This window comes from Schistocerca nitens, chromosome 1 (genome assembly GCF_023898315.1).
Source record: "Schistocerca nitens isolate TAMUIC-IGC-003100 chromosome 1, iqSchNite1.1, whole genome shotgun sequence".
NCBI lineage: Eukaryota > Metazoa > Arthropoda > Insecta > Orthoptera > Acrididae > Schistocerca > Schistocerca nitens.
The window spans coordinates 28,095,429-28,239,607 of NC_064614.1; positions in this window are offsets into that span (position 1 = coordinate 28,095,429).

A 144,179-nucleotide genomic window follows, 5' to 3' on the forward strand; every position below is an offset into this window, starting at 1 on the left:
TCTCCCATGTAACATGCGCTTCACGCAACTGTTTTCATATATCTTTCATTTCGTGTCACGTTAATTTCTGAGGAAAACTTTAACTAAGCACTATTCACGTGCCACCTTTGAAATGACAAATACCTTCTTTGACATGATGCTGTGATTATTTCTTTCTTTTTATTTGCATAGAAATGCTGTGTACTTAGTTCACGTTCTTGTCTTTTTTTACACTACTGGCCACTAAAATTGCTACAGACGCGAAATTTAACCGACAGGAAGAAGATGCTTTGATATGCAAATGATTAGCTTTTCAGAGCATTCACACGAGGTTGGGGCCGGTGGCGACACCTACAACGTGCTGACACGAGGAAAGTTTCCAACCGACTTCTCATACACAAACGGCAATTAGCCGGCGTTGCCTGGTGAAACGTTGTTGTGATGCCTCGTGTAAGGAGGGGAAATGCGTACCATCACGTTTCCGACTTTGATAAAGGTCGGATTGTAGCCTATCGCGATTGCGGTTTATCGTATCACGACATTGCTGCTCGCGTTGGTCGAGATCCAATGACTATTAGCACAATATGGAATCGGTGGGTTCAGGAGGGTAATACGGAATGCCCTGCTGAATCCCAACGGCCTCGTATCACTAGCAGTCGAGATGACAGGCATCTTATCCGCATGGCTGTAACGGATCGTGCAGGTACGTCTCGATCCCTTAGTCAACCATCTGCATGAACAGTTCGACGACGTTTGCAGCAGTATGGACTATCAGCTCGGAGACCATGGCTGCGGTTATCCTTGACGCTGCATCACAGACAGGAGCGCCTGCAATCGTGTACTCAACGACGAACGTGGGTGCCCGAATGCCAAAATGTCTTCTTTTCGGATGAATCCAGGTTCCGTTTAGGTCATCATGATGGTCGCATCCGTGTCTGGCAACATCGTGGTGAACGCACATTGGAAGCGTGTATTCGTCATCGCCATACTGGCGTATCATACGTCGTGATTGTATGGGGTGCCATTGGTTACACGTCTCGGTCACCTCTTGTTCGCATTGACGGCACTTTCAACAGTGGGCGTTATATTTCAGATGTGCTACGACTCGTGGCTCTACCCTTCATTCGATCCCTGCGAAACCCTAAATTTCAGCAGGATAATGCACGACCGCGTGTTGCAGGTCCTGTACGGGCCTTTCTGGTTACAGAAAATGTTCGACTGCTCTACTGGCCAGCACATTCTCCAGATCTCTCACCAATTGAAAACGTGTGGCCAATGGTGGACAAACAATTGGCTCGCCACAATACGCCAGTTACTACTCTTGATGAACTGTGGTATCGTTTGAAGCTACATGGGCAGTTGTACCTGTACGCGCCATCCAAGCTCTGTATGACTCAATGCCCAGGCGTATGAAGGCCGTTATTACGGCCGGAGGTGGTTGTTCTGGGTACTGATTTCTCAGGATCTATGCACCCAAATTGCGTGAAAATGTAATCACATCTCAGTTCTAGTATAATATATTTGTCCAATGAATACCCGTTCATCGTCTGCATTTCTTCTTAGTGTAGCAATTTTAATGGCCAGTAGTGTAATAATTCCAATGAAACCGTGGTTGAATTAGTTGGTTATCCGTGACAGTAAACGAACATTAACTGAGCAGTATTGTCCAGAAATACGCTGGTGGCGACCCTATTCGTATTCCTGAATAATTTGCTCTTTGGTTTGCATTACACTGAAGTGGCGAAGAAACTGGTATAGGCGTGCGTATTCAAATACAATGTAGACAGGTAGAATACGGCGCTGCGGTCGGAAACGCCTATATAAGATAACAAGTGCCTGTCGCAGTAGTTAGATCGATTATTGCTGCTACAACGGCAGGTTATCAAGCTTTAAGTGAGTTTGAACGTGGCGTTATAGTCGGCGCACGAGCTATCGGACACAGCATCTCCGAGGTAGCGATGAATTGGGAAATTTCCCGTACGACCATTTCACATGTGTACCGTAAATATCAGGAATCTGCTTATCACATCAAACCTCAGACATCGCTGCGGCCGTAAAAATATCCTGCAAGAACAGAACCAACAACGACTGAAGATAATCGTTGAACGTGACAGAAGTGCAACCCTTTCGCAAACTGCTGCAGATTTCAGTGCTGGTCCACCAAAAAGTGCCGGCCTGCTAACCATCCAACGAAGCGTCATCAATATGGCGTTTCGGAGCCGAAGGTCCACTAGCGTACCCTCGATGACTTCACGACACCACGCTTTACGCCTCGCCTGCGCCCTTCAACACCGACATTGGACTGTTGATGACTGGAAACATGTTGCCTGGTCGGACGGCCTCATTTAAAGCTGTATCGTGTGGATGGACGTGTATGGGTATGGAGAGAACCTCATGAATCCATGGACCCTGCATGTCAGCAGGGGACTGTTCAAGCTGGTGGAGGCTCTGTAATGGTGTGGAGCGTGTGCAGTTGGAGCGAAATTGGACCCCTGATACGTCTATATACGACTCAGACAAGTGGCACGTACTTAAGCATCCCGTCTGGTCACCTGCATCCATTTATGTCGATTATGAGTTCCGACGGACGTGGGCAATTAAAGTACGACAATGCGGTACCCCATACGTCCAGAATTGCTACAGATTAGGTCCAGGAACACTCTTCTGAGGTTAAACGTCTCTGCTGGCCACCAATCTCCCCAGACATGAACATAATTGAGCACATCCGGGACGCCTTGCAACGTTCTGTTCAGGAGAGATGTCCAACCCCTCGTACTCCTACGGATTTATGGACAGACCTGCGAGGATTCAGGGTGTCAATTCCGTCCAGCACTACTACAGGCGTTAGTCGAGTCCATGCCACGTCGTGTTCGGGCACTTTAACGTACAAAGTCAATGCTTCAAAATATATTTTCCACACGTTATTCATGAACTAATCAATGTATCCTATTAAGAGATCAAACTCAGCGATTCAAATATTTATCCCACCGTTACAATTATATTGCCGGTGCCTTCAAAGCATAAACATTTAAGTGAAGCCCCCGGATGTATTTAAGATTTAAGTTAACGTTTCCTTCGAGCACCGTAGTTATACTGATAATCACTTTTATGTATCGTAGAGATACTCTACAGCTTTTTGATCTGCTACTGTTCTACAGGCAACTAAATTTATTTGCCTATCCATGAAGGTTGTGACTAAAGACAGAATAATGGTGACCATGAAGCAGGTCATATCGCTTTACTGACGCGCTAGCGTGACAAGCTATCGCTAGGGCTTAAGTACTAGCGTTCGTGCGTCTTAATGGCAACCGTTGGCATCAGACGCAGCGTTACCTCTGCTTCTCTGAAAGAAGCAGTAGATACTCTCACAACATGTACACGATATTATGATTTTCTCTAGTATATAGAAGAGAGCGGTGTTCTACAATGAGGTGACAAAAGTCACAGGGTAGCGATATGCTCGTATACAGATGGCGCTTACACAAGCTATAAAAGGGCAGTGCAATGGTGGAGCTGTCATTTGAACTCAGGTGAATCAAGTGAACTTACTTTACTTTACTTTTTCGTGTCCGGAAACGACAATTTGTTTGCCCAGTATTGGGCAATGTCCAATGCTTTTTCTTTAGCCAGCCATAGATCGTCGAGGGTGCATCTGTGCGGGCAGGCTGGGCATTGTAGGAGATGTTCCATGTCCTGTCGAGTGCCGCAGTCGCATTTGTCGTCATTTTCGTCCAACAAACCCCATTTGATCAGATTAGATTTCACAGGAGCCACCCCAGTTCTAATGCGGTTAAGCATGCTCCAGGTTTTCCAATCACCAGAAACGCCGCTTCGTGGGTCCTCTCTTAGTGGATAGTAGATGGGGGCTCATCTAAGGCGCAACTTAGGAAACGGCGTCTGGATTTGAGTCTGCTGGGGCGACACTCTAGGCCAAATATTGAGTGACGAGCATCCAAGGTTTGTTTTAGCTTCTCGGTATGTTCATGGGCTTTCCTACGTGAGTCAGGGTTTGTGAAACCTGCGGCCCTGTGAAGATTTTCTATGGGGGTTGGTTTCATGCAGCCTGTCACTATCCTGCATGTTTCATTCAAGCTAATATCTACCTTTTTTGCGCGGACGGATCTGCACCATACCGGGCAGGCATATTCGGCAGTTGAGAAGCACAAAGCTTGGGCTGAAGTTCTGACCACGGTAGGTTTGGCACCCCATTTGCTGTAGGACAGCTTTCTTATTAGGGAATTTCGTGGTTCTACTTTTTTGCGTGTTTTTTCGCAATGATATTTGTATGTCAATGTTTTGTCCAGCACGATGCCAAGGTAGGTGGGAGTATCTGTGTGTTCTAGTAATGTCCCATCCCAGGTAACATTGAGCCTGTACTTTGCCTGCCTCGAGTTCAGATGGAATGCACTCACTTGAGTTTTGGAGGGATTGGGTTTTAGAGAATTCTTTTTGTAGTAGGTTGACATTATAGAAAGGGCGGTTTCTAGTTTCTCCTCGATGGCTTCAAACCTGTTGCCTTGAACTGTTATTGTCAGGTCGTCTGCATATACAAAAGTTTTGGTGAAAAGTTTCCTGACGTGATTATTGCCACATGACGTGAATTAACAGACTTTGAACATGGAATGACAGTTGTAGTTCGCTGCACGGGACATTCTTTTTCAGAAATCTCCAGAGAATTCAATATTCCGAGATCGACAGGGTCAACAGTTTTGTATCCCGCCTGGAAGACGGCGCGCGGGTGTGCTCCTGGAAACTAAAAGGTAGGCCGAACGAAGGAAGTGAGTAGGTGCGGGAAAAGGTTATACACGTCGGTACTGCAGTATGAATTTAAATCACCTTTACTCCAGCAAGAATAGATAACTTTCCATTGAGGTGCGAAGTGTCCCGACCGTCTGCTCTAGATCAAATGGGCTGAATCTGCCGTGGTGCTCGTAGAGCTGAACTGTGACTGCTAGGGGGCGCTGTCGTCGTTGTCTGTCGCGGTGCCAACTAAACTGGCAGCTGCAACGTGGCATCCTGGCTATCGATACCACAAAGAGTGTGATGAGAATACCAGATTCCAGGCATTACCTCTCACCACAGACAGCGCAGTGGCTGACGGCCGTCACTTAACGACCGAGAGCAGCGTCGTTGGCACAGAGTTGTCAGTGGTAACAGACAAGCAACACTGCGTAAAACGACCACAGAATGTGGGACGTATGAGGAACCTATGCGCTAGGCCAGTTCGGCGAAATGTGTCGTTAATGGGCTATGGCAGCATCCAACCGACGCGGGTGCTGCCCCTCTCCTGGTCTGTGATCAAAGCGGCTGGACCCTTGACGACTGGAAAACCGGTGGCCTGGTCAGATGAGTCCCGATTTCAGTTGATAAGAGCTGATGGTAAGGTTCGAGTGTGGTGCAGACTCCATAAAGGCCTGGACCCTTGACGTCAACAAGGCACTGTGTAAGCTGGTGCCTTCATAACGCCGTAAGCGTTGTTGACATAGAATGGGCTGCGTCCTCTGCTCTAACCGGACCGATCATTGACTGTAAACTGTTATTATCGAATACTTGGACAATATTACCAGCCATTCATGAACTTCATGTTCCCAAACAACGATGCACCATGTCACTGGGCCACAGACGTTCTCGACTGGTTTAAAGAACATTCTGCAGAATTCGAGGGAACGATTTGGCCACCCAGATCGATCGACGTGAATCTAATCGATCGTTTATAGGATGTAATCGAGAGGACGACGGTTCAATCCCGCGTCCAGCCATGCTGATTTAAGTTTTCCGTGTTTTACCCACATCGCTCCTGGCAAATACTGGCATGGTTCCTTTGAAAGGACACGGCCGACGTCCTTCCCCGTATTTCCGTAATCCGAATAGACCGATGACCTCGCTGTCTGGTCTCGTGACCCAAACAATCCAATCGAGAATAGATTACCGTTTATCTTTCTGAAATGTGCCATTATCACACTGAAGGACGCAGTGATACATAGTAAGTATAGTAACTGCGGAATAATGAGCAGTCTGCCGTTGTACGAATTTTTCCCTTAATTTATTCCCATTTTCTATCTATACGATCACCATCACATGAGTTTCTCACGTTAACGTAAAAAACTTTTACCGAAGATAGGAATCGTCAACAATTCTAAAGGCATGTTAAATGTGATGAACAAACTATCGAGCCATAGCGTCAGGATACCTGGGTGACAGCATCCTGACACTAAGGATCAGTTGTGTTTGTTTATTTCAGTTTATTACGTCTTTACATCTACCTCTGGCTTCTATCTCACATACAAGTTAGTTATGATTTGTATAATAGCTTAGAATGAAAGACATATCTGCTGAAATAAATACAGACGCTGCAGCTACCAGTGTCTAAGTCCTTCTGGTTGTACTGCCATGTTATATTATAAGGCACCTAAAGTACTAAAATAAACCGACGTATTGGTGGAGCTGCAACTGACTTCCTCAAGGCAAAGACAAATTGCCTTCTTTAAAGTCAGTACCGCTTTTAGACTGTTTTTTATTTGCAGTGTTACATTTACACGATCATGATTTCGTCATTAAATTGCCATTATAAAGTGTTTTAATGTCATACAGTGCCTAAGATGGCAGAATGTCGTGTTTAAAATACACTATTAGACACATTTTCTAAGGGTTAATGTGTCTAATAGTGTATTTTAAATACGACAGTATGCCATCATAGGCACTGTATAACATTAAAACACTTGATAATGGCAATTTAAAGCCAAAATCATGATCGTGTAAATGTAACACTGTAAATAAAAAACAGTCTAACGGCGGTACTGACTTTAAAGAAATATACAGCGTGATTCAAAAAGAATACCACATAATGAAAGAAACATAATATAACCTTCTGTTATACATCATTATAAAGAGTATTTAAAAAGGTTTTTTTTTCACTCAAAAACAAGTTCAGAGATGTTCAATATGGCCCCCTCCAGACACTCGAGCAATATCAACCCGATACTCCAACTCGTTCCACACTCTCTGTAGCATATCAGGCGTAACAGTTTGGATAGCTGCTGTTATTTCTCGTTTCAAATCATCAATGGTGGCTGGGAGAGGTGGCTGAAACACCATATCCTTAACATACCCCCATAAGAAAAAATCGCAGGGGGTAAGATCAGGGCTTCTTGGAGGCTTGCTGGATGCGTGCTACATTTTCATCACTCGTTCTCGGCCGTCCAGAACTTTTCCCTTTGCACAAACACCCATTCTCTGTAAACTGTTTATACCAACGTTTAATACACCACCTATCAGGAGGTTTAACACCATACTTCGTTCGAAATGCACGCTGAACAACTGTCGTCGATTCACTTCTGCCGTACTTAATAACACAAAAAGCTTTCTGTTGAGCGGTCGCCATCTTAGCATCAACTGACGCTGACGCCTAGTCAACAGCGCCTCAAGCGAACAAATGTACAACTAAATGAAACTTTATAGCTCCCTTAATTCGCCGACAGATAGTGCTTAGCTCTGCCTTTTGTCGTTGCAGAGTTTTAAATTCCTAAAGTTGTGGTATTCTTTTTGAATCACCCTGTATTATGACTGTGGCCCCACATTATGAAAAAATTAACAAATTGCCTTCTTCAAGGCAAAGACTAATTACCTGGGTAGTGGTTGCTTCACTATGTAGCTTTCCTAACGATGTCAACTGAACACCGACGTCATATTTTATTTTACTGACCCTAACATAATATTGGTGTGTGCTAAGAGAGAGAGTGAGGGACACGTGGCAGACTGTGGGGTGTACGGTTTGTTGTCAATTGGTGGCCCAAAACGCAAGATAAAAAATTGCGGCTCATGACTATTCAGCGCGTACAAGTTTTATTTTTCGCTGAACACACGCTTCTAATTCAGTTAGATATCACCCTTGTTTTTAGCGTACACTGTCGAGATAGCACCTGGAAGATATACATACGCCTTTTAACTGCCAGAGGATTAGTGTATAAAATGGAGGGCAGTCTGCCGCATTCGTTAAAGCTCTCCTTTCCTTTGAAGTCTTCGTTTTTGCACGCCTCTGATCCCGTGACCCACCTGTTTATTCGCAGACCCTGTGGGGCATTAGACTGCCAAGTGTCGAGGCGTGACCTGACCCCCCCCTCCCCACCCTCCCCTCCAACGCCCGGCTGGCCCCATTCGCCCACGCTTTTCCACCCCTTCTCTCCGTCAACCCTCTCCTCGCTCATCCCTCCAACCAAATCCTTGAGGAGGAGGGTGTGCCGTGTCTCGGCGCAGCGCCTTAATGTAAGAGCGGCCCGGGCGAGGAGCGGGGGCGTGCGCCGCTTGATAAGCGCATCACGTCGCCGATGGAGCGCCCTGGTAATCAGGCGAGTAAACTCCCGCTCTGCCCGGCGTATATAACGAAAACCGAAGTCAGGCAAAAACAGCGAATGAAGATGGATGCGACGGCAGCGGATGACTAAAGAAGTGCACGGGCAGGCGTCGCGAATCAAGAAAAGTGCTGTGTGCGGGACGAAGGGGGGAAAAGGGGGTGGATCGATACCAGGGCGAGCCACTCTATCTACCTAACCCCCCCCCTACTACCGTTTCAATACGCTTCGCCCGCTCCGAGCGGGCCGAGCTTGGGAATTAATTTTTCCGTGAAATGTCGCCGAGTTACCCCAGGTTCTTTCCGATCGTGATACTCTACACCCTCGGCGCTGCAGAACGGATGCTGTCGAGACGATATCATCTGCACCAGGCGTGGAACCGGGCGAAAGGAATTCGCTTCTCACGTCGAGCTCAATCAGCATCGATGGTCGGCACCTCCCAAGGAGTGCTTGGTAGAAGATTGCATACAGTCTAGATACTTTCGTTTCCTTTGTTTCACTTCCAAATTCGCTCGGGAAAAAGAGACTTCCGGGTCCTTCTAGGCTGTTTCCTTTGTGTTCAGAAATGAGATGCTAATGATCTTATAGCTGTTATGCAATACGAAATTTAGGACATTTTTGTAAAACTAGACCTGCAAACGTGATATTGTGAGACCTTAACTTTTCCCGGCGAATTGAATGCTCAAATAACTTACGGGTTTGCTGGTGGGTGACGTCATCGACCACCGCCGACATTTCGACAGGAGCACACCCTGCCATTCTCAAGGCACAAATGCAAGGAGGAAGAAATGTGCAAGAGAATTTAATACCTCGGTTCTCAGAGCAGAAACAAGGAATATACCACACACAGAACAACACAAACAAAGATAATCAACATCAGAAATATCGATAGTGACTATTAATCAACAGGTGAGGTAGCACTAATTCAGTCCCTCTGTTTTTTAATGAGAGACAGAGCAGGATTCCAAGCAGCTTTTAAAGAAAATCCACCATCTCTGTTAATAAGGTTGCTTGATAGTTTGATTTCAAATGCTTCCTTAATAACGACGTCATCCGGCAGCAAACCCGTAAGTTATTTGAGCAAACGTGAAATTTTTTTATGCTGGAAGGCCGTGTTATCGTGGGGTACCTCAGATGTCACCTCATAGCTGTACGAGGGTGAGTCAAATGAGAACCTTAAATATTTTTTGAATATTATTTATTGAGCAGAAGTGGTACAAAGCTGTATAACTTTTCAACATAATCTCCCCCACGCTCAATGCAAGTCCTCCAGCTCTTACAAAGTGCATAAATTCCTTTAGAAAAAAATTCTTTTGGTAGTCCGCGCAACCACTCATGCACCGCGTGGTGTGTCTCTCCATAAGAACAGAACTTCTTTCCTCCCATTGCGCCTTTGAGTGGTCCAAACATATGGAAATCACTTGGGGTAAGGTCTGGTGAGTATGGTGGATGAGGAAGACACTCAAAATGCAGGTCTGTCATTGTTGCAACTGTTGTACGGGCAGTGTGGGGCCTTGCGTTGTCATGTTGCAAAAGGACACCTGGTGACAGCAATCCACGTCGCTTTGATTTGATTGCAGGCCGCAGATGATATTTTAGGAGATCTGTGTGTGATGCACTGGTGACAGTGGTCCCTCTAGGCATGTAATGTTCCAAAATGACGCCTTTTTCGTCCCAAAAGAGAGTCTGCATAACCTTCCCTGCTGATGGTTCTGTTCGAAACTCCTTTCGTTTTGGTGACTAGGAATGGAGTCATTCCTTGCTCGCTCTCTTCGTCTCCGGTTGGTGGAAATGAACCGAGGTTTCGTCCCCAGTAACGATCTTGCAAGGAAGCAACCACCTTCTCGTTCAATGCGCCGAAGAAGTTCTTCACAAGCATCGACATGTCGTTCTCTCATTTGAGGAGTCAGCTGCCATGGCACCCATCTTGCAGACACTTTGTGAAACTGGAGCTCATCATGCACAATGTGGTGTGCTGACCCATGACTAATCTGTAAACATGCTGCAATGTTATTCAGTGTCACTCGGCGGTTTTCCTTTACTATGGCTTCGACTGCTGCAAAGTTCTGTGGAGTCACAACTCTTTGTGCCTGACCTGGACGAGGAGCGTCTCCCACTGAAGTCACACCATTTGCCAACTTCCTACTCCATTCGTCGACTTGCTGCTGTGACAAACGTGCATCACCGTACTGAACCTTCATTCGTCGATGAATTTCAATAGGTTTCACACCTTCACTATGCAAATACCGAATAACAGAACGGAGTTCTTCCCTGGTGCAAGTCGCAAGTGGGGCGGCCATCTTTATACTGATACTGCGACGGTATGTGTGCATCTGCACTATGCTGCCACCTACAGGCCATTCTGCACGCTGTTTGTAGCACGCTTACCAACTTACAGGATGTTGTTATTGTGGTCTTCAGTCCTGATGCAGCTGTCCATGCTACCCTATCCTGTGCAAGCTTCTTCATCTCGCAGCACTTACTGCAACCTACATCCTTCTGAATCTGCTTAGTGTGTTCATCTCTTGGTCTCCCTCTACGATTTTTACCCTCCACGCTACCCTCTAATGCTAAATTTGTGATCCCTTGATGCCTCAGAACATGTCCTACTAACCGGTCCCTTCTTTTTGTCAAGTTGTGCCACAAACTCCTCTTCTCCCCAATTCTATTCAGTACTCCATCATTAGTTACTTACAGGATAACGGAGTGAAATTTCGATTTGTTATTACAAAATTTAAGGTTTTCATTAGACTCGCCCTTGTATTAATGCACAGATGATTATAGACACTCATATGTAAATGAATATTCGAATTTGCCCCAAAAGTGTGTGACTCCTTGATGTAGCTGTTTGATTATAGAAGAATCGTAAAGAGAAGTAACTTTTCAGAGGAATATTTACTGTCTACCTCTGCGTGCTGTTCACATGATCATATCGTGGAACTCAATTAAAGACTGCCTGCTTCAGTGGCTGCTATGCCAGTGTGGGTCAGACAGTAGCAGCGAGAGGATAGAGTAGGATATGGATGCCGTGGGAATATGTGCAAGGAACTGATAAAGTAAATACTTGGGACAGTCTGCGGTGGATGCAAGAAAGACTTAAGTATTTCAAGTACACAAAGTATTCAAATGTTTCACGAAGTTCTGGCGTGATTGATGGAGGATGCATGATAACAGTTGGTGCCGAGAAACAAAGTGAAGAGTAATAACTGTCAACCAAAAGACTTCTAAATACGTGTCTCTTCTTTAGTCGTCTTCCCAAAAAAAAATTCTGCAACGAAAGTTTACAGTGAAGTGAACGTGAAATGAGTCACTTACTCAACTAGCATGCGCTGCCAATGTTGCAGGTAAACAACAGCCTATTATTTCCATGTTTCAGAAAACATCACTTCAAGTACTGAAGACGGATCATGACGCATTTTAATACAAAGACTACTAGATTCGGTGCCCAAGAATATATATTACATGTCGCAGCGTCTTTCCCAAATATTTTCCTTTGCAGTCAGATTAGATTACATAAAATAAAAAACCATAGTGCAAAAAAAAAGCAAAAATTACATTCCAGGATCGTAAAAATTAATAGTCAGTACTTACGCTTTAGAATATACATTTAATAGTGATACAATTACTATATTATACACGAATTGCAGTAACAACGTCACATCTCAAACTGCAGTCATAGAATGACGTGTACACTAGTGGTTGTCAAACAGCAGCTTCTGCGCCACGCGCAGCCCGAAAGAGGTAATTGGTGGCCCACGGCTCTGTAGCCGTATTTCATAATAAAATGCTTATAATAACTAACATTATTATTTATCGAAATTTTCCTTTACATAAGGTTTTTCTCCAACATAACAAATATCCGGAAATTATTACATCTTTTACATAGGATATTAATTTATCTCCTCAGGATGTCCCTTCAGGTGTTTCGATCTTGTATATCTTCTTCTTCTGCGCCAAGTCTTCCCATTGTTAATCGTACATTTTGGAGCCAGGTTGTCACCGGACTTCCTCTTCTTTTCTTTCCCTCTGGGCACCATTCCAGAAACATTTTCGGATTTCTGGCTTCCTCCATTCTTCTTACATTCCCGTACCATTGTAACTTCCTTCTATCGGTCACGTCGTGTATTCCTTCTCTTACTTCCATTCTTTTAACTATTTCGTCGTTTCTGACTTTCTCTTTTCTAGAAATTCTTCCTGATCTTCTCCAGAAGTCCATTTCTACTGCTTGCTGTTTTTTTGGGTGTTTCAGATTTGTAGCCCAAATCTTCACTACACGCTCTCTAGTGCGGATTTATATATATTTTTTGGTTCGGTTTCTTAGATTTCTGCTCCATAAGATTGAATTGAACATCCCAGTGACCTTCCTTTCACTGCTAATTCTTTTAGTACTGATGTTAATTTTCTTTCCATATACGTATAAGTCTTCTGGCTCATTAGTAAGGTATTCTGTTTTCTGGTAATTGCTTCTCAATCCGCAGTTTCTGTATTCTATTGCTCATTGCTTACACATACAATTTGCAGCCTCCCCGTCTTGTAATGTAATTACTTGGTCATCAGCAAATAGTAGTTGATGTAAATAAACTCCATCTTTAATTTGTAGCCCTATCCCACTGCATTTACGAGACCATGTCTTAAGACTGATGTCTATATAGATTTCCATTAACATTGGTGGCATGGAGCAGCCCTGTAACAGACGCTTACTCGTTCTAAATTTCCGTGAAAGTAACATTCTATTGAATAACCGTGTTATTAGTTTCACAATTTTGTCACCACCACATTTTAAGAACTCCAGACTGATACTGCGTGGACCAGGTGATTTACCATTCTTCCCTGTTCTTAATACCTTACTCACGTCGATTTCTAAAACTTGGAACTCCTTCCGTTCCTGCTCATTTTCTTCCACTATTCCTTCCTCCAGATACTCTCCTCTATCCTAATTTAATTATTTCCGGAAACATTCTTCCCATTCCAGAATGAGATTTTCACTCTGCAGCGGAGTTTGCGCTGATATGAAACTTCCTGGCAGATTAAAACTGTGTGCCCGACCGAGACTCGAACTCGGGACCTTTGCCTTTCGCGGGCAAGTGCTCTACCATCTGAGCTACCGAAGCACGGCTCACGCCCGGTCCTCGCAGCTTTACTTCTGCCAGTATCTCGTCTCCTACCTCGTCTCGGTCGGGCACACAGTTTAAATCTGCCAGGAAGTTTCATTCTTCCCATTCTTTTGATGTTATTAGTTGTATATTGGTTTTGGCTTTTCTCTCTTGTCGAAATTCTTTTAATACTGACAACGCTTGTCTTCCAAATCCTAGATTGCAATTGACAAGTCCTTTCCCATGCTTATTCATTCTTCGCTATCCTTATTTTTTTTCTCGCGGATTGTTCTTGTTCCTTCCGATTTCCGATTTATCATTCAGTCACCAGTCGAATACGTTCCTATTTTCCTTAACTGCCACTTCTGTTTCCTCCGACCATCATTCTGCTGTACGGCTGTAGTTGTTTTCCCTGATGTCCAGCTCCTCTGTTGCTACATTTATAACACTGGGTTTTATGTAATCATACATTTCCTCTGTTCTTCCTTCAAATGATTCTTCCAGTGCTTTTTTTTCTATTCTGGGAGCAAAGAATGCTTGTATACTTTCATCTTGTAGGATGTCAATATTGAAGTATAGAGTTTGAGCTTTTTCAGCACAATTCGTTTTAATATTGTTAGGATCATTCTTTGCATTCTTCCACGGCCTCTTCATTTATACTAAATAATGGTCTGATCCACACTGGGCTCGTCTATAAGATCTAACATCTGCTCCCTTGAAACTACTTGTCTGTCTAATGATAGTATAATCTGTTAGGTAACGAAGTTCTCTAGTATTCCGTTGCCAAGCATATTTATAAATATCCTTGTGTTTAAAAAATATGTTGGTAATTTTCAGATCCAACTGTTCACAAATTTCAATCAGTCGTTCTCCATTCTCATTATATTCTGTCTCTTCAAGTTTTCCAACTATCGGACGTGATTCTCTAATTCCTAGTCTTCCGTTCATATCCCCCATGATAACCGGTTCCTTCGTCCTTGGGATTTTTTCTGCTGTCTCCCTAACGACTGTCCAGAAATTATCTTCCTCCTGGTCTCTCGCATCATTCGTGGTTGCATATACACCAAAAATTATAACTTCTCTGCGTAAAGAGTCATTTTTGCCACAATAATACGTTCATTAACTTCCGATTTTTGTTTCCCTTTTTCCATGTTTTCTTTACTACACTACTGGCCATTAAAATTGTTACACCAAGAACAAATGCAGATGATAAAGGGGTATTCATTGGACAAATATATTATACTACAACTGACATGTGATTACATTTTCACGCAGTTTGGGTGCATAGATCCTGGGAAATCAGCATCCAGAACATCCACCTCTGGCCATAATAACGACCTTGATACGCCTGGTCATTGAGTCAAACAGAGCTTGGATGGCGTGTACAGGTACAGCTGACCATGCAGCTTCAACACGATACCACAGTTCATCAAGAGTAGTGACTGGCGTAGTGTGACGAGCCAGTTGCTCCGCCACCATTGACCTGACCTTTTCAATTGGTGAGAGACCTGGAGAATGTGCTGGTCAGGGCAGCAGTCGAACATTTTCTGTATCCCGTACAGGACCTGCAGCATGCGGTCGTGCATTATCCTGCTGAAATGTAGGGTTTCGCAGGGATCGAATGAAGGGTAGAGCCACGGGTTGTAACATATCTGAAATGTAACGTCCACTGTTCAAAGTGCCGTCTATGCGAACAAGAGGTTACCGAGACATGTAACCAATAGCACCCCATACCATCAGACCGGTTGATACGCCAGTATGGCGATGACGAATACACGCTTCCAATGTGCGTTCACCGCGATGTCGCCAAACACGGGTGCGACCATCATGATGCTGTAAACAGAACCTGGATTCATCCGAAAAAATGACGTTTTGACATTCGTGCACCCAAGTTCGTCGTTGAGTACACCATCGCAGGCGCTCCTGTCTGTGATGCAGCGTCAAGGGTAACCGCAGCCATGGTCTCCGAGCTGATAGCCCATGCTGCCGCAAACGTCGTCGAACTGTTCGCACAGATGTTTATTGTCTTGCAAACGTCCCCATCTGTTGACTCAGGGATCGAGAAGTGGCTGCACGATCCGTTACAGCCATCCGGAGAAGATGCCTCTCATCTCAACTGCTAGTGATACGAGGCCGTTAGGATCGACACGGCGTTCCGTATTACCCTTCTGAACCCACCGATTCCATATTCTGCTAAGAGTCATTGGATCTCGACCAACGCGAGCAACAATGTCACGATACGATAAATCGCAATCGCGATAGGCTACTATGCGACCTTTATCAAAGTCGGAAACGTGATGGTACGTATTTCTCCTCCTTACACGAGGCATCACAACAACGTTTCACCAGGCAACGCCGGTCAACTGCTGTTCGTGTATGAGAAATCGGTTGGACACTTTCCACATGTCAGCAAGTTGTAGGTGTCGCCACAGGCGCCAACCCTGTGTGAGTGCTCTGAAAAGCTAATCATTTGCATATCACAGCATCAATTTTAATGGCCAGTAGTGTATAATGGAGCCTCCTGCATTGGCTCTTACCGCTATGAACACCCCACTCCAAATATGTACATAATTGCCAAGTTCTTCTTGTCTTTTGCCTTTCCTCTTGGTCTCAGAGAGCACGACAACATCCATTTTGAAACTGTCAAGTTCAGTTGGTAATATATTCAGTTTTGTGGAGATATCTTGCACATTATAACATCAAAGTGTCATCTCCCTTTTTTCTTCGCCGGTTCGACTTCCAAGATTCCTGATTTTCCGAGACATATTATTAGGTTTTTTAGCATTTTATTTTTTCACGTGACTGAGGAGGTGGCCCACTACACAACGCCCGACTTGGAGGACCAGTAAATTTATTCTCAAGGTTTTCTTCATTAAGCATTTGATAAGCCAATCTCACAAGGCAGCACCCGCTAGTTTTGGTCCACCCCCGATATTTATTGTCCCGATACCCATCATATCTGGTGAGTATTCCACTATCCACCACCTGAGGAGGTGCCAGATGGAATACTATAAACCCCACACGGAATGACAACTAACAACCAAATCCAAAAATTTAGCTTACGTTAATAGCTTCATAAGAAAGCGGCTTGCAGCTTAGTGACAAATGAAAGTACTTATAAAGACATTAATACTTTAAAAAAAGATGTGCTTAATTATGATTGACGCTGGTGATTTCAGCCATGAACTAAGTTGGCCATTTACCTCGGGGGCAAAGGTCGAAGTAGCGCTGCGCTGAGGCAGAATATGATTTGAGAGTGGGAATTTTTTTACTGTTTATCTCCCAGTAACGACAACTCACGAGCATGTGCGATTCATACCAGTTCGCGATGCAAATTGATTCGTGAATGTGCATTACAGACAGTTATCTTCAAATGAAATACTTATTTCTAACAAGAAACATTAAATCAATTAAGTCTCCTGTAATGTCATACAGTGAGAAGAAAATGCTGGCATTCAAATAAATTACAATTTTTTGTGATGGTGCCTCTTATTGAGCAGTGCATTTAAATATAACTGCAAATACTATTATTAATTAAATTCATTCGCGTGCATAGTAAAACCAATGATAGTTCACAACACAAATATAGCGTTGCAGCTGATAGATGATTAAGGACGGCATCTACCTGAAACAGACTACAGTCAACACAACGTGTTCAAATGATCCCGAAATGTAGTGATCCGTACTTTGCCGCGCGGGATTAGCCGAGCGGTCTAAGGCGCTGCAGTCATGGACTGTGCGGCTGGTCCCGGCGGAGGTTCGAGTCCTCCCTCGGCCATAGGCGTGTGCGTTTGTCCTTAGGATAATTTAGGTTAAGTAATCTGTAAGCTTAGGGACTGATGACCTTAGCAGTTAAGTCCCATAAGATTTCACACACATTTGAACATTTGAATTTGATCAGTTCTTTGGGACCGCCAGCCAACTTTTTCCATGTTCACCATGGAATAATACTGTTATTAACAAAAGCGACCGATATTTAGAGAGTCAGAATTTGTGAGCTCTCTCGAAATCATAGAAACAAACGAAGACCTTAGTGTTCTTAGTGCCATGCGAATGGCAGAGGAGATTGCCCAATGAAATGCAGATGTTTAATGCAACTACAGTGCAATTAAAATTACTCTACACAAGTTGCTTGGTATCTGACCGGGCCAATCATATCATATAGTCTAGCATACGAGCACTGCTTAGTTGCCAGCTGTCCAACATGCAGTCTGTTACAACTGTCCTTGCACTGTGAACGGCGACAAAACAGCATATCCATGTTGTTGGCTGTCTGGTGCAAGGCAATTATTGCCGCACAATAATGACAATCAAAGATGCAGCGTTTAGAAGACGCAGTGAGGATTGAATGTGTGATGGGGTGAACGGTTTCAGGGCTTTGAGCCAATAAAAGCACACCAAGGAATGGACGCTGATCCCTGCCAGTCGCTGACCTTCGTACTCAGCGGAGGTCACTGTTCGCGTGTCGTCAAGCCCGGCTTGACAGGATATTCCATGACTTGTGGAATTAGTAGAAAGTTTTGTAGATATCATACTCAGAATTGGTGTCAGTTCTTATGAGCACACTGAGGATGCTAACGCAAATAAGGCCATATTATAGAAAGCTGAACATAGAGGTCCTGATGAGTTTTTAGGGGTTTACTGCCAGGAATAATGAGCTAAATTTCGATTACGCGATAAATCACACAAATCTGAAGGCTGTAAATTCAACTAAATACTTAGGGATTACAATTACAAATAACCTAAATTGGAACGATCACATAGATAATATTGTGGGTAGAGCAAACCAAAGACTGCGATTCATTGGCAGAACACTTAGAAGGTGCAACAGGTCTAGTAAAGAGACTGCTTACACCACGCTTGTCCGCCCTGTTCTGGAGTACTGCTGTGCGGTGTGGGATCAGCATCATGTGGGACTGACGGATGACATCGAAAAAGTACAAAGAAGGGCAGCTCGTTTTGTATTATCGCGAAATAGGGGAGATAGTGTCACAGACATTATACGTGAATTGGAGTGGCAATAATTAAAACAAAGGCATTTTTCGTTGTGACGGGATCTTCTCATGAAATTTCAGTCACCAGTTTCCTACTCCAATTGCGAAAACATTCTGTTGGCACCCACCTACGTACGTAGAAATGATCATCGCGATAAAATAAGAGAAATCAGGGCACGCACAGAAAAATTTAAGTGCTCGTTTTTCCCGCGTGCTGTTCGAGAGTGGGCATCATCAGACTGGGCAAAAATTAATGTGAAAAACCAACATTCCATTTGTCTATTAATACCCACATACGCTATTAAGATAAAATTTTGTAACTAACCAATCTGATGATGCCCCAAGAGGGCTAAACGCGTCATTTCCTGTAAAAGGATTTTGGAACCGACACTGTCTTATTTCAAGAATTTCATAATCGGTTGCTGTACCAGGGGACGAGTATGGAATGGAACCAATTTTATTTGTCTTAGATGTCGTTGTACAGGTCATATGAAATGTACTTTCAGGTAACAGCATATTGGACTAGTAGACGTTTTGGACATCCCAAACGCAATTGTACAAACAAAAGTTTGTACAGACGGGGAAGATGATCAGTGTGCGGGCCATGCACTCCGTCATTAAACGTGGTAGGGACAGTTTGTCGGTTTTACCGTCCTTCAAGTGAAAGTTGTCACAGGTCGGTTCTGTCCAGAATGATTGGCATAATTTTTCTGAATGGTTTTGTGAAAGCAAAGTTGCGTAAAATGTTATTAGATTCAGGATCTCAATTTCTGTGCAAAGAACTAATACACTTGATCAAGTAGAAGTAGATCTGTTATGCTGGTCATTAAATGGTTTAGATGGAGATCATGTTGATACTCTTGGTTCGATGGCATGAGGATTCAGAATGGAGGGACGTAACTTCTGTGCAAAGACAGAATGTCTACTTATTGTTGGCAGTGGCTACAAAATCATACTCGTTTTAGATTTCTTGGTTGTGCATCGCTCCGAACATGACTTGGAGCTGTACAGAACACCATTTAATCTTTGCTTTATTGCTGGAAAACCGTTACGTTGCAGAGATGATTCCTAGGCCAGAAGCAGCTGCCTAAACTGCATACAGGTTTCCTTACAGTCAACTTGTGGACTATGATACTGAAATGTACTGGAAAATTTATCTAATTTGATATAGGAGCTGATCTGCTGACAGGCACAACTCTGCTTCCATCAGTTTCCTGTCTGCCTAAGCCTCAGTTAATTTCTCTTCCAAATTCCAATTTTGTACCAAAAAGGAATTCCTGAAGTTCTCTGTAATTGCGAGATCCCTCACCCAGTTATTGGAAGAAGGAGGAAAGTTTGTGCAACAGCACTCAGTTTGTGCTTTTCTGTATTACCAAAACCAATCTGTAAGGCATCAAATAGCGTATGCATAAAAAAAATAAAATAAAATAAAAAGGCAGAAAAAAATTATTCGACTACGGACAAGGAAATGCTACTAGCGCTAATACGTCAATAACTTATTTCCGCTTTTCTTTGTATGGGCGACGCTTGAGAGCAATACCTGATCATGCAACCTGTGTTGTTCAACGCCGTATTGATCTCCTCCATCTGTGCATCTGGATGAATGGGCAGCTTTGCACTCTACCATATTTACAGAATTACGACGCGAGCGTTTCACTGCCGAGATATGAGCAGAGGACTCCCATGCCCTGCACTGCTAGTGGTGGTGCAGCCTGAGGTGTTCACAACGAATCAGCTACCCCGAAATTGTGCATCCTGGGCCAGGAAATTAACCTTCAAAAATGGTTCAAATGGCGCTGAGCACTATGGGACTTGACTTCTGAGGTCATCAGTCCCCTAGAACTTAGAACTACTTAAACCTAACTAACCTAAGGACATCACACACATCCGTGCCCGAGGCAGGATTCGAACCTGCGACCATAGCGGTCACGCGGTTCCAGACTGTAGCGCCTAGAACCGCACGGCCACCCCGGCCGGCTTTGAACCTTCCCTAGACACCAAAGCCACAGTGGAAGCGCATGGCCAGTGCTACCACCTAACTACAGCACGTCGGAGTCTTCATGACGTGTAATAGTCTCGCTCGTCATCAACTCCAGAAGCTTCATATACAATGGCTGTAAGCAAACAGTAAAATGAAGTACCCATATGAACGAACTCCTCCTGCTCCTGCATCCATCATCGGCAGAAAACGCCTCCCACACTCAGCCATCTCGGAGACACTATTATACACTACGCAAAAAAGTATTACTTTTTCTAAACCCTGCAAAATTGTCTCTCAATGGGTTCCATTAGTTCGAAATTAGGCTCAAAGGCGCCTGAAACCTTTCTCTGTAACTGTGATAACAAGTGGCTACCTGCGATAATACCCCCTGACTCGACGACGCCTCAAACAGGAAAAAAAAAGTCACAGATCAGAAATTTATAAGAGGTTGAGGTAGATCTGTGGTGTCACCGCCAGACACCACACTTACTAGGTGGTAGCCTTTCAATCGGCCGCGGTCCGGTAGAATACGTCGGACCCGCATGTCGCCACTATCAGTGATTGCAGACCGAGCGCAGCCACACAGCAGGTCTAGAGAGACTTCCTAGCACTCGCCCCAGTTGTACAGCCGACTTTGCTAGCGATGGTTCACTGACAACTTACGCACTCATTTGCCGAGACGATAGTTAGCATAGCTTTCAGCTACGTCATTTGCTAGGACCTAGCAAGTCGCCATTATCAATTGCTATTTATCTTGTGATGTATGTACCGTCAGACCGATGTTCGCCAATTATGGATTAAAGTTAAGTATTCCAGAAGCTACGTACTATTTTTGCTACTATAAAGACCTTGTCCTGTTCCAGACCTCACGCCATCCTGCGTGAGCTTAAACGCGTGCCCTTTGGCCTCCCGTCCTAGTGGATTGGCTGTCTTGCCAGTCAAAAAAAAGATCAATGATGTATCATTGGTAAAAAATTTTACTCCAATTTTGCACAACACGATTGCGGAGGTGTCATATTTCACCCCTCCTTTGGAAACCTCTGCAATGAATGCTAGAACCGTGACGCCCATAGTCGAAATCACTCTGTTTTGTTATGGGTGTAGGAAGAAAACATTTCGGACACACCATCGCTCAGAATACACATGAAAAGCGTAAATGGCGTCGATAAAACCACCCCTTCCCTTGTAGTGTTGGTTCCAAGACATTTCGCGGTCCAAAACGACAGTTTGCTGTGCTGTAAGCAGTGATCAGATTGGCATTATGAACGATAACAGCACCAAAGAGGCGGTTCTTGACAGCGTTGGACACAGCTGACAGAGCACACACGATTCAGCCCTACTCAGAGGACATTGCAGGGCTGCAACATCATAGAACGGAAGTCTTCTTCAACTGGCATACCTTCTGTGGCATTACCAGCACGCTTGGCGTTTGGGTGAGAGATCCATGACGGCACCTCAGATTGCGTATGAACCGACCCAATTGTTAATCGGTCAACTACATAAATTAGTGTGTTGTGAGCCCCCACATTATTGTCTGAAGTAAGGGCGGGTAAGGTGGTCGCCGGACCACAGGTACTGATTGACAAATTTTGGCAGTATAGGCAAACTGTCATGTCAATATTTCTCTGTTTCAAATTATTGCCATCGTCGGTGACTGCGAAGTTGTGACCCTGTAATTGCCTGACAAAGCGTTGTTGTGTGAGAGGATGATAACTTATGTATACTGAATCGTCAGTCTCCTCAATGGTTTGATGAGATCCGCCGCAAATTTCTGTAATGTGCGAAATTTTTTATATTACAGCCTACATCCGAAATTATTTGGTCGATGTTTTCCAATCTCTGCTTTCCTCTACAGTACACACTAGTACCATAGAAGTTATTTTCTGATATCTTAATAGATTTCCTATCGACTTGTCCATGCGTCTTGTCACTGTGTTCTGTATATTCCTTTCCTCGCCGATTCTGCGCCGAATCTCATCTTTTCTTACGTTATCAGTCCACCTAATTTTCAACATTTTTTTGTAGCACCACATCTGAAAGGCTCCGAATTTCTGTTCCGGTTTTCTCACAGTCCTCGTTTCACTACCACACGATGCTGTGCTCCAAACGTGCATTCTCAGAAATTTATTCCACATAGAAAGGCCTACATTTGATAGGAGCAGACATCTCTTGGTGAGGAATGCACTTTTTGCCAATGCTACTCTGCGTCTTACGTCTTCCTTGCTTCGTCTTTCATGAGCTATTTGGCTGCCTAGGTAGCAGAATCCGTCATCATCTACTTCGAGATCATCAATTGTGGTGTTAAATTTCTCGTTATTCTCATTTCTGACACTTCTCATCACTTTCTTTTCACTCTCAATCCATATTCTGTACTCATTAGATGGTTCATTTCTTCAACAGATCCTGTGATTATTCTTCAGTTTCACTGAGGACAGCAGTGTCTTCAACGAGTCTTACCATTGACATCTTTTCGCCCTGAATTTTAATCCAAGTCTTGAACCTTTCTTCTACTTCCGTCATTGCATTTTCGACGTATAGATTGAACAGAAGGAGCGAAAGATTACATTCCTGTCTTACACCCTTTTTAATCTGAGAACTTCGTTCCTGGTCTTCCATTCATATTAGTCCTCCTTGGTACATATTTTATATTATCCATCTTTCCCTATAGCTTACATCTTCCTCAGAATATCGAACATCTTGCACCAATTTTCGTTGTTGAACGCTTTTTGCACTTTGACAAATCCTATAAACGGGTCTTGATTTCTCTACAGCCTTGCTTCTATTATCAAATGCAACGTCACAACCGCCTCTTTGGTGCTGTTATCTTTCATAACGTTAAACTGATCGTCATATATCAGATCCTCAAATTTCCTTTCCATTATTCTATATACTATACTTGTCAGCAACTTGGATCCAGTTGTTGAGCTGATTGTGAGATAATTCTCAGATTTTTCATCTTCTTTCATGTGGGAAATGGGAGGATGATGTATTTCCTATAGAGTGATGGTGTATAACCAGTCTCATACAAACAACGTGAATTGTTGTTCTGTTGCCACTACTGCTCCCCCCACCCCCCCAGAATGTCTTTAGAAATTCCGATGGAATTTTATGTGCCCCTTTTGGCTTATTTTATCTTCAGTTGTCCAAAACCAGTTTAAATTCTGTTTGTAATACTGGATCCACTATCTCTTCCCTGTCGGTTACCGTGTCTTCTTCAGTCATGTCATCAGACAAGTTCTTCCTCTTATAAAGACCTTCAATGTACTCTCTCCAATGAATTTCACTGTGCAATTCCCATTCCACTCTTAATGTTACCACCCCTGTTTTTAATTTCACTAATGGTTGTTATTACTTTTCTGTGTGCTGAGTCAGTCCTTCCGAAACTTATTTACTTTTCGATTTCATCATATTTTTCATGCAGCCATATCGCTTCAGCTTCCTTGCACTTCCCGTTTATTTCGCTCCTAAGTGCATTGTATTTTTGTATTCCTGAATTCCCTGAGCGTTTTTGTACTTCATTCTCTCATCGATTATTTCTTCTGTTACCCATTGTTTCTTTGTAGTTACCTCCCTTGCACCTATCTTTCCCTTTCCAGCAGCTATGAATGTCCTTTTTAGAGACGTCCATTCCTCTTCAACTGAACTGCCCGCTGAACTACTCGTCATAGCCTCAGAGAGCTACAGTGCTTTCTCTTCATTCCTTAGTACTTCCGTATCCCACTTCTTTGAGCACTGATTCTTTCGCACTAGTCTTTGAAGCCTCAGCTTATTCTCTATTATTACTAAATTGTGATCTGAATCGGCTACTGGGTATGTCTTACAGTCCAAAATATGTTTTCAGGAGCTCTGCCTGACCATGACATAATCTAACTGGAATCTAGCTGTCTCTCCCAACCTTTTCCCAGTACACCTCCTCCTTCTTTGATTCTTGAACAGAGTATTTTCTGTTACTGGCTGAAATTGATTGCAGAACTCCATTAGCCTTTCTCCTTTCTCATTCGTAGTACCAAGCCCATAATCTTCCGTAAACTTTCCTTTTACACCTTCCCATACAAGTGCATCCCATTTCATAATGACTATTAGATTTTCATCTTCGTTTACACACTGGATTGCCCGTTCAGTATCCTCATGTATTTTCTCTATCTCTTCAACTTATTTTTGTAATGTTGCCATGTATACCTAAATTTTCGCTGTCGGTGTTGGTTTGCAATCATTTATGGTGAGGTCAACCCTGTCACTAAGCAGTTCACAGTAATTCAGTCTCTGCCCTGCTTTCTTATTCGTAACGAATGCTACCTCCCTTATACCATTTTCTGTTGCTGTTGACATAACCGATACTCGTCTAACTAGATATCCTTGTCATCTTTCCATTCACTTCACTGACCCACACTGCATCTAGATTGAGCCTTACCATTTCCCTTTCCAGATTTTCTAGCTTCCCTACGATGTTAAAACTTCTGACATCCCATGCCTTGATTCATAGAACGATATTCTTTCTTTGGTTATTTAATCTTTTTCTCATGGTCACCTCGCCTTTAGCAGTCGCCTCACAGTAATTGGAATGGGGGAATAGTTCGGAATCATTTGCCAATAGACATTTCATCATGTCACTTTTTCAATTACAGACCACATGTCATGTGGATAAACATTATGCGTCTTTACTGCAATGGTTTCCATTGCCTTCTGCATCCTCATATCTTTGATCATTGCTGATTTTTCCGCCTTGAGGGGCATTTTTCCACCCCAAGAGCAAGAGAGCGCCCTGAACCTCAGTCCTTTCCTTCGTCTTCTTTGACAATGCCGTTGGAAGAACGAGGGTGACTTCCTATGCCGGTAGTGGAGATACCTAGGAAGTTCTGATTATTAGTGAAACATGCTACTGGTAGACCAAAGGCACAAGGTTAAATGATCAGTAAAAGCAATTGTACTTATTAGTAGTACATTTATGGGGTGTCCAGCACACTTTGCACTTAACCGACCTTCAAAATTGCAAGTGGTTTAGAAATTCCATGACTCTAGCACCCATGGCATCAGAAGCCCTGTCCCCCTCTCCCCCTTACCAATGCATAATCATCGGCATCATGTTAGAATCTTTGTCCCACTTATCTGTGATGTCATTCACATTACAAGAAGCCACATCTTACTTCTTGGAATGGTGATTTTTGAAACGAAACAGCCAATTGCATATCTCTGTAGATTACAAGCCATTTAGATAAAACATTCTTAGCCATCTCGGCTGTGCTGAGAATTATCCAAACAACATGAATGTTTCTTTTTTTGTGCCTTACTCAAAAGTATTTATCCAAAAATTACAGAGCACACACGCACCCACCGAAACACACACACACACACACACATATTTCTGCGTAGAACATGGAGCTAACAAATTGAGACGATATCTATATCTATCCCCAAATCAATTGTATGTAGTGCACTCACCTCCAATCATCTGCGCAAACCTTACAGTACAAGCGAAATATTCATTACACATTATTTTAAGTCATCGACAGCTGGTGAAATGAGAAAGGGTGTGGATTTGGCCGACCGGGGTGGCCGAGCAGTTCTAGGCGCTACAGTCTGGAACCGCGGGACCGCTACGCTCGCAGGTTCGAATCCTGCCTCGGGCATGGATGTGTGTGATGTTCTTCGGTTAGTTAGGTTTAAGTAGTTCTAAGTTCTAGGGGACTGATGACCTTAGAAGTTCCATAGTGCTCAGAGCCATTTGAACCATTTTTTTTGTGGATTTGTAACAGCATATGAAGGAATCACACTTTGATTTTTAAATTTACCATGAGGTTTTCACAAACTATTGATGTTATTTCTTAGCAGCTTTTTCATAAATAATTGGCTATTTGAGGATTCTGTCACAATTTCAGCTCAATTAGCATGTTAGTGAGGTGATATTGTGTAAACCATGCTGTGTTTTTGGAAAAGAAGCTAACTTTAACACAGCAACAAGAGAAAGAAAAAGCAGTGTAGAAGATGGCGGCAGTAAATCACTCCCTGTAATTTCAGCTGCAAGGGAACCCCCCCCCCAAATCCCCCACTAACGACATCTCCTCACCTTCCCCTCCACTTGCACAGTTGGGGGTCAAGTAATATTGCACGAAATGTACTATGATTTTTTCTTTGATGCACTAATTCTTCCACAAAATTGACTTTGAGCTTAATTTGTATTTGTACTAATGATAATTTGAGTTAAAAGACCTCTGTAAAATCGACCGGTTGCTTGATCACACCCCACCATTACAAAGCAAGCTGTAAAATGCAAGCGTGAGTAGGGCATCGTCAGTGACAGGCAAGGTGAGTTTGTGGTTAGCCTGGTAGCAAGTTAGCACTTCAGACTGCACTCTGTTTTCGTTTTTAATAGTCATATGATGACAACATCCATACGTTTTCCTTTGTGCAGGAAATTAAGAATAAATGAACTTTCCGCAATGTTTCTGTGTGTTATTCAAACATCATTATCATCGCACACACCAAAGGAACATTTGGACGTATGGCTGTGAATGAAACGAGATCAAAAATGGCAAGTGTATCCACTAGAGTTGTGTATTTGGGATTTGGGTGCACACTAATGGGGGCTCGATTAAATGTCAGGAAGTGAACACAGGTATATTTCATCTCATACATATTCTGATCCAGCAGAGGAGCAAAGTCTTGCTACCAGACAGTGTAGTCTAGGAATTGTAGCCACGTAGACATGAGAATAATGGCCCGAAGCTGGCTGTGGCATAGAAATAAAGCTTATTTAAAAAGTTTTTAAAAAGAATATTCATATTTCAGAATTGCTCAGAGCTAGTGACGAAGTAGTTATTTTAGATAACTTTTATAAAACTGTTTGTGATAGCTCACATGCTAATGTCCTTACCATGATGACAAATAAAACAAAATTGCCATCAGTCATAAAATGTGTTACGTAGTCCACGGTAAAATGCACTGAGGCGGTTAACGTCAGAACTTTCCATCAATCAGAGTCTATCAGTGAGGAGTGCACTGTGATAGGTTTCTGAGAGAGGCGGTAGCCATCTTTCCTTGGGAAGCTAAGCGTCCGCTCCACTCCCGGCGGACATCCTTCTCCATTAATTCTTCGCCACGGTTCGGAGTGCTCCTACCGCTCGTACAAGAAGCAGGCCTCGACCGAAAAGAGTCGACTCACTGGATGCGGGAGGGAAGAGGTACAACAAACTGGTACCCCTCTGCAGCGGACACTATTAACAGCGTTGATACCTCCTTCTTGACGGAATACTTGGAATAAAGTGCGTACAGCGAATGTTTTCAAAAATCGTCCCAAGATCTATGGAGGCATGCTGGAAAGTAAAGCTTCAGAAACTCTGAAAGCTTTTTAAGTTTTTTAAATAAAACAAATGCTATTAACATTTGCATCTTTATTGTTCCTGTTTATTTATTTTTCAATACAATCGCCGTTTCGACGAACACATTTCTCTCAACGAGAGACCAGTTTGTTGGTACGTCACTGTATAATATTTTACTTTGTTGATGGAGCTACAGCCTCACCCTTACTTGCACTGCTTCATCACTAACAATGTGAAGTCCTCGAAAGTGTTCTTCAAGTTTTGGAAACAGATAAAAATCGGACGGGGCCAAGTGGGGACAGTCTGGAGGATGATAGAGGACAGTGAACAAACGCCGACTGACTCTGCAGATATCGCAGCGCTCGTGTCTGGTATGATATTGTCGTGCTGAAGGTGATGGTGCTCCACATGTGGACGAAATCTTCGAATTCGAAACTCGATTACAGCAAGCTGTTTCCCACGCACAGCATAGTTAAGTTATAGACCGCCATGTTGTACGCTACAGCTCGAAGTTTCAACCAGCAGGAGCCTGTAAATGTGTAGACATGAAGAATAAAGGTGTACAATGGCTTTCAGCCTCTATCTTCAGCAAGTCGGAGCACACCCCAACTCACTCCAGAATTATGGTAGAAACTATGAAGATCACTGCCTCTCGTGCCAGTTGGAGATGATGTTACAATGATTAAGAATGAGTGAGAGATTCTACCGAAATAGGTAACAAATTAACCTACAAAACATCACAATCACAGCTACGTATCTCCATAAACGGAACAAGGGAGTTTCTTAGAATTATTTAATGTCCCGTCTAGAACAGAGCCATTAGAGTTGGAGGAGAATCATGGTTATGGGGCAGATGGTAATGGAAATAAACAGTACTCTTCTAAATCTAACGATTATGATATTCGCTTTAAGCAACTTGAGGATACCACGGAAACCGAAATCTGGATGGCGATACAGGAACCTGAACCACCCCTCTGCAAAATATGTGTAGATTGCATCATCATTGCGTCATCTCGCGTAGCATTAACGGAGGAGTGAGAGAGGAATGAAAGAAACGTTTGAGAGTTTTGCATGTCTGGTCTTCCTTACGAAATCTAGTATGGTGCTCTTGAGGTGTGGCCGGCTTGAGTTTCTGCCGTTTTCTCTTTGGCATTTTCTCACAATCGAGTGGTGTCTTATTGCTCCCTGATTTACTACCATAACGAGTTGCTGTCTTGCCTCCATCAGTGGCAGCAGCAGCGATTATAGGTACTAGTACTGTTGTACCATCTTTCGTGTGACCGCTACATTTCCGTGTGGTGGTGTGCGTGTGAGGCAGTCAGTCGGTTGCGACACAGCAGCAAGGAAGTCCCCACAGTGTGTGGTCAGGCTGGGGCCGCTGGAGGCGTGCACGCACCGTCGGATTTGTGAGGACTAGCTGCAAGAGCTGCAAAGTTCGTCGCCCACCGAACCTGGATACTGGAGTTGAATAATCAGATAACCTGTTATGAAACCTCAACTGCTGTGACATCCCTTCATTCATTGCCGGTTGTTGCTTCCTGGGCCGTTCCCCCAAGCAGCAACGTATGGTGTGCTGGAATCGGCAAAATTTTGCAGCCATCTTCCTGTATGGTGTTTAACTATTGAATTAATTGTAGCTTATTAGTGAAGTGCACCAGCGGTTTCCTCTGCCTTGTGGCCATTAACATTCCGGTTACCTCCCTGTCATAAGCGTAGTTTTCCGGCAGTGTGTTTTCTCGCTATGTTGATGCTGTGTGGCACGGCGTGTAGTTCGTCAGCCTTGGTGTTGTTCACATTTTGTTTTTGAGTGGTTATTATGACTTGACTGTATTTAGACGCCAGTTGTCAAGACGTAGTGCTACTGGTATTTTCGTCATCGCTGATATTTTCGGCTGTCGTGCCGTTGGTCGGGTGGAAGGGAATTAGTTAGGTTGTTGGTTGGTTCTTGAGCCGTCCCTAGGTCGTGTTGCCATCCGATTATTTAGTATTACACTTGGCTGCCGTCTCACCTAAACTTACACTATGGCACTTAACATCTGAGGTCATCAGTCCCCTAGAACTTAGAACTACTTAAACCTAACTAACCTAGGGACATCACACACATCCATGCCTGAGGCAGGGTTCGAACCTGCGACCATAGCTGACGCTCGGTTCCAGACTGAAGTGCCTAGAACTGCTCGGCCACAGCGGCCGGCGATCCTTGGAACACTTCTGAGCACCACTGTTCTGTTATTTTGGATTGTGATTTTCCTTTAGTCTCAAGTACTGTGCGAGGCCTTCAGCCATGTATTACCTTAGTTTGTTTTAATGTTTATTATATGGCCTTCAGCCGAACCTTATGTGAAATATTTTAAGATAAGGCCTTCAGCCATTTTAAATTAAAATTTTAAAAATCATTTAAAATTTGACTTTCCATCTTAATTTTGTTATCCAGGCCTTAAGCCTTGGGTTGTTCTATGTTCAGTATATGGCTTTCAGCCTAAATTTATGTGAAATATTTTAAGATAAGGCCTTCAGCCGCCTTAACTTAAAATTTGAAAGGTTATTTGTTTAAAAATATTAAAAATTTTCTTACTGAAATTCTTGTTATCCAGGCCTTAAGCCCTCTTTTCTCCTATTTTGTAACTAAGGCCTTCAGCCATGTGTATTCCTTAATGCAATTTTGATAACTTGCGTTCTGGCCTTCTGGCGTGTTGTTTCTGAATAAGGGCGTGTGTGATTAAGTGTTTTAGCAAAATAAAGTTTGTATGTTTGTGAAAATAACAGCTGGGGCTCCTTTCCACAACCTGTCGAGCGAAACCAGGTTTCAGCTTTGTCAGAGTTACTAAAAGTTTGACAATTCTCATTTTATTCGTTACATCGAAAGACCGTGCTACACTGCTCTGCAAAACTTCCAGAGACTTGGTGCTGGTCGATAAAGTAACATCAGGTATTAACAAAACGGTGAAAATGAATAAATGTGCAGGTGCGTGTCGTCAGCGACATCTCAGCCGTGCACAAAAACATGGTAGTCACATGGTGTGAGGTCAGCGTGGCCCTAGCGGCAAATGGGGTTGGCCTAAAAACACGAGGGAGTCGAAGGAATGGGAAAACATAAACTAAGTCAGTCAGCCAGCACTCACAGTGCACTGTGTTGGCGTTCTTCATTACAACATGGTCCGAAGACAGCATTTGGATGACTTCACCTGGGGAAGAACCATCGCTAAACCGCAAAAAGGACGAAATGTGACGAGTGTAGCGCAGGAGATTGGTATTGCTCACGGCATTGTTTCGTGTGCATGTTCCGCAGCACGAGCTGCCCGAAACAGCAGAGGTCGTCGATTACGATCGGCTACAGTATCAGAAGACCGCTAAATGGTGCAACAGGCAAGAAGGAACACGCGTAAAACATCGGGTGCAATTGCAACAATATTTAACAGGACTGAAAAGCACTCAATATCAAGCTCTATAGTGGCACCGCAACTCCATCGAGGTGTGATCCGTTGACACCCACATATACGCAACACTGTTCGCACTGGTGCTAAAAACATGGGGAGTGGAAGAGCGAGAAGTGAGTTTGCGTGCTCTTCCAGTAAGAGAGCAGATTCATCTGAGCAGCGATTCTGGACTTGCCATTATATCACGAGATGTGACAACAGATAATCCACCCAGAAATGATCATTTTAGTTGTCCAGCTGTTATGGTGCTGTAAGTGTAACGTTGCATCGCCGCACTGACGTCCAAATCCAAATCCTTGAACATAGTACACTCACCGATCAAAGCTTTTGTGACACTTTAGTCCTTCCCTATGTGCGTCTTTCCTGGGACGCATTAGGTTTTGCCGTTATTCTTGTGGATAACAATTAGTGACCGTATCGGGAAGCGCAGACGGCGGAGCTATTAGAGCAGGATATACGAATCATCTGCCACCGAATATGTGTGAGATGCGTTGGGGACAAATTGCAGCACAGGGCGTCCGCGCATACGAGCGAAGTAATATCGAGATTTCGGAAGCTTCTTCTTCTGTAGTGGTCAATCCAAGGATTGGTTTGCAACAGCTACAATGGCAGCTTGTCTCCATTCTGTGCGTCTTTCAGCTTTTCTCTTCATTTCTTTATAGGTGTTACATCCCACATCTTTCATGATTTGATCCATGTACCTCAGTCGTGGTTTTCCTCTTGGTCTTTTTCCATCGACATATCCCTCTATGATTGTGTTCAGGAGTCCTTTATGTCTTAATAGATGGCCTGTAAATTGCACTCTTCTTTTAACAATGAAACTCCAGAAGCTTCTCTTCTCACCTGCTCTTTCCAGAACCACTTCGTTTGTGACCTTGTCGATCCATTTTATTTTGGGCATGCGCCTATAGCACCACATTTCAAAAGAATTTAGCTTCTGGTCTTCCTCTGTCCCGAGAGTCCATGTTTCACACCCATAGCATGCCACACTCCACACATATGATTTCAAAAATTTTTTCCTGATTTCAAGGCTGATGCTCTTAGATGTTAATATGTTTTTGTTCTTGTTAAAAGCAGCCTTTGCTTGAGCTATTCTACTTCTCACTTCTGCCTTGCTCCTTCCATCCCTGGTAATATTACTGCCCAGATAAGTAAATTTATCAACTTGCTCAAGCAGTTCATTACCTACATGAACTTGGACTTTCACTTGATCTTCTTTGTCGCACGCCATTACTTTTGTTTTTGCTTTATTGATTCTCATATTATATTCTTCACCCATAACTTTATCCATTCTATTCAGTAGGACTACAAGATCTTATTCACTTTCAGCCAGGACCGCTATATCACCGGCATATCTTATCATATCTATTCGTTGGCCATGAATTACTACACCTGTCTGTGAATTTTTCCTTACTTTTTTCAGCGCCTCTTCGATGTATACGTTAAAGATAACAGGGGATAGTGCTCAACCATGTCGGACACCTTTCCGTATCTGCACCTCTTATTGTTTTGTCCGTCCACGGATAACTGCTGTCTCGTTTTTGTACAGGTTCCATACCATTTTTCTATCTTTATGGCCTATTCCTACTTTTTTGAGTACCTCAAACATCTTATCCCATTTAACATTATCAAAGGCTTTCTTTACATCTACGAAAGCTATGTATGTTTTCAGGTTCTTATCTAGTCGTTTCTCTATTATTAGTTTTAGAGCAAATATTGCTTCTCTGGTTCCTCTATCTTTCCGGAATCCAAACTGGTCTTCGGAGAGTGTAGCTTCGACTTTTTGTTCTATGCGTTTTAGGATAATTTAGGTTAATATTTTAGAGGCGTGAGTAACTAGGCTGAGCGTCCTATAATTTTCACATCTTGTAGCATTTGCCTTCTTTGGAATGGGGATCATAATGTTTTTCTCAAAGTCTGTAGGAATTTTACCCTGCTCGTACATGGTGAAAACAAGATTATACAACTCCTGATTCAGTTTTGCTCCTCCAGATTTCAGAAGTTCGGCTGGGATATTGTCTATACCAGGCGATTTGTTGTTTTTCAATTTTTTCAGAGCTAGTTCAAACTCTTCCTTTAATATAGGTTCACCTATGTTGTGTGCATCTACTTCTGTTTCTTCTTCCATGATGTTTTCAGACAGGTCTGGTCCGCTGTACAGTTTTCCTATATATTGTTTCCATCTTCTTGCAACTACATCATCGTCATCCAACATTTTGCCATTTTCATCCATCACAGCCCTACACTTGTTTCTTCTGTCTCCAAAGCAATGTCTCACACATTTATAGGCCTTGTCGATATTTCCCTTGCTCATGTTGTCCTCAACTGAAATACACAGATCATCAAGGTATTTTTCTCTTGCTTGTTTTGCCTCTCTGTTGATTCTGTTTTTCAGACTCTTGTATTTCTCTTGGTTTTCCTTCTTCACAGAATTTTTTAATTTCCTTCTTTCTTCCATCATATTTAGTAGGTCATTAGTGATCCATTCCTTCCTTTTCTCTGTCCTTTCTTTTCCTATTACTTCGTCTGCTGCTTCTAAAATAGCAGTTATTATTTTTTCCCAGCTGCTTTGGATGTCATTGCAGCCCTGTGTATTTGTTTTCTTGTCTGTTTCTAGTTGATAGTGCTTCAGTGTATTTTCGTTTTTCAGGTTTGTCAAATCCCATTAACATTTACTTCTTTTTTTAATGTTCATGAATTTTAGTTCAGTCGTCATCATAACGAGTATGTGGTCACTTTCCACATCACAGCCTGGATATGATCTGCTGTCCTTAACTTGGTTTTTAAATCTTTGCTTCACTAATATGAAGTCAATTTGATATCTGTTAATGTCACCAGGCATTTTCCAAGTATATCTTCTTCTTGGATGATGATTAAAGAAGGTATTTGTAATGCAAAGTTTATTTCTTTGGCAGAATTCTAAAAGTTTCTCCCCTCTTTCATTTCTTAATCCTAATCCAAAATTCCCTGCCACATCCTCTTCTTTACCTTCCCCAACAACGGCATTCATATCTCCCATGATGACAAGGTTTTCAGCTCCTTTAATTCTGCCAATTACTTCTTCAAGGTGGTCATACATCATGTCGATTTCATCATCCTCGTGCCTCGTAGTTGGCATGTATACTTGGATTATGATTGTGTCTCTTGGTTTAGTTTCCAATCGGACATAAATTATCCTCTCACTATGTTGAACAATTCCTTTTACTCTTAACTCCATCTCTTTATTGTGGATAATTCCCACTCCTGCAATCCCGGGATTGTCTTGTGCTGTTCCAGTGTGTAGGATTCTGTAATCCCCTGACCAAAAGTCACCAGCGTTTGGCCATCTCATTTCTGAGACTCCCAGTACATCAATATCCATTCGTTTCATTTCCATTTTCAAGTTTTCCAGTTTACCACATTTAAGAAGTGAGTTGACGTTCCATGTTGCTATCCTTCTTACATTAATGCTTTTGTATTTTGGTATCTCTTTAGTTGTCCCCGCCCGGAGATGGGACTTTAATGAAGTGGTTTCCCGTTGCCTTCTCCATTCCTGCAATCGCGGGATTGTCTTGTGCTGTTCCAGTGTGTAGGATTCTGTAATCCCCTGACCAAAAGTCGCCAGCGTTTGGCCATCTCATTTCTGAGACTCCCAGTACATCAATATCCATTCGTTTCATTTCCATTTTCAAGTTTTCCAGTTTACCACATTTAAGAAGTGAATTGACGTTCCATGTTGCTATCCTTCTTACATTAATGCTTTTGTATTTTGGTATCTCTTTAGTTGTCCCCGCCCGGAGATGGGTCTTTAATGGAGTGGTTTCCCGTTGCCTTCTCCATTCTATGCCGTTGGCCACCTCGTGGCTCCTAGATATTCGGCTCAGTAGAAGTATAGGTTGGAAATGGAAGACCCCTGGCCATCGAAACCTAATAGCGTCAGGGTCGGAAAAGGACAACAGTAGGCCAAGTCCCTTTTTTTTTGTGATATGTTACAATACAGCATCACCGGTCTATTGCGGTCTAACTGTGTTGGTGAAGCAGTAAATTTCCACAGGGCAGTGACTGCGTCACTGCAATTCACTTTGGAGGTGTGGCGGTGGGACTTGTAGTCCCGTACCACCCTCTGACGGTGACAGTACTACATGAGTCAGGCAGAAAAATTTAGCCTAACATGGGCAGGTATGATTGGAAAGTATTGGACGTAGAATGGGGGCTAGTCCCGCCAAAGGATGCGTCCGTAGTGGGCGTGCCAGACCTATCGTTAGACATGGTCGGAATCCGTTTCCTCTAGGATGGTTAGGGGAACCGGATGTCGATGCCAGCGGCGTGGAAGTGTGGTCCCAACGTGGCGTAACCCATGGACAGTGTCCCGTAAGGCATCCACTTTCTCATAGAGCCGCCGCGCGTTGTTGCGTATGGTCGTCTTTAGGGGGACGATATCCGCTTCCTCGTGGAGAGTGACAATTCTCGTGAGTGGCGGGGCGTGCAGGCTCCACCTGAGCACTTTGTTCTGCAGGCGTTGCAATGTCCGCATCCTGGTGACACTAATCGTGGCCCATGCAGCAGATCCATACGTGAGGGCAGGCAGGATAACTGTTCGGTAAATGCGGAGCTTGGTATGCAGGTTAAGTTCCCTACTGCGAAAGAGCGGGTACAGAGCCCTGGTTAGCTTTTGCCCCTTGTTGGTGACATACTCCGCAAGACAGTGGAAGAGCAACTTGTGGTCCATCTGGACCCCGAGATAGGTGGTTGTCGGGGACCAGGGCACCTGCACACCTGCAATCGAGATATTGCGGCGGAGGACTGGGCGCCGTTTCGTGAAGTAAACTGCCGTAGTTTTGGCGGCATTGAGAGCTATTTTGTTTGTCCGGCACCAGGTGATAGTGGCGTCCACCTGTCGCTGGAGGCGGGCGACGACGGCGTCAGTAATGCGGCCAGTGGTGTATAGCGCTGTGTCGTCAGCGTATTGTGCAAGGTGGCACTCGGGGATGACCGGCATATCATTGACATAGATATTAAATAGGATGGGAGATAGCACCGATCCTTGCGGAGTGCCTGCCGACAACTGGCGAATGCCAGAACGCATTCCCCGTTGAGCCACTAGGAAAGTCCTACCACGGAGAAAGTCATCCACGATCTTGACATAAATATCCGGTATAGGGGTCTGTGTCAGCATCTTGTGTATGAGGTTGTCTTGCCAGATCTTATCGTAGGCGTTTTGCAAGTCCAGAAAAACGGCAGCTGTCGACTTGGCAGTGTTGAAGCCTTTGCTGATGTGTTCAGTGATCCGTAGGACCTGAAGTTCAGCAGAGAGGTGCGAAGTGAATCCAAACTGTTCAGGACGGATCGTCCCAGCTGCTGCAAGAGGTTGGGAAAGTCGGTGAAGGATCACAGATTCAAGGACCTTCGCCATAGTGTTTAGGAGGCTGATGGGCCTGTTGTTGGTGGGGACTGTAGGGTCTTTGAACCTCTTGGGGATCGCAATCAGCTTGGCTTGTTTCCACTGAGGGGGGAAAAGGCCAGATGTGAGACAACAGTTTAAAATCTTGGTGAACAAGATGAGTGGTGTGCGGGGAAGGTGGCAAAGATGTTCATTTAAAATTCCGTCCAATCCAGGGGCCGACCGGCCACGTTTCCGTCGAAGGATGCGCTGAATTTCTGCCATGGACGTAAGAAGGGGAGCAGACTGGGGTGGGCGGTTGCGGAAAGCAGCAACAGCTGTCAGGACTTCATGTTCTTCCTGTAGTTCGTTCGGAGAAAGGTCCTGGACCAGAGGGCGGTTTTGGGCCTCGAACGCATCTGCCGGCGTTTCCACAATTTGCAGGGTATCATATGACAAGCCCGCTGCTGTGCGAATAGGATGGGCAGTCGCTGGCTTAGAACGCCGCAGCGTGCGAATGACAGCCCAGTCAGATTTTTGGTGGAGTAGGAAAGTGGACATCCTGTCCTCCCACTGTTCAGACCTCCATTCGGCGAGCCGGTGGCTGAATTCGCGTTGGAGGCGTCTCATTTAGCGTTTGTCCTGAGGATCACGAAGCTGCTTCCACCTCCGGCGGTAGCGGTTCTTTTGCACCTTCAGCTCTCGTAACAGAGTGGGCAAGTCGTCCAGGGGTGTTAAATTTCGAGGTGCAGAGGAGGTGGAGAGTCTCACTGCCCTCTAAATTTTGGCGGTAAGGTAATCCACGAGGAGCGACGAGTTAATATTGTGATGAGTGGCATATAGCGACTGCGAGAATCGGGCTTTCCGTGCTACGAACACATCCCTGTGACCCACCGTACCAAAGATTTTGTTTTAGGGACTCTTTGTGAAGAAAATGGAGTGATCGGACGTCTGAGAGGAGGAGAGAGATTGTATTGTTGTGAGACACCATTACGGTGTATAATAAATGTCCAAATAGTTTTTTGCGTAAAACAAAATCCAATAAATAGCATCAAGTACTCAAGGTGTGTATATCGCCATACCAAAATTAGTTAATTATCACGTTACAGATATTAAGAGGCGTAGATCGCTCGGAGGTGAAGTTTTGAGCTACAGTGCGAACCTGCATTTTCCGCGGTCAGAATTCGTCGAGAAATTATCTCCGAATTAATAAACTTTAACTTTTTAAATTGTTGGACATTATCATCCAGACTCAGCAAACTACATAGCACACAGTTGTGCCGAACGATCTGCGTAGCGAGTAAAGGTTTCAAAGATTTCAGGTGGATCAGGTAACGACGACGAATTTCCGCGAGATCGCCCATGCGGAATACATCCCTTGCTCTCCTGTGGTATTTAAAACGAAATATTTATATTTTCTAGGTTTCCAGGAGAGTTAAGATGGTTCAAATGGCTCTAAGCACAATGGGACTTAACATCTGAGGTCATCAGTTCCCTAGAACTTAGAACTACTTAAACCTAACTAATCTAAGGACATCACACACATCCATGCTCGAGGCAGGATTCGAACCTGCGACCGTAGCGGTCGCTCGGTTCCATACTGAAGCGCCTAGAACAGCTCGGCCACAGCGTTCGGCAGAATTAAGATAAAAGGAAATAAGGAACTAAGCTAAACCAACTAAAACCAATAATTAAAATAAAAACACACATAAAGTACATTTATTTATAATAATAAATAAATAAACAAAATTTTTAATTAACTAACCAATAACAATATATTACTTAATTAAAAATTTTGTTTATTTATTTATTATTATAAATAAATGTTCTTTAACTAACCAATAATAATATATTTCTCCTCAGGGGACACCGCCTTAACGTAGCACTGTCCGTGCGGGCGAGGAGGTTTGCGTGCTCCGGATCTGGAGGGCTATGCCGGCTGTAGCGTAGCTACCAGCAGAGTCACCCATGCCGGACAGGCCAAAGGGGAGGAGCCAGACAAAGTGTGTCCCACAACGATCTATCGCTCCCCTTTCCTATCCCAAACCTGTCCTCACCATTTCCTTTTCTTGTCATTCCCTGGTATATGTACAAAAGGGCAGAAAGACCTCTATAGGCGTGGAGAAGCCAATCTTTCTACGGGAGAAAACCCTGAATGAAAAATCCTGGTCCTCCAGGTTGGGGGTTAGCGACGGGCTACCAACCCGTCCTGGAAAAAATAATCACCGGTACTAGCATCACAGAAGAGCCTCGGATAGGACTGATCTCTGTAAAACGACCTAAGCAAGAACAAGGACTACGGAAGGAAATACAACTAGGGACCTGGAATGTCAGAAGCCAATACCAGCCTGGGGCAGCAAAATTTGTAGTAAGGGAGGCAAGTATCAAATTGATCTATTGGCCCTGCAAGAAACAAGGTGGACAGAAACCGGAGCTACAGAAATGTAAAACTATGTCATATTCCATGGAGCCTCAGAAACAAACCACTCACTAGGAACTGGTTTTGCAGTGAAAAAATCACTCTGTACCACTCTCATAGATTTTAAATCAATCAACCCCAGAATCTCATTCCTAACCATAGACACGGGAAAACACAAACTCACATATATAAATTGTCATGCCCCAACCGAAAAAAGCGATGACATCAAATAAGATATTTTCTACGAGGAATTAGAAACGGTTTTAGACAATGTACCAAGTGAACATTACAAAATTATCCTTGGAGATTTTAATGCGAAAATAGGGAAAGAAGCAGCCTTCATGGGGACCGGCTGGTTATCTTTGCGACTGCAAAAGGCTTGTTTATAAGTAGTACTGATTTCGACAGGAAGAGAATATATAAAGGAACCTGGATGTCTCCAGATGGGAAAACAGTGAACCAAATTGACCACCTAATTGTAGAGAAGAGAATAAAGAAGTGGATACAAAATGTTAGAACGGCAAGAGGTGCGGAATGTGGATCAGACCACTTCCTTGTTAGAGGAAGGATGAAAACAATATGGAGAGCCAGGAAGCACTAAAGAATGCAAAGAATCACTCGATATGACCATGAGAGTCTGGCTGAAGATAATATAAGAAGAACTTTCAAGATAGCACTAACAAACCGTTTTGAGGCTTTGAATGAAGAGGAAGGAGATACTGTGGTAGATCAGAACTGGAAGGCGATTGTAGAGACCATTAAAGAAACAGCCCAAGAAGTAATCCCAAAGCAAACTAGGGGAAAAAGAGTGTGGTTCAATGAGGAGTGTGAGGGAGCTATCAGGGAGAGACAACGGGCCAAACTACTGTGGATACAAAGCAATATGCAAGAAGAAGATAAATCGAAGTTTGAAGAAACACGACGGCCGACCCAAGCCACATTGAGGAAAGGAAAGAGAAAATATGTTAAAAGTATCATGGAGGAAGCTGAACAAGACTTTCATGGAAATAGGTATAAAGAACTTTATAGTAAAGTGAAAAGTTTTAAAGGAGGGACATAGCATCAACACAGATTCATAAAAGATGCCAATGGAAGAATGTTCACAGAAGATCAAAAAATTGGAATAAGATGGATGGAATACTTCAGAGAATTACTAAACTCTGATGAACCAACCGAACTACTTGAGTTTGATGAACCGGTAACAGTAGACCCAGAATATCCTCCACCCACCATTGAAGAGATAAGGAACCAGATTAAAAACCTTAAGAATGGTAAAAGTCCAGGTGAGGACGGTATTCCTGCTGAACTTCTCAAGGCTGGAGACGAAATCCTCTGTTTCAAAATCCACAAGCTCATCGAGCAAATTTGGGTAAAACATGAAATACCAGAGGAATGGAAGGTAGCCGTGATATGCCCCATATATAAAAAGAAAGACAAATCCGTATGTGACAACTACAGGGGCATAACGCTACTCAACACCTGTTATAAGATCTTCTCCAACTGCCTATTAGAACGAATAAAACCTATAGCAACAGACATAATTGGAGAATACCAAGGAGGTTTCCAGGCAGGGCGATCAACCACGGACCAGATTTTTGTCCTGAAACAGGTCTGTGAAAAAATGAACGAATACGGACGAGAGATACATCTCCTGTTTGTAGACTTCAAGAAGGCTTACGACAGTATACATAGACCTAGCCTGATTAGAACTATGACAGAGTTTGGTATACCAAAGAAGTTGGTCAAACTGGTAGAGGTATGCCTAAATGACACAAAACTTAAGGTTAAGATAGGCAATCAAATGATAGAAAGCTTCCAAGTTGTAACAGGATTACGCCAAGGAGATGGGCTATCACCTGTCCTCTTCAACCTGGCACTTGAGAAGGTAATGCGGGATTTCAACAAAGAAAACATCAAGGGCATTCAAATTGGTAATGAACACATTACATATATGGCCTATGCAGACGACATTGCACTATTAGCATGCACACAAGAAGATCTGAAGAGAAGTATCCAGACCTTGGAGTTATTGGCAGCTAGGATCGGTCTACAAATTAGCTCTGAAAAAACAGAGTATATGACCATAGGAAGAAAGATCCAGAACTCTCAAGATTTAATTGTGAACAACACCAGGTATAAACAGGTGAAAGAGTTCAAATACCTTGGATCATTTTTTACAGAAGTAACATCAACTGAAGCAGAGATAGAAGCACGACTGCAGGCGGGAAACAGATACTATCACTCTCTAGACCCTATATTGAAATGTAGAAGTGTCTCGCAACAACTAAAGCTACGGTTGTATAAGACATTAATAATGCCAGTAGTACTTTATGGTTCTCAAACCTGGAGCACTCGAAAACAAGACCTTAAGCGACTGCTAACATTTGAAAGGAAAGTCCTCAGGAAAATATTTGGACCAGTCAGAGATCAGACTACTGGAGAATGGAGAAGACGCCATAACACTGAATTAGAAGAGCTGTACAAGGAGCCTAACATCGTGGGAGTGATGAGAAGCAGAAGACTGCAATGGGCTGGACATGTTGTTAGAATGGAGGCAACAAGATGGCCCCAAATCACAATGGACTGGATCCCGTCAGGCAGCAGACCAGTGGGAAGACCTAGAAAGAGGTGGATCGATGGAGTGAGAGAAGCCTTTTGCAGCTGGGAGTCACGGAAAACTGGAGACAGATAGCAGGAGACGGATGGAGAGCTCTAACTGTAGTGGCGCGTGGTCCACTGGGCCTGATCGCGTGAAGGAAGGAATAATAATATATTAAATCACACACACACACACACACACACACACACACACGTCCCACCTTTCTCAATGTCCAGTTGACAGATGAATCGCCTTAGCTCGATGTAATTGTTGTCTTTGATTAAAAAATCAATTCTGTTCTTTTCATTATGTATTTGTTTCTGTTACCTTCCGCACAATACCGTAGCAGTTCTTTCTATGTGCGGTCCAAGTTCCATCGCGCTATGTAACTTGACAGTGACATATCACACGAAAATTTCTTTCGTTATGTAACTTGACAGCGGAAATTTCTTTCGTCCTTCAGTTTTGAACACCAGTGTAGGTGCGCGTGAAGCGTTAGCCCATTCACACGTGCTGAAACGAATTTGCCAGCATGTTAACACCCGTGCTGTCAGCCATCACAGGCCGAGCACGGTAATTATTTCTCTGCTGTCACTTTCGCGCACGCATATTACCGGCGTAAGCGGCTTCAGGGGATAGCGCATTCAGCAGACTTTGTACAGCATAAATGAATATACGTGCTGTGATTCAAATATCGCGATGTTAATCAACTAAATACAGCAGAGAGATTTTTAAAAAGTCCAAATTTCTGTTACTCACGGTTTTTCATTACGGTAATTAATCCTCTCTCAGGCGCATAAATGTCACACAGCCGGCATCAAGGTTGCGCTTCTGCATTTGGCAAAAAATAAATACATGAGCAAATAAATGAAAACTCGTGATGTTAACCTTTTAAGTCTGTAATTTTTATCGTTGTTGGAAATGGAACTTGGTGCGTAAATTTTTTGAAATGTCACTAAAGTTTTTCTTTTTTCTCTCAGAGAATCGTGTTAGAACTTGTTGTGCCACTTCTATGCTTGCAGAATTCGTAACTCGCTGTAACGATTAGTAAAAGCTTTGAAAAACAGATGAAGGTGCAGTATCCAGAATTGCAATTAAGGTATTCTTCTACACCATGAGAAAAAAATTTCGAATAGCTGGTCGGCTGCTTCATATGAATAATAGTCTATTAACAAAAAAGAAAATGTTTCTTTAATCTCAAGTCATAAGATAAGAAATATATCTCGCTGAAGTTGAGAAATAGATTGGAATCTCCTTGTGTACTCTTACAGATTACTTTTTTCGGGTGTAGACATAAACAATCGCTAATTACAGGAGTGCAATGCCTCTACTTAGGGGAAATATCCTAAGAAAGTAATGATGATTCTACAAGATCCCCTGCTGATTAACGAGTTGAACTAACTACAAGATGGCGGATACATTTGTTTACATCACATGCTGATATGATATGCCAAAGAACGTGGTACAGTGCGCCATATCTGTACACACATCATTCTTTGACACATCAAATCGGCAGCCGATGTAAGCAAATGTATCCACCATCTTGTATTTGGTACAGGTTATTGATCAGCATGAATCGTAAAATAAAACCAAACCTCTGTCTAATAATATGTAAAGAAGAAGTTTTCATAAGGCAGTTACAATGTACAGAGCTAATATAAGTGTAAAAGTACGTAATCACCAAATCTTCATTGTATTTTAGGACGTAAACGTAAAGCCTATTGTAAACTACGCAATCATATTTGGTACTCAGATATAAAGATTGTAAAGAAGTCAACGCTTGAAAGGTATCTGTTGGATTCCTTTCATGTTTAATTTCTCAAATTTGTTGTCTTTTATGGAATAAATTCCTCTTCTAAATTTACTGTGGCGTTTCTGACTATCTGGGAGGAGACTGAGTAGTGGAACGTGTTACTTTTACACGTAAACAAGGACGATCTGTCACACTACTACACTTTAAAACAAAGTTTATATGTAATTCTTATATGTAATTCATGTCACACAGTCTCATACGGAACCTACATCCGCTTTCTTTTATATACTGTGTATGATAAGATACTGTCATCCCCCTTTCCCTTCTGTGTGAGAGGATGAATGATCAAATGTGTTTGCAGTTGCATGCTTGAGGGTAGCAGACAAGGCTGTCTGCTAGAGAACAGTAGGACCAACGTTGGAACAGGTAGCTACGGTTCCTAAAAGCAGAGAGGTTTCTATTCTTAGTATGGTCCGGTCCGTCCCTTGTCATGTTGGTATAGGAAGCTGCCCCTCTGGCCCCTTCCGTTGTCTTTGTGAGGACCCTCAGGGAAGCACGCTCGGTAGTGGCAGTCTGGTGGTAGGAGAGTTGCAGTCCGGTAGTAGTTGGGGAGTTGCAGTCCAGCAGTAGGCAGTTGCAGTCTGGCGGTAGCGAGCGTCTGAAATGGTAAGATCTCCGGCTAAGCGCGTGTCTGCTGAGTCCATAGGACAATGGATTTGTTAAGTTCAGCTTAACTGAGAATTTAATCACTTTTATTTCGGGTTAACTAAGGTTATCTTAAATTGCAGCGTAGTGTAATTCTCGTGTGAGGTTCATATTATTTTCCGGGAGTTGCTTTGTTACTACTTTGTGAGTAAAGTGGAACCACGTGTTGATCAGTAACTCTAAGTAAGATCAATCTTAAATGCAAATGCTTGTGTGATTATAACGTGTCGTCTTGACAATATTTTGAATATAGCAACTTTTCTTTATGTTCAACCCACGTGGCGTGTACTTTGTGAGACCAGTACCACGTGCTTATATAACTGTGTGACCCATCAGGTTAATAGTAAGACGTTAGTAACCAGTTCAAGGTTTTTCTTTTAAGAAGAAGAAGAAGAAGAGCTCTCTGCTTTTAGGAACCGTAGCTACCTGTTCCAACGTTGGTCCTACTGTTCTCTAGCAGACAGCCTTGTCTGCTACCCTCAAGCATGCAACTGCAAACACATTTGATCATTCATCCTCTCACACAGAAGGGAAAGGGGGATGACAGTATCTTATCATACACAGTATATAAAAGAAAGCGGATGTAGGTTCCGTATGAGACTGTGTGACATGAATTACATATAAACTTTGTTTTAAAGTGTAGTAGTGTGACAGATCGTCCTTGTTTACGTGTAAAAGTAACACGTTCCACTACTCAGTCTCCTCCCAGATAGTCAGAAACGCCACAGTAAATTTAGAAGAGGAATTTATTCCATAAAAGACAACAAATTTGAGAAATTAAACATGAAAGGAATCCAACAGATACCTTTCAAGCGTTGACTTCTTTACAATCTTTATATCTGAGTACCAAATATGATTGCGTAGTTTACAATAGGCTTTACGTTTACGTCCTAAAATACAATGAAGATTTGGTGATTACGTACTTTTACACTTATATTAGCTCTGTACATCGTAACTGCCTTATAAAACTTCTTCTTGCTTTTCGAGCTAATTTATTTTATTATCAAAATTACTGTGGAGTTATACGCTTTGTGTAAACCAAGTTGACCACGTGAAGCATGTGGTGTAATCATCAAAGTAGCCCTCAGCTATTCTTTTCGCGAAGATTTCACAAAGAGTTAATATGAATTTAGTATACCAGTGTGTGGTAATTACATGACGGACAGGATTGTGCTACGAACGTAAATTCTTTGGGTAAAAAAAAATTTGAATCTGTTTGTAGTGATTAACTTTCTCTTGCATGTGTTTCAATGTTCTTTGTGTGTTGTTTTATGAATGCAGTGTTGTATCCAGTCTCCCAATCTTGACTCCATATTTTATGTGTTCAGTAAGATTCCAATCTCACATTTTCACAATCGTAAATAAGGCACCAGCTCAGTTATAACTCACGTATAATATGCTGAAATTTCAATGAACAATCTTTAAAATAAATTTGCAAATATAAACTGAATTCTTTCTTTTTATTTAAATTATCCTTTTTATATATATATTACCGGTTGTTGTATGACTATTAAAATATTATAATTAATGTTTAGTCTGATTGGTAATGTGGTAAACCAAGACTAGATACCCAGTCGTGAAACAGTGTGCCCAGTTGCTTAGTAATGCAAGATTAACTTCTCCCCAGACAGCTCACGGCTTGTAACCCGCTTTCATTGGCTAGTAGCACCGATCATCATACCAAATTAAAGCTAAAATATAACACGCTACCACCTGACAGTTGGCTCAGTCCTAAAACTAGTAACGATATAATAACCTCATTTCAAAATCTTGTGGCTGGTTGCAGTGTAATTTACTCTCGCTATTGTCTGTTATAGCAGCAACATCCTAGGTGAGCCAAAGAAACATCACGATGATTCACCCTGTTGTGAGATATTGTTTTTTATATCTCTTCTAACATTTATCTAGCAACAGACTTTTCCTTTGAACATCGACTAAAGTTGGGCGAAGATAAACGACAGTGAAGATTAGACACTTATCCGAAACAATAGTGTGCTAAATATACCTTATTTTCACTCGAACTTTAATTCTCTCGTACTTAAATGTTGTTGCAGTACTGTCAAAGGTGGCAATAAAGTTACAGTTGAAACTTCCTGGCAGATTAAAACTGTATGTCGGACCGAGACTCGAACTCAGGACCTTTGCCTCTAGCGGGCAAGTGCTGTACCAACTGAGCTACCCGAACACGAGTCACGGCCCCCCCTCACAGCTTCAATTCTCCCAGCACCTCGTCTCGTACCTTCCAAATTTCACAGAAGCTCTTCACGGAAGAGTAGTTAACTTCCCCCTGTGCCGCAGCGCCGCTTGTGTCGAAGCTACTCAATCTTGTTGGTGAATCGGCCGGAGTCACATCGTAGTTGCATAGCGGTGTTTGTTGTCGTTTTTCTCTTGGCGGAGGTGTTTTTTGACCGCGCCTTGGTGTCTGTCGAGTCTCTTTAGTCTGTTCCTCGTCAAGCTACTGTTCGTTTCAGTTTTGACAAGAGTACGCGTCGTGTTCAACCTGGCTCTTTAGAAATTCACGCTTGGTTGGCTGATGTTATCCGTGTTACACCTGATCAGGTAGATACTACTTACTTAGATTCTGATATGCATGCATTCTTTGTGAAGTTTTATGATCCCGTTCAAATAGAACGGCATCACTCTCGGGTTGGTTCTAAAGTATTGTTTACACATCGAGATGGTTCCGTTAGCCAAGTTGTCCTTGAAAATGCGGCACTCGAGTAAACTCCAGCTACAATTTATAACCTTCCTCCTGAAGGTTGCTTCCGTTTGGAGTAATACGGCATTGTTGTTGTTGTGGTCTTCAGTCCTGAGACTGGTTTGATGCAGCTCTCCATGCTACTCTATCCTGTGCAAGCTTCTTCATCTCCCAGTACCTACTGCAACCTACATCCTTCTGAATCTGCTTGGTGTATTCATCTCTTGGTCTCCCTCTACGATTTTTACCCTCCACGCTGCCCTCCAATACTAAATTGGTGATCCCTTGATGCCTCAGAACATGTCCTACCAACTGATCCCTTCTTCTAGTCACGTTTTGCCACAAACGTCTCTTGTCCCCAATCCTATTCAACACCTCCTCATTAGTTATGTGATATACCCATCTAATCTTCAGCATTCTTCTGTAGCACCACATTTCGAAAGCTTCTATTCTCTTCTTGTCTAAACTATTTATCGTCCATGTTTCACTTCCATACATGGCTACACTCCACACAAGTACTATCAGAAACGACTTAGTGACACTTAAATCCATACTCGATAATAACAAATTTCTCTTCTTCAGAAACGCTTTCCTTCCCATTGCCAGTCTACATTTTATATCCTCTCTACTTCGACCATCATCAGTTATTTTGCTCCCCAAATAGCAAAACTCCTTTACTACTTTAAGAGTATCATTTCCTAATCTAATACCCTCAGCATCACTCGACTTAATTCGACTACATTCCATTATCCTCGTTTTGCTTTTGTTGATGTAATACGGCATATCGGATGGGAACGCTGGTCAGCACAACATCGCTTCCAGTGTTATAATGGTATCCGGAATGTGGACATGTGCGTTAAAAAAGAATATTCCTTCGCACTTAACTGTTTGTGGTTACCGGATCCATGTTACCTATGCAAGGCAAGAAGGAACATGTTTTCTCTGTAACGAAAGCGGTCATCTCAGATCCGATTGTCCACGCCGTACTACTTTTCTGACGTCGTCTTATCGAAAACGTCTTCCTTTAACATTAGCAGACATAGTGTCATCGCCGTCTACTGACAGTCAATCTCCCGCTTTAAGCGATGTTGGGACAACATTACCCGCTACTCCTCGCGAATTTCCACCGTTACCGGCGCGTCCCAGTGAAGCCTCAGTCCACGAGGGGACGACGGCTCCTGCAGCGCAAGTCAAAAGCCGGCGGACAGAGGATTCACCTTCTGGCGGTAATGAGTTGTCTACTGACGTTAATTGTGACTCCAGTATTACCAGAGATGGTGTAATGCTTCCGTTGATGTTGAAATGTGTGTTGAATCTGCGTCCCCCTCTCCACCCGTAGACGCGGCGGTTTCATTTACTATTCATAGTGGCAGTGATAGACAAATTTTGCTTAAATGAGGTTCAGTGGGATTTAAGCGTCATTTAGTTGGATATTCTCCATATTCGGGATGCGAGTTCGTAGTCCAAGAAACTTTTCTGTTTATGACGTTTCGTCCAGGACTGCACACGACATCCTCAGAGGCTGACCTATCGGACGTCCGAGAGCGACATAAATACTGTAGGTGTGGTCAAAGTAACACGTGATGAGCAGAGGTAATCCTTGTCAATGATAAAACTTAACTATCGATTGTTGTCTTATCAAAGATAAAACTGCAGTGATTGTGTGGACCTACTGTCCATACGTCGCCGGCCGAAGTGGCCGTGCGGTTAAAGGCGCTGCAGTCTGGAACCGCAAGACCGCTACGGTCGCAGGTTCGAATCCTGCCTCGGGCATGGATGTTTGTGGTGTCCTTATGTTAGGTTTAACTAGTTCTAAGTTCTAGGGGACTAATGACCTCAGCAGTTGAGTCCCATAGTGCTCAGAGCCATTTGAACCATTTTTTGTCCATATGTCGCTAAGTTTCATTGCCTCCTCTTTCCTATTCCTTCACTCAGGAAAACATGAAGTGAAGTTTTATGAAACATAAATTTTGTCTAGAACGTCAAATTATTATCCACGACTATGTAGAGAATTCATTGAATTTTATAAGCATCAGGGTAATTTTAATAGGAAAGAGGAGGCAATGAAACTTAGCGACATATGGACAGTAGCCGTACAGAATCGCTACACAGTTTTATCTTTGACAAGGCGACAACCGGTAGTTACGTTTTATTTCTGACATGGATTATCTCTGCTCATCACATGTTACTTTGACCACGTCCCCTTCCCTACAGTATTTATGTCGCTTTCGGACGTCCGATCGGTGAGTCGCCAAGACTCAGCGGAGGAGCACCTCTGAGGATGTCCAACGCAGCCCTGGACGAAACGTCAGGAACAGAAGAGTTTCTTGGACCACGACCTCACATGCCGAAAGGTTTACCAGCAGGTGTGTCATCCGGTCGTGAAAGCGATCATTTTATGAACCTCCATATTACTTGGACCCTGTGTTATTTAGGCAGACAGGAAAGACTTAGTTTCAAGCCCCTATATTTTTATTTATTCTGACAGTTTTAACAGTTAACATACCCTACCAGTCCTGGTAATAACTTACATGCAATTTGATGACCGTACTGTCATAGATGTTTGCAACTCAAATAATTCTCGTACCTGCCGTTAATGTGTATGTGTACGAAATTACCTAGGCACATGACCATGTCTTATGAGTAATCCTCGTTTTTTAGCATGTAGTACATATACTCTCGTTCTGATGAATTGTGATTTCAAGAGACATTCCTCACACACCGAAAAAGAAAATCGATTTGGATCCGTAAAAGCTTTATTTCTAGGGTTTCACACGTGTGCTTTGAGGACAGTACATTAATCATGAGAAACACATTGAGTAGAAAATACGGTTACACCTTATGATACTCTTCCTTCTGTTTGGAGCTCTTCATTTCTGTGATAACAGCCCCCCATTTCTAATAGTTTCCGTGACAGATCGATAGGAGGCGGTGGATCATATCCCTGGCCTCCACGTACTCCGAACTAAGGTCACTAGGTCTCTATTAATTGGTCCATTTGAAAGTGTTTGGGTGTCGAACGCCAGAACGAGTCTTTATACATATATTTTGGAACGCTTTGAAACCATACTCCATGTTATTTATTTGGCGGATCAGTGCATATTAGTACAAACTGGAAACGGTGGTGGGATAGAACTCCGTGTAAGGTTATTGTTAAGTGTGATATTCTGGTGCATTCGGTTCCTATGTGTTTCACATTGCTAATATAAAAGTTGGTGCGTAAGCTCATGGTGTTTCTCCATATGTTTAACGAGCGCAACAGATACACATAACAGACTTTAGTCAAAAACAATATATTCTCCCTGACTATTTACAATAGTTTGCCAACGCTGGGGTAGAAATTACGTGATTTCAAGCGAAGAGCTCTTCGAGCCATATTCGGAGCAGTTGAGCAACTTACTTTGGAACCTACAATTTTACGCAGTGAAATAGAGAACGCGATTCAACATCTGAAGAATTATAAAGCACCTAGTGTAGACGGTTTATCTGGAGAAATGATCAAAGAAATGGGACATGAAGGTATTGATGTGTAAAAGAATATGGAAAACTGGGGAGTGTCCGGATGACAGGTCAACGTCTCTCTTCATACCCTTACACAAGAAAGGGTCTATCAGGAACTGCTCCAACTATCAAACTATTGCCCTCATATCTCACGCAAGTAAAATTTTGCTGTACATCCTGAACCAACGTTTGAAGCTGTACATTCAGCCTCACATATCCACAGCACAAGCAGGTTTTGTTGAAAGGGAAAGGAACTCGCGAACAGATCCTCAACATAAGACAAAAATAGAAAAATCGCAAGAGTTTTGTGTTCCTGTTTTCACCTGCTTCCTTGACTATAGGAAAGCCTTTGACTGAGTTGTCTGGGAAAATTTGTGGCGAGTGCTTGTAGAGTTCTGTGTCCCACCCCACTCGATAGTATTGATCAAAAGTCTGTACTTTAATCACTTCGCAGTTGTAAAGACAAATGCTGGAACATCTGATTCCTTCAGAGCATCAAAAGGTGTGAGACAGGATTGTGTCCTATCCCTACAACTGTACAACATCTATGCTGAACATGTCATTAGGAAAGCTCTTGATGCCGGCCGCGGTGGTCTAGCGGTTCTAGGCGCTCAGTCCGGAGCCGCGTGGCTGCTACGGTCGCAGGTTCGAATCCTGCCTCGGGCATGGATGTGTGTGATGTCCTTAGGTTAGTTAGGTTTAAGTAGTTCTAAGTTCTAGGGGACTGATGACCATAGATGTTAAGTCCCATAGTGCTCAGAGCCATTTGAACCATTTTTTGAAAGCTCTTGATGGTTGGACCAAAGGCTTCTTAATTGGTGGGAGACGTATTGACAACCTCCGTCTTTCTGATGACACTGTGCTTTTAGCCTACAACGAAGGTGAACTTGCTGAACTACTAACAAGAATAAAGGATATTAATCTAGCATATGGATTAGACGTAATCTCAGCAAGTCCAAACTCATGATAATTGATCGAGAAGAACAGATCCAGCTTATAGGTCGAGTAAAGGAACTGGAAGTCGTGCATTGCTTCATCTATCTTGGGTCAATCATCTGCAGCACGGGCAGTTGTGAAGATGAGATAAGAAGACGGATCTCGCTGGAGCTATGAAGAAGCTCACGAAGGTCTGGCAGAGCAGAGCGATAACAAATAGCACGTAGATCCGGCTAGTTGAAACGCTCGCGTTTTCTGTCTTCTTTTATGGTTGCGAAACCACTCAAGGCCAGAGACAAACAGCGCATTGATGCGTTTGAGCTTTGGTGCTGGCGTGGGTTCAAAAATGGTTCAAATGGCTCTGAGCACTATGGGACTCAATATCTGAGATCATCAGTCCCCTAGAACTTAGAACTACTTTAACCTAACTAACCTAAGGATATCACACACCCATGCGCGAGGCAGGATTCGAACCTGCGACCGTAGCGGTCACGCGGTTCCAAACTGAAGCGCCTAGAACCGCACGGCCACACCGGCCGGCGTGCTGGCGTTGGATACTACCCATAAATTGGACCGAAAGACCAACAAATTTGTCCATTATTGAACAACTCGATATCCCCAGACGCCTTTCTTTTCGAGTCAACGAAAAAATTCTCCAGTTCTTGGGCCACATTGTGAGAAGAGCTGGAGAAAACCTAGAGAAAATAATCTTGCAGGGAAATGTCGAGGGCACGAGACCAACAGGAGGAGCAGCGAGCAGATGGATCGATCAAGTCAAGGAGATCTCCGGTAGCCTCGCGGAGTGGCCGTGCAGTTTGAGGCGCCATGTCACGGAGTGCGCGGCCCCTCCTGCCGGAGGTTCGAGTCCTCCCTCGGGCATGGGTGAGTGTGTTGTTCTTAGCATAAGTTGGTTTAAGTAGTGTGTAAGTCTAGGGACCGATGACCCCAGAAGTTTGGTCCCTTAGGAATTCACACAGATTTGAACATTCGAGATCTCCGGTCTACCTCTTCAGCAGGCACTAAGAGAAGCTGGCAACCATCCGGGATTGAGACGTTTGGTTCATGGGGTCAACAGCAATGAGAACCACGACTTATGATGATGATGACTGCAGATCAGCCGGAATCCGTCGTTGTGGTATGAGAGCATTCTTAATGGAAAATAAGCGGTAGAAATCACTCGTGAGTTCACAAGTCCTACCCGCAGTACCATTCATTCAGTGACTGTGCGCAAGCAGTTAAAAAGAATACGGTACAGTGTTTGAACAGCTTCTCATAAGACACACATCTTAGTGGTCACTGCTAAGAAACGTTCGATGTGATGTAAAGAGCGACGCCATTGGACAGTGGATGACTGGAAACTAGTGATTTGGAGTGATGAATCACGCTATACCCTGAGGCAGCCCGATGTGAGGGCTTTGGTTTGGCGTATGTCTGGAGAACTTTAGCGGCCATAATGTTTAGAGCCAACAGTGAATCACAGAGAAGGTGGTGTTCCGGTAAAGAGATGTTTTTCGAGATTAGGGTGTATCCTCTTAAAAAAAAAAAAAACACGAACTGTAGAAGGATAGAACACACTTTTTGTCATTTTGCACTACGTATTGAAGAGGATTAAAAAGGGTGTGAGACAGGGATGTAGTCTTTCGCCCCTACTGATCAGTCTGTATACTGAAGAAGCAATAATGGAAATAAAAGAAAGCTTTAAGAGTGGAATTAAAATTCAAGGTAAAAAGATATCAATGATACGATTCGCTGGAGACATTCAAAAATGGTTCAAATGGCTCTGAGCACTATGCGACTTAACTTCTGAGGTCATCAGTCGCCTAGAACTTAGAACTAATTAAACCTAACTAACCTAAGGACATCACACACATCCATGCCCAAGGCAGGATTCGAACCTGCGACCGTAGCGGTCGCTCGGCTCCAGACTGTTGCGCCTAGAACCGCGCGGCCACTCCGGCCGGCGCTGGTGACATTGCTATCCTAAGCGGAAGTGAAGAAGAATTACACCATCTGCTGAATGGTATGGTCAGTCTATTGAGTACACAATACGGATTGAGAATAAATCTAAGAAAGACGAAAATAATGAGAACTAGCAGAAATGAGAACAACGAGAAACTTAACATTAAGGTTGACGGTCACGAAGTAGATGAAGTTATGGAATTCTGCTGAGTAGGTACCAAAATAACCAGTGACGAACGGAGCAATCCGAACATCAAAAGCAGACTACTGGCAAAAAGGGCATTCCTGGCCAAGAGACGGCCACTGGTATCAAACAAAGGCCTTAATTAGAGGAAGAAATTTCTGGGAATATACGCTTGGAGTACAGCATTCTATGGTAGTGAAACACGGACTGTGGGAGAACTGGAACGGAAAAGAATCCAAGCATTTGAGATATGGTGCTGCAAACGAATGTTGAACATTAGGTGGACTGATAAGGTAAGGAATGAGGAGGTTCTGCTCAGAATCGGAGAGGAAAGGAATATGTATAAAACACTGATTAAGGACCGGATGATAGGGCAACCGTTAAGACATCAGGGATTGATTTCCATGGTACTAGACGGAGCTGTACAGGAAGATAGAGATTGGAATACATCCAGCAGATAATTGAGGACGTAGGTTGCAAGAGCTACTCTGAGATGAAGAGGTTGGTGGCACACGAGTAGAATTGGTAGTGGGCCGCACCAAACCAGTCAGAAGACTGATGACTCAAAAAAAAAAAAAATCTGTAGAGGAGCAGTTCATAGACGATGGCTGTTTGTAGCAGCACTCCAAAATACCCTATCATAATGCTGTATCTGTGACGCATTAGCTTAAGGACAATAACACTCCTGAAATGGATTGGTATGCCCAGAGTCACGACCTGAGCCCAAGAGAACATCTATGGGCTGTATCAGAACGTGTACTTCGTCCCATACCTGTCGATCCAACATCATTACCTTCTCTGGTTTCGATTCTTGAAGAAAACTGGGCTGCTATTCCTCCAAAGACACTCAGATACCTCAATGAAAGTGTCCTCAGCAAAGTTCAAGCCTTCACAAAGAAGAATTGTCAACATATCCCATATTAATGTACACCTGTAGGACTCCGGATACTTTTGATCAGAATGTGTACAGTATTTCACATGACTTTTATGTTTCGGCAAATGCCAATGATCAATATTTACCATTTGATGATGATGACACTGCCGAAACTGCTATAGTGAGTTGTTCAATGAAATAAATTTTATAGTCAAACGGCGACCATGATGTCACTGTCGAAACATTTCTAAGAAGCTTGAAATGAGATTTATAGTTAAGATTCCTTTTATGACGTTTGACTCAGGTGATCCATATCTGTTTGAAGTCTAATATCAAAATCCTTGTAAATATTAATTAATCAGCTTAAAATTCATGGTCCTAGAATACGTATCTATCTGACTAATGTTCCGCTGCTCCGAGCTTTTCTCACCTCCAAACAATACTAACTTTTGAAACATGGGATACATGAATGTCTCAAGTCCACACAGCACTTACTAATGAAAACTGCACACTGAACTAAATAGGAAATAAAACAATCTCACTTACACTTCATTTGGTTGCTAAAGAAAACGATGAACCGCGGAGAACAAATAAAACTGTACATCGTTTGAAGAAAAGTAAGAGACATGTATCTCGTGAGTTTGACTCTCTAAGGGTTTTAAATCAGAATTAATAATTACAGTGGTAACCGAACCTGGGACAACGAAAAATACATCACTCCTAAATGGATACAAATCTACTACTGACGAATACACAGCATAAATGCAAGCTTTTCTGATACAATGGCCGGTTACGGATGTCACCTCCACCTATTTCGCTTCCCTCATCCGGGTACTGCATTCCTCAGATGATAATCTGTGTGGATGCTCGGAAGCGTGTTGACGACGATATGAAAGAGATTTTTTTCCGAAGAATACTAATAAAAGGACTTCTCCCCTCGTGCAGATTCTTTTCGAGGAATGTTAATAAAACAACTTTTCCGCTCTTGCCGTCTTCCTCACTCATGTTTGAAATTAATATTTTGGTGACAAGTAGTATATATTATTCTTTAAGAATCAGTTTGTCCAGATCGCTACTAATTCTTTTTATTACTATGATCCGTTTTCATAGATCTACGCTGTCATCATCAGATATGAAAGCTACAAAAACAAATATCCCAAATAATGGTGGCTTAGACGCATGCGACTTCAAATAACCACTGTGCACACGACTTCAACGTTAGAACGTACCTTGTAACATTATTAGATGCACATGCTTGTCACAACACTGAAAGTCGTGTAGTGATATTGCGTAAAATTGTAATAAAAAGTGGCAGGGAACATCAGCTTGTCACGAATAACATAACACTCAATTAGAACGCACTACACGTTGGGCTGATGTTTCTGCATATACTGATCGCTTAACACCAAAATAGCGATTTGACTTTTATAATATTTTCACAGGTAAGTAAGTAGACTGTTGTTTACATAGTGGTGTCCGGTAACAGAAAAATTTCGGTACATATGCCTCACTGAAATTATGTTTGGTCTCCAATCTTATTAAATTTATTTTTACACAATTAAGGTAACATTTTGCATTGCAAATGTCTCGATTAACGGACACCACTATGTAAAAAACTTTATACTTACTTATCTGTCAAAATACTATGTCACCATTGTGGAGTCAAGTAATTAGTGTCTACTGGGACATCAGTACAACATGTTGTACTTGTAACCTCCCCCTCACTTATCGACCTTAATGACAGTGAAAAATTAAACCGCGTGTACCTAATGGGAAATTTGAGAAAGCAATCGTCACCGAAGTTAATCTGTCGGTAAAGAGGGAGGAAAGGATTACATCTAAATGAAAGGAAAAATGCAAATGAAACTGGTGGAAATTAATTTTGAAAAGGGGTAAAGTTAATAAAGAAAGTAAATGTGCGGCCGTTACGTCAACAATTAACTAGCGGTAATTAGATATTTGAGATTTGGGGGAAATCACGGTCGCCAGTCCTAAGGACAATTACTATAGTAACTGAAAAAGAAAGGTTATTACACATATAATTAGCACTAGAAGCGTGGCAACTGAAGGTTGACACGTGTAGTGTGAAAACTGAAAGTTTGTCAGAAGTAATAAATTTCGCTACACTCTGACTTAATTTAGCAAAAGAATTAATAAAACCGGAAAATCGAAAGTTATTTTAGTGACTGAAGTTAATAGTGAGCTTTCTTTCTGAAGCACATCGAAATCCAGCAGAATACGGTTAGTCTTGGACTACCTCAACAATCATTTCAAAAGCAACTTGACTCTACGCAATTTAGAAACAAGAGATTTAACTTTGAACTTGAATTAAATGATTCTGAATAATTAACAATAATAAAATTTAGTACGTACCAAGCTGAGCTGCAGTCACAGGTAAGCTAAAATATGCTAACAAAACTCGCACTCTTAATTTGTGCTTGTGTAATCTAACTATTGTAGCCAGCTATGCTTTAACTGCACTTGGAAACTAAAGTAATGAAATGCAATGATAGTACTTTAATGCTGGCGTCTGAATTTCAACGACACTCGGTTTCATTTCGGAAAAGGAAGGGACCCTGCTTGGTAATGCAATTGGGACAATGAGCAACAAAGGTTCATGCTGAGTTGCTGTAATTTTGCGAGGCAAATGGAACAATTTGAAAAGCTGAGGCCTGCTATACAGTTCTGAAACTTTACGTGCTTTTAGTCTTCCTTGTTAGTTGATTGAAGGTTTGAAGCCGTCGATCGAGGAGGTGGCGACGGTCACTCATTGTCGGCCGTCGCTGTTGCAGAAGCTGGATGTTGGCGCGCCTTCTTCTCGACACGGTCACCAAACGAAACGGGCTCTTGATGTGCGCCGGCTAATGCTTCCCGTCCGCGACACCGTGCCAGAAACTAACATAGCAAGTCGAGCGCAATTACATGCTGCTAAACCCCGAAAGCGCGGCAACTCGCGGGAGCGTCACACCACACACCTGCTCCACTCGCTACTCCAGCAAGACTCCAACTGCCCTGCCCGCGCTCCACGCGGCAGAGTTAACACTCCTAAAGATCCTACACACTTTGATTCTTCACACGACCTATCGATGTAATCGTTCGATAGCAGTTTTCCCTAGGCAAGACCCAGCGTAAAAATACAAATAATATTTACGAAACAAACCAATTATACACCGACATAAATGCATATATATATATATATATATATATATATATATATATATATATATATATATATAGTAAAACAATTACAATATATAAAGGCACAGAAATGTCATATATTCAGGTAACAAATTAAGGAAAAAACTTACAGTACAATAGATGGAAATAGGAGGATATGCATTTCCGGCGTTACATACTCTTGTGTTTTAACTGAGTGTTATTTTTTGCAACGTGCTGATGTTTCCTGGAATTTTTTATTACAATATGACGCAATGCCACTATGTGACTTTCAGTTTTGTAACAAGCATGTACATCTAATAATATTAAAAAGTACGTTCTAACGCGGGTGTACACAGTTGTTTGTTATATGTAATCGTACGAATATACGTTTAAGCCACCTTCACTTGGCATGTTTATCTTCGTAGCTCACAGATCCGATGATGAGGAGCGTATATCTGTCGAAACAGCTCACAGTAATAAAATGAATTGCTAGCAATCTTGGCAAACTCGATTCTTCAAGAACTCAACAACTGACGCAATGTCAGACACATATAAAAAAGGAACGTGTGTAACTGGACGGTTAGAAATACAAGATGGAACTGATTTTACGCAGGATGCAAGATGGCTTGTATAAGAGGCGGACCGCTGCAATAGAGGATTAGTTTGCGAATGTCTTTATATTTAGGACACTAGATAAATGAGAGACGGTGAGGTGGCAGGTATTTGATCCGTGACGTGAAATATTGGGTTGCGTGCACACTGAGAAGCCGACGAAGCAGACGCGGCGTCTTCAGCATCCATCACTGCAGGTGGTTTACGCTCCGCTGTTCCCTGCGTCTGTGTTATCTCCAAAATTAGCGCAATGCCACATCCATGGCCCCCGAGTGAATGCGGCGAGTCTACTTGCGTCGCCGTCTGTCGCTTGCTCCCTGTGAGCCACTAAAAGCCGGCGCTAAGAGGCCGGAGATTGCAAACCGCGGCGCACAGCCCCGGCTATTGTTACGGCAGGCATTGTCTGCTCCACAATGAGGCGCTGCTGGCCAGGTGTGAATTGAGAGCCAGCCCGGCCCCCAGGAGTGCGTCTTCCCAGGCGTCACCAAAGCTCTGCCGCTTCCCAGTGATGAGACGCCAGTTTGTCGGGCTACTGGAAGATTTCGCTGTCCTACAGTGCAGTGTGTGTGGTAATCAAAAGCGAAAACTGAATCGGATGTAAGTGTATCACAAGCAGCGGAAAAATGCTCCTGTCGGAAAACAAAAAATGAGTGTATTTTCCTGTTTATTTGAAAAGGCTCTCACTGGAAAATTGGGTATCATCAGTCTCATTCTAACTTCTTCAATACTTTAAAAATTTTCCCACAGATTTTGGTTAGTGAACATATTCGTGCTTTCTGTAATACGAAACTCACCTTAAACTCCCACAAGCTCCCGAACAGTAATTCACTCACACCTACTAGTCCAACGCTGTAAGTCGCTCATACCCATCCACTCCCGGTTGTCCTTTCTCACTCACTCAGTCAGCCCAGCTCACTGTCATTATCTCTGTGTATGTCTCTCTGTCGATGTCTCCTGTTTAACAGTCTCAGTCCTATTCTTCCTGTCCTACTACATTCTCCCCTTACTTTTACTGTCTCTCTCTTGCTCTCTTACTGCTAATATCTCATTCCTTTCTTTCCTACTACTGCTCTCTCTTTTCCACTGTCGCTATGTCTCTCTTCGTCGTTGTCATTGTCGTATACTCTGTCTCTCATTAGTATTGGTTCTCACCAACTTCCAGTTTCGCTCTCTCGCGATTCGCAGACCCATCCCCATCGCCTCCTGAGCCTGTCTTCTTAGCTCTTCGCTTGCCACAGTTTTGTTACTGCCAACAACGTTTCACTGCCAAGGTGCCCCTCTCTTTCCCCCACAATGCCATTGCCTCTGCTCTTTCTACCTTCCTTTATTTATACATTTCCGTCTCTTTTCCATTACCACCATCTTCTTCCTTTTTACCATAAAAAAGTACGAACGTGTTCTGATGCTAAAATATTTGAAAATTTTTTAAAGGTGCTGAGCAAGGTAGAATGATTCAGGTGGTACCGTGTTTTGTGCTCCGATAGCAGCACTTTTCCGCTGGTTACCTTCTTTTCCCTGCTACAGTAGGGTGTATAAGATACGTAGTTCACTTTTGTGAAATTGCAAGAATGAAAAAATAATTTTAGACCTCATACCAGATTTTACGTGCAAAATAATTTGCTCCAGTGCTACAACAAGGGGTCCTCAGATGGTAACGGAGACACTTTACAACATTTGGTGGCCAAGATTTCTGCTCGCTGGATAAGCCAATGCGACTGCCAAAGCGCTCAACCTTGCTTCACATACCCCTCTCCGCCAGGCCACGTTGTCTGAGCGAGAGGAGGGCGAAGAGGGGATAACAGTGGGACGCGCTGCATTTAAATGGCAGTATAGTCACACTGCATACAACTTGGCTTTATATGTCACATATCTGAACAACGTAAGTTTTCGGTATTAATTAATTACTTTTGGCGCACAGAAGACACAGTATAACTTTTATACAGACAGAAAGGGACAGTTCCACAAAGCTTTGCGCTCAAGTTGCCACGTAATCGTTGCTTATATAGCTTCATAATCGCAAAAAGTTCTTTCACACAAATATGTTGATCGAGATATCGTAGCACTTTTGCAAACTCATTATGTAGGCTTGGAAAATCTACCTCATAAAAGCAGTGTAGACATACTGAAAGCAGTGTAGACATCCTGGACAGTTTTGATGTACAAAGAATTACGTTGCAGGTCAATTAGTTACATCTGCACATATACAGCGGGGCTTATAACTGAAACAACAAACGGTCTGGAAAACAGATATAAGGTTGACAGTGTCCTCAAAATCTTTGTATAACTTCGCTTGAAATTCTTGCAAGGCCACAAAGATTTCTTCAAACCTCGCGATTTCTTCAACGACTGTCAGCTTAGGGATATGAACGGTCTTAGTTAGCTTTTCTTTTTTAATGCAACTCCATGAAATCAGAAAGACGTCATCTTCTAGTGTCTTACTGTGAGCAATGTGTGGTCAAATCCGCATAAAATACGAAGTCAGCAATATATTCCGGACGTTCTAATTCTCGTTTCTGAACTGCTTTTTCATTCATAAATTCAACAGTAACAAAATTTGACTCGAAAAATCGTTCTAGGCATGCACGTTGTCTTAACAAACGTACTTTGCAGTAATATAGGAAGTATCCATAGTGTTTGTTCATTTCTCTTCAAAACTGTTGCTACTGAAAATGGAATAACGAGAGCGAGTTCAGAAATTTTACTCACCATACCAACGATTTCTTCAAGTGTCCATGCCTACATCGTTGGCACAAAGTGCTTCTTGATTTACAGAGCAATGACTCCTGTCCGTCGATTGTTGTAATTTTTCGTTCTTTCATTGTCATCTAAAAAAACTTGTTTCTGCATGGTACTACAACGTCGTTTCATAGGAAATTGTGATGACAGATGGCTAGATTACCTCTTTTTGTGCAAATATTCACTGGATTTGTGAACGAACTTCAAGCCATTAACAATTGGCGAAGCGTAAATATCACTGGCACCACGCTTCTCCCGAACTCAGAGAGCCGCACCGATCGAAAATGTCGTACTGCAGTGCCGAATGGAACGTTCCGGGTACTTCGGAGAAGGACCGAACAAAGCTGAATGACAGGGCGGGCCTTGGCTTGTCCCCGGCCCGCACACGTTGCGCGCATGAAGTTGGCACGTCGTGGCCGGCCCTGCTTCGCAGCATATCTCTCGCTCCTACGTCGCGTCGTAAACTAAGTTTTCGCCTCACGCCGGATTTTACGTTCGTATTTTATGTGCACAAATAGAGTAACCTTGAACCTCTTTATCACAGGGAAGATGGAGGTATGAAGAAAATTATGAAGTTTGTTGCAGATCGGTATATTAGGAACACATCGTAAAAATGACAGCCATTTGGTGTGCATAGCCGTCTCGGAATCCGCCGCTAGGTTTTGATACCTAAAAAACAACATTATGGAGTTTGTTTCGATAACAGATAAAGACGTTTGCAAACGGGAAGACATCTCCTCTAGATAAATGCCTAGGCTTCAGACCGTTAAAATTTTAGCAATTTACTGCGCTTATATATTATTAGTAGTGCATTTAAAATAAGATGCGACTTTTGACTTTTGGCTGACCGGAGAGGGATGTGACGCCTTTGCCCGGGTAACACCAATGGCGAGCCGGCTTTCCCTACCACGCCGCCAGCATATCGGCTGGCAACGCGCCCCTGTTGCCAGGCCATGAATAAACGACACACAGACGTATCAACGTTCGCCAGCTCTCTTGTAACGTCGCATTTTCTGGTACTGAAGTGTTCTGCTGTCGTCAGATATTGTGAACAAGTGATTTCTGTTGCTGTTGCATTAATAACAACAGTGAAGTAGCCTACATCCAGATGCGGCATTTTCAATAAAAATTTCGTCCGAGAAGACATTCATGGACTGCGAAGATAACGTTCTGCTGCAAAATATTTCTCGGAATTCGACAATAGTGATGGACAAAACTCATTTCCACTCTGTCGTGATGCATTAAGTTCCAACAATGTAGTGAAGGAAAGGGGATAGTTTGTGGGCACAAAGAAATGTTCCATGACATAAAGGTGACCGTAGTATTTATAAGGCGAAGGTAATTGAACTTGTATTGTTGTACATGCCAAATCTTCGCGAAACCGGACCAACGAACTGACTAACGGTAAAGGGAATAGTTTAATCAGGCTTCCTCCATATCGTGCTCACTTAAATTCGACAGAGTACTAGTAATGTGGCAAAAAACGATAACAAATTTATGCTCATTGAGGTTGAAATGCCGACTAAGGAGGCCACTGAAAATGTTGCACGACAGGACTTGTCTTGTCTCGAGTTGTTCTGACAGATTTAAGGTATTACCATTAGCTTAAATATGTAATACTACCAAATTGTTTTCTAGATTGTATATGACATGTTTCGTTTCCAACATATGTTATGCAATGACTGATTTTTCAATGTGGTTGAGCATGAAGGCACTTAAATGTTCTTGAAAACGGGGTTTGAAGTTTCTGCCTGTTTTCCCTACATAGTAGGCAGAACCATTGGGGCATGATACTTTGTACACTCCACTGTTGTTGTATGTTTGCGTATTTGATTTTATGTTATGGATGAGTAAGTTTCCTAATCTATTATTAATTGAGAATGAAACTCTTACATTTGGTTTTTTGAAAAGGTTAGCTATTTTTTGTGATATGGGGCCCAGGTATGGGTTACTGGCGAATATTTTCTCTTCTTTCATGGTGTTGTCATTCGTTGTCTTTCTTTTGTGTATTTGTCTGTCTAAAGTGTCAATTGTCAATTGTTTTATTGTCAATTGTGAATTGCTTATGACAATGCTCTTTATTGTACCTATCACATTCTTGAGCATGTATCCTTCTAGATCAAGAGAGTGTACCCTGTGTAGCATGGACCTAAATGCAGCATGTTTCAGTCACAGATATAACTGTAATTAGGATCAAGTGACTGGTGGAAACATAAATGTAACTGCCATTAGTGGAATCCACTGACAATAATAGATGTCCTGCAAGGAACTGATGATTCTCAGCATTTATGCTAACTATGACAATATTTCATACTGATGCCAGTGGCAGCTCATTACCATATATTCACAATTATTGCACAAATACCCTGTTTGAGAACTCATGTTTACTGGAACTTTTGTCTGTTCTGTTGTTGTTTAGTTTCACCTATGTTAGTTTTTGCAATAGGTAAGGATACAACCTGTAGTATCAGTCACCCTCAAGCAGGAAAGAACAAAAAGGAAACCTAAAATAGAAAATTTTTCGGCCATCGAACCTAATAAGGTATTTAAAATGAGAAAGAGTATGAAATCAGAAAAAACCATAAGATTAAATGAAACAAATCAGAAATCAATTAAAAAGTAAGATACTAAAATTTTCAGTTTTTATTTTTTCTATCTTTCTTAAAATGTTTCAGAAATGTATATAAACATGAAGTTAACACTTTTATAAATTTTTTTAAGTTTATCATTCATTTATATAGAAGCAAATGTCAATAATGAAAAATTTAGAGTAAGTAATCTATGTTGTGCATCATATGCAAGATTCTTTTTACCATATATAATTACATAAGCAATGGTATCATTTGGGATTTTATCATTAAAATTTGCACAAAGTTTCATAATAGTTTTCTGTGTAGTTACAACATTCTTTATACGTGTCATATTAATAACATAAATTGGATAATATGTATGAAACTAAATGGACTAATATCAATATCTGAGTTTAGTAAAGGAATTCTCTTAAAATCAAGAAATGCATCATATGCTTTTAGAAAAATATTTGGCGGATTAATATTCCATATGTCTTGAGGAAAAACTTCATATCAACCATTTATTAAATAAATATTCTTTCATTTAACATGATCAAATACTGATGAATCAACTAATTGATCATTTTTACGATGTCTGAAAAACAACAAAAACAAAATATGTCATATCAAATTCTGTAGAGTTATAGTGATTTGTAATATCTTGTTCAAAATTATTTTTACCAGATAATCCAGCAACTTCTTCTGTTTGAAGTTCATGAAAATAAAAAGGTATTTTCCGATTTTTAAGAATATTTTCAGATCCATCAAGTTCATAATTTGGTTCATATTTAACAACAGGTACACGATTCTATAACTATTTTTCCTTCTTTAGGAAGTGTATTTTTATTTCAAATCCAGCATCATTTTTATCAGACTGACATAAAATAACGTCTCCAGGAGATGAACTACGTGTAAAAACTATAGTTAAGTCTTATTAAAAAATAATATCGTTATATTCTTTAAAAAATCTGCCAAGTAATGACAATGGATAAAGTACTTCATTTCTTTTACTATTTATTTTTCCCATATTAATTACATGTCCTTCTAAACTAATTTTGTCAGTAACAGATGAATTTAGATGTAGTAAAACAGATGAAGAAATAAAAGGATGTTCAATTCTAGATAAAATATTACTTCCTTTTTCTCATTGTTACAAAGTCAAACAATTTACCTATGTAATTATCAATAAATTTTTTATTTGATTTTCCATCATAAGTTGGAGATCTGTTCCATCATTTTCAATAATACTAATATTTATTTCAATTTCTGTATCTTTGTTAGGAACACTTACATTATTTTTAGTTTTCTCATTCACAGGGAATGAGTAGAATTGATAACTTTCAATTTTATTTTAGCAATTACTCATTTATTAAGGAAAAATTTATTAGCGTCAGCTACAACAGACTTTAGTCTGTGACTAAGATATTTCTAAAACAACTGTTACAGTAGCAACATTCAAGTCAATTAAATTATCATTTTCATAAGTTATAGCACCTTCTAAATCTTGAATTATATTAGAAATTGGAAGATTTACAGGATATTTTGATTCATAAATTATTGGTCCACTAAACTCTGCATTATGTTCAAATGAAGCAATTATATTAGTTTCTTTATGAAAATTATCATTATGTTTTACATACATTCCATCAGCAAGATTAAAATTTATGTTTATTAATTAGAAAGGAATAATTTTAAGAACATCTTTAGTTACAGCTTTTTTTAGCTAAAACAACTTGATTATTAAAACCAAGTAAACTTCCAATACTATTTTTTATATTCATATATAATCTTACATAACTTTCAATAACAATTCTGTTTAAAATTTTATCTGCCTTAATATGTAAATTAGGTTTTTTCGAATGAATAAATTTTTCTAAATTTTTCAGACTATATTGACCTACAGGAATTTCTATTGTTTCACAATTACAATAGAGTTTATTGATTTTTGTTGTAATATTTGGAGTTAAGAAAGTTGAATAAAAATCAACTAATGAAACAGTAGTATAATTAACACATATGGGAACAGTTAATCTTTTTCTAAGTATACTAGATTCATCACTAAATTGAAAAAAGCAGCTCATTTAATACTGAAAAAATTATTAAATAAATATACAAAACGGAATCGGAATATAAAATAAGAATTCCAGAAAATAAGTTAAAATTAAACATGGTAAACTTTTACCAAATTGTATAAGATGTGCCATAATTGGATCAACAGGTTGTGGAAAAACAACATTAATGTTTGATGATTATATTTTAGCGCCAGGTTGGTTAAATTGGAATAAAATTAAACATTTATGTATTTATTCAAAAAGTTTAGATCAACCAAAATATCAAAAATTTATAAGAAAATGTAAAAAAATTTAAGATAAAATTAAAGAAAATATTGTTAGTTTTATTGAAAATAATGAAAAAATTTTATCTTTAGATGAATGTGAAGTTAATTCAGTTGTTGTATTTCATTATTTTATTTTAGAAAATCAAGATATTGTAAGAGATTAATTTACTAGAGGAAGACATTAAAGGTGTAGATTGTTTCTATTTAGCTCAAACTTATTCAAAAATACCAAAACAGTTAGTTAGAGACAATTTAAATTATTTAAACATCCTTAGTTAAGATTATAGAAATTTAAATTGTATTTACCATGAGTTTGTAGGTGGGGATTTAAAGTTTTTAAAGAAATGTATAGTAAATGTTGGAATGATAAGTTTAGACTTTTCACAATAGACATGACTAGAAAACCAAATGAAGGTAAGTTTAGAAATAAAATACAACATTTCTTAACATCGTAAACGTCATAAACATTAAACATAAACATAAACATACACATTAAACATAAATGTTAAACATAAACATACACATTAAACATAAATGTTAAACATTAATGATAAACATAAACATACACATTAAACATAAACATACTCGTTAAATACAAATGTTAATCTTAAACATTAAGCATAAATGCAAAACATATTTAATGTTTTTTCTTCCTCAATAAATGTTTGCAAAGTATGATGAAAAAGTTGCTAAAGAAGCTAAACTAAATAGAAAGAAAGCTGAAGAATTAAAAGAACAATTTAAGCTTTCAAAAAAGCAACCAAGAACAGAATATGAGAAATATGAAAAGCTAGATTAACATGTTATTGACGCAATTGAACAACTTAAACATGGAATCGAAGGTTTAGGTGATAATGTTTTAAAAATACTGAATAAAACAGAGAAGTCGAAAAACAAATGTTTCCATATCGTTATCATATAGAAGATTTTTGGAGATTTATCACCAATTAAACCATTATCAGATTGGTCTGATGATGTTCTTAGAAATTATGATTATACATTAAGTGAGTCAGAAATTCAAGATGTATTAAATAAATACCAAGAAGAAAATGGAAATAAGAAGATAAATGAAAGTAAAAAGATAAATGAAACTAAAAAGATAAATGTTAGTGAAAGAGTGTTACAGTATATTAATCGTAGTGAAGATAAAGTATTTTGTTTAAAATTTTTTGGTATGTTAAAATATGTTGGTAATTTACCTGTTGAATTCAGTGGAGATAAATTAAAAATTTGTGAAAAATCAAATGAGGCTACAGATGGATTATTGAGACTTTTAACTGAAAAACAAATTACTATAGATGATTTAAATAATAAGTTTAATTGTGTTGATTTATTAAAATATGCATATAAATTATATAATTCTGGAACATTGTATTCTGATAATAATCCACATAAAGTAAGATAAAGTAAACGTAACAAATATGAATACTTGATAAAAGAAATTGTTGATGATTATTTTCCAAACTTAAGAAGACAAACTATAGATGATAAAGAACCAAATTCTCCTGAAGGATAGGTGAAGATTTAATAAAAAATATACAGATAAATAAGTTGAATATGTTTGGATGAATGATGTTAGACAATTAATTGATAGATTAGCAGTAATCACAATGAGAAAGTTAGTATTGCACAAATGTTAACATATAAAGTTAGTGATTTTATAATTGATAATCCCAAAGAAATCTCATATTTAATTACATTTTTGAATAATCCACATATGTTTTGGAAAAGTGATAAATATCGAAAAGTATTAGTAAACACTTTAATCAACAAATTGCTATTTGAAATTCATCTTCCAGGTTATAATTATTGTGGTTCAGGTAAAAATTTAGAAGAAATATTAGCTAAAGGTGATAAAGGCATTAATCCATTAGATGAAGCTTGTAAAAACAAGATATTGCTTATAGAGATAATATAGATTTAGAAAAAAGACATAAAGAACTTGAATTAGCTGCAAAAGAAAGAATGTATGCAAATGATGCTTCATTTGGTGAAAATGTTGCAGCAACAGCAGTTAGACGAATAATGTATGGAAATCGAAAATTAGGTATGGGAATTAATGTGATGAAAATGGTTGGGAACTATAAATTTTTTAACTACATAAAAATCTTTATACATTTCTATACTATATAAAAATCATTATTAAATTTTTTACCGTATAAATGAATAACTTTACAATTGGTTTTACTTTGCTACCTAGTTGTAAAACTTAACCAAAGCCAATTAAATTAATGTTACATAATGAACAATTAAATGCAATTGAACCATTTTTAAGAGATGTTCAAAACAGGAAACAAGAAAAGAAAGTTGGAGGAAATTTACTTGTTACATTAGCTATTCCTGTAGTTAAAAAAATTATTGAATATCTAACAAAAAAGAAAGATGGTATAGGATTAACACAACATGTAGGTGGATTTTTACCGATATTATTAGCTGCATTACCTAATTTAGCAACAATTGGTTGTTAACCTGGTGGATCTGCTGCAATTCCAAATGCAATATTAAATATAAAGGAAGCTGATAAAGCATTAGAAGAACGAAAAAGACTTAATTTAAAAATGGAAAAGAAAGCTGGTAATGGAATAACGAAAAAAAAATATCTAAAATGTAATTGATAAATATCCTAATGCATTAAGTAATTTTGATATAGAAGAACTTACTAAACAATAAAAAATTAAACACTTTCGTGGTGTATATATGATTGATGAATTAGTAAATAATCCATTTGAAATTGGATGTGGTATAGTAAATTTAGATACATGTGATAATCCTGCTTCACATAGTATTCGTTATTATAAAAATTATTCTAAATAAGTTGACTCATTCAGGTTTTGTAACCAGGATATCCAAGCATTTTTACACAATGTAAAACTATGTTAGCAATACACATTTTAATTAAATAATGAATGAAATTAATCAAAATAAGAACATGACTATTAATAATTACATGAAAGTAGAAAATGGTTTTACAATTATTTCTCAAAAAAGGAAATAGAAAATTTGATAACTATGTTAATAAAGAATAATAACAAATAATAACAATCTTTCAGATTTTAAGCAAAGAAATGGTGTTATAGATGGTATTATGACACATTATAATAAAGTAGTAAACGATATGGAAAGCAATCTTATGAATGCATTAAGTATAATTGATTCAGTAGAAAGTTATGGTAAATCATTAGAATCAAAAATTAAATAATAGCTTAGCCAAAAAAGTTGGTAAAGATCTAGAGGTATTGGAAAAAACAGATTAATTTTAACTTTATTATACCTTTTTAATCTCTTTAAATTTTTATACATGTAAATGGTAAACAATACCTCACATTATTATCACAATTATTGTTTGAAGTGTAAAAGGTTTACTGAAACACATAATCCATTTAGAGTAACAAATAAAAATGATAGACAAAGAATTGAAGATCTTTGTACAGTTTGTAAATCCAAAAATAGCAAATTTATAAAATATTTTTGTAGATAACAAAGTTCTAAGACTGCTGAAGCAGTCGATGGTGGAGGTCTAAATAATAATAATAATAATAATATACGTGAAGAAATAATAAATGAATTACATAAATCAATGACATATAATTTTAAAAGAAGAAATGTTGTTTCTTTTAATATAGACGATTTATGGCAAGCTGATTTAGTTGTAAAGGGATCTGGTAATTTAAAAGTAAATTCTAAAATAAACAAAGGTTATAAATATTTATCAATGGCAGTTGACGTTTTATCAAAATTTGCATATTCTGATCCTATTAAAACAGATAGTGGTAAAGAATTGTATAACAGCGAATTTAAAGAGTTAATGGAAAATATATAACATTAATCATTATTAACCATTTTCGGTATTAAAAACATGTGTTGTTGAACGATTAACAGAACACTTAAAGAAAAAATGTGGTGGAAATTTGATTTTAGGAAATTATAAATGGATCGATCTAGTTAAAAATCTAATTGATTAATATAATAATACAAAACAATCTACAATAAAAATGAAACTAATAGAAGTAAATGAAAAAATTGAAAAATAATCTCATTGCAGACCAATGTCTGCTTCAGCTGACGCAAATGAAACAACTAATCTTAATAAAGGTGCTAATGTGAGAATTAGAATACTTATAGGTCTTTTTGAAAATAGCATATACAGCTAATTGGTCAACAGAAATATTTAAAAATTAAGATGTTATTTATTCTAATCCAATAACATATAAATTAAAAGATATTAACAGAAATATTTATGAACAAGAACTACAGAAAACTAAATATCCAGTTGTATACCTAGTAAAAAAAGTTTTAAGAAAGAAAGGAGATAAAGTTTATGTCAAATAGTTAGGTTTTGATAATTCATTGGAATCATAAAGATAAAGTAATTTTATAAGGATGCAGTCTGAAGACAGCTTTTTGCTGTCACAAAGAAATAGTTTACTATTTTAGTTTAACAATAAATTGCGTTTTAAAAAAGTGTAAAAAATTTCCATTACATTTTTAATTTGGCCATCTTTTGATTTAATTATTTCATCTTTTATCTTAATTCTTTCATCTTTTACTTTAATACTTTAATCTCTCATTTTAATTTTTTTCTCTTTTACTTTAATTATTTCATTGTATAATTTATCTTATCTCTGTAGTTTTTGTATACAACAATCTTTGTGTTTTATTGGTTCTTTGTAAAATTTTATTTTATCTTTGTAAAAAGTTTCCATTTATATAAAAAACTTTTATATATAAAAGGTTTATAAAAAATATTTCCTTAATGAACTACATAAATATGGTTTTTATCTAAAGTAGTTATTAATTTACTTTCATTTGTACCAGAAACAAGTTTTGCTTCAGGAGCTAGTAGTAAATCCTTATGTAAATCATGTAATTCTTTTGGATATTCTAGATCTACTTCTAATATATAACCATCTTGACTATTGTTTGACTTTTCACTTATTCTTGTATATTTAAAATTGTTTGGTTCTTCCTATTTAAATCCACCATATGGTAAATATTGGTACATAGCATAACCATATAAATTATTTGCATCTAGATACATTATATAATTTGAAATTCTTTTATTATTAAATACTTTTAAATATTTATTATTTCCTTTTACATATCTTTTAAAATGTTTTGAAATAAGACGTCTTATTCATTTTTCAACCACTAAAAGCATATCATTATCACGTAATAGTTCAAGTTTTTGATTAGTAATTTTTAAAATTGCACCCCAAGACAAACCTGGTGCTGTAAAATACTGAGTAGGATCTAAATTATATGTTTTCTAAAATTTTCTAAAACAGAACTTAACAATATTACATCAGTTTTAAGATATAAATCATGATATTCACCAACATTTTTAACATTTAATTTTTCCGAAACTTATTTTGTATATTCATAATCGTCATCACTTATGTCACAATCATTTAATTCTTATGAAATGTATCGTTTTTGGAAATTGTGTTTGTTCAAATTTTTTCCAAGACACCATGTAACCATATGGATAAATACCTTTTTAATTAGTAAGTTAAATAATTCTGGAGAAACAAACTTTGTAATTTTTAAAATTCTTTTTCTTTAAATTAGATGAAAGTTTATTACGTGAAGAAGCCATAAATCTAAATGTATTAACAAATCTCATTTTTAATTGTTTTGTATGTTTACTAATACTAAGGTATTTGTTTTCATTATTTGGTATTAGTTCTTTTACAAAAAGATGTGAATCATAACCAGATAAATTATGTAAATAAATAGGTACAAAATCGGGTTGTTATAGTTTTAAATTACACATATTACATATTGAAACAATAAATTTTAAGTTAAACAATCAGGATTTTGTACTTTTTTCTTTTTGTATAATGACATTTATGTATATTTTGTATTCATCAAGATCAAGTGGCTTCATTCCTTCAGTTACAGTATATTTTCTTCCAATTTCTTCAGCTTCTTGTTTTATGCATTCTATGAATTTTTATGAGAATTTGGTGCTCTATAATCTAGAGGAACTTTATAATTTTCATCTACATATTATATTTAATAACAAAATTCACTTGGTTCATGTTTTTAAAAGTCTCCTTCATCTGGCATTTCAAATGTTAATGGTTTATTAGTTAAGTAATTTTTGTGTGTTCATATAATTTTTCTTTACTATTAAAGTGTAATAAATATAAATCACATATAAATTTTACTCTTTCATGTTTTGTAATTTGACTTGATACAAGTCTAGATAAATTTTTTTATAACAATAATGTGAAATATTGTACTTCTAGAAATAAAGTACATTTCCATGTTTTAACTTTTAGATTTTTCTTATTTTTAATGGATACTCTAAACAATTTTCATCTTCATCATCAAATAGATGCATTAATTATATTTTCTATTTTTGGTATATGTTCAACTAGTACAGGAAATTAAATTTTTTCACGTTTTTCATCAATATCAAGACCAACATCTTTATATTTTGTTATTCCTTCAGCATTTTTATCTACAGGAAACAAACTTTCTTTTATAGATAATAAACAACATTTTTGGTCATTATTTTTCTCATTAACACATGCCTTTTTATTTATAATATTATCTGGTAAATCAATATAAGTGAAACATATTTATTAATTGGTAATTGTAAACCAATTATTCTATTTAATGCCTATTCTGATGCTTGTGCTAGAAAGTTAGGTATTTTTTCTAAAATATGTCTTTTACCATATTTGAATTTTTTAAAATCTTTTTCTGTTAAAATAGTATTGTTTGGTGTTTGTTGTCCAAATTCTTGAACCTTTTCATTTGTTTCATCTGTTTGTAGTTTATGTTCACAATATAAATTAATATTTATTTTTACACCATTATGAACTCTCAAGTAGTCTTTAAAAATAATAAAAATTTTGTTTTTACTGCATTTAACAAAAGATTAGGATCAAGTATATCCGTATTATTTTCTAAATTTATAATTTGTAATCTCTTTCCAACTGCTTTTTCAACTAAGTAATCTTGGATTGTTTTTCTGTCTTTTGCTTTTGCAAATATATTTGTAGAAAATGGAAATATTCCTTTTAATGGTTTCTCTTCTTTAGTTAGAAGAAATATCATAATTATACAAAAATGTAACTCTTTCGAAAGATTTAGACTACATTCAGCTTTATTATTTTTAACAATACTTGTTTGATTTGCACTTACTTCTTCAGGTATATAAATATTGACAATATGTTTATATTTTTTTCCTCAGTTTAATAATTTTTATAATTTTTACTTATTTCAGACATACTATTTTCAACAATATTTGTATTATTTTCACTTAGTAAAGGTGTTTTATTTTTAAAAATATTTGTATGATTGCTAATAATAATTGAATGATTATTAATAATAAATCAAATCAATTCAGTTTCACATAAATTTGAATACCCATGTAAATTACTTTCTTTGCGAAATTCATGAAGTTTTGCAACAATATATCATTGTAGTCGATAAGCAACTTGTTCTAGGTGAGCAGCAGTGTATCTTTCCATTTTGATATTCTATTTATTACAAAAAGTTTATTAGATTTAAAAAAAATACTTTTTTAGTAGGATGATAATTATTTAATAGATGGACAAGGGTTATTATTTAATAGAGAATTAATCAACTAGCGAATTAGTTTAACTATGAATTAGTTTTTAAGAAAATTAGTTTATGATTTAGTTTGCTATTTAGTTTAACTATCAATTAGTTTTTAAGAAAATTATTTTACGATTTAGTTTACTATTTAATTTAATAATCAATGAGTTTTACTCTTCCAATTATAATAAAAAATTATTTTGATACGTAAAAATATTTTAATTAATAAAGAGACAATTATTTGATAGATAGCTAGATAGATGGCTAGATAATTAATCATAAAGGATTATTATTTATAGTTAAAGCTTTCTTATTCTAAGGTCATTTCTTACATTTATTATTATATTTATCTTTATGTGATGGACATATGTAAAATCTATTTACATCTTTAATTTCTTGACAAATTATACATTTCTTTTTTTCTTCACAATTCATTACAGATCATTTTCCATTTTCGCATGTTCTTCACTATGATTTCGCCTTACATCCTGGAAATAATATTCAGCAATACTTTTTCCACTTAGACAAGGACTTCGATTTTTACTATTGTTTTCTACATGATGTTTATTTGAACAAGGTCTACATATAATTCTACAACCCTTCTTTTGTGTATATTTGTAAATTAAAACTATGAAATGTTTTCTCTGTATTACAATATTGACCAAATTTAGTTGTCACAGAACAATCGTGTTGAACTTGAACATACTCCATTAATATAGAAAAATATTTATTAGAATTATAAAAAAGTAAATTTTAGTAATTTTTATGATTTTTAAACTTTTATTTTAAATTATTCATATAAATTATTTGAAGAATAATCATTGACAATAATCATCATGATAATCGCCATAATAAGCCGTTTCATCTCGAGCATCAAATATATAAGAGTCTGTTATGTCAATTTTTCTGGTACTTTAATTTCTTTTTCTTTTAACTATTCATCAATACATTCTTTATGAAAAGTATGTTTGAAATTTCTTTTAACAAATTGATTATTATTTTCATTGCTTAAACAAATAGGACAATCAATATCTTTTTCACATACCTCAATTAGTACATAAGTATCTTTTTCTTTGGCTTGCTTTTCGTTTTTATTAGATCTATAAAAAATAAGAAATTAATCATTTAGCTATAATTTCAAAGTTACATAATCACATTGCGAACTCCATATCATGAAATTCATTATTTCTATTTTTAAGTTTCTTTATTCCTTTATATTTTAATTTCATTTGTCCTCTTTTAATTATGTAAAAATCAAAATCGTTAATCAATTTAGAAAATCTATTTGGTAAAATAGCTCTAAAATCATTATTAAGTTCTAGGCAAAGTTGTTCTCCATATCTAGTATTTAAATATTCACAGTCCATAATATTATATAAAACATTTATCACTAGCTCATTTACTTTTCTAATTTCTTTAGAAATACTTATATTATGATGCTTCCTGATTAAAGTGGTTTCCATTTATATAGAAATTATTTTTATTTGTTTTATAAAATTAAATTTTCAGTTTATATTAAAAACATCTACAAACATGTACTTTGTTAACTAATACATTTTACTTATTTACTTATGTTCACAATATGATTTTTCAAATAATATACTTTATTAAATAAATCATTTTATTTATTTTATTACGTTCACCTATGGGATATGTATGTAAAATAAATGATTTTTTACTATAGCTATCAATATATTATTTTATTGTATTATATTATTATTAGTTAAAATGGATAGTAAGATTATTTTATATGTACTGCATAATTAGATCAATCTTATGGAAAATAAAAAGTACAATTGTTAGCAAGTAATTTTTTATTTTTTATAAGAGTGAGCTAGTGAGCCAGAACTTACAAAATTATCCTAGTCATAAGATTCAGTAGCATATCAACACCATCTAAAAAAATTCATTCCTGTGGCATACATTATGAGATTTATGAGTGGGATAAAAATGTCCTCAGAAGCGCCAAGTGTTATGTTAGTTAGGATGGAGAATCAGCGACAGACTGTGAAAGAATTGCTGCTATTCGTCTTACATATTAATAATGTAATGGGTGGTGTTAGTTTGAATCTCAGAATTTCTGAGCTGATGCAGTTAACCCCGAGGAAATCACAACGTCAAAAAGTAATTAATGTAGGGTAACTAGATTTCGGGAATACATTTGTCTAGGTAACATATTTAAGTGATTAACCTTCGTAGATTACAGGTTAACATAAGTGCGAGAAAAGCCATTGCAAATGTGAAATGTTGGTACATTAATAACCAGTGTAGCCGCCAGAACGGTGAATAGAAGCTTGCAAACGTGCATGTATCATGTTATACCGATGCTGGAGGTCAGTTTGTGGAATGACGAGGGAGTTGTCATCTGATGATTTCCCATATGTCCTCGATTCAAGACAGATCCGGTGATCAAGCTGGCCAAGGCAACATGTAGACACCACACCCTGTAAAGCATGTTGGATTACGAAAGCAGTAGGTGGACGGTCATTATACTATTGAAAAGCACCCCCTGGAATGCTGTCCCTGAATGGCAGCGCAACAGGTCGATTCATCAGAATGATGTGCAAAATGGCAGTGAGGGTACATGGGATAACCACGAGAGGGCTCCTGCTGTCATATGAAATCGCACCCCAGACCATTACTGCAGGAGTAGGTCCAAGGTGCCTAGCATGCTCTTAACTGGCCTCGTTCTAACCAACACACGGCCATCATTGGCACCAATGAAGAACCAGGTTTCATCGGAAAACACAACAGACCTTCAGCAAGCCTTCAATGATCTCTCGCATGACACTGCTGAAGTTGTAAATTGACAATGGTTGAGATCAGTGGAATGCACGCTACAGCCAGGTGGGCGTTGGGAGCCTGGTCTTCTTACGACCATGCATTCTCATTATCACTGTTGCCAGTGGTCATGTACAGTGGCTATGTTCCCGCCACGTTTTTCTGCGATGTCGCGGAAGGAATATCCAACTTCTCGTAGCCCTATTACACGGCCTCGTCCAAACTCAGTGAAGTGGTGATAAAGTCATCTTTGTCGCCATAACAATAGAACGGCGGAGTTTCTAACATTAGTAAAATGACGGACATAAAATATTTTCGTATTTGAATTAAACAAGTATATTTTTAGTGTTTATTAACCCATACTTTATTTCTAGTAATCACAACAATTATTTACAATTTTAAATAATAATTACTATTTTCACCAACTGCGACATGGTCGTGTATACAAACAGTGATCAAATACTGTCAATTGTTTTTTATTTCAGTCTTTGATCACAATATGAATTTGTAGGTTGCTACAGCCAATGTAATACGTATATTATTTGTTGACTGTAAATTCACCATAAAGAGGATTGGTCCTATTCTATTCATATATTTCCTATTAATAATTTTATATGGGTAACTGTATTCGTCTTTTAATGTATCACTATTTAGTTTCTATGATAGTTATCAATTTTAAAAGTCTGCTAGATGTATTTAAATAATAAGTTTTTGTCAGATTATGTTTTTTGCGTAAATCCAAGCTGACAGCAGCGAAATCTAGGGATGATGTAGGCAAACAGATTTCGGGTAGCTACTGTACTTCAGTAGCCAGTTTCAATAATGATTGTGTGGACGATGCGGCCTACTGTATACCTTATTTTAGATCTATATGACGATGGTATGCTGATTATATTTTAATATTTTGACGATGTCATTATGGCCTTATCACTTTAGGACATGGTGTAAGAACGGTACGTTTTACCGTATTTTCTGTACATCTCCCTGGTTGTATGATAGTATATTGTGATACGTATTGCTGTATTATGTTGAAAGACACACTGTTCACTAGGTGTATATATTTCTATATTATAGATCTGGGGATGGTCATTACGGACTGGAACCGGTCATCGCCTGAAGAATTCATATTGTTATGAAAGGCTGGAATAAAAAACATTTAATAATTACTAATTTACTTGAACAACAATGTTTCAAACAAATTTATTGTTGCTATGGCTAACAAGTTTCTTAACTACAGATTTTAATTTATTAAATATTCATATGACCTTCTAGACACATTTAGTATATTTGGTCCATTTTACACTCACATGTGTTTTAGAAACAGCTCTGTATTACTTTTCACTCAAGTCATTTGAAGCTGCTGGTCGCATTTAGCACAGGTGATTTCTGTTTTCTGCACAAATTTTCCACGTGCAGCTTTGTGGAACATTACACAGATTTCTCTGGCCTCGTTGTCTTTGCAGACGCTGATTTGGCACTTCCTCAGCTTTCTAGGTAATTTAAGTCCCTTATCCTCTTCCTTTGCCTGATATTCTTGCTTTTTCGTTCCCTTGAGTTCATTTGCCAGTTGAAGTATGAACTTCTTCCTTTCCATTTTCTTGTTCCTTACTATGTTATAGATGACCATGTCCAGTGTCTTGTAGAAGACAAGTGTTGGCCGTCTCCTGCATGCAACCTTTGTAGTATATTCATGGGTCATTTGATAAACCAAGTCCACTCCGTACTTTGTTGCATTGTAGAATGTTACTGTTTCAGGTTTTTTTCCTTCCTTGCTTATTGCTACTTCAGCATGCAGCGTACTTAGAATAGTGACATTTTTATTCTTCTTTCCTTGGTACACAGTCAAGGTGCGGTCTGAGTTGTCACTATTTTGCAGAATTGTGGTAGGGTGTATTTCAGCATCCGGTTCCGTACTTCATCGGGGATTTCACGGTGAAGCTTGTTCATGGTGTCAATTAAGGAAGCTTTCTTTTCTTTGAGTTTTTTTTAGCAAGTTGAAGAGACGTAAAGAAGTTGTCTGTGGTCACATTTCTTCCTTGATTTACAAATGGCTCCATGAGATGCAGAACGACATACTCTGCAAGTGGTTGTTTCTCTCTATGTGGGTCCTTTTTGCCGAAGTATGAGGAAGTATTACATACACTCCTGGAAATGGAAAAAAGAACACATTGACACCGGTGTGTCAGACCCACCATACTTGCTCCGGACACTGCGAGAGGGCTGTACAAGCAATGATCACACGCACGGCACAGCGGACACACCAGGAACCGCGGTGTTGGCCGTCGAATGGCGCTAGCTGCGCAGCATTTGTGCACCACCGCCGTCAGTGTCAGCCAGTTTGCCGTGGCATACGGAGCTCCATCGCAGTCTTTAGCACTGGTAGCATGCCGCGACAGCGTGGACGTGAACCGTATGTGCAGTTGACGGACTTTGAGCGAGGGCGTATAGTGGGCATGCGGGAGGCCGGGTGGACGTACCGCCGAATTGCTCAACACGTGGGGCGTGAGGTCTCCACAGTACATCGATGTTGTCGCCAGTGGTCGGCGGAAGGTGCACGTGCCCGTCGACCTGGGACCGGACCGCAGCGACGCACGGATGCACGCCAAGACCGTAGGATCCTACGCAATGCCGTAGGGGACCGCACCGCCACTTCCCAGCAAATTAGGGACACTGTTGCTCCTGGGGTATCGGCGAGGACCATTCGCAACCGTCTCCATGAAGCTGGGCTACGGTCCCACACACCGTTAGGCCGTCTTCCGCTCACGCCCCAACATCGTGCAGCCCGCCTCCAGTGGTGTCGCGACAGGCGTGAATGGAGGGACGAATGGAGACGTGTCGTCTTCAGCGATGAGAGTCGCTTCTGCCTTGGTGCCAATGATGGTCGTATGCGTGTTTGGCGCCGTGCAGGTGAGCGCCACAATCAGGACTGCATACGACCGAGGCACACAGGGCCAACACCCGGCATCATGGTGTGGGGAGCGATCTCCTACACTGGCCGTACACCACTGGTGATCGTCGAGGGGACACTGAATAGTGCACGGTACATCCAAACCGTCATCGAACCCATCGTTCTACCATTCCTAGACCGGCAAGGGAACTTGCTGTTCCAACAGGACAATGCACGTCCGCATGTATCCCGTGCCACCCAACGTGCTCTAGAAGGTGTAAGTCAACTACCCTGGCCAGCAAGATCTCCGGATCTGTCCCCCATTGAGCATGTTTGGGACTGGATGAAGCGTCGTCTCACGCGGTCTGCACGTCCAGCACGAACGCTGGTCCAACTGAGGCGCCAGGTGGAAATGGCATGGCAAGCCGTTCCACAGGACTACATCCAGCATCTCTACGATCGTCTCCATGGGAGAATAGCAGCCTGCATTGCTGCGAAAGGTGGATGTACACTGTACTAGTGCCGACATTGTGCATGCTCTGTTGCCTGTGTCTATGTGCCTGTGGTTCTGTCAGTGTGATCATGTGATGTATCTGACCCCAGGAATGTGTCAATAAAGTTTCCCCTTCCTGGGAGAATGAATTCACGGTGTTCTTATTTCAATTTCAAAAATGGTTCAAATGGCTCTGAGCACTATGGGACTTAACAGCTATGGTCATCAGTCCCCTAGAACGTAGAACTACTTAAACCTAACTAACCTAAGGACATCACACAACACCCAGCCATCACGAGGCAGAGAAAATCCCCGACCCCGCCGGGAATATTTCAATTTCCAGGAGTGTATATACTTTGTCGTTACATCAACAGCCAACCTGTATTTGAGAACATATTTGTATGGTTTGTTGGATACAAACTGAGTAGACCTTTTGTGCACAATACACCCCGAACATATATGACCGCTATCAGCTTCTCCAGTTCCCCAAATGACACAGTCCAGTCACTGTTTTTTAGTACTTTTCAAGCATTTGGTTCTGTGTATTTCTTCAAGAGACCTAGCATTGCTTTATCAAAAACAAGATGGAAAGCACTGATGACAGAGCTGCCTACTCGTTGGCCAGCATAAGCAGCGGGACCTCCTCTCTCCTGCAGAACATTCACAACTGACCGCATTCCAGAAGATGAATACATAGTTCCTGATTTCCCACACTTTTTCCATCCCTTGCAATCATCTTTGTACAGCTTCCAGCTGTATCTGCTGCGGTGAAAGAGGTGATGATTGACATATATCAGCATCTGAATCCTCTTCCACAAATCACTCCTCATTCACAGTGTCTTCATCTTCTCTTGTGTCACGTACATAATCATCATTTTCATCAGTGAAGTCAATTTGCGATTCAACTTCGGAATTCTGTAAGAGATGTAACACTTCTTCATCAGAAAGTCCTAGCTGATGATACATGCCTGAGTAACACAACATAAGCTGTGGCAGACTGGAATGTACACGTGCCAAGTTGCAACAATGAGGAGCGACGGCTCGGCGATACTGCACACTGTTGCCACTGTATTGTTGAATAATTTACTTATATTCAAAAGAGAAATTACGCTGGGGTCAAATTGACCCCGTCCACCATTGTAGGTATACTGAATGAAATGACGAAGCAAATTAAAATACTTTGTAATTACTAAAACATCTTCAAATAGATCAGAAAAAATTATAAGTCATATATTTTCATTAATGAAGTAAATAAATTGGATATGACAATGAACAAAAATGGTGTGACAGGGACTATTTTGACCCCATCCGCCCATATATAGTGTTAAAAGACATTCTTGACTAACATCAACTCACCACATCCAATCTGAAAAGTAACTAAAGCATCCATCCGTTACAGTGTGTGTTTAGAGCAAACTTGAGTTGTTACCAGCGCCTCTCATACGCAACTGGCGCGAAATTTGAATAAACATAATTTTTCATATATATAAACACACTTACCAACTTTCGGTTATGTCCCCCAATTCCGTTTTGGCTTGCGATTTTTTTCCATCAATGTATTTATATTGTAAATCGTAACGGACTTATATCCGTCTATTAGGGAAACAGGTAAAACTGATTTTGCGCATGTTCATTTCGTCCTGTTACGAACATGTTGAGTTCCGTCTGTAAGTAAGCCTTGAGTCTGCTCACAAATCTGGTCTGAAAATGGATTAGCTACAGTTTCGCTCAGTGAAAGACAGTGCGGAACTGTATCAAATACACTCCTGAAGTCGTGGAATGGACCAGCAAGCTGGACGCCGTTTTCTATGGCGTTTCGGATCTCTCGGACTAACATAATGAGCTGTATTTCGACAGATCTTTGCGGAATCGATTTTCATTTTTACAGAGAATATTTTCGTTTTATAAATACACCTTAATTCCTCAACAGATTGGCCTGAGGGATATAGGGCTATAATTATGTACATCTGATCGATGACTCTTATCGAAAACGGCAATGACTTGCGATTTGTTTTCCTTTTTCTTTTTTTCAAATCGTTTGGTACAGTTTCGCTGTTCCAGCGACCTACAGTAAATTGCAGCTGGAACGAGAGCAAGCTCTTTCGCATTTTCTCTCTGGAGTCTTAGAGGCATCCCATATCGTGAGGATGCCTTTGCACTGATTTTTTTCTCAGTCGGTTACCACAAATTCCTGACTCTTCGGTATTCTTCTGGTGATTGAAAAGAGGAACTATATTACGATCTTCCACTGTGAAAAAATTGTGGAAGAGCAAATTAAGTATTTCAATCTACTCTCTGTGATCCGTTTCGGTGCAAGCATGATCAGTGAGCGACTGAATGGCTTATTTCGATCCGCTTATTGATTTTACGTAGGACCAAGATTTGTTACGACTTTTGACCACGTAGAGTAGCTTTCAGTTTTCCCTTGCGTACGGTACTGATTTTGCTTCACCGGCACCATGTGCCATCACTCTTCTGGAATGTTCTTCGACTCCTCTCCGATGGTGGACGGCGTTGTTTGCATGCGTGATGCAATAACGCCACAGACCCGTCACTCTCCGCCGGCGCCGCTGTCGTTATTGTGTTTCGTTTATTCTGTTCCGGCTGCTCCGCCGACACACAAGAACAGTCGCGCTTCCCATATTTGATACGCCACACGGCACCAAATCAAACGAATTCCAGATTGAGGCAAAAGGCTCCACATCCCTGTTGGTTCATTTAACAATAATTTCTTGTATGAGTCACAGTGTTAGGGCAAGTCGTTACGAATGAGAGAGTATTTCTTTTGTAAACAAATTAAGGTCTCATGTACAACCAACAGTGGTAAACTACTACCTAAGAAACTCAACATAGTCTCGTACCATAACGGAATCTCCGTCACCTTTATATACAGAGCACAGAAGTTTATTACATACACTCTTGAGCAGAAAGCTCTTGAACAGAGCACAGATCATTTAAAAAAGAAGGCAGCAAACTGATTTTAAGAGTGGCCATCCTTTGTTCCTGGATTTATTTTATTTATTCCCGCTTTTTCTCAGCTTTAGTGACAATAAGTGAGACAAAGCTTCACGGTCATCGAATAAGACACTACCTAATTAAAAAAATGGCAAGGTAAGAACCTGCACAAAATCGGAAAACAAAAAAGGATACATAAACATGATGTTTGCGGCAGTGTAGCCAGCTACAGAAAAATGGTCTAAACCACTTCGAGGAATTCATGTAGAGAAAGGTGGAGAAATGTGGCCAGTCCAAGGGAAATAGAATTTTCACCAAATCATCGTTACTGGTTGGAGCTTTCCGCTTACAAATTTTGAGTTAGCAAATCAAAAGTGCCACGCTGAAACTTTCCAAGTAAAAGAATATTCATTGTGTAGGACCTATGTGCATTTTTCTGGAGTCTTACATACTGAGCACTTTTCCCAACCAACGGGCTAAAGTGGTCAGTGCGCGCATATCTACATCGTAAGTGGACAGCAACATTCTTTCAAATGCAGTGACGCTACCGGCGCTTCAGTAAAAACACTTGGCTGTTTTTGGACTGAGCTATCAGCTGTTTCAACGACGATAAATACACTCCTGGAAATTGAAATAAGAACACCGTGAATTCATTGTCCCAGGAAGGGGAAACTTTATTGACACATTCCTGGGGTCAGATACATCACATGATCACACTGACAGAACCACAGGCACATAGACACAGGCAACAGAGCATGCACAATGTCGGCACTAGTACAGTGTATATCCACCTTTCGCAGCAATGCAGGATGCTATTCTCCCATGGAGACGATCGTAGAGATGCTGGATGTAGTCCTGTGGAACGGCTTGCCATGCCATTTCCACCTGGCGCCTCAGTTGGACCAGCGTTCGTGCTGGACGTGCAGACCGCGTGAGACGACGCTTCATCCAGTCCCAAACATGCTCAATGGGGGACAGATCCGGAGATCTTGCTGGCCAGGGTAGTTGACTTACACCTTCTAGAGCACGTTGGGTGGCACGGGATACATGCGGACGTGCATTGTCCTGTTGGAACAGCAAGTTCCCTTGCCGGTCTAGGAATGGTAGAACGATGGGTTCGATGACGGTTTGGATGTACCGTGCACTATTCAGTGTCCCCTCGACGATCACCAGTGGTGTACGGCCAGTGTAGGAGATCGCTCCCCACACCATGATGCCGGGTGTTGGCCCTGTGTGCCTCGGTCGTATGCAGTCCTGATTGTGGCGCTCACCTGCACGGCGCCAAACACGCATACGACCATCATTGGCACCAAGGCAGAAGCGACTCTCATCGCTGAAGACGACACGTCTCCATTCGTCCCTCCATTCACGCCTGTCGCGACAACACTGGAGGCGGGCTGCACGATGTTGGGGCGTGAGCGGAAGACGGCCTAACGGTGTGCGGGACCGTAGCCCAGCTTCATGGAGACGGTTGCGAATGGTCCTCGCCGATACCCCAGGAGCAACAGTGTCCCTAATTTGCTGGGAAGTGGCGGTGCGGTCCCCTACGGCACTGCGTAGGATCCTACGGTCTTGGCGTGCATCCGTGCGTCGCTGCGGTCCGGTCCCAGGTCGACGGGCACGTGCACCTTCCGCCGACCACTGGCGACAACATCGATGTACTGTGGAGACCTCACGCCCCACGTGTTGAGCAATTCGGCGGTACGTCCACCCGGCCTCCCGCATGCCCACTATACGCCCTCGCTCAAAGTCCGTCAACTGCACATACGGTTCACGTCCACGCTGTCGCGGCATGCTACCAGTGTTAAAGACTGCGATGGAGCTCCGTATGCCACGGCAAACTGGCTGACACTGACGGCAGCGGTGCACAAATGCTGCGCAGCTAGCGCCATTCGACGGCCAACACCGCGGTTCCTGGTGTTGAAACGTCCCCTTTTAATAATTTTGCAGGACTGTGCTTATACTGACACACAATATTTTTTTTTTAGCGCAACGCAATCTGACTTTCAAAATCTCTAGAAGAGAATGGCCCTGACTAACATTAAACTATCTCTTTCACAAATCACTTACCTCACAAAAATCTTCGCTGCTCAAGCTACTGCAATACAGCGAGCGCCACTACTGCCAGCTAAATAAAAGATTCAAACTATGGAAGGCACTAACTACTGATAGGGATAGTTAGCAAATGAAAGATATTAATAGAGAACAAACAATGTATTTACCTTGATATCATGACAAATTACAAAACTGCGCCATCTCTCTCCCCACATCCACCACTGCTGGCGGCACACCTCCAACTGCCCAACGCTACGCGCTGTTCACAGCCAGCTGCCTAACACTACAATGGTTGAGTATTACAACAATGCAAAGCAGCCACAGACTGCACACGGCACAGCCGGTGATTTTCATACAGAGGTGGCGTTACTAATAAAAAAACCTAAACAGCCTACTTACATAGCCCCCATGCTCCCCACAAAAAATTTTACAAATTTTGTTGGGCACTGGCCAATACATATTTGTTAAAATTTTTTTTCACAATTACAATAACAAAGAAATCAAATGCACACACTTATTGATACAATGTTGGTCAAAAGCTAAAATTTTCTCACAGTCCATAAAGACAGTCCTGATCATTCATCACATTGCAGTGTTTTTCTCAAAGTCTGAGCAGTAAAAGAAAATGCACACGGAAGTAGTGGATTTCCATGCAGTCTTGAAGAAGTATCGTTGTCCTTCCAACGGAATAATGGTACTGGTGAGTCAGCAAAGACGCAGACCCACTGTAGTCCTTGTAGAGACGGCCAGCAGCCATCTGTTGCGACTGTGCAGGTGCACAATCACCATCGAAGAGTCTTGCGGATAATGTAGCAAGTCCATAACCACCACTTGTGCACTCACAAAGTTTTTGGAATTGTCCTCAGAACTAGCAATGCTGTTATCCAGTCCCTTGCTGAATTATTAACACACGTGCAAACACTAACAGTCCCTACTTCTCACATATTGTCCATATACTATGACCAATAGAAACGTGTGCAGTGAAATGTAACTTACAAGTTACTTAATTTGATGACCTGGTGTCAATTACAATTTTATAACATAAGAACACAATAACAAAGGTACAAAACACATCATTCAAGAACATAACAATACAAATAACAGTTGCGGTAATAGGGGCTTTACAAAAGAATAGAAATAAACGTATACATCAGTGTTACAGGAATTATGACATAATTTCATACATAAAAGATCAGAATAACTTTTGAAACATCAACTTCACACCTAAGCATTAACACAGAACAGATAAATGTCTAATCATCTTTACAAAGTAAATAACATATTATCAAAACCAATTATATTTGAGGATAACAGTATTCCTCATCATAGTGAATAGTATTAGAAAAAAAATTCTATGAAACTACACAGAGACAAGAAGAAAACAAATACACAAGGGTACACAAACACATAGGGGGATAACACAATGGAAAGGACAGGGTTCGTTTTCAGTGTAACTTTTGGTACTGCAGTATTTTGCGAACAAAACCTGTTTTGTTCTTGGAGATCTCCCTTCGTTCATCATTATTTCCAAAAAGTCCTATCTATACCTGCTTTCTGTACTTTTTTTTGTATAACTTCTCAATGCATTTCTTCCAATTCATCGCAACGCAGTCTCTTATATAGTCTACCCCCTCTTAAGCTAACTTAAATCTACTGAGCTCAGATATATATACCAAGGGACGAGGCAATGCAGCATCACATAAAACAATTAATATAAACAGCAATGAAAAAAAACGCAGATTTGCGAAGCAAGCAGTATTAAGAAATTAGCAAAGCAATTGTAATATTACAACTAATCTAAGGCAATGTGCAGCAAACAATAAAAATATAAAAATAAATCATTAGTAAAACTGGCTTAACAGAATAATACAAAATCAAATTCAATAACACTATGCCTGGCAAACAGCAGCAACTTATACCTAAATATGACATAGCTCAAGCAGAAAAAATAGTACACTAAAGATAACAATGCAGATAGGGGAAATGTATAATCACATCTTAATGTCTAAGTAATTAAAGTGGTGCACCACAAAAACTAATTCTACAAAAAATTACTCAGTAGTTGAAAAGAAAATTATGTATGCAGTTCCTGGTATTAGTCCCTTCTTATTGTTCTTTCCATTCCAAGAGCTCCTTTTTCGAAGAATGTGGATTACAAAATTATTATTTAATAGATCTGCAGACAGAAAATATTTATATTAGTACATCTATAAAATTTTATTTTAACCAGTGCTGCAGTGCAGCTAGAAACTAGATATTAAACAAAATGGGCAAAGCAAGGCGTGAAACGTCATTCACTAGCCATATGGCATTTCTCTCAATTAGCACGACAATAGCCGTGAAATGTTGCGATGCTTTCTACAAAGGAACGTCAATAGCGATTATAATGGCCTCTTTTTTCTTCTACCTGTGCCGCTGGAAGGCTAATGGTTTTTTTTTGTTCGGGCGGCTGTCGCCCAGGTGTCTGACACAGCTGTGTGCCCACGACGTATTACGTGCAGGTGGTCACTTAACTTTCGTACGGAAATATTTACGACAGCAGTTTCCGCTACAATGGCAGTCTTAAATAAAAATATTTCACAGGTCAAGAATTAGCGTTGCAAACCTGTAAAAACAAAATCCCATGAATATAACAGTGTCCAAAAAATTTTCGTCGGCATTGTGATACATTCACGCATTTACACACATTTCATAATTCTAAAAGTACGATTCTCGGTTTCCAACATACGTCTTCACAAGGCAGAGTTCCTAACCGCTACTCATTACTCCTTACCTTATTACACATATACAAATTCGTCGACGCTTCTTCAATACTTCATCATTAGATACATAGCATAATCAAATTCTTCATATAACATTAGCTTACTAATCATAAACATACCTCAGCAGCATAATACACATCGTCGTCGTAAAAATAACATCATAACACCTCAGTCAACTCTCAAAATCGTCGTAGCTTCCTCCAATAGTTTCAAAACCTAAAAAAAATTCTCTGCTCATGTCAAAAGTGTCATCCGCCTCAAACGCACTTCAAAAATCATGATTCCATACCAAATACATCATTCAAAGCTCTCATAGTATCACAATGGTTCCATAAAAATATGAACAGTTTACAAAGTACAGACAAAATACAATTTCATACGTATGAAGTTATTCAACTGTGTAATTACGTAAACATCTGTCACTGACGTAGTAAAAAAAATGTTTGTCTCTCTCAGTTAAATGATCTGATAGCTGTGTAATACTGTGTTGGAGAAATATGGTACCGATGTGTAAAGTTGTATAAGCAAATACCATATTAGCTAGGGTTCCTTGTGGTTGCCACACACATGGTACACAAAGTAAGCGTGTACCCCCCTGAGGATTAATGTAATTATACCCTCAGGTGTTACAGATTACAGCAATGGAATGAAATGTATCACGGAAAACCTTCTTTGTAATTAAAAAATCTTTAAAAGTAAGTGTTTTAAGTATAAGATTAATCACTCAAATGCGTGTACTGTAGCGCTAAACTGTGCGTCTTGTCGCAACATAATCTCTGTGGAAGTGTCGTAGTTATCGTCCTCCGAAAGCTAAGTTCTGCAGAAGTCAATGTACTTACCTCATGCTAAACAAAAGTGAAATGCTTTGCGTATAGATATCTTAGTTATTACGCTTATTGTTGTGATGAAGAAAGTACTGTACTGTAACGTATTGTTGTGCCACGAAAAAGGCTGTCTCATTGTTGCCATACCACAAAAGTTACTACTAAAACATGTTTTTCTTTCCTGAAGAATTCAGAAAACTGTGCAGATATAAAACAGATACACCGCAAAAGCAACAAGATGAATTGTGTCACACATTAGTAGCGTCGTGATAAAATCGTGTAGCTGTCACATAAACTAACCACTGTGTCATCTGGTATCTCACAGAAAGTACTTTAGACCCAGAATGTATTTTCAAGTAAACCAAAATGTTGCATTAAAAAAAAAGCAGATTATCTTTCAATAAACGGTTTTACGTGTGAAATGTGGTGTAAACCTTTACTCTTCCTAGTACGCAGAGTTTCAACTTCAACGCAATTATCATGTGGTATACGTCGGATTCTGTAAGGTCCATTGTAAACTAGAAAGAATTTGTGACTCAAGTGTTTCTTCTTATGTGACAATGAATGAGCTTTAATGAGAACTTTCTGACCAATATACAATTTCTTTGCATTTGCTTCACCGTGTAGTTTTCTCCTTTTATCTGCTGCAGATTTTATATTTTTAAGAGCCAAATCAATTATGTCTTTGTGTCGAAGTTTACGTGTATTCGGGAAAGGTACAAGCTCTCTGATTCTGTTCGGTGGTTTTTCATTCTTCAGTACAAGAGTAGGTGGTAAAGCAGTGGAGTCATGAGGCATTTCATTCAGCACGTTTTGAAATAAGTGTAAATATCTGTCCCAATGCTGATGCTTTCTGTGACAATAAAGTCTGCAAAGCTTATTGATTTCTTTCATAATCCGTTCGGAGGGGTTACAATGTGGTGAGTACAATGAAATAAAAACAGGTTTTATTTTATGGTTGCGAAGCATACGAGACCAAACAGCAGATCTGAATTGCGGTCCGTTATCTGAAATGACTTTAGCAACGTGGCCAACTTCACGTAAGAAATTTTTAACAAAGGCGTTGGATACAGATCGTCCAGTGGCTTTACGTAACGGAGTGAAAGAAACAAATTTGGAAGTAAGTTCAACAGCGACTAGAACGTACGAAAATCCATTCGATGTTCTGACAAGGGGTCCCAATAGATCAACTGCAGCAAATTCTTTTAATTTAGAAGGAATAATAGGAAACAACGGAGCACGATGTGAGACAGTAGATGGTTTCGCCTTTTGACAAAGTTTACAAATAGACAAGACTCTTCGAATTCTCTTTTCCATATTGTTAAAATAACAAGTCGTTCGAAGAATATGATAACATTTTCGTGGACCAAAATGTGCGTAGCTGAAATGAATGTACCAAATGAGCTTATTAACAAAATCGTCAGGAATGCAAAGTACCCATAGCTTGTCATCAACAGTGCAGCGTTTGAACAGTATGTTGTTTCTAACCAGATAATAATGCCGAATCTGTGTGTGTGTCTTTTCATGCCATTTGATTTTGATGTCTTTCCAAATCGGATCTTTATCTTGTTCATGAGCAATGTCCTTTAAAGATGTGGTGATGAAGTTTTCAAAGGCGACTTTCTGAATGTAAAGAATACTGAAATTTTTCTCGAGGTTGCCTTCTGTGTTACTTTTCTCAAGCCCAGCCGGTGCGCGTGACAGTGCGTCCGCAACAATGTTCTCCTTGCCGGGAATGTAGACTATTGTGAAGCGGAATTCTTGCAGAAACAATGCCCAACGTTTTAACCTGTCATGATTTAATTTTGAAGACATAAGAAATTGTAATGCACGATGATCACTGTATACTTTTACGTGCTTACCAGAAAGAAAGAAACGGAATTTGTTAAATGCCCAAACGATAGCTAAAGCTTCTAATTCAGTAACGGAATAATTTTTTTCAGATTTTGTTAGCACTCGGCTAGCAAAAGCAATGGTTTTCTGAACAGTAGTGTCATTTTCTGTGGCTTCTTGAAACAAATGGGCACCAAGACCGACTTTAGAAGAATCCGTGCTAAGGCAGAAATCTTGTGACAGATCTGGATGAGCTAGAATTGGCGCGTTAAGTAGCGATTCTTTCAAAGAATTGAATTCCAACTGTGCTTCTTCGTCCCAGTTCCAAATAGTATTTTTTCCAGTGAGAGAACAAAGTTTTGGTGTAACAAGGATTTGCATATTCAGAAAACGACGGTAAAAATTTACGAGACCTAGAAAACTGCGGACTTGTCTTTTTGTGGATGGAACTGGAATGGCTCTGATTGCTTCTAACTTTTCAGGATCCGGCTGAATGCCTTCAGAAGAAATAATATGTCCCAAAAACCTCACCTTTGACCTACCGAATTCAGACTTTTCCAAGTTAACTGTAATTCCAGATTCTGCAAAAATACGTAACAAACTGTTGAGGATGCGATTATGTTGTTCCCATGAAGCTTCTGCTATTAGAATATCGTCCACATATAAGGTGATGTGACGTTTTAAGAACTCAGGTAATATGGAATTTAGCCCGCGAATGAATGCTGCTGAAGAAATGTTCAAACCAAAAGGAAGTTTCCGAAACTGATAACAAACGCCGAAACAAAGGAAAGCTGTGTATTTTCTACATTCTTGGATGAAGTTCGATCTGATAAAAGCTGGATCTGAGATCAATGGAAGACAACACATTTACACCATTGAAATTTTGAAGAAGTTCTTCCAACGTTTGCGGCCTGTCTGTTTCAGGAATAATGATAGTATTAATTTGTCTCGAATCTAAGACAAGCCTGATTGATCCATTTTTCTTCTCAACAACATGTAATGGATTGTTGTATGAGCTTACTGCAGGCTCAATAATGCCCTCGTCAAGCATAGATTGTATTTCTGTTCTAACACGGTCCCTATAATGCGCCGGAATTACGTATGGTCTAACACAAAATTTAGTATGCTCACGAACACGAAATTGGTATTGAAATCCATTGATTGTTCCTGTTTTATGAGTAAAAACTGTGGAATGTGCTTGTAAAATCTCAAAAAGGTCTTGCCTATCATTGTCATTACAATTCTCAATTGTTTGAATTTTATTCTGAATTAACTCATTAGTATCAAATGCGCCGTCGATATCACCCCTGTCAGTACTTGCAGAGTGATTGTTAGTGTCAAGTTCCGTCGAAAATTCCGAACTGTTGTCTAACAGGAGGTAAAGCCGATTAATTTCTTCGTCATGGTTTGAGAGCCAATCTTCAAAATTCAAAGCTACTGACTTACCTTCTTTTTCTAAACTTATTTCAGCATCGTGAAAGCTTAAGATTGCTTTGTATTTATTCAAAAAGTCTACTCCCAGTATAATTTCCGTCGACAATAATGGAACAATAAGAAAGTTCATAGAGAAGCTGTGGCTTTGACAAAAGAATTCTAAGTAGGTTTGTTGGCGTACATCTACACTTTTTCCAAAGATTGCACCTTGTAATTTAATCTTACGTAACGGAAGTGTGGGGCAATCGTTCGATATGTTGCATTTTCTAAAAGCTGTTTCATTAATTACTGAAATGGGACTGCCAGAGTCAAGTACTGCCGTAAATTTTACGTCATTTACTGTAATGTGAATCACAGGATATGCAATGTTGTTATGTTTTACGTCGTGTTCTTGGAGTAAGATGTCCCTAATGTCTTCCATTTTTACGTAATTACTTGCTACGGCAGCTGCGTCGTTAGTGTCACACGTGCGTTTCGTGGCTGCCAGCTGTATGAGTCACTGCCTATTGTCTCTTTGTTGGCGCGCGTCGTTATTGGGGTTTGGAGACCTAACTTCTACAAATTCACCGTGACGAGACGGCCCTGCCCTGCTTAAATCCCGCCAGTTCTGATGCAATTCAGGTCTGTCGTTACGATCACATCGTCTGTCGTCATGTCGGTAGTTTCTGTGGTTTCTTTCTTGTCGGTTAAGTGGTGGAGAATTTCTCCCTGAATCGTAACTGCGCGCTGGACCGTTGCGTCTAAAGTTATTCTGTCCCTCGTAATAATAATTGTTTTGGTTCCCATATTGTCTGTTTCTCTGATTGTCTCTGTGATAGTCATTACCGCGGAGAGGTGATCTTTCCCTGTAATTATTACTACTCTGCCAACGGTTGTTATACGGGTGGTGTCTGTTTCGGTCACGATTTGTGTTGTGAGAATAGCCTTGTCGCGTCCAGTTATTATTTCTTTCATCGCGGAATTGCGACGGATGTGATCTGTAATTGTTGTGCTCGTGCGTTCCGCGATTGTCAGTGTCAATTTCCAGTTCTTGTAAGAGTCCTTGAAATGCTTCAATGTCGTCTTTGCAACGTCCTGCCAAAATAATGTGTCGCAAATGTTCAGGCAGTTTGATTAAGCAAATGCGGATGAGTTCTGAGGGGCTGTATGGGTTTGACAGGTACTGATTCTTGTGCAACATGTCTTCAAAATATTTCACAAGACTGGAGAATTCAGATTGTTCGAAATGTTTCATCATTGTGATGCCATGTTTTACTCGGTCTTGTGTGGTTTGAGACCAATATGCTGAGAGGAAGGCATGGTAAAATTCTCCTTCACTATGACAATCGTGAATGACCGAACGCATTCTTACAGCTGGTTCATTCTCTAAATAGCCACACATAAATTCTAATCTGTGTTCTAATGACCAGTTGGGGGGAAAACAATGAGAGAATTGATCGAGCCACGCTTGTGGATGAATGTCGTTGGCAGAATTCTTAAACGTTTTGAATTTACGTGTAGTAATGAACAGCTTATAGTCAAAGTCATCATGTCGGCGAGTCGCATATCGCTCATTGTTAGGTCGTGTCGGCCGTTCCATCTCAAAATTCGGTGCGCATTGCCAGTTTCTTTCATAACTTCCGAAATGCCCTGTGTTATTATTTTGTGGCTGTTCCGTATTTCTAAGTCCCTCTTCCCGTGTTGGGGCGCGAGTGTCCTCTGAAATACGTAATTCTTGTATTACCTGTGTCAACTGATCTTGTACTTCGCGGATTTCTCTTTTGTACTGTGTATTGATTTGATTTTGATTTTGTTTGAATTTTCTAATTTGTTCATACTCTTCTGTGTCAGTGAAGGCTACAGGTCTTGTGCCATTCAGATCATCATCTACCTTTGTAGATAAGTTAGTGACCTGATCCGAAAGTTCGCCTACTTTCTCCGATAGTGAACACATTTCCTCAGTGTGTTTTTCTGAACCAAGTTTCAGAGTGTCCATTTGTGTTGAAATCGAATCTACTGTGTCCTTCAAGTTTTCCTGAGTTTTTGCAAGTTGCATAACCGAATCGGTAGATGCAACTGAGTCAAATTTAGCTTGCAAGGTCTCATGATTTTCATGAACAGTAGTTTGCAGTTCTTTTATGGCTGCTTCGTGATTCTGTAGTGCATTTTCATGACGCGAAAAAATAGGTTGGAAATGCTCACAAATTTGTGTTTTTACGTCATTACAGACTTTTTGACATTTCGATTCAATGTGATGTAACTCATTAGTTAAATCCTCACGTGTTTGTTCAAGTGTGGTGTCTAACTTTTTGAGATTTTGTTCCACTGTGTCTAACTTTCGAAGATTTTGTTCCATTGTGTCTAACTTTTGAAGCTTTTGTTGTGTTTGTCCCATTTGTTGTATTAATTGTAATAACAATGCACTGGTGTCTGGAACATGTTCCTCAGTGCTTTTCGGCAGTGAATTTGCACCGGAAACATTCACATTTTGACAAGCAGAAAATGTGTCTTAACTTATTTGAGAAAACGGTGAGGATCCAAAACCTGAATCTACAGTATTTGCGAGATCGTGTCGCGTCATTTCGGATTCCTGAGCCGAGCTATTGCCGACCGATCGATCGATAATGCTTCCCTCTTCACTAATTGTTTCACTGTCCACGCCATTGTTTGAAACCCGCTCCATTTCCCTATGCGCAATTACCAAATTACTACTATTAACAGTAGTTAATTCATTATTCTGCGGCGCTAACATATTGCTTTCGTCTTCACTGTCATTTCTCAATTTACTTTGGAGCCTAGTGTTACGTTTTTCACACGCCATTATTGTCACAGTATTTCACACGACAACACAGAAAAACTCAATTTGAAGAGCAAAAATAAGAGAACACATTAACATAACACTGAAAATAATATCTAGTTAATTGCAGCTGCGAAATACTTGGTGCAAATCTACATGCATACCACAACTGTTTTACTGTACAACAATGAAAAACTACAACTACAATGGAAATTCTCTCTACAATTACGCGCTAGCAATAAACAAAAGCTACACTAATTACACAAACTATAAGAAAAAATCAGAAGATTCCAGTGAGGTATCCTCGGCTAAGGGTCGACATATGAAACGTCCCCTTTTAACAATTATATACGACTGTCCTTAAACTGACACACAATATTTTTTTTTTTAGCGCAACGCAATCTGACTTTCAAAATCTCTAGAAGAGAATGGCCCTGACTAACATTAAACTATCTCTTTCACAAATCACTTACCTCACAAAAATCTTCGCTGCTCAAGCTACTGCAATACAGCGAGCGCCACTACTGCCAGCTAAATAAAAGATTCAAACTATGGAAGGCACTAACTACTGATAGGGATAGTTAGCAAATGAAAGATATTAATAGAGAACAAACAATGTATTTACCTTGATATCATGACAAATTACAAAACTGCGCCATCTCTCTCCCCACATCCACCACTGCTGGCGGCACACCTCCAACTGCCCAACGCTACGTGCTGTTCACAGCCAGCTGCCTAACACTACAATGGTTGAGTATTACAACAATGCAATGCAGCCACAGACTGCACACGGCACAGCCGGTGATTTTCATACAGAGGTGGCGTTACTAATAAAAAAACCTAAACAGCCTACTTACAGTGTGTCCGCTGTGCCGTGCGTGTGATCATTGCTTGTACAGCCCTCTCGCAGTGTCCGGAGCAAGTATGGTGGGTCTGACACACCGGTGTCAATGTGTTCTTTTTAACATTTCCAGGAGTGTACGTTAATCATAATTAAATTATTATTCTTCCACTCCTTAAACTTATATTAGGGTACTCCCTATGTCTACAATATCCGACTTTTTATTTATTTATTCGAATAACCCTTTTGGAGGGCACGGTGGCCGGCGCTTGTGGCCGAGCGGTTCTAGGCGCTTCAGTCCGGAACCGCGCAGCTGCTGCGGTCGCAGGTTCCAATCCTGCCTCAGGCATGCGGTGTCTGTGATGTCGTTAGGGTAAGTAGTCCTAAGTCTAAGGGACTGATGACCTTGTACTACGACAGTTAGGCGGGATGTGAGAAAACGTGGATTTCATGGTCGCACATCACGCCGGTAAATGCCAAACGACGCCTCGCTTGGTGTAAGGAGCGTAAACATTGAACGATTGATCAATGGAAAAACCTTGTGTGGAGTGACGAGTTACGGTACACAATGTGGTGAACCGACGGCAGGGTGTGTGTATGGCGAATGTCCAGTGAAAGTGTGTACTGCAAATAGTAAAATTCGGAGGCAGTGGCCTTATGGCGTGGTCGTGTTTTTCATGGAACGGCCATGCACCCATTGTTGTTTTGCGTGGCACTATCACAGCACAGGCTTACACTGATCTTTTAAGCACGTTCTTGCTTTCCAGTGTTGAAGGACACATTGTAATCATACACTATGTGATCAAAAGTATCCGGACATCTCCAAAAACATACGTTTTTCATATTAGGTGCATCGTGTGCCACCTACAGCCAGGTACTCCACATCAGCGACCTCAGTAGTCATTAGACATCGTGAGAGAGTAGAATGGGGCGCACCGCGGAACTCACGGACTTCGAACGTGGTCAGATGATTGGGTGTCACTTGCGTCATACGTCTGTAAGCGAGATTTCCACACTCCTAAACATCCCTAGGTCCACTGTTTGCGATGTGATGGTGAAGTGGGAGTGTGAATCCGCACGTGCATCATAGTGGCGTACAGGCCAGCCTCGTCTGTTGAACTGACAGAGACCGCCGGCACCTGAAGAGGGTCGTAATGTGTAATAGGTAGACATCCATCCAGACCATCACACGGGAATTCCAAACTGCTTCCGGATCCACTGCAAGTACTACGGCAGTAGTGGTGATGGTGGTGGGGGGGGGGAAGAATGTTATAAATTTATTTTAATATTTAACATTAATTCATCTTCGTTAGAGGCCATTTCTCTCACACCAAGTCGCGACTAGCCTTACACCAGGGCTTCACAGCATACGTGCTCGCGGAGCAAGCTGTGAGCAGCAGGGCGCGAGCACGGAGCAGCGCGAGCACGCTATCCCCACTACCGGAACAGAGCGGAGAGTGGGGAGAGTCACGTGGGGTACACAACAGCTGCCGCCAGTCGATGTAAATCTGCGGCCACCTGCAGGGATATCTCTCACGAATTATTACTGCGACAAATGAAAGAAATAAAGGAGAATGTACACGTGCCACATAATTTTACTAGCTTAGTGTATGCCTCTACCATCTGTAGACACTGAAACTAAAGAATTCCACGACAATCCTATATTTTCAACACTTTCTTCAACACTACTTAAAATATCACCTCCAGTTGTAGTGTTCTTCATGGCTACTACATCGAGGAGCTCCTCCCTCACCTGAAGATCTCTATTAACACCTCTAATAAATATGACAAGCTGCGCTGTTCCAGTGATATCAACACTTTCGTCCAGAGCTAGAGAATACGCCATAAAATCTTTACAGATATTTGCAAGCTGGCTCTGGACGTCGTCTGCCATGTCCTGTATGCGACGCATAATGGTCATGTTAGATAATGGCACAATCCGAAACTGTTCAACTTGAGATGGACACAAGTGTTCCACTGCAACTACCAAACATTCTTTTATTAAATCGCTATCAGTTAAGGGGCGCAGGGATTTTGCTAAAAGCAAAGCAATTTTGTAACCCACTCTGAGAGCTGCCTCACTTGATTTTTCTTCGTCGTCCAGATCTTCTTCGGATAGCTTCCTTTTAAGTTTAATAACTTCCTGTCCACGATCTGGTTAATCACATTTTCTACGTCCGTAGTCTTTTGCGTGGTACGACATATAATGTCGCTGCAAATTAAATTTCGTAAGAGAATTCAGCGTTTTGTGACATACTAAACATTTTGCAACACCATCTTTTTCAGTAAACAGATACAATTCCTCCCAATGGGGGTTGAACTGCGAAAGCATGGTTGGGGTTATACAACGGCGACTTCACACGATTCTTAACCAGCGAAGTGACTGTCAAGAGCTGATCGTAGTACTTTAAACGTTACACAGTCGGCGCGAATTCAATAGGCACGCTGCGGCCCTATTCAAACGTGCGCGTGCAGTTCCCCTCCCTCCCCACACACCCTACTCCTCGACCTTGCAGCTGCTCGCGAGCATGTGCCTGAGCAGACGCGAGTACTCGCGTTCAAAACCGGCCAGTTGTTAAGCCCTGCCTTACACTCTTCCACACCTCAATAAGAGAGAACGAGTCGACGGGTAGGAACTGACTGCAGCGCCACCGATCTGATCCTCGTCGTGCTTGCGGAACTGCGGCGACAAGGAAGGAGGCCATAATAACACTGATGTAACTGTGGCATCTTGATTTCTAATGTATGCAACGTGCTACATTACACTTGCAATCTACCCGTTTCTGTCCTCTCTCAGTACACGGCTCTCGCGGCCGTTGTAGACTTTTCGTACCTAGTAGCCGCTGCTTCTTGTTCAAGTAATTATTCGCGTGGCATCAAAGGGCTGTGTATTTTCCCCGATCGGTTGCTTCATAAGTGACGTGTGGGTGAATGGCCCGATTTCCGAAATGATAAGTTTAAGCTGCCTGCCGTAATGGCATCTGCCACAATAGCATCTTTTTTACAAGGAAAAACAGTCGCAGCAAGGGCACGGTTTAGAAATATAGAATGTACTAACAATATTTTTTAAATATCTGTCACCTCATCAGTTAGTTGAAAGGAAGAAAACATATCACTCAAACCATTCATATTCAAGTGAAATGTTTCATTTTGTCAACACAATGAATAAGTATTGAGTATGATATCAAAGTTAATAATCGTACAATGACACAAATGTTATTCACATCAATTAGCAATATGAGATTATTTAGGGCTACTGATTATGCTATTATTTATGGCTACATGTTTCAACAGTGGACGTTTCACACGGACTTTTGAGGTGGGCAGATACACTTCTGGCACAAACCGCAGATGTTCCGTCCACTGATCTTGCCTTTTCTGTAGCTATCTTCCTTACGAAGAAGATATCACATGCTCTTATGGCGGTTGATAGAACTCACTTTGATTACAACGAGTCTCGCTACACATGACTAATTGGCTTCTCGTCTACTGAACAAAGAGAATTGAAACATTTCAGAGATGCGAACACATTTTGGTTGATTACGAGAACTATCTTTGTTGAAAGTGTACCACTCGTTTTCACATTCACTTTGAAATAATCAGACACTTTTGAAGTCAAGCACAATATTGAAATTTGCACGGTTTATAGCAAACACCCACCGTCAATACTGTGAATTTCTTAAACGAAAACAGGGAAACTGTGCTTTGGATTTGTTTCACCGCATGCGACCACGGTCAGACTGCCTTTAAACTTCTCTTCTCATCGTTCTGGAGTCTGCTCTCGAGCACTAGGTATGAGAATCCAGAAAAAGCAAAGCTTCCGTATAAGGATATGCTCTGCATAGCCAATGTTCCACCACAGACCCAGTCTGTAAAGAATATCACGTCTGGTGTCTCCAAGTTAAGTTTGTCCCATATTGCACAACATTACATTAAACGCATGTCTTATTATTTGGCTAGAAAGGCCTATTTCTCACTAAGCCCTGTCTCAGATTTCACAGGTCTCTGCGCACGAATAGCTAACGATAACTGTTTCAAGATACACGTATTTGGTGATAATTCTAACGAATGTAGAAGAAACTCCACAAAATTCAAACCTTATCGTAGGAAATGTTGTTGTTGTGGTCTTCAGTCCTGAGACTGGTTTGGTGCAGCACTCCATCCTACTCTATCCTCTGCAAGCTTCTTCATCTCCCAGTACCTACTGCAACCTACATCCTTCTGAATCTGCTTAGTGTATTCATCTCTTGGACTCCCTCTACGATTTTTACCCTCCACGCTGCCCTCCAGTACTAAATTGGTGATCCCTTGATGCCTCAGAACATGCCCTACCACGTTCCCCTCCAGTACTAAATTGGTGATCCCATCTGAGCTCTTGATATTCATACAAGTGGTTCTCTTTTCTCCGAAGGTCCCTTTAATTTTCCTGTAGGCAGTATCTACCTTGTCCCTAGTGAGATAAGCCTCTCCATCCTTACATTTGTCCTCTGGCCACCCCTGCTTAGCCATTTTGCTCTTCCTGTCGATCACATTTTTGAGACGTTTGTATTCCTTTTTGCCTACTTCATTTACATCATTTTTGTATTTTCTCCTTTCATCAATTAAATTCAATATTTCGTCTGTTACCCAAAGAATTCTACTAGTCCTCGTATTTTTACGTAATTGATCCTCTGCTGCCTTCACTACTTCACTCTCAAAGCTACCCATTCTTCTTCTAACGTATTTATTTCACCCATTCCTGTGAATTGTTGCCTTATGATCTCCCTGAAACTCTGTACAACCTCTGGTTTGGTCTGTTTATCCAGGTCCCATATCCTTAAATTCCCACCTTTTTGCAGTTTCTTCAGTTTTAATCTACAGTTCGTAACCAATAGATTGTGATCAGAGTCCACAACTGCCCCTGGAAATCTCTTACAATTTAAAACCTGGTTCCTGAATCTCTGTCTTACCATTATGTAATCTATCTGATACCTTCTAGTATCTCCAGATTTCTTTCATGTATACAACCTTCTTTCATGATTCTTGAACCAAGTGTTAGCTATGATTAAGTTACGCTCCATGCAAAATTCTACCAGGCGGCTTCCTCTGTCATTTCTTACCCCCAATCCATATTCACCAACTACGTTTCCTTCTCTCCCTTTTCCCACTATCGAATTCCAGTCACCCATGACTATTAAATTTTCGTCTCCCTTCACTACCTGAATAATTTCTTTTATCTCATGATACATTTCATGAATTTCTTCATCATCTGCAGAGCTAGTTCGCATATAAACTTGTACTACTGTAGTAGGCGTGGGCTTCGTGTCTATCTTGGCCACAATAATGCGTTCACTGTGCTGTTTGTAGTAGTTTACCCGCACTCCTATTTTTTTGTTCATTATTAAACCCACTCCTGCATTACCCCTATTTGAGTTTGTATTTATAACCCTGTATTCACCTGACCAAAAGTATTGTTCCTCCTGCCACCGAACTTCACTAATTCACACTATATCTAACTTTAACCTATCCATTCCCCTTTTTAAATGTTCTAACCTACCTGCCCAATTAAGGGATCTGACATTCCACCCTCCGATCCGTAGAACGCCAGTTTTCTTTCTTGTGATAACGATGTCCTCTTGTGTAGTCCCCGCCCGGAGGTCCGAATGGGGGATTATCTTATCTCCGGAATATTTTACCCAAGATGACGCCATCATGATTTAATCATACAGTAAAGCTGCATGCCCTCGGGAAGAATTACGGCTGTAGCTGCCCCTTGCTTTCAGCCGTTCGCAGTACCAGCACAGCAAGGCCGTTTTGGTTAGTGTTAATAGGCCAGATCAGTTAATCATCCAGACTGTTGCACCTGCAACTACTGAAAAGGCTGATGCCCCTCTTCAGCAACCACACGTTTGTCTGGCCCCTCAACAGATACTCCTCCGTTGTGCGTTGTGGATGCACCTACGGTACGGATATCTGTATCGCTGGGGCATGCAAGCCTCCCCACCAACGGCAAGGTCCTCGGTTCATGCGGGGGGGGGGGGGGGGGAGGGAAATACGACATATAAATTCTAATAATATTATGTAGGAGTAAGTAGTATCAACACCTCCGAAGCTGAATGATTAGCACATATGACTGCCATGCGGTGGACCTAGGTTCAATTCTTGGTACTGCCAGCGATTATTCTATAATATTGATTGGCGACTCCATAGTGTCCTGTGCACTACGACCAGATAATGGGTATACTTGGAAGGAGAGACAGCATTGGTCGTATATTTTTGTTTATTATCGCAAAATCGATTTTCGGTCACTTAGTGACCATCTTCAGTGCTGTAATATATAACTTAAATTAGTAAGCACTGGTGTCAATAAGCTTACGGCGATCACATGGTCAGCCTATGTGATCGCCGTAAGCTTATTGAGTCTATGTGATCGCCGTAAGCTTTTTGACACCAGTGCTTACTAATTTAAGTTATATATTACAGCACTGAAGATGGTCACTAAGTGACCGAAAATCGATTTTGCGATAATAAACAAAAATATACGACCAATGATGTATCTCCTTCCAAGTATATTCTGTAATAGGTCGACTGGAACCTACTTAGGTCAGTTGCGATGTGACTGTTTAACTACATGTTGCAAAGTGACTACATATAAATTGCTTGGTATAGTATTAAGTGTAACTATCCTGGGAAAAAGGATGTTAACTTTGGAATGTGTGAGCAGAATTTCTCTGCTGTTAACCGTCTGGGAATTAGCTGGAGACAGGCTGTGGGCAGCACCGGGTGCACGGGAAAGGACACCAGAGTTTCTGTGGCCGAAGGACTTGAATGGGCTCGCTTCAGGTGGTGGCTTCCCTAAGCCAGAGATACGAAGTGTGTTCCGAAAAGGCATGAGGACCCTGGAGAGGCCCTGAGAGAACTTCGAAAGGGGCACGTACTCTCACCCTTGAGAGCCTTCATAGGTTTTCCGTACACAGCGTTGGAAAACAGCTGCCTTGTTGCCCAGAAAAATTATCAGCCAATAACGGCCTTGTACAATGCAAACCCCTATTGAAAGTCCCCCCTTCCACAATATAGTACTCGGGAGCAGAACGGGATGCAAGAAACACTCAGCTTTGACGTCCGACACGCGAGGCATACAGACGTACACTCCTGGAAATTGAAATAAGAACACCGTGAATTCATTGTCCCAGGAAGGGGAAACTTTATTGACACATTCCTGGGGTCAGATACATCACATGATCACACTGACAGAACCACAGGCTCATAGACATAGGCAACAGAGCATGCACAATGTCGGCACTAGTACAGTGTATATCCACATTTCGCAGCAATGCAGGCTGCTATTCTCCCATGGAGACGGTCGTAGAGATGCTGGATGTAGTCCTGTGGAACGGCTTGCCATGCCATTTCCACCTGGCGCCTCAGTTGGACCAGCGTTCGTGCTGGACTTGCAGACCGCGTGAGACGACGCTTCATCCAGTCCCAAACATGCTCAATGGGGGACACATCCGGAGATCTTGCTGGCCAGGGTAGTTGACTTACACCTTCTAGAGCACGTTGGGTGGCACGGGAAACATGCGGACGTGCATTGTCCTGTTGGAACAGCAAGTTCCCTTGCCGGTCTAGGAATGGTAGAACGATGGGTTCGATGACGGTTTGGATGTACCGTGCACTATTCGGTGCCCCCTCGACGATCACCAGTGGTGTACGGCCAGTGTAGGAGATCGCTCCCCACACCATGATGCCGGGTGTTGGCCCTGTGTGCCTCGGTCGTATGCAGTCCTGATTGTGGCGCTCACCTGCACGGCGCCAAACACGCATATGACCATCATTGGCACCAAGGCAGAAGCGACTCTCATCGCTGAAGACGACACGTCTCCATTCGTCCCTCCATTCACGCCTGTCGCGACACCACTGGAGGCGGGCTGCACGATGTTGGGGCGTGAGCGGAAGACGGCCTAACGGTGTGCGGGACCGTAGCCCAGCTTCATGGAGACGGTTGCGAATGGTCCTCGCCGATACCCCAGGAGCAACAGTGTCCCTAATTTGCTGGGAAGTGGCGGTGCGGTCCCCTACGGCACTGCGTAGGATCCTACGGTCTTCGCGTGCATCCGTGCGTCGCTGCGGTCCGGTCCCAGGTCGACGGGCACGTGCACCTTCCGCCGACCACTGGCGACAACATCGATGTACTGTGGAGACCTCACGCCCCACGTGTTGAGCAATTCGGCGGTACGTCCACCCGGCCTCCCGCATGCCCACTATACGCCCTCGCTCAAAGTCCGTCAACTGCACATACGGTTCACGTCCACGCTGTCGCGGCATGCTACCAGTGTTAAAGACTGCGATGGAGCCCCGTATGCCACGGCAAACTGGCTGACACTGACGGCGGCGGTGCACAAATGCTGCGCAGCTAGCGCCATTCGACGGCCAACACCGCGGTTCCTGGTGTGTCCGCTGTGCCGTGCGTGTGATCATTGCTTGTACAGCCCTCTCGCAGTGTCCGGAGCAAGTATGGTGGGTCTGACACACCGGTGTCAATGTGTTCTTTTTTCCATTTCCAGGAGTGTATATATAAGCCTCTCTTCGATTTACAACTTGGTATTCGACACGCTTATCTTTTTATATTTGTGACTGCGGGCCGACGTGTTGAACGGACACAGACAGATCCAGAGACGGGCAAGAGAAGCTTGGCGCTGTTCTGGTGCTGTTATTTGCTGTAAGTGTTCCAGCTAGCCTTTACACTGCTTTCTGCTCTACGCAGCTCGCAATCTGCGAAATTATTCAGCAATGGTGGTTGTTCTGTTGCGTAGAGACATTTTACTACACTAATTTTGAATCAATCTTCTCCAGTTTAATAGCAGTTGCGACCTACTCAGACTGAGACTACCCGTTTGATTTATCTTGCAGCAGTCGTCCACGTGTAATTCAGACGCTTTCGGTACACATAATCAGAAGCCCTAAGTAATCTCATATTGCTAATTGATGTGAATAACTTTCGTGTAATTGTACGCTTGTTTATGTTGATATCATACTCAACAATTAGTCAGTGTATTGACAGAATGAAACATTTTAGTTCAATGTGAATGGTTTTAGTGACATGCTTTCTACGTTTCGACTAACTGATGAGGTGAGCAATAATTAAAAAATATTGTCAGTACTTTCTATATTTCGAAACCGTGGCCTTGCTTTGACGGTGTTTATCCTTGTAAAGCAGATGCCATTATTAGGAACATTCCAAAGTGAAAGAGACTGATATAATTATTTTGTTTTGGGTGACTCCTCTCCAACTACAAATGCACAGAGAAGCGTGAGTGCTCTTCCAGTGCCAGCGTGTTTTAATGCGTTATTTTGCCTCAAGGCGTAATACGAGGGTTGGAACTTAAATAGTGGCAACTATTTATTCACAACCGATACAAAAGAGTTACATATTTGCTCCCGTCACTGTCCTTCAAAGTAGCCATCAGCGTTGTGTAGAAACCGTTGCCAGCGATATGGAAGGCGTAGTATCCCATTAGCAGAGCCTGTTCTGTTGATGGTGCGAATGGAGCGGTCTACTGGCTGTCGAATCTCTGGAACAGTTCTGATGCAAATGACACGAAGCCAAAACTGAAACGCCAATCCAACGAATGGCGTCATTATGGGTCGCGCGCGAATGTCGAATGTGCGTCAAAGCACTAGTATGGTGAAAGTTATGGTGATTCTCGTGTACGACTTGTGATGATGTTATTCTAACGCATTACGTTCCTCCACGGAAGACCGTCAGTGCATAGTATTACTGTTGGTTTTTGGAGCATCACCTTCCAAAGAAGTGGCGACACTTCCTGCGCAACCCACCCATCATTTTGCACGACAATGCGCGAGCGCATACAGCGCAAGTTGTGGCTGCTCTGTTCAGTCGATGGGATTGGGAAGTACTGTACCATCCACCATACTCACAAGACTGAAGTCGATGTGACTTTCATTTCATTCCGAAGATGAAGGAACCATTTCGTGTCATTCGCTTCGTGGCATACGCTTGCTCTAGTGTAGTGTAGGTAGTCTCCATAGTACCTCGGTAGTGTCCTTCCGGCATTTGTCTTAAGAGATACAGGGACAGCACAGCAAACGGTTTATGACCAGGTGGGGATTGGAACCAGTGTCTTCTCCAATAAGAGTCCAGCGTCTTACCATGGCTCCCTCTCCCTCAGTACCGACGATAAGATGTACGTTGTTGTTGCGTAGGCGCTACATGGAAATATGACGCGGATAAGATTCAGCCATAGAAAAGTGGTTGGTTCCATAACGAGTCCTCTCGATTTCTTTGAAGCAGTAGAAATATGGACGACGTAGTTCAGGAAGTTACATAATGATATCTACTTTATTAATCTGTTGCATTCTTTGGCTTCAGTTCAATCCGCTACCATCAATTTAATTTCTACGTAACATTTTCCTCTCAGTTTTTGATAACTAGTGTTCTAATGTTTTGGATTTCGTTATACTTTATGACTCTTCGCAATTTATTTAATCACTTTCCGCAGTTTCACACCAGACGATTTAAGAGCTTCTCTCTGGTACTTCAAAGTGCGCCCGACAAAGAGAAAAGTAAGACAAATACGACAGCGAAATGATTTCAGTTTATTTCTTTCGTTAGAAGCCCTTCTGTTCGTTCCCGGTATAATCGCGTGCACCTCCAGACGGAAAAAGACCGCCTCCGGAAATTACGGCGCTTTGCAAACCTGACCGGCCGCCTACAGACGGGCCGTGTTTACAAAGCCAGGCTTCTCGACCCTGTGAGCCGCTCCCCCTGGCTTTCATTAGGCCGTCCTCTTCTGATTCTTCAGACCGACTGGCTGGCTACCTGGAATAATAACACAGCCCGGCAGTTTTCAAGCGTGCTTAAGAGGAGCTCTTTGAATACTCGCCGACGGAGACTTCCACCCACACAATTCGTTGTGTAGCGACCTGTAGATTAAGTTGCTTGCATCGACTAGACTCGTAGCGTGTCGTACAATTCAGAGAATTGGCAGCTCTCATCTCTTTCAGTATACAAGTTGTAACATCTTTAAATGCAGATACTTTCATATGCGGTACTTTAATACTTATCTCTTCTTACAAAAAAAGAAATAATTGTTGGAAGGACAGATTCAGAATACAGGAAAGTCAAAACAACTTTTAGTGACATTAAGAGTAAAGCTACGTTGTCCAAGACGCGACGCACACTAGCTACTGCGACGGGTCGCTACGTGACGTCAGAAGTTGCCTGCTGGCGCATGCGCAGTTCGACTTTGGGATGCGACGCGCGACTGTTGCGGCAGCTGCCGTAGCACTGCACCAGTGAGCAGCGTTGCGACGGAAGTCGGACGACACAAAGACGTACGGCTGCCAGAAAGATGTCGAGCCACTCAAGGAAAACTGAAATGAGCCACTCACAGGATGTGATGCTCTGTGAGCTGGTCTCGCAACATCCTTGCCTTTACGATTTGAAGAACCCTAAATATAAAGACACTATGTTCAGAGACAGAATTTGGGAAGAAATTGGTGCACAGTTGAAACTGGCAGTTGAGTGAAATATATAATATTTTCCCATTAATGCAGATTTTTCAGGCCTGTTATGAAAATCATATAATCCATGCAGATGTAGAATTAGAATGATGAAAATGAACTTGAAGGTCAATTTTCGCATTACTCTTTTTTGTGACGATAAAAATTGAAAACGGCAAGTACATTATAAAATGAACAATCTAAAGTACAACGAGAAAGTTACATTTTACAATACCTTCACTTCGAAAGTAAACGGTAGATTGGTGTCTTGATGATACCTTCTAGTTGTGAAAAACCACCACCAGATTGTTGTACAGCTTTCTGTAATCAATAGATGTTCGTTTTTGAGGAAGGCGTTTCTCAACAGATTGCGCAAACAGTTTGCTGCAATAAGTAATTTGTCACATTTACTTCAATTCATTGGTAGAAGATGGTGCTCAAAAAACTTGTGCCAAAAGTGCACTACTGTTTTACAAGGCCCTTCTGGTCTGACACAGTTCACAATTGAAATTCGTCTTTTGTAAATCCTGGAGTCATCTTTTGAGTGCAGCTTGGCAAGATTAAATGTTCATGTCATCCATAACGATGTATGCTGTCAGAATATAATAATATGGAAGTTCATTTGGATGGGAATAAGAGTCAGTCGGCTATGAAAGTTGTCTTAGCTTGTTCCAAAAGTTTCTGCATGGGAGAAACTGACAAGTATAATTTGGGGAAATTTTGTGAACAAGCACGGACATTATTTCTTCCACATTTCTGCCAGTGTATACTGTAGACGTTCAGAATGAAAATTCTAGAGATGTTTAAGGTGTAACCCTATCTTGTTGTCAAGAACTTGAAACAATGCAATGACGCTATCGTGCGCTTATTGTTAATAAACTTATCTTTCATTGGAATTTTAGGTGAAATGTGCAAAAACACATGGAGGAATATTCGGGACTCGTATCAGAGAAATAAACGAGAAAGAAAGCTTGGAACAGGTTCAGATGCCTCAGCAAAACCAAGAAAATGGGTTCTGCTTGATCACTTGGCTTTAAGAAACCTACATTTCGTGGCATTTTAAATGAAATTGTCAAGAGCATATGAAGAAATATTAGTAACTCATACCGGAGAAATATATGACATAAAATGATTTCATTAGGTCCAAATGTGTCAGCGAAACGAAACAAATGCATTCTCTATCGTGTGATGACCACACGATTCTCGTTGCGCGTCGACAGAACTGGCGGCTAGTCGCGACGCTCCCGGAGATATATGAGCCCAAATCTCGGAAACGGAGATCGATATCATTCTGATCTCAACTTTAAAAATAATTTCGATATGTTAGCTTCTTTTCAATGGCAACGATGTATGACCTAACGTGAACCATACGTAAAGTAGCCAGCGACCACATTTTTCACTGTACACAATTCAAATTTTATGCAGTAGGTTACTTGTAAATTAAGTATCGGAATAACTGTGACGAATATCGGAAAAATAGACACCTCATTGTCAAGGTGTGATGTGAAACTGTAAGATACGCAAACATCAATTTTTTGTGCCTTTTACTTTCCTCACAATTGATAGAGAAGTAATATACAGCGAAAAAAACACGCAAAACCGGAAGAGATACTTTTTAATTTTTTAAAGTAAAAGGAGAATCTGTATCGAAAAAGTAACTCTGGGAGCCGATGTAACTTTGTTGCATTAACATACAGTATTTTTTACAGCAAGAAAATCGGAATTCTTATTTTTCTTATGTATTTTAATCCGCGGCCGCCGACCGGAGCTTGGGAAACGGCGACGACTCCAGTCGTGTTGCGGCCGTGTCGCCGTCTGCTAGGGTGGGAAAAGAGGAGGGGGCAGCGTCGCAGTCGCAGCCAACTGTCGCGTCTTGCACAACGTAACTTAAGGGTTGTAATATTAAGAGTGCAACGGAGATTCCACTGTTAAATGCAGGGGAGACAACAGATAGGTGGAAAGAATACACTGAAAGCCTCTATGAGGGGGAAGATCTGTCTGATGTCATAGAAGAAGGAACAGGAGTCGATTTAGAAGAGATAGAGGATACAGTATTAGAATCAGAATTTAAGAGAACTTTGGAGGACTTAAGATTAAATAAGGCAGAAGGGACAGATAACTTTGAGTCAGAATTTGTAAAATCGTTGGGGAAGCGGCAAAAAAAAAAAAAAAAAAAGAAACGACTGTTCACGTTGGTGCGTAGAATATATGAGTCTGCCGACACACCGTCTGACTTTCGGAAAAATATAATCCACACAATTAAGAAGACTGCAAGAGCTGACGAGTGCGAGAATTATCGCACAATCAGCTTAACAGCTCTTGCATCCAAGTTGATGACAAGAACAATATACAGAAGAATGGAGAAGGCAGTTGACGATGTGCTAGATGACGATCAGTTTGGCTTTAGAAAAGGTAAAGACACCAGAAAGGCAATTCTGACGTTGTGGCTGATAATGGAAGCAAGACTAAAGAAAAATCAAGACAAGTTCATAGGATTTGTTGACCTGGAAAAAGCGTCCGACAATGTAAAATGGTGGAAGATGTCCAAAATTTTGAGGAAAACAGGAGTAAGCTATAATGAAAGACGGGTAATATACGTATGATATGTACACTAGCCAAGAAGGAATAATGAGTGTGGACGACCAACAACGAAGTGCTCGGATTAAAAAGTGTGTTAGACAGGGCTGTAGTCTTTCCCTTCTACTGTTCAACCAGTACATCGAAGAAGCAATGATGGAAATAAAAGAAACGTTTGTAACACCATGGCTCTAATACTCTACTGGTTTATTTTGCCTTTTGTTTTATTTAATGTTATATCGTTGAGCTACTGTAAATGTGTTTATTTGAATCGATAACATAAAATTGTATATTCTTTTCTTTGTTAAAACTTTGATGTCATGGTTTGGTTCCATGCAAAGTAGTGTATCTGCCATTTAAACTGTTTGTCCCATTTGGAGGGAACAAAACCTACTGTATATAATTGTAATTTTGTGTGAATAATGTTTTGTAGAGATGTCAATATGTGTAAATGTTTTGTTTTATTTAATGCATTTGGTTGCAGTTATGTAAACTGCTGATCCTCACTTAGGGCTCTTAGTTATTCTGTATGTAAAAGTTGTTGTGGTTCCCCTCGGGAACGGAACTGTGTAGCGCGCGCAAATTGTGGTTGGCCTATGTAGAAAAGGTGGAGTCAGTCGGGGACGAGTTACGAGTCGGGGACGAGCTACCAAACTGTGCACTGCCATGTAAAAGACGCATATTGTGCTGGTTCTGAGAGAGGCTTTTTCTGCTTCTTTCCAATGCCTCGGATGGATGGATAAATAGCTGGAACTATTCTGGAATTTGTATCTATCATCGCCACCAAGAAATGACGAAGTCCAGCAATTCTGCCTGCAATTCCACCTACCAACATGCAGTTGCCACCACATTGCGCAATCATTGCATCGGAATGCTATAATGATGTACAGTGAAGGATCAGCTTAATGGATGTGCTAATGTGTTCAAATATAAGGTAATTTATATCTGAATTTATATACCAACCTTGATTTTTCTCATCATCATAACACCTCTCAGGTTCCTCTCCGTTTGAACTAAAGTAATTACCGAGTGTCCCTACTGAAAGAACATTTATGACCAATGTTATGCTAATTAATGCCTCTTGAGCTTAGTAAAAAGAAAGTTAAAGTTAATGTGGCAAGAGAGTGAGTTAAAGTAAATGTTGTTTGCTCAAAACAATTTTCCTATTAAAACTGCTTATTAAAGTGCTGTTGCCAACTGCAAAATTAAAAGTTCTTAAGACTGAGGCTTATAAAGTTTTGCTTAGCAAATGATCATCTTGATATCTGCAGTAAATTCAGAAAGGTGAGTCAGTTTCTTGCAATTTTGTCAACATTGTGTTTCGCTGTAGTAAAAGTGGAAAACTGCAATAGTAGGAAATTATATGTTCATGATTGCTAAATGTTTGTCTCTCGTGTATTGGAGGTGCATATTAATCGTATAACTGGATCCACAGTTTGTCTATTGTGTTAATGCTGAGTAACAAGTAACGGAAAGACCATTAATTATAAAAATCATAATTTCTTTCTCCAAATGATAGTGAGAAGCAACCTTTCAGTGGATTCCAATTAACTTTCATTTAAAATAGTAAAGTATTTAACTGAGAGAGACTTAACCTATGTCCAATTTATGATCCTGGAGGGAATGTTAATGGTAATGTTATAAAGACCACTCAGTTTGTGTAAGCCCTGAAAGTAATAGTGTGTTTCGGTATCTGTTATAATTTTGCAAATAGTTTGTGCTGCTCCAGTTGTTAGCTTCAATCTTAACGTAAACATATGTATGTGTCAGAGTTTATTGCACTCGCGTGTGGCCAAGTATAGGTTGTGTTTATCCATTAGAGTTACTAATAACTATTTTCTTGAACGAGAATGTTAACCATTCTCTTGCCTAGTTAGGCTGGCGACCGTTTTCTTTATCAGTTAAACAGTGCAGATAGGCAAAATATTGTTTGTTACAGTTCGAATATTTACGTAATTCTGACTTTCACTTCCGATAAGCCACCCCGTTAGGTACAACACGGTCAACATAACAAAATTCATCTCAGAGGGTAACACTGCTCTGTTGCTATATACCATAATTGCTTTAACAAAATAGTTTTATGTCCATTATAATTATCCGGGCTGTTATGCCGTGGTCGGTTGATGAATTCTGAGGTGATTCCCAACGTTTCGTCTCCGACTGCGGGAGACATCTTCAAGGGGGTCCGTAGCTTGATGGAAGGTCCAACACACACACTGGCTCGCCCGGATAATTATAATGGACATGATATTTCCGGCCGTGAAAGTTTACATTTTAGTAAAATAGTTTTATTTCACAACCTATTTCCAGTTTTAAGGTTATGGTACAGTAGTAACAGACGGGAGTGTTATAGGTTCAAGAGTGGAATTAAAATTCAAAGTGAAAGGATATCAGTGATACGATTCACTGATGACATTGCTATTCTGAGTGAAAACATGATCTGCTGAACGGAATGAACAGTTTAATGAGTAAAAAGTATGGACTGTGAGTAAATCGAAGAAGGACGAAAGTAATGAGAAGTAGCAGAAATGAGAACAGCGGGAAACTTAACATCAGGATTGATGGTCACGAAGTAGATGAAGTTAAGGAATTCTGCTACCTAGGCAGTAAAATAACTGATGATGGATGGAACAAGCAGGACATCAAAAGCAGACTACCAGTGACAAAAAGGGCATTCCCGACCAAGAGATTTCTGCTAGTATCAAAAATAGGCCTTAATTTGAGGAAGAAATTTCTGAGAATGTACGTCTGGAGTACAGCATTGTGTCGATAGTGAAACATGGACTGTGGGAAAACCGGAACAGAAGAGAATCGAAGAGTTTGAGATGTGGTGCTACAGACGAATGTTGAAAATTAGGTGGACTGATAAGGTAAGGAATGTGGAGGTTCTGTGCAGAATGTGAGAGGAAAGGAATATGTGGAAAAGACTGATAATAAGAGTTGACAGGATGATAGGACATCTGTTAAGACATGAGGGAGTGACTTCCATGGTGGTAGAGGGAGCTGTAGAGGACAGACACTGCCGAAGAAGACAGACATTGACAAACTGCCTATTGGCTTCTGTCTCGGGTTCTTCGGCCGACGTTTGTCTGATGGTTTTACTGACGTTTCGACAGCACGAGTGACTGGCATTGTCAAAGCTTCACCCTCCATTGGCGGTGGTGAACTGGAGCCAAGCTCGAGGCCGCAGCCTATACGTACCTGGCGCGCCAACGTCCGAGAGCTTCTACGCGGTCATTTCTGGTGCGGTTCTCCTCTTGCCACCTACGACGGTCGTTCGCTGCAGTACGGCAGGCAGTACCAGTATACCAAATGGAGGGAAATTCGCCATCATTCCGAGAACAATACCTATGGAGGACATCATTGCTAACACCGAAGCGGCCATTCAGACCCTTCCTTGTGAAAGGGCTGAAGAAATACGCTTTGAAACAGCCAGGATACTGCGCCGAACTAAACCACCAGCTTGCAATTAGAAGAAAGAAGAGGTACAAGCTATTAAGAATATTAAGGCCGACAAGAGTATATTGGTACTGCCTGCCGATAAGGGGAATGCGACCGTCGTAATGAAGACCGAAGATTATGAGCAAAACATCCGAGACCTAGTAGATCCGAAATGTCGGGCACTGCCTTTCTGCCATACATTCCAAGAGTGACTGACAGAATCGGCCGTATATTGCACAAACACGGCGTAAAGACAATTTTCAAACCGACAAGGAAGTTCAAAGAATGTCTTAGATCGGCAAAGGATAAAAGGGACCCACTTGCAATGTCGGGAATATACCGCTTACCATGCACATGCGGAAATGTTTACGTCGGAATGACTGGACGATCCATCAACACCAGGATCAAAGAGCATAAGCGACATTGCAGGTTGGGGCAGGTGGAGAAATAGGCCGTGGCAGAGCACGCGCTGAGTGAGTCCGACCATGTAACAAAATTCTCCGACACGGAAGTTGTGGCTGTAGAGAAGCACTATCACACCCGCTTGTTTAGAGAAGCTGTAGAAATACACAAACACGGAAACAGCTTCAACAAGAAAGAGGAAAGCCTTAAGGTAAACGGATCCTGGCTTCCCGTACTGCAGCGAACGACCGTCGCAGGTAGCAAGGGGAGAACAGGCCTGGAAATGACCACGGAGAAGCCCTCGGACGTTGGCGCGCCAGGTACATATAGTCTGCGGCCGCGAGCTCGGCTCCAGTTCACCACCGGCAATGGAGGGTGAAGATCATACAATGCCAGCTACACGTGCTGGCGAAACGTCAGTAAAACCATCAGGCGAAAGTCGGCCGAAGAACCCGAGACAGCAGCAAATAGGCAGTTTGTCGACAACTGGCCAGGAAAGCCTTAACAAGACAGAGATTGGAATATTTCCATCAAATAAGTGAGGACGTAGGTTGCAAGTGCCTCTCTGAGATGAAGAGGTTGGCGCAGGAGAGGAATTCGTGGCGGGCCGCATCAAACCTGTCAGAAGACCGATGACCGAAAAGAAAAATCTTAATACTTAGACACACAAATGTTTCGGTTGTTTTTTTCTGTGCGTCGTACAGTCTCCCCACAAACTGTACGACCTATTGTTTTCTGCACAGTCGTAACTGCACCTTCAAGTGGACTATGCCTGTCAGTATAGACTAACAGTTTTTCATCCACGTATACACACCTCAACACCTGACCTACTGCCCAAGAGAAAATAAGCGTTGATGGCTTGCCCTTGACACATGTATGTGGAGGTACTACCCAACCTAAAAATGTATGACTAGTAATAGCTATAATTATTAGTCTGCACTGACATAAATAACAATGTAATATTGTTTAGTACGCCCTTTCAGTACAGCCTTCTCAGGCACCAACATAAATGTCTGCACTTATACCGGTTACACACTGTATATCAGTTTTTCCATAAACGCAGATGGGACCAGTAGTTTGGTAGCAGGGAGTGGGATTTATTTGTCCTTACACAACAATGTCCCCAAACCATCTTAGTATTTTCTATTTGTTTCTTCTTTGTAATGTGATTACAAACTGTATATTTTACAGCTGTAAAAGAAACAGAGTTTATATGACACAAAATACAAGTTAACTACGTGAATGATATGGCGGTAGAAGTAGTACATCCGATAATGGAAAACCCAGGATGCGGCCTTGGCAACCAGAGACTGTGGTCACAAGTGTGTGAGTTGCGTTTGTGTGAATGTATGTGTATGTGTTGCCTAATTCTAATGAAGGAGTGTTTGATTGAAAGCTTTGTTTGACAGTCTTTTTGTTGTGCCTATCTGCGACCCAGCATCTCCACTAAATGGTGAGTAGCAACTACGCTTTAATTGGTACATCATTTGGAAGAGAAGATTAACTGTTCAGCTAATAAATAACTTGTGTTGATAATCATATTGCTATGTGGGTCCACGGCCTGCAACATTGCCAGTTGTAGTCTGTTTCTTCATGTAATCTATTTGTTGTGGATTGCCTAAATCGATTACGATTTCATTATTAAGCTCCTACAAAGTTACTTATCTACATAGAAGATTATTTTTGAGTAATTCAGTACTCTTCTACGATGGTTTGTTCTTTTATAGGTGCTTGATACTGACATGGTAGTTTAAATTGGCCAATCTCACAACAAGTAAGTGATATATACAGTCTACGATGGAAAATGTTTTCTTTTACGAGATAACATGTGGTTACAGAAGCTGTGCGCTATTCTTCTCCCTCGGCATTGAATCATAGAGGTTCTGGATGTGTTTTTGGGTTACAGAAGCCCATGCTACTTCCACACATTGCTGAAGATCTGGTGTGGTAGCGGGTGGTGTGTCCTGCGTCACTCGTTCCGCAATCATCGGCCAAACGTTTTGGACAGGTGGGAGGTATTGAGAACAGGGAGCTCAAGACAGCAATGCGAACCGATGTGCGACGAAGAAGTCTCGAACACTGCGTGTCACAAATGGTCACCCTTTGTGCTACTGCAATAAGGCCATTTGTAAGCTCCAAAGTTATGGGAGGACAACAGGCTCCACAGAGAAGTAATGCTGGCTGGTTTGTGTACGGGCAAACTTCTACTATGTGGCGTGTAGCGTCGCAAGTTGTTCCGATCGAACGTTTGTTTTGGATAGCTTGCTCCATCTAACTTCGGGAGCTGACATCTAGCTGCCTACCTGGGAGACACACGTCCACCTGGCACTGCCTGCCATGGGAAAGCTATTCAGATGGTTCAAATGGCTCTAAGTACTATGGGATTCAACATCTGAGGTCATCAGTCCTGTGGACTTAGAACTGCTTAAACCTAACTAACCTAAGGACATCACACACGTCCATGCCCGAGGCCGGATTCGAACTTGCGACCGTAGCAGCAGCGCGGTTCGCGACTGAAGCACCTAGAACGACATCGGCCGGCGAAAGCTATTCAATGTCGCTTACTGAGCGCCTACATTCAGCACCTATAAGAACCTAAGTAAACGATATTAAATATTATTGAATCATTTTCAGAATCGTTACACTAAATCTTGTTACACAGGAGAATGTTGTATAAAAAAATTTCAACATCGTCAAATTTTAATGTTGAATTATACAAGGTGTTACAAAAAGGTACGGCCAAACGTTCAGGAAACATTCCTCAAACACAAATAAAGAAAATATGTTATGAGGACATGTGTCCGGAAACGCTTAATTTCCATGTTAGAGCTCATTTCAGTTTGTTCTTCCACCAACGCTCAATGAAGCACGTTGTCATGATTTCATACTGGATACTACCTGTGCTGCTAGAACATGTGCCTTTACAAGTACGACACAACATGTGGTTCATGCGCGATGGAGCTCCTACACATTTCAGTCGAAGTGTTCGTACGCTTCTCAACAAGAGATTCGGTGACCGATGGATTGGTAGAGGCGGACCAATTCCATGGCCTCCACGCTCTCCTGACCTCAACCCTCTTGACATTCATTTATGGGGGCATTTGAAAGCTCTTGTCTACGCAACCCCGGTACCAAATGTAGAGACTCTTCGTGCTCGTATTGTGGACGGCTGTGATACAATACGCCATTCTCCAGGGCTGCATCAGCGCATCAGGGATTCCATGCGACGGAGGGTGGATGCATGTATTCTCGCTAACGGAGGACATTTTGAACATTTCCTGTAAAAAAGTGTTTGAAGTCACGCTGGTACGTTCTGTTTCTGTGTTTTTCCATTCCATGATTAATGTGATTTGAAGAGAAGTAATAAAATGAGCTCTAACATGGGAAGTAAGCGTTTCCGGACACATGTCCACATAACATATTTTCTTTCTTTGTGTTGAAAGGTGGCTACACTGAGCCACAGCGCCAGAGATCGCGCTAGAGAGTATTGTTCCGCCGCCTCCACTGGCAGTGATTATTGAGAACTCGTAGTGGGCAGTGCTTGGGGAGAGCTCGTGGTAGTCAGTGCTGAGATGTCGTAGTGAGGAGTGTTTGTTGAGATGAGCTAGTAGGCAGTGCTTGCTGAGATGTGATACTGAAAAGTTCTTGTTGAGATGTGACAGTAGCGAGTCGGTGTGGAGAGATTGTAATGTCTAGAGTGCTTTTCATCAATATAAATTAAGGTAACAAACTACTTTTCATTTCTTTCTCATTATTTCAATGTCCTGAATAATGCGTCATTACAAGTTCAGTCAACAAAGCCTCTGGCTTGTGTTCTTGTATTAGAGTGTAATTCTGGTTTTCTTGAGTAATTATGGTATTTCTATTTCCTTTAATTAATTCAGTATAAATGATATTTAAAATTTCTTGTGTTATTGAAGAAGAACCGTGCCAGTTTAGTAATTGTAGTCTATTTTGCATGTGTAGATGTGGTAATTGGCATTCTTGTAATGGTATTTTTTCAAAATTTATTTTTTTTTGTTGTCTTGTCTACGGGTTTGACAATTTAGTGCAATTTTTTCAATTGTTCGATTAATCGTGTTTGAGGGAAACATTTCGTGTGAATGGTATTGTTGGAGATAAAGTGTCATTGTGTGTAATTTCATATAGTGACGAGTTTTGTACGTTTTGTAAATGATTACGCGATCGATGAAAAAGGTAAAAATGATGGATAGTGAGAATGACGAAATTGTTAACATGGCGAACTCGCCAACAGAGGAAAACAGTATCATGAATAATGAAGTTGAAAACAATTTAATAAGTCGGCAAAATAGTCCGGAACCATTTCAAAATTTTTCTCAATCAGGAAATTCACAGAATACGAGATTAACGATAGAAGAGTCTGAAATAGTATCGAACACAGATAGCTTTACAGCTATGACGAAGGAAACTGGTTTTGCGGGAAATGTTAGGGGCGAAAGGAGTTTCGAATCAGTTACTATGGAGCAGTTGATGAGTGCTATATTAAAAATGCAAACACGGTTTGGATCTGAATTAAAAACACAGAGGGGAACAATGGAATCACTGGGATCACAAATAGGAACAATTAAAACAGAGATGGGAACTTTACGATCTGAATTAAAAACTGATATGGGAACAATGGAAACACGGTTTGGATCTGAATTAAAAACACAGATGGGAACAATGGAAACACGGTTAGACTCACGAATAGGGACATGTTTCAAAAACATGAAAGATGAATTAAAGAAAGCAATCAGAGAAGAAGTACAACCGATTTTGAATGCTCATAATAATAGATTAATTGCAGTAGAGATTAGACAAAGGGAACAGGATAGAGAACAGGAGGAAAGAGATCGCGTGATAGTACAAAAATTTTCAGAGTTAAATTTACAACGTGCACATGATAAGGAAGAAATATTTGAGAGAATCGAGGAATCCGTACCAAATGACAGAATAAATAATCTAACACAACAATATGAACAGTTAACTACCAAATGTGTCAATACTGAAACCCGAGTCGCGACACTTACGGAAGACGTAAGTAAACAGAAAGAAAAAATAGGTGACTTATCGGAAAGAGTTGAGGAGATTTCAGATAAATTGACAAGTCTTAGTTTAAATGGGGATAGAGATTCAGATGATACAGCTCCATTACCATTTGCAGAAACCGAAGAGTACCAGAACATAAGTAAGCATGTTGAAAATCAGGGAAAATTTAATGAACGCGTTAAAAGGGAAGTTGAGGCATTACGAAAGCAAGTCAAACAAATTGAAGGCGAAATCGTAGGAAAGGACAGCAAAAGAAATTTGGAATCACAGTTAGCGGAGGGGTTTGAAGAAAATAATTTGTTTCATTTACGGGATGCAACAAGGGAGCGCCAGGCGCGCGAACTTGACAATAATCAACATTGGGACTGGGACAGACGCGGTAGGTCTTTGTCGCCACGAGGCGAAAACTTTGACGATAAACACTTTTTGACTGTTCGGAAATTTAAGATCTTCCGCAATTCTAAGAATGACATACATCCATGTGCATGGTTAGATCAATTTATGTATGCACTCCCACCAAATTGGCCACTAAGTCACAAACTGGAATTTATGTGTGGATATTTAGAAAATGAACCGGCGACGTGGATGCGCGCACTCATTAGAGATTGTAATAATCTGAATTATTTTTATCATGCATTTCTATCGGCATATTGGTCCGAAAACACGCAAGACAGAGTCAAACACAGTCTTATTATGCAGCGTAATTTCAAACAGATTCGAAAGAATCAGTTCCTTTCCAACCCTTATAGCCCGACTGAATTAATTCGCATTTGTTTAACTAAGCTGCCACAATCCATAAGACAAATTGCTTTAGCCGGAAGATGTAAAGACGACATTGAGACTTTTAAGACTTTGTTACAAGAACTTGAGTATGACAACGACGACGGGACTTCTTGTAACTTTTTCAGTAACAGTAATTACGATAGATTTCCAGAGAAAAGGGATAGTGATCGGAACGGGCGTTATATGGGTTATTTTGAGAATGACAGGCGTAACAGACAGGACAATAGATACCAGCCTTATGACAATAACAGACGTTCTAACAGAAATTACACAGACAATTATAATAACGGTAATTCTTACCGGAATGATCAATCATACGGAAACAGTAATCGGTATCATCAAGACAGAAATTATCCATACAATAATAGAAATTCTTACTACAGAAATGACCAGGGTAGTAGATACAACAATAATTACAGAAGTGACAGTCGAAATTATACAAGAAGTAGTTATGCAAACAGACAGGAAAACAGAAATTTTAATAACAGACACAACCAAGAATTTGCATCTAACAGACAGGAAGGACCTAATTGGCATCCTCCGCGTGACAGAAATTCAGAGAGACAAGTGGAAATAGTAGAAATTGATCCGCGAAATGTCGGGAATAATCAAAGACGTGACGCAAACAATCGACAATGACTAGCAGCTTCGGCTTCTGGCAGCAATATAGACGGGTCAGAAAGTAATGACACTACAACTTTACACTACGTACGCCTGGAAGATATGAGAGACATTTTGCTAGGCGAAAAGGAGAATAATGTAGACGCATTTTTACATCCTGTTATTGAACTATGTGTGGGTAAGAATAAGTTCACTGCAGTTCTAGATTCTGGGAGCCCATTGAACGTCATTGGTGAATCAGTTTTTCGTATATGTGAAAGAAGTATTGCCTATCCTGTGTTACCTATTTCTAAAACTACAATTCGAGGAGCGATTTCTGGAAAAGGTGTGGAAGTTAAACAACAGACCAACCTAAATTTCATTTGTCAAGGATACGAATTGTCTGCTAATTTTATTATTGTTCCATTACTCAGTACACAGATTATATTAGGTATGGAGTTTCTTAACACACATAAGGCAATTTTGAACTTTAAAGAAGGAAGTGTGAATTTGACTGTTGCCGGAATGCCGAAATGTTTGAAATTTTTCGAGTGTTTAGCAAGATCTGAATCAGATACAAAATGTTTAAGGTTTCTTACTTCTGATGTTTTCGTTGAGCATTATGACGACAGTGTGTTTGTTCATGACAATGACAATAGATACAGAGACGCGATGGAGGATATAATTAGTAGCGAAGAATTAATTAATGAAAAGGTTAAAAAAGCTGAAGTGCCAGATGACGTTGCAAGAGAAGAGCTGCACCATATTTTGACTTCACATGCTACAGTGTTTAGTCATCACACAGGAACTATACAAGGCTTACAATATTTATTTAAAGTAAAAGAACACACACCATTTCGCGGAAAAACATACGCTATTCCTTTGGCTTACAGAGACAAGGTTAAGAATGAACTTCAATACATGTTAGATCAGGGCATTATTGAGCCAGCAGTCAGCCCTTATACCAGCCCATTACACGTTGTTCTTAAAAAGGATGGATCAATTCGTTTGGTTCTGGATTCCAGACAGATAAATAATATTATTATTCCTGAAACTGACCGTCCACAAAATTTAGATGAACTTCTTCAACATTTCCATGGAATTAAAGTTTTATCCACGATTGATATGCGCGCAAGTTTTTGGCAAATAGAACTCCACCCTGATTGTAGAAAATACACTGCCTTGTTAGCCTTTGGTAACTGTTACCAGTTTCGGAAATTACCGTTTGGACTTACTGTGTCTTCTGCAGCATTCATTCGTAGTTTAAATGAAATTTTACCTGTTTATCTTCGTGACAATATTACTTCATATGTTGACGACATTCTTATTGCTAAACATTCTTGGAGTGAGCACAACAAAATTTTAGATTCATTATTACGTATTTTTGCAAGAGTTGGCATTACAGTGAACTTAGAAAAATCTGAATTTGGTCGTTCACAGGTGAAATTCCTCGGTCACATTATTTCTACAGAAGGTATTCTCCCTGATCCAGAGAAACTAGACGCTATTCGTAATTATGCTGTTCCTACCACAAAACGTGATGTTCGTAGTTTCCTTGGTGTCTGTAATTTTCTTAGACGCTTTGTTAGATTGGACAATTTGGCCACACCTCGTTTATGTGAACTATCTGGAAAGAAATCTAACTGGTGTTGGGATGAGGAAGCTCAGTCAGAATTTGAACAACTTCGTGATGCTTTAGTTGCTGCTCCACTTCTTTCACACCCGGATTTATCTAAAGATTTTTGTTTGGCAACGGATTCATCATACAAGGGCCTAGGTGCACACTTATTTCAAGAGATAGAAGAAAACGGCGTTGTAGTACAGAAGACTATTGCATTTGGAAGTCGTGTTCTCTCTAAATCCGAAAAGAATTATTCGATTACGGAACTTGAAGCTTTGGCTGTTGTTTGGGCTTTCACAAAATTTCGCACATTTTTGTATGGCAGACATACTAAGGTTTACACCGATCATCGAGCTTTGGAATTTCTTATGTCGACAAAATTAACTCATGGCAGATTGTCACGATGGGCGTTGTACCTACAGGAATTTGATTTTAGTGTTGTTTACATACAGGGATCTTCAAATATTGTTGCTGATGCTTTATCACGTGCACCTATGGGTTTGAAACAAAGTGCTGAAGAGGACTGCAAAGAAAACCATTATTGTTTGATGTACATTCAAGGTGTTGCGTTTGAGAACTTTATTTCGTCTTCGCTCCAGGACATCGCTAAGGAGCAAAATAAGGATCCAATCTGGAAGGACATTAAGGAGAAGTGGAGGAGAAAGGAAAGCGTAGCGATTAGACAGCATTATTTAGTTCGCAACGACATTCTTTTTAAACGACAATCGGTCGACAACTGTGTTTGGTTAGTTTGTATTCCTGATGAGTGGGTTAATAAGCTGATTTGGTATACGCATTTCAGTTATGCACACTTTGGTCCCAGAAAATGCTTTCATAAATTACGGGAAAATTGCTACTTCAATAATATGGAAAAACGTATTCGTTCTGTTCTTGCCAAATGCAAATTATGTCAACAGGCTAAGCCGCCAACTGTTTCTCACAGAGCACCGTTGTTTCCTATCATTCCAGCGAAATTAAAGGACATGGCTGCAGTCGATTTGTTCGGTCCAGTGGTTCGTTCTACTAATGGTTTTGCGTACATTTTCGTAGCAGTGGAATTAACATCAAAATATGTGTGTTTTACACCTTTACGCAAAGCAACAGCTCGTTCAGTATCTAATGCTTTCATCAAACATTTTCTTAAAGAAGTGGGTCATGTTGATAAGGTTATATCAGATAATGGATCACAGTTTCGCTCTAAAATTTGGCTTCGTACTCTACGGCGTCGTAAGATTAAACCAATTTTTATTTCACTTTTTCACCCTCAATCTAACGCTTCAGAAAGATGGATGAAGGAAATCAATAAATTGTGCCGTCTTTATTGTCATCAGAATCACAGAACGTGGGATCAGTATCTTCATATTTTTCAAAACATTCTGAATGAACTTCCTAATGACTCAACTTCTTTACCGCCTCTATTGATATTAAAAAACAAAACACCGACTAATCGCATTTCTGAAATTGTTCCTTTTCCGCCTTCACGGAAACTGCGGCATTCTGAAGTTGTCAACCTGGCTCTACGAAATATTGCATCTGCGGCTACTAGAAGAGAAAAATCAGCGAAGCGTCCTGGTCGTTTAAAAACTTTGTCAGTTGGTCAGAAGGTATTAATTAAGTCTCATCGTTTGTCTCATAAAGGAAAAGGCTTATGTCGCAAATTTTTTCTGCTTTATAACGGTCCATATAGAGTTCGCAAAATTATTCATGATAACACTATTGAAGTAGAAACTCTTAAATCTCGGCGCTCTAAGGGAATACATCATATAGCGAACGTAAAAATTTTTGTGGAATGACATACTTTTGAGGAACCAACAGTTATACGTAAACAGGTGGAGAATGCAAGGATACCGCGCCGTGTTCCGGCGGCGGCAGATACTCAAAGCAACAGTGAAGTCTGCGCGCCGCAAAAGGCAGTCATTGACCGCAAACAATTACTTCATACGTCACGCGCCTACAGCTGATCGAGCGCACAGTGTGAATGCACTGACAGCCGTAAACAAATACACAGTCTAATTTCTCCGATTAAATTCTGTATAAGCTATGGTGACTTTATAAATTATGTTATTAACGTTCAGTATTTTTCAGGATATGGTTCTATAAAATATTTAAGAACTTCAGGTAAATTCTGTGCGTGTCCGACGTTAAGACGACTTGCTATTGAGAAAATTTCAGGAAGAATGTCATTTCGAAGAAGAAAGTAATAAACAAAAAAGGTAACGATTAATTGAGTTTATTTTTCAGGTAACATATTTCCACTTAGGTACGTACTTTAGACGTAATTTGCTGCTTGCGATTACGTGACTCATACTTTGTGCTAAATTTCATGTTCTATGAATTTACTTGTGAAGCGACGTGCTTACGCACATTAACTGATTTTGACGATGATTGATTAATGAACAGGCTTGTTATTTGTATATATTATGCAACGCTTGCCTGCTATGCCTTTTCACTGATGTCATATTTTTTTATTATGTGCCTGCTGTGCTTATTTATTTAAATTGTAATTGTCAACTGATTAATTGTGCTGACTGTGGTTATGTATGTAAGTTATACTTTGTGATTTATCTGCTTGCGCCTTCATGTTTACTTATTAAGATTACGTATGAACATTTATTTGCTTATGCTGATATGATGATAATGGCCTGTTTATTATGTAAGATACATATTTGCTGCTTTGCGTATGTATTGCATATTAACACATTTCCTTTTGTTGTCATAAGTACTCTTTAATTTGGTGTATAGAATTGCTGATATACGGTGTACGAACATGGAGTTTAGGTTACACTATGGTATTAATTGTAGATTGTTCGCTTGGCAGAGCCTCGTTGTAGGGATTGTGCTGCATTCACTTGTTGACATTCTGTTCTCTACTGGTATATTTACTCGCTATTGCATGTTTTGCTTATGCTCAGTGCCTTATATTTTAAGATAAGAAAATGAACTGCAGTAATTCGACGAACGACATTGGTACAAGAAACTGCATAGAAGTCACATGAGCTGGAGGTTTTATGGAAGCTGTATAAATTTATGCTAATAGGAAGGAAGCTAACGACATGACATACCAACACTAGGTTAGACCATTGACAGTTATTACACTGCATTCTTCGTGAGCAATTGAAATAGGAAGTGACACTCGACACAAAAAATACTCCACATGTTTGCTTAGGTTTGCCATAATTTTTGAAGTGGTGTACACACTGAAATATCACGATCATTAACACTTCGTAATCGTACTTAATTACTGAGAGTTATTCGAACTAAGTCTGTTAGAGGTCATGTATGCATTTCTTTTATTTAAGGATGGACAAGGAACCAAAATGTATCTTATAATTTATAATGAGTAGCAGATTTGGATCAGATGGATTACACGAGAGGTTGTGTGTTGACATTGTGCCTTCGGATTGTATGAGATGATGAATTGAGGTTTGCATTAGGATTTTATCTGTACTTGTTCGAGGAGACTGACTAGAGGAAAGAGTTGTTATGGAAGTGAAACGATATTGGTGCTAAGGTTTATATGTTTCGACGTATTGAAGAGGTATTATTGAGATTATGTGAAGTTGATGATTATTGGAGTTTTCGTGGACAAGAGGTAAGGTAAATGATATTGATGATAAGGTTTATATGTATCGACGTATTGAAGAGGTATTAGTGAAGTATTGAGATTATGTAATGCCGATGATTATTGGAGTTTTGGCCAAACACGCATACGACCATAATTGGCACCAAGGCAGAAGCGACTCTCATCGCTGAAGACGACACGTCTCCATTCGTCCCTCCATTCACGCCTGTCGCGACACCACTGGAGGCGGGCTGCACGATGTTGGGGCGTGAGCGGAAGACGGCCTAACGGTGTGCGGGACCGTAGCCCAGCTTCATGGAGACGGTTGCGAATGGTCCTCGCCGATACCCCAGGAGGAACAGTGTCCCTAATTTGCTGGGAAGTGGCGGTGCGGTCCCCTACGGCACTGCGTAGCATCCTACGGTCTTGGCGTGCATCCGTGCGTCGCTGCGGTCCGGTCCCAGGTCGACGGGCACGTGGACCTTCCGCCGACCACTGGCGACAACATCGATGTACTGTGGAGACCTCACGCCCCACGTGTTGAGCAATTCGGCGGTACGTCCACCCGGCCTCCCGCATGCCCACTATACGCCCTCGCTCAAAGTCCGTCAACTGCACATACGGTTCACGTCCACGCTGTCGCGGCATGCTACCAGTGTTAAAGACTGCGATGGAGCTCCGTATGCCACGGCAAACTGGCTGACACTGACGGCGGCGGTGCACAAATGCTGCGCAGCTAGCGCCATTCGACGGCCAACACCGCGGTTCCTGGTGTGTCCGCTGTGCCGTGCGTGTGATCATTGCTTGTACAGCCCTCTCGCCGTGTCCGGAGCAAGTATGGTTGGTCTGACACACCGGTGTCAATGTGTTCTTTTTTCCATTTCCAGGAGTGTATATAAACTGAGTAGTCCGTGCGCAAGATAAGCAACATCAAGGACAGAGTGAGCTCAGGAACGCCGTGGTCCCGTGGTTAGCGTGAGCAGCTGCGGAACGAGAGGTCCTTGGTTCAAGTCTTCCCTCGAGTGAGAAGTTTACTTTCTTTATTTTCGCAAAGTTATGATCTGTCCGTTCGTTCATTGACGTCTCTGTTCACTGTAATAAGTTTAGTGTCTGTGTTTTGCGACCACACCGCAAAACCGTGCGATTAGTAGACGAAAGGACGTGCCTCTCCAATGGGAATCGAAAACATTTGATCGCAAGGTCATATGTCAACCGATTCCTCCACAGGAAAGCACGTCTGATACATTCTATACGACACTGGTGACGGCATGTGCGTCACATGACAGGAATATGTTGTCGTCCCACCCAACTTGTACACTTGGCGAATGGGTAAAAAGATTCTTCTACCTTGCCCGATTTAGGTTCTTGTGGATGTGATAATCACTCCCAAAAAAGTGATGAAAACATAAGAGTTTGTTACATAAACTGCAACAAATGAATGCAACAGTTTCACAGTAGCACAGTTTTTCCTGTGCTCTGTCAAAACATATGTTTTTAAGGTTTTCAAATTTTTCCGTGCGTATACCGTCGAATCCTGCATATGTCCAAGCAAATCTGAACATGTCCTGGAATTTTGGAGAGCGAAGTTGATTATATAAAAAATTAAAATTTTCACTCGAAGGAAGATTCGATGCAAGTACCTCACGTTCCGCAGCTGCTCACGCTAACCACGGGCCCACAACACTACAGTGCTTGCACCATCCTTGATGTTGCGTATTTAGCCGTGGGCTACTCAGTTTGTATATTTTGCTTATTTTTTCATAGTTCCACACAACTTCTTCCTGTTTTCTCGATTGATCTGTGTTCGGTTTTTCAAGGCCTATCCACTGTGCCAACTTGTAACTAAATCTGAGGGGGGTGCGATGGGGAGGTTCCCTTGTTAGAAGTGGCGACCTCTGCTAGCGCTCCTACCGCCGCTGCAGTGCTGAGGCGTACAGGGGCCGTGTAGGCTCCACGCGTGCTGAGGTGCCCGAAGTGTTGCCGATCGCTTTTGCGAAGATCGCTGGTATAGCACACACGGACCCCATGGTTGCTCCTTTTCCTTTCATACACCTATGCCTCGGCACTATCGAGGGACCTTCTGCCGTTTTTTAACTGTCTATTCTAACCATTCTGTTTATCGATTCTGATACACACACAAGATAGACCCAAATTTACAATATAAAATTTCAAAATACCTGTACACAAATTCAACAAAACAATTCATTCACAGGATTCATCTGAGTAAAAAACATTAAGCATATATCGAAAAAAACAGCACTTTTGCAGTAGTGTTACAAGCTGTTATGTGCATGGTTGTATCAACCAATCCACAATGTTGAGAGCACACTTCAGTCATTATATCAAACTCTGCACTGCTGGGAAACTAGGTTGCTTTTGGATAGCAAAATTGTCGAACAAAATGATGATTTTACTCACATTTCCAAGAAAATCTATCTATCTTCTCAGCGATCACAGGCCCTGTAGACCACGCGCTGCATCAACGTCCTGCTTCCACCGCCTTCTGTCTCTCGCAGCCTCTCTCCACCCTGCGGAAATTCCTAATGCTGCGACGTCCTTCTCTATGTCATCTTTCCACCTTGTACGAGGCCGGCCCAATGGTCTTGTTGCCTGGAGAGTTCCATCAAGTACTTTCTTGGTGATCCTGTTGTTTTCCATTCTGGCCACATGTCCAGCCCATTGCAGTATCCTACTTTTTAATTTCTGAATGATAGTGGGTTGCTTCATTAACTGATAAATTTCTTTGTTCTTTCGAATTCTCCACGCACCATTCTCCAACACAGGTCCCCAGATTTTTCTCATTTTTCCAAGAAAATAGATGACTTTTTTATTTTTGATCATTTTGAAACATTCGGAGGTAAAGTGAATCATATACAGAGTACGCTGTTTCTCAACAGAAGTTACCGCTCTGTTGTGAGAAACATGCGATTTTTAGTGTAGTACTGATCTGCCCGTAGTTAAATTTACATACACCAATCTTTATCATAGCTATTACCTTCAGATTTAGTTCCTATGAAAGACTGTGATTTGCTGCCATAGTTGTTGTGAATCTCTTCTACAACAGCACTGTTTTGAAGCATACATTTTCGTGTTATACGCATTTTGGTTGTTTAAATTAAAAATTATACTTGTGTTCAAGTTGTAATAAATGAATCTAATATAAAGAGGGGTTTAAGAGAGAGTGGGTGAAACTTAAAGCAAGCAGTACATGTGTCAATCCCGAATGTCCATAAATCTCCCTAGGAAATGAACTGAAAATATCAATTATAGAATTATTCTTATCGTCTGGACATTCACCCATGCTAAACAATAATTTAGAAAGACAGTTACAAAGGATATTACGTCCACATGTTAACTGATTCTTGGGCTGCTTCTTGGTAGAACAACTACAAAATTACAAATGAAAACCAAAATACTGTGGATATTGTAAAGTATTAATTTATTTTGCTCAGCAGTTTTCGTATTACAGTGCATTCATCATAATTTAACTTACTTTCGGCGTCAGAAAGGACACAATACTGGAGAATAATACTGAAAAAAAAAATTATAGATTGAGATTGAGATACAAACACAGAGTAAACGTCATCTGTGGAAATGGCAGTGGTAACGTAGTTGAATATTTGTCATGTAGGAGACTGAACAGAAATCAGTAACCAGCAAAGATGATTGAGTTTAGATTCACAGTCTTTTTAATCTTCAGAATTGATTTTGTCTACGTCTACTGTAATATTCCTCCTTATGTTGTGTGCACTATTTACTGTCCTGATATGTAGAACCAGATGTAGTACCTGCGTGTATTTTGTATTCTCTGAATTGGTTTACAAAACATACTGTCATGCAAAGCCAATTGTAATATACTTATACTACACTGTTAATAATAAGCAATGTAACAAACAGAAATACAGTTACCTATCCGGGCAGCAAAATCCCAAAAACAAGTGTAATAACCGTGTGTGTTAACCTAAGGAATAAGCATCAGACTTCAACTCGTTTCTTCAAATAAGTCATTAGTTCAGAGGTATGGCAAATAACAGTAGTTAGATTACTATTCTGCATCGACAACAATATATGTGGTTGGTGGTACACTATTATTCGCCAGTCTAATTAGGCACACGTAATGAAGCTGAGAAGGCCAGCAGAAAAGATTGCAACTCCCTATTTACCTAACAGACTTCACTTTAGATTTAGATAAAAGATGGTTCAGCAATACAAGAAAAGTTTAGCCGCTCGAAACAAAACTACAGCACCCAATTGCTTAATCAGCAGACTGATTTCATGAAAACAAAAGTAAATTTGGGCAGGGGGGTTTCTACATCAACATATTTGGTACTCAAAATTTCATTGATTCACTATAAACTGTTTAACGTTACTATTTATCACCATTAATCATCAACTTAGTATTTCCTTTCATTAATACATAATGTGAAAACAGCAAGCAATTTACCTAATGTGGTCTCTGAATCTGGCGTAACCTTACGTAATCATTTTAACACAGAAAATAATATCAATGTTAATTATGAAATTCTCAGTTATTGTTTCTATCAATTATTTCACTGATTAATCAGTGATTTCCCAACAATATATCAAAAATTTCACAGTTTTGGCTGAATACAGGTCACTTGGAATTTTCATGTACCAGGTTAGGATCCTGCTTGGTTTATGAGCGGGATAAATTACCAGGTGGACACGATTGTTGATTTGGATGATGGTTATTTATTCTTAAAGCACATTTCAACTTCCTGGCACACACTATAATATATAGCTAAAATGTCGTACCCTGTAAGCTGTGATCAGCGACGGTGGCGTTGGTGGCAACAACTGCATTAATATCAGAACGGCAAAGAGCAGTTATCCATGTCGGACTTATTTCCTCTTCATAGCGATGATCCATCTTACAATCAACAGCCCGTTTTTCTCCCCATACCGGGCCGTGATAAACTGCAGTTTCCAACCGAGGCAAGATGCAACAGTACGGCGCACTCCACACTATGCTGGCACTGTACGTACTGCCTCTAAGATCACTGGCCACCGACTGACTTTGTTTGTGCCCGCCAAAGCGCGCCAAACGTTTCCGGTCTCACCTTTTCCTACGCTTACACAGATTTCCGTTCCTGATGGAACTATTCCATCTTTTATACTACACATTTCTCATAAGCCATAATTGAGTGTCAGTAACTATTACATACGTAATTACATTATAGCAGAATTTTACCTTAATAATTTTAACAAACAGATACCTTTACAATATTTAAAAGTAAATATTACACCCTTTTTTAAAATATGTACATTCATTTCAATCTTATCAAAGAGTTTCAGTATCGATTTCGCTTCAAACAAGATGTCTCTATTTCTGCTTTTGTGCCCGCCAAAGCGCGCCAAACGTTTCCGGTCTCACCTTTTCCTACGCTTACACAGATTTCCGTTCCTGATGGAACTATTGCATCTTTTATACTACACATTTCTCATAAGCCATAATTGAGTGTCAGTAACTATTACATACGTAATTACATTATAGCAGAATTTTACATTAATAATTTTAACAAACAGATATCTTTACAATATTTAAAAGTAAATATTACACACTTTTTTAAAATATGTACATTCATTTCAATCTTATCAAAGAGTTTCAGTATCGATTTCGCTTCAGACAAGATGTCTCTATTTTTGCTTTAACAGTTTCAATAAAATATTTACATAAAATTTTTAAAAAATATGGACAATGATATCACACTACATATATTCTTTCCCCATTTCCTGTTCCACTCAAGAATAGTTTGCGGGAAGAACGATTGTCGGTAAGCCTCCATGTGGACTCTAATCTCTCTAATTTTATCCTTAAGGTCTTTTCGCGTGACCTATGTAGGACGAAGCAACATATTTGTTGACTGTGCTAGGAACATGTGCTATCAGAACTATAACGACAAACCGAACCATGATGCAAGACGCCTCTTTTGCAACGTCTGCCACTGAAAAAGTAGATCATCTCTTTGATGCTTTCATGCTTACTAAATAAATCTGTAATGAAACGCGCTATCCTTGTTTGGATCTCCTGGTAAAGTTGCTGAGGTCAACCCACGGCGCGGGGACGCCCTCGTCCGACAATACGTGTTAAGGCCGGCCTACCGCCACTACACCACGTCCCGCTCGCTTAGCGCTCTCTTAGTGACTTCTGCCTGTGCAAACTGCTTGCCCTGCACTTACTAGTGATTACTGTATCTCTCTGGAGGTCGTGGCGCTCCTCAGCTATCGATATCTAGCCTACCTCAGCATGTGAGATCGAGACAAAACTACATTTGTCTTTACTTAAGGGAATGCACATCTCTTTCGGGGTCTTTCTGTCTATGTTTTTCTTAATACGTTTCTCTTGTTTATGTTGAGGGTCAATGACCACCCTCTGCACCAAGCATCGATCCTCAGCAGTCTTCCTGCAGTTCACTACACAACGAAATACAAATATTTCAAGAAAAGAAAAGTAAATCAGACAGGTAAAAACAAAAAAGGAACGCTTGTCCTCCATGGCAACAAAACCGCCGTTACTTCTTTGTTTAGCCGGCCGAAGTGGCCGTGCGGTTAAAGGCGCTGCAGTCTGGAACCGCAAGACCGCTACGGTCGCAGGTTCGAATCCTGCCTCGGGCATGGATGTTTGTGATGTCCTTAGGTTAGTTAGGTTTAACTAGTTCTAAGTTCTAGGGGACTAATGACCACAGCAGTTGAGTCCCATAGTGCTCAGAGCCATTTGAACCATTTTTTGTTACTTCTTTGTTTACAACAGCGCCATCAGTGGAAAGCTTCATGGAACCAAAGATGTTATCTACTAGGTCATTTACACACCGTGAACAGCAATGATCCGATAACACTCCCCTGCGGCATGCCTGAAGTTATATTTACGGCATAAGACTTCTCCCCATTCAGAATAACACACTGTGTTCTGTTTGCTAGAAACTCTTCAGTCGAATCACACAGCCTGCGTGATATTCTTTACGCTTGTATTTTGTTCGTTAGGCATCTGTGCGGTATTGTACCTATCCAGTGCTTCTCGGAAGTCAAGGAATACGGCGTCTAACTGCGTGCCTATATTTATTGTTTTCTGTCTCTCGTGGAAGAAAAGGGCGGGAATGGTTTCATACGATCATTGTTTTCGGAACGCTTGTTGATTTTTACAGAGGGGATTTTCGCCTCCAGGCATATCATAATAAGCATAATAAGCATAAAACATGTTTTAAAATTCTACAAAATCAAAAGTTTGTAAAACTCTGTAACTAACAGGAAAACGGACACAATTCGATAACTGGTCGGTTCTCGGAAGAGATGGTACACCTTTGCGGACTAACAAATGTCTATGCATGTATATCAGTTCACAAGACCAATGAACGCCCAGAAGAGAAGCGATAATAAGTCATCTTACTAAATCAGCCATCAATACGTCACATACGCTCCCTGGAGTGTTCAACTCATATAGGTCGATTTACTCCTTTGGTTAATGTCTTTATGAAAATGCATTGCCTCCCCATTATGTGCGATACTTTGTACATACTGCAATAATTTGTCTAATTACAACTGATTTTACATGTTCTGTTTCTATTGCATTCATTATTTTTTAAGGTCAATATCATCCTTAGTTCACATATCACTTGTTAAGTTTACACTGTGGTCTTACCCCTGCAATATTGTTGAATTTGTAGAAACACATTTCTTATGGCAGATGTTAATTAAATCACTTGCTTTTACTAATTTTCTCTTCTACGTCAATGCTCTCTAACCGGTATCTTTTTTGGATTAGAATTCTTGCGTATTAGATTTCCTCTGTTTCTGTTGACTCTTATTCTCTCATTCTACAAGGGTAATTTAAGACAACTTGGCTTCATTCAGTTCAGGTGCTTTTTCTAGAAGGATTCGTTTGTGAATCTTGAATATTCTGTTTGCTACACTTTGAAATCGTTTCTTGCACATATTTAAATAATAACAATGACTATAAATAGATTAATACTTGATCCCTATGTGATGAATACGACACTTCGTAATGATATGGAACGTGTTGGCATAACAGAAGCTAATTTATATCTGAAAATTCATTTGTTGAGTAGAAGGGATTGTCAGTCATAAATTCTTTAATTTGTTCTTAAATATTGGTTGGCTATCTGTCAGACTTGTGATGCTGTTGGGAAAGTTACTAAAGATTTTTGTGGCACCGTACTTCATACCTTTCTGTGCAGAAGTTAGCCTTCCGCTGTGGCCGAACTGTTCTAGGCGCTTCAGTCTGGAACCGCGCTACCGCTACGGTCGCAGGTTCGAATCCTGCCTCGGTCATGGATGTGTGTGATGTCCTTAGGTCACTTAGGTCTAAGTAGTTCTAAGCTCTAGGGGTCTGAGGACCTCAGATGTTAAGTCCCATAGTGCTCAGAGCCATTTGAATCATTTTTGTGCAAAAGTTATATTTAATACAAAGATCAGTGTTTCTCCTAGTGTTGTAGCCATGCACATTGCAGTTGCTTGTGAAGTGGGAAGAGTTATTAATAACAAATTTCATATGTGAATATATCCACCCATCAGCCAGAACATTATGACCACTTATTTGATACAGGTATGTCTACCATTGGTACGCATAACAGCGGCGACGCGTCGTGGCAAGGAAGCAATGAGGACCTCGTAGGTTTCTGGAGGGAGTTGGCACCACATGTGCCCGCACGAGTCACCGGGCAGGAGGGCGATGAGCTCTGACGCCACGTTCAATCACATCCCAGATGTGTTTGATCGGGTTCAGATCTAGTGAATTGGGGGGGCCATCACGTCAGTTCAAACTCGCCACTGTGTTCCTCGAACCACTCAATCACACTCCCATCCTTGCGACGTGACGCATTATCTTGTTGAAAAATGCTATTCAGTTGGGACAGTTGGAAACATAACCGTCATGAAGGGGTGGTTTACAACCAGTGCACGATACTCCTTGGCCGTCATGGTGCCCTGCACGAGCTCCACTGGTACCATCGATGCCCAAGTGAATGTTCGCCAGAGCACAGTGGAGTCGTCAAATGGTTCAAATGGCTCTGAGCACTATGGGACTTAACATCTATGGTCATCAGTCCCCTAGAACTTAGAACTACTTAAACCTAACTAACCTAAGGACAGCACACAACACCCAATCATCACGAGGCAGAGAAAATCCCTGACCCCGCCGGGAATCGAACCCGGGAACCCGGGCGTGGGAAGCGAGGACGCTACCGCACGACCACGAGCTGCGGACAGTGTAGCCGTCGCTAGCTTGTCTCCGTCCCACCGTACGGGCATCAAGAAGCTGTTCGCCCGAAAGACAATGGATTCCCGCTTTCCCGCCAGCTTGATGAACGAGGTATCGGGATTCACCAAACTATGCAACACTCCACCACTAAGCTGACGTACACTACCGACATCAAGTGCCCATCTCAGTCGTAGTTGCCGATGTCGAGGTGTTAACATTAGCACATGCAGGGGTCGCCGGCTGTTGAGGCTCATCGTTAAGACTGTTCGGTGAATCGTGTATTCTGACACACTTTTTCTCTGCCCAGGATGCTGTTACACTACTGGCCATTAAAATTGCTACACCACGAAGATGACGTGCTACAGACGCGAAATTTAACCGACAGGAAGAAGATGCTGTGATATGCAAATGATTAGCTTATCAGAGCATTCACACAAGGTTGGCACCGGTGGCGACACCTACATCGTGCTGACATGAGGAAAGTTTCCAGCCGATTTCTCACACACAAACAGCAGTTGACCGGCGTTGCCTGGTGAAACTTTGTTGTGATGCCTCGTGTAAGGATGAGAAATGAGTAACATCACGTTCCCGACATTGATAAAGGTCAGATTGTAGCCTATCGCGATTGCGGTTTATCGTATCGCAACATTGCTGCTCGCGTTGGTCGAGATCCAATTACTGTTAGCAGAATATGGAATCCGTGGGTTCAGGAGGGTAATACGGAACGCCGTGCTCGATCCCAACGGCCTCGTATCACCAGCAGCCAAGATGAAAGGCATGTTATCAGAATGGCTGTAGCGGATCGTGCAGCCACGTCTCGATATCTGAGTCAACAGATGGAGACGTTTGCAAGACAACAACCATCTGCACGAACAGTTCGACGACGTTTGCAGCAGCATGGACTATCAGCTCGGAGACCATGGCTGCGGTTACCCTTGACGCTGCATCACAGACAGGAGCGCCTGCGACGGTGTAGTCAACGACGAACCTGGTGCACCAATGGCAAAAAGTCATTTTTTCGGATGAATCCAGGTTCTGTTTACAGCATCATGATGGTCGCATCCGAGTTTGGTGAAATCGCGATAGACGCACAATGGAAGCGTGTATTCGTTATCATCATATTGGCGTATCACCCGGCATGATGGGATGGGGTGCCATTGGTTACACGTCTCGGTCACCTCTTGTTCGCATTGACGGCACTTTGAACAGTGGACGTTACATTTCAGATGTGTTACTACCCGTGGCTCTACCCTTCATTCGATCCCTGCGAAACCCTACGTTTCAGCAGGATAATGCACGACCGCATGTTGCAAGTCCTGTACGGGCCTTTCTGGATACAGAAAATGTTCGACTGCTGCCCTGGCCAACACATTCTCCAGACCTCTCACCAACTGAAAACGTCTGTTCAATGGTGGCCGAGCAACTGGCTCGTCACAATACGCCAGTCACTACTCTTGATTAACCGTGGTATCGTGTTGAAGCTGCATTGGCAGCTGTACCTGTACACGCCATCCGAGCACTGTTTGGATCAATGCCCAGGCGTATCAAGGCCGTTATTACAGCCAGAGGTGGTTGTTCCGGGTACTGATTTCTCAGGATCTATGCACCCAAATTGCGTGAAAATGTAATCACATGTCAGTTCTAGTATAATATATTTGTCCAATGAATACCCGTGTATCATCTGCATTTCTTCTTGGTGTAGCAATTTAATGGCCAGTAGTGTAGTTCCACCACAGTTTGCCACCTGTACTATCTTACCGCTCTTCCAGGCCTACGACATCTGTAATGATGAGTGGGCATGCAACAGCACGACGTCTGGACGCGGTTTTACCTTGATTTCGCCACGTGTTGAAGACACTCACCACAGCATTTCTCAAAGACCAGACAAGTCGTGCAGTTTCCAGTATACTTGTGCCGAGCCTCTTGCCAATCACAACCTGCCTCTGTCAAACTCCCATTCTACACACGGACAGCACGCTCACTACTACTACATGCACCGTGTGTGTGTGTCTGAGTGACAGTCATTCCTCGCCAAGTGACGCTGATATCGCCTGGACGGGCTTATATCGTTAGTAGGTCGATGGTCACGATGTTGTCGCTGATCAGTGCATATTGCGAAGCTTCTGTTCATGTCAATAGTTCGTTAAATAAATGTCTGCGAGATAATCTTGGGCTGGTCTCCAACTATTATTCTGTTCACACGCTTTTGTACAGCTGAGTGGCGACAGAATGTCAATCCTAAGGGCCCGGGTTCGATTACCTGCTGGGTCGGAGATTTCCTCCGCTCAGGGACTGGGTGTTGTGTTGTGATAATCATCATTACTTCATCCCCATCGACGCGCAAGTCGCCGCAGTGGCGGGAGGCCCTCGTCACACGACATGAATACCTTTTTCCTTAATGATGAATTATCTCAAATTATGATGTCACACGAAAGCAGTGAATGAACATAGGCATAGTAATCCATGTTACTTATTTTTTTATAGCCAAAATTTTCAGTAACCCTAACAGCGGAAGTACCCGAACTCAAACGTTTCAACAGCTCATCAGTGACTTCGTTACAAGTCCATTTGTCATTTAATCCACATACCCAAAAATTTGCAATACTCTGCCTTAGCTACAGATTAGTGTTTAAACTCTATATTTATTAATGGTGTGATGTCATTTACTGTTCAGAACGGTACATACTGCTTCCTAATAATTTAATGAGAGTCCATTTACAGAGAACTACTTCTGAAAGACAGTATTTTCAATTTCCTCAGTTAATGATTATTTGTTTGATGTAATTACTATACATGTATCATCATCAAAAAGAAATAGCTCTGCATCTTCGTGCATATAAAGTGACAGGTTTTAATATATATTAAGAACAATAAGGGGTACAGGACGGAACATGCTATGCTTTCTAATAATTTAATGAGAGTCCATTTACAGAGAACCACTTCTGAAAGGCAGTATTTACAATTTCCTCAGCTAATGCTTGTTTGTTTGTTGTAATTACTACACATATACCATCATCAAAAAGAACTAGCTTCGCATCTTTGTGAATATAAAGTGGCAAGTATTAATATATATTAAGAACAACAAAGGGCCCAAGATTGAACCTTGTCGTACCGAAGTCTTGATATCTTCTCAGTTTGAGGAATCTGCTGATATTTGCACATTATGTGAACTGTTTATTTCAACCTTCTGTATACTTCCCGTTACATAAGAATTAAACAAGTTTGTGCACTGTCCTACTCATACCATTATCTGTCTGTCAAATCATATTTTAGTTCGAATGGCCACAATTTTTCAAATTTAAAGTTAAATTTATACAATTTTGCTAGTCACGAAGTATGTACCTTAATTTCAGAATCCTGATATTTTTCATATTACTATGGCACGAGATATTTCTTATGCTCGCATTTTCACAAGTATTTCGTCGCTATTTACTAATCAACATATTTTGCAAATCTTTTCGTGTAGTGTTGTTGCTTCACAGTTCTTTGCACGTTTTTGTAAATGTGGTTAATCATAGCCGACACAGCTTGCTGTAGGCGACGGGAATGAGATCCCAGCGCGTAGCGAACTACACATCTGGCGAATCACAACTCGTTGTGATGAGAGTTAACGAGGAGGGAACACACTATGGAGCCCTCCCCTAGTCAAATGAAGGCCCTAATAAAAATTAATATCTAAAGGGCCACGCTAGTCTTAAACTTTACGAAGCTCAACCGCAAACACATCGTTTGAGAAAAGAACTGCCAGCCCTAGCACAGACTTGGTGTATCCAAGATAATAGGAGGGCCGTCGCTTCAGCTTGGCCGTTATTGGTCAGGAGGGGGCTGGCAGCAATGAAGAGAGAACCCACGAGGGGTAATAAAAGTGAGTGGAACGGGCGGGGAAGATTAAGAAACTTTTCACCGGCAACTCCCTCGCTGGAGCTGGAGGGACGGAGCAGACTTGATAAAATTCCATCCGGTCGTTATAGCTGTAGCCACGCACAAAGGGCCATCCTAGTTCGTATAACGTGGACTCGGTCGGCCATTGACGAATCTGAAGACGCTAGTATTAATTGAAACATTATAACTTTTTTAACATGTGCGAATAACTAAGTCACTCAAGTGGCAGCACAGTAACTCCATCGGTTCCACCTGCAGTCAGTAGTTACTTAGAAACAGATTTCCTAGTTTTCTTTAAGGGGGGTAGGACGTCAAGCGGCCCGACTTGGAGCAAGAGAGTCACCACAGGACGTTTTAATTCCCACTGACTATACTTTTACAAATAAATTCGTAAAACTTTGTCAGCATGACCAGCAGGGATTCAGGATTCACACTCATGGTAGTGGAAGTTCAGAAACATAACAAAATAATTTTTTTTACATGTGAAATTTCATAATTTTTTTCATTTACTACTGGCTGGATTTGTTGCTATAGGTACACTTCTCTTCGTAAATAAGAGAGAGTCTTCGATGAATTTTGCACAGCACACAAACTCTGGAAATTATTTAATTTATGAAAAAATGAATGAGCTGTTGCATTTTAAACTTCATGTTTAGAAAAAAACTCAACAGTTATAGATAATTACCTCAATTTTTATCACAGTTTTTAATAGATTTGGAAAATTCTGAAGTTTCGTACACCTGTAGGTATGGTTTGTATGCTGTGCAAAATTCATCGAACAATCTCTCTTACTTATGAAGAAAAGTGTACCTATAACAACAAATGCAGCCAATAGTAAGTGAAAAAATTGCTGAAATTTCACAAGTAAAAAAAAATTATTCTGTTATGTGGTTGAACTTCCACTGTTATGAGTGTGAATCCTGAATTCTTCCTGGTCATTCTGGCAATGTTTTACGAATTTATTTGTAAAAGTATAGACAGTGGGAATTAAAATGTCCTATGGTGCCTATCTTCTTTCAAGTCGGGCCGCTTGACGTCCTACCCCCCCACCCCCCCTTAAATTTCTGATTTCTGTATTGGCCTTTAGGTCTGCCCCCGTAGGACCATCAACATAATTCCTGTCTGCCCCCGTAGGACCATCAACATAATTCCTATGGTGTTTAAGAGGGCTATTAATTACGTTAAGTTGATCAGATACAACGTCTCATGGTCAAATACTCCAACCACCCTCTCAATGGGTCAGAGCAGACCTGGTAATATTTTATGCTCTTATTACAGCTGTAGCCACAAACAAAGTGTTATCGTAGGACTCCCTATAAAGAGGACACTGTCGATCAGAACACCACAGTTTTAACTGAAAAATTAAATCTTTCTTAACAAACTCATTCAGTTGCTACAAAAGAACGTATTTAACGGGCCAATGAACCTTCATCACTCCCGCCTAGAAACAGTGTTTAAGGAAGAATGTGCTAGTTATATTTTTCTCCTTTTTTAAATTTTGATGTCTTAGATCTCCACCATAACGTCATCTACATACTGTCTGAAGTCTTGGACCAAACCAGATAGCCGCGAGCCTTAGCTTGTTGCGTTCGCCATTTGGGGATGCACTCCGTCCCCGAATCTAATTTGCCCGGTGGATTAACGACGAGGGGTGGTGTGTCGGCCAACCCGAATGTGGTTTTTAGGGAGTTTACCAGATCCGACCAGGTGAATATTGGGCTGCAACCACGTCCCGCCCCAGTAACACGATCCGCTAACATCTAAAAACCGTTTATACATTTTAACATGAGGTAACACTACAAGCAGACTGTTGGCGTGGGGAAGCGCGCACGGATGCCGACTGGTAAGACAGCCAGTCACCTTATACTACCAATGTTGTCAAAGACAGTAGTTAAAATGTTGACACTTGGGGATACAAGTTATGGGCCACGAGAAATCGGAAGACAGAGTCTGAAGTCCTTAGTCTTTAATACCTATGATTGTTCATTGGATTAAGTGAATTGGATACAAAAATATATGACGAAATACAACAAGCTACGAAGGTTCATAATTAAGCATAGGTACTGAGGCGTAGCGCCGTATAACGATCTTGCCTTGGAGGCAGTTAAGAGGGAGATGTGTCTCAGAGCTGGATAGTGACAGATGGTGACGCGAGACTGATGCGCACGTAGTTTACGTATCAGCCGATAGAGGACAGTATTGGATAGGGGACTGTGATTTAGTTGCGATTGTGCCCTCTAGAGTGCACTAAAGCAATATAATGTATTTCATAAACTTTTCTAGTATTTTCATAAAGTGTTATTATGTCTTTTAGTGTATGTAAAATGTTATAAATGTGTTTCAGCAGTATGAATGATGCGTGAGTGTGGTTTAAGGTTAATATGAAGATTGTTGTTTAACGAGTTATGTATTGGGATTTAGTGTGGGAACATTTCAAAGAAGTATGGATGTGGACAAAGGGGATTTTAGTAGAATAGATTTGTAAAGTAAGTTTATGGTAAAGGGAAAGTTAATTCAGGTATAAATAACATTAGTAAATAACTTTATGCATAAAGAAAAATTCAGCATATTAGATAATTACGTCGGTAAAAAGTGCAGTCGCTAGGTTTACTATTTTGCGATTGGTTATTGATGAAAAGCGCGGACTGACGCGGGAGAATGTTATTTTGCAATTGGCTGTTGAGTAAACTGACCAATGGTAAAGCAATATTCTTTCTCTGCTGGTAGAGAAGACTTAGAGTATTCTAGAGAGGAGTCGGAGCCTAGCCATGAAACAGTTCGGACGTGTGTAGTAGCAGCTCCGATGGAAATGATAAGTTGTCGAATCTAGCAGTGTTTCATACATCAAAAGTGTTGTAAAGTGACGGCATAATTATTCCGAGGGGTGTGTAGAAATTTCGCAGTTTTTAAGGGAATTTTGTGACGAGAGAAGACATAAATTCCGCGTGGCGTATTGAGCAGGTCGGTGGCTAAGAACTGTAACTGCATTAGGTACCGACAGACTTAATATTTGGAGAGCATTCTCAATCAAAAACGATCCGTATTTTTGTAGCTATTACGTTTTCGGGAAATGCAACACCATAAACTTCCTAATGAGTGAAAGGGATTGTGAGTGACTGTGTTAAGACTAGCACGGGCTTGGCAGTGATACTTGTTCACCTAAGTTTCAGAATATATTAATTAAGGACAAAATTTCCAACCTTTCATTTCGTGTGAAATCTTTCTCCAGAAACGTAGATTAGTGACTTTAATTGCAGCCTGGTTCACGTCGAAGTACAGAAGGTATCACTCGGCTTCCCTACTGATTATATGCTGAGACAATGTTCACAGGTAGGTGCAGGTTCGTCGTAAAGGGACGGAAAGGACCGCACCGCCGCAGTACCACGTAGATCGGTAAAACAAACAAGAGCACAACCGTAATGCAAATTATACACGACGCAGTCAGATAATGAATCATATACATCAGATGAGGTTATTACACGGATGGATCCAAAATGAGTCAGTGTTGATTACCTGCTGAAAGCGAGTAGGTATTGGTTGTGTGGCTATACTGGTTCGTTTGTCGCCATGTCAGCCAGTAACCCAGCCGAATGTGAAGTGCGCTCAGTTGTTCGTTTCTTAAATGCAAAACCAGTTCATCCTGCTAAAATTCATCGACAGCTTGTTGAAGTTTATGGCGCAGGTGTAATGAATGAAGGAAATTTGCGTAAATGTTATACGCTGTTTCTTGCAGAAAGGACAAATGTTCGTGATGAAGAACGATCTGAACCGCCAATTCTCATGAATGAAGAGTTGACACAAAAATTGATGAGGCCGTTCGCTAAAACACACGCTTCACAAGCTGCATCAGACATTTCCACAAGTTTCAAGATCAATAGTTTTTCACATCGTTAGTGACAAACTTCACCACACACACACACAAAAGTGTGCGAGATGGCTGCCGTAAAAGTTGACAGAAGAATATAAAACAAAGCGAATGGCACATTCTTTGTCCGTTTTGGAGCGCTATCACTCAGATGGTGACAAGCTCTTGAACACATTGTAACCGGTGATGAAACGTGGATTGCGCACTATACTCCAGAGAACAAACGTCAACTCACTGAGCGGCATCATTCAAACTCCCAGACGAAACCCCGAAAATTCAAACAACAACCTTCAACACGGAAAATCATAGCCACGGTTTACTGGGACCGGAAAGGTATTCTTCTGTTAGACTTCTTGTCAAGAGGAATGGCAATAAACGACGAGAGATACTGTAAAACACTATTAAAGCTTAGGAACGCTATTCAATGTCTCCGACCGGGATTGCTCTGTACCGCTGTCGTTCTGTTTTACGATAATACACGACATTACGTCGCGGCAAGAACAAAGACGAAAATGCACAAGTTTCAGTGGGGACTATTGGATCATGCACCATACAGCCCTGACTTAGCACCATCGGACTTTCATCTGTATTTTTAAACTGAAGGAATTTCTTGGTGGGAAGCGCTTGGAAAATGACAACACGTTGAAAGGTATTGTTGCTAAGTGGTTTAGCTGTCAGGCGGCAGATTCTTTTGTTGCTGAGATTCAAAAGCTTGTGCCATGACTTGACACTTGTTTAAATGTTCAGGTGACTATGTTGAAAAGTGAAAAAAATGAGCATATTATAGTTTATGATACAATTTACGTTCATAAATAAAGTTTCTCTCACTCTATTCCAAATCGGTCCTTACTTTAAAAATGACCCTCGTACATACTTAAAATTTCAGAATTCAGAATACAGAGAGGGAATGGATTTAGGATCTACTGTCAGAAGTGTAAGTACTGGTATCAAAAGAGGACGTGTTAGTGCATTGTTGTCCACGATTGCCCCATCCGATGAACAGGCCATACGCATCCTTCGTAACTCAACAATGATCTGACAACATAGTTGCGTTGTAGATAATCTCTGAAACACGCATGGGTGAAACTTAAACTTGCTGTAGCGGTTCCGTAACAAAGTCTATTGTGCGATAGATGAGCTACGGTATCATAGTCTGCCAGTGACGGAAGTTGCTACCTGACGAAGGTGTAGTTGAAAGAGCGTTTATTGGAGTACGACAGTGATGTAAGTAAATGGTTCATGTCTGTATACCAACATGATCTCAGCTTTCGGATTGACACTTCGACAGGACCACGAGGTATCGCGTGTGAGAGTTACAATATTGTGCATGGAACGAATATGCATTCCTACGCTTTATTCAACTCGTTCAACCTAGCTACTTATCAAATGTACAGAGATGGGCTGGCATCAGCGTATTTTGGAACAGCTGCACTACTTTTTCATTTTGGTTTTATTTACGAAAGCAAATCATTGAGATGATATAGGGGCTGAAACTTCCTGGCAGATTAAAACTGTGTGCCCGACCGAGACTCGAACTCGGGACCTTTGCCTTTCGCGGGCAAGTGCTCTACCATCTGAGCTACCGAAGCACGACTCACGCCCGGTACTCACAGCTTTACTTCTGCCAGTATCTCGTCTCCTACCTTCCAAACTTTACAGAAGCTCTTCTGCGAACCTAGCAGAACTAGCACTCCTGAAAGAAAGGATATAGCGGAGACATGGCTTAGCCACAGCCTGGGGATGTTTCCAGAATGAGATTTTCACTCTGCAGCGGAGTGTGCGCAGATATGAAACTTCCTGGCAGATTAAAACTGTGTGCCCGAACGAGACTCAAACTCGGGACCTTTGCCTTTCGCGGGCAAGTGCTCTATCATCTGAGCTACCGAAGCACGACTCACTCCCGGTACTCACAGCTTTACTTCTGCCAGTATCTCGTCTCCCACCTTCCAACCTTTACAGAAGCTCTTCTGCGAACCTAGCAGAACTAGCACTCCTGAAAGAAAGGATATAGAGGAGACATGGCTTAGCCACAGCCTGGGGGATGTTTCCAGAACGAGATTTTCACTCTGCAGCGGAGTGTGCGCTGATATGAAACTTCCTGGCAGATTAAAACTGTGTGCCCGACCGAGACTCGAACTCGGGCCCTTTGCTGCAGAGTGAAAATCTCATTCTGGAAACATCCCCCAGGCTGGGTCTAAGCCATGTCCCCGCTATATCCTTTCTTTCAGGAGTGCTAGTTCTGCTAGGTTCGCAGAAGAGCTTCTGTAAAGTTTGGAAGGTAGGAGACGAGATACTGGCTGAAGTAAAGCTGTGAGTACCGGGCGTGAGTCGTGCTTCGGTAGCTCAGATGGTAGAGCACTTGCCCGCGAAAGGCAAAGGTCCCGAGTTCGAGTCTCGGTCGGGCACACAGTTTTAATCTGCCAGGAAGTTTCATATCAGCGCACACTCCGCTGCAGAGTGAAAATCTCATTCTGGATATAGGGGCTGTTTACAAAAATGCATTTGCTGACGCCATTAGTCAGAGATGCGGAAACCGTTCCTGTTGTTCAGTGTAGATGAACACATTATGCGAATCAACTCTTAAGGATGTACATATTTTCATGTTCTCAAACAGGAAACCCGACATAGATTCCTAACACGAAATAATTAGAGTTAAGTGTGATACATAATGCTCCTCTGAAGCGTCAAGAGCTTAGCGGTCACCCGTTTTGTTCCATTACGGGAAACAAAATGCTTCATTTGTAAATGAAATGTTATTAAGTTTACTGATCAAATTTTTCAGTTCCTTCCAACAACAAAAAGATTCTCCCTGTAAGGTGACATTTTACGCATTTTGGTGAAAACACGAGTAAACGCTCATGAACCCGCGGTACTCGGTGGTTAGGAAAACGTCTACC